General features: G+C 42.8%; 7 protein-coding genes and 1 long non-coding RNA gene across 13 annotated transcripts in view; all 8 read left to right on the plus strand.

The window, feature by feature from the left end:
• Window positions 1-8,922: 8,922 nt before the first annotated feature.
• LOC124001663 (gastrula zinc finger protein 5-1-like) lies at window positions 8,923-11,520 on the plus strand. The gene is made up of 3 exons (XM_046308653.1): window positions 8,923-9,379; window positions 9,831-9,961; window positions 10,156-11,520. The coding sequence occupies exons 1-3, from the start codon at window positions 9,091-9,093 to the stop codon at window positions 11,311-11,313; spliced, it is 1,578 nt and encodes a 525-aa protein (XP_046164609.1). The 5' UTR covers window positions 8,923-9,090; the 3' UTR covers window positions 11,314-11,520.
• A 5,757-nt stretch (window positions 11,521-17,277) lies between these two features.
• LOC124001655 (zinc finger protein 554-like) lies at window positions 17,278-32,684 on the plus strand. 3 transcript variants are annotated; one of them, XR_006832829.1, is made up of 6 exons: window positions 17,278-17,771; window positions 18,939-19,069; window positions 19,262-19,435; window positions 31,353-31,515; window positions 31,902-32,012; window positions 32,228-32,684. XR_006832829.1 is itself a non-coding variant. In XM_046308642.1 (5 exons), the coding sequence occupies exons 1-5, from the start codon at window positions 17,495-17,497 to the stop codon at window positions 31,928-31,930; spliced, it is 774 nt and encodes a 257-aa protein (XP_046164598.1). In that variant the 5' UTR covers window positions 17,278-17,494; the 3' UTR covers window positions 31,931-32,024. The 3 variants fall into 3 exon arrangements, 2 of the variants coding, with proteins under 2 accessions (XP_046164598.1, XP_046164596.1); XM_046308642.1 differs by lacking the exon at window positions 32,228-32,684 and having other exon boundaries at window positions 31,902-32,024; XM_046308640.1 differs by lacking the exons at window positions 31,353-31,515; window positions 31,902-32,012; window positions 32,228-32,684 and having other exon boundaries at window positions 19,262-21,041.
• A 3,288-nt stretch (window positions 32,685-35,972) lies between these two features.
• LOC124001618 (zinc finger protein 205-like) lies at window positions 35,973-50,992 on the plus strand. Of its 2 annotated transcripts, none has more exons than XM_046308567.1 (7): window positions 35,973-36,469; window positions 39,377-39,507; window positions 39,692-39,865; window positions 43,264-43,413; window positions 43,810-43,921; window positions 44,437-44,558; window positions 49,738-50,992. In XM_046308567.1, exons 1-7 carry the CDS (start codon window positions 36,175-36,177, stop codon window positions 50,650-50,652), a joined length of 1,899 nt encoding a protein of 632 aa, XP_046164523.1. In that variant the 5' UTR covers window positions 35,973-36,174; the 3' UTR covers window positions 50,653-50,992. The 2 variants fall into 2 exon arrangements, with proteins under 2 accessions (XP_046164523.1, XP_046164524.1); XM_046308568.1 differs by having other exon boundaries at window positions 44,437-44,531.
• A 1,024-nt stretch (window positions 50,993-52,016) lies between these two features.
• LOC124001683 lies at window positions 52,017-57,035 on the plus strand. Its single transcript, XR_006832834.1, has 3 exons — window positions 52,017-55,174; window positions 55,385-55,515; window positions 55,716-57,035. It is a non-coding gene; the product is annotated as an uncharacterized LOC124001683 (long non-coding RNA).
• Window positions 57,036-61,259: 4,224 nt separating this feature from the next.
• On the plus strand, window positions 61,260-71,424 carry LOC124001626 (transcriptional regulator prz1-like). Of its 2 annotated transcripts, none has more exons than XM_046308589.1 (7): window positions 61,260-61,768; window positions 61,843-61,958; window positions 62,139-62,297; window positions 64,304-64,468; window positions 64,588-64,699; window positions 64,981-65,102; window positions 70,592-71,424. In XM_046308589.1, the coding sequence occupies exons 1-7, from the start codon at window positions 61,504-61,506 to the stop codon at window positions 70,949-70,951; spliced, it is 1,299 nt and encodes a 432-aa protein (XP_046164545.1). In that variant the 5' UTR covers window positions 61,260-61,503; the 3' UTR covers window positions 70,952-71,424. The 2 variants fall into 2 exon arrangements, with proteins under 2 accessions (XP_046164545.1, XP_046164544.1); XM_046308588.1 differs by lacking the exon at window positions 70,592-71,424 and adding an exon at window positions 66,472-69,090.
• Window positions 71,425-72,390: 966 nt separating this feature from the next.
• LOC124001632 (zinc finger protein 777-like) lies at window positions 72,391-88,105 on the plus strand. The gene is made up of 6 exons (XM_046308599.1): window positions 72,391-72,936; window positions 78,117-78,241; window positions 78,441-78,614; window positions 84,746-84,898; window positions 85,294-85,405; window positions 85,629-88,105. The coding sequence occupies exons 1-6, from the start codon at window positions 72,642-72,644 to the stop codon at window positions 86,579-86,581; spliced, it is 1,812 nt and encodes a 603-aa protein (XP_046164555.1). The 5' UTR covers window positions 72,391-72,641; the 3' UTR covers window positions 86,582-88,105.
• An 8,740-nt stretch (window positions 88,106-96,845) lies between these two features.
• Window positions 96,846-118,277, plus strand: LOC124001631 (zinc finger protein 263-like). 2 transcript variants are annotated; one of them, XM_046308598.1, is made up of 7 exons: window positions 96,846-97,345; window positions 97,748-97,878; window positions 98,094-98,255; window positions 105,947-106,111; window positions 106,482-106,593; window positions 111,363-111,487; window positions 117,301-118,277. In XM_046308598.1, exons 1-7 carry the CDS (start codon window positions 97,069-97,071, stop codon window positions 118,099-118,101), a joined length of 1,773 nt encoding a protein of 590 aa, XP_046164554.1. In that variant the 5' UTR covers window positions 96,846-97,068; the 3' UTR covers window positions 118,102-118,277. The 2 variants fall into 2 exon arrangements, with proteins under 2 accessions (XP_046164554.1, XP_046164553.1); XM_046308597.1 differs by lacking the exon at window positions 117,301-118,277 and having other exon boundaries at window positions 111,363-112,720.
• Window positions 118,278-133,693: 15,416 nt separating this feature from the next.
• Window positions 133,694-144,179, plus strand: part of LOC124001614 (gastrula zinc finger protein 5-1-like) — a 532,153-nt gene continuing 521,667 nt past the window's right edge. The window contains exons 1-2 of the mRNA XM_046308560.1: window positions 133,694-134,190; window positions 134,517-134,647. Of these exons, the coding sequence (XP_046164516.1) occupies window positions 133,914-134,190; window positions 134,517-134,647 (408 nt within the window). The 5' untranslated portion in view covers window positions 133,694-133,913. The remainder of the gene's footprint in view (window positions 134,191-134,516; window positions 134,648-144,179) is intronic.

The following is a 144,179-nucleotide window of genomic DNA, read 5'->3' on the forward strand; positions in this document are numbered from 1 at the left end:
GTTTAATTCGCTTTGGAGACATGACTTGGTTGACAGACGTTATCTAGGTAATCCTAGCTAGGTCACACTCAAATAGCCTCCATCATGGAGCTGCTAGCGAATGCAGCAGTGGCAGAGATTTGTAAGCACGTAGACGACGACTATGCAGTGTTTCGTTTGGAAATAACTCAAAGCCAGAAAGAAAACAGGGCATTACGGAGGAAACTACAGCTACTGGAACTGAAGGTGGCACAAGAGCGCGTCCTCGACAGTCGCCCAGTAGCGTCAAGATCCTCAACCGATACAGAGGAATGGCAAGAGGTACATTTTGAAGCTGCCGGGCCTTTCGCCAGTCATATATACAGTAGCTCATTGCCAGAACACAGGAGCTTTGTGAAGCCAGCGGGACACAATACATGGAGATGACCAACCAATCACTGTTGATGAGAGGAGTGGAACCTCAACCCAGCACATTATCGGGATAGAGGTTAGTTGAATAATGTTACATAAAAAACGTGTTACTTTTGTAATCAAATGTGGCCTGTTTATTTCAGAAAGGCTCCACTCAGCTATTCACTTGCTTGCATCCCAATTTATCTGCCATAGGCGATCTTGTTGTGAGACTTCCCTATGACATTGTAATCCAATTCTACTCATGTACCGATAATAACCTCCTCTATTCTTGTGCCAGTCTGTAGATGCAGAGGCTGCAGGTCCTGGAGTCAAGCAGGAGAAGACTGAAGGAGAGGTGGAACAACGGCGAAGCAGAGACATCCAGACTCGATTCACATGGCCACGTCCTTTTCGATCAGGTACTCAACCGATAGAGCTAAATCCCAGGTACCTAGCCTTTAACACTGCACAGAATCCCAACAACACCCAAAACAATGGCTGGAGGTCAAGACTAACCACCTGAGGGTGGTGGCAGCTGCTTCTATCACCTATGGTGTCATTGGGTCACAACGTGAGTGGCTGAGTGTTCAGACACAAGCTGTACGCCTGCCCCACTTATGGGAAGCGCTTTGTTGAGGTGAACTATGTGAAGATGCACCAGACCGTTCACACGAAGGAGAGGCCTTTCCAGTGCAACTTTGTTAGAAGAGCTTTTACTTCCTGACTAATCTTATCAGACATAGGAATGTCCACAATTGGGAAAAATCATAGCAGTGTGGCTTGAGATGTACACAGGGGATATCTGGGCAACATTCTTTATCTGACAAATTAAAGTTCTCATGTGAAGTGTCTTGGGCAGGGAATAAAATTAATACCTGCCAAATGTGGGTAGATTTAGGTATTGCCTGGTAAGAATGTCCATTTCACTAGCCACGTGGGTGGGTGGTCAATTTGCAGGGCTCTACAGTGTGAGCATTACATTTGCATTTGGAAATAAAAATAAGAGTAACAAGTCAAGTATGAGCACATGTGAAAGTTGCAATTTATAACAGAGAAATGCTGCAGTAGCAGTTTTCAAAGTACTTCTGCCATTTTGTTTCATAGCTGCTAATCGCAAAAATAAATCCGAATCTATATCTGATAAGGGAATTTATGTTTAAAGTAATGACTAAAGGATTCCACCCTGAAATCATATAATTGTATGAAATGTGTTAGTAGTCATAATTCCATAATGTGTGACTAGACCATTGTTGCTGTGTAGTGGTGTGAGAGTTGAGAGAACAAACAGGGAAGAGATTCCTTCCAAGGTCCCTCTTATCTGGGGAGGAAAGAAACTGCCAAGGCTGGTAGAAAAGTGATAAACCTGTCTGTGTGTGTGTGTGTGTGTGTGTGTGTGTGTTGAGGGGGTTATAAACACTTCAAATTTTAGGTGAATTTAGAGCTCTCTGAATAAAGAACCAACCTTTTGCAGAAATCTGTGACTTTGCCTAATTCTTATTAACCCTAGCTTTACAACCTAGGGGGAATTGGTCAAAGCTATAGTGGTTGTTATCATCATTGAGATTGAAAATTCTCGTGACAGCTTGGTCCTTTCGAGCTGGATCTCAATACCTCTTTCTGTCATCCCATGGGGACACCCCGAAACCGTGCACGGGCAGATGAAATATCCGTAGATTAAAGACCTTGCCCCATTCTGAGGGTTCTTTACAGGCATGTGGCGAACTGGTACACGCCAGAAACGGTGACGAGATCCAACCTACATTGAAATCTCAGCTGCAAGGATAAGGTCAGTAATCTTTATTCATTAGTTTGGGGTTAAATTCTAAATGTACTAGATTAAATTCCTATAGAGCATTGGTCAAGATAAATGTGAGGGAGAATTTTAACTGTAAAATAACAGTAAGTAAGATTTGTATTGGGTATAGCACTGTATTACAGATCCCAGTAAGAAATGTAGAGTAAGTAAATTTGGGTCTGAAATGACTCAGGGTAGTTGAGGCCATGACCAAAATAAACCTAGTAAATTACGATAGTCTAAAACCAACCGGAGTAAGTGAGATTAAGTATAATAACAGTAGAAAGTAAAAGCACATACATAGGAGGTAGAGATACATACAGAAATAATTATTTCAGATTTTAAAAAGCACACACAGAAGTTTTCAGTGATAAGAAGATAATTACTTGGGTCTAAGATGGATATATTAATCAGTCAAGTCATAAGAAACAACGGAAAAATAGGCTGTTAACCAGGGCCTTACAACCCCTGGGAAATAGCTTATTGAATTTAAGAGTTCTGGTGTTGTATACGTGTTAGACCTAATAATCTATCAAAAGTCCTAAAAATAATTATTCTAAGATCCTAGGAGAGATCAACGGGAGGTATTTATCAACATAGAAAGTAAAAGCACATACATATAAATTGTGAGATTAAGGATCATAACAGATTATAGAAACACACACACACATTGTGAGAATAAGCATAATAACAACAATAGTAATTGAATAAACATGGGTGGCAAATTCTCAAAGAAGGTTCCGGAATTAACCGGAGATGAGGCATATATGGAATCTAAAGATAAAAGGAACATTTATTTTGGCCCAAAATGGAGAAGTACGAATTTGATGGAGGTCAAGATGTAAAAAAAGCTAGAATTAATGATAAAACAGATACATAAGACGTGTGTGTGTATAATCAGGGGAACAGCAGGTCGAAGGTTTGGATACAGCCAGGGTGTGGCTGTCAGAGGCCCGGAAAAGAGTAGAAGGTAATAATAAAAGGGCAAGTGAAAAGCAGGAAGAGCCAAGTAGGATTAGAGAGAGCGAGTAAAGTATTCAGGAAGAAACAATGAAAGATAAATTGAGAACAAGAGAAAGATTTGAACACGAACAGAGAGAGCAAGCCATAGCCAGGAAGAGGAAAGAAGAGCCAGAACCAAGAGAGTCTAACCTTAAAAAGTGATTAGCACCATATGATAAACCAGGACTGAGGGAGGTTCAATCAGATTGGGAGGAGGATCAGTGTCCTGATAGAGCTTCCTAATCCTAGGGCAGGCGAATCGGATACCTTACAAGTGTATCGACCCTGGACTCAGAGATATGTAGCAAGAGCAGTTGAGGGAATAGTACATCCAAAAACAGGAATAGAAATGTTTAGGAGAGATATGGAGGGACTGACGGAGAGTTTTAAACTAAATACAGGAGAATTGGAAAGGGCTTTCCGACAGATAGTGGGGAAAGACTGGGCAGCAGTGAGGGGAGCCTGGGTTCCAGGGCACCGAGGAGAACCGGTTTTACCATGGGCAGGAGATGGGGATTATGCAGACAAATTGACACAGCTTTGTAATAATCTTAGGGACTATTGCCATAGACGGACTTTTCAAAGATACGTGAGTGTAAACAAGGGGATGGGGAAACTGTTAGACAATATTTAGAGACACTGAGATACGTGTTCAATGCTAACAGTGGACTGGTAGATCCTAGACAGGGAGACGACGGACCTTACCACCAACAGTTAAAAATAGCCTTCTTGAGTGGTATGAAGCCTGAAATTTGCCAGATCTTTAAAAAGATTCCGATAGGGTGGGGAATAGCCACATTGACCAAAGAGGTATGCTATACACCATGAGCAGAATGGCAAGGAAAAGAAAAGTAAGAAAGAACAGACAGGAGCAGAATATTTGATCGCCACTCTTGGGGAAATTGCAGGAAAGAGCACGAATGATTTTAAAGAGAAAGGGGGAATCAGGGAGAGGAGAAAATGGACAGAAAGTGCTACAACTGCGATAAAACAGGCCACATGGCAGAGGATTGTAAGGCCCCACCAAGGAACAGTAGACGGAGACAGTTTAGGGATAGACAGAAAAGGGAACGTAGGCAATGAGAGAGCGAGAGGAGTAGTAGGAGCAAAGGCAAGAACAAGGAGAAAAAGGTCAGGCGCCCACAGCCAGACTCAGAGGAGGAATAGAAAAGAAAGAAGCAGAGCATCTAATAGTAACTCTCAGGGTAATTGTAGACCAGCATGAGGGAGGATTCAAGGGTAGGAAACCTGGGAAAGACAGTGGTAAATGGACCGGGAGCGATTGGAAATGTTTTTATTTGTGATAAAACTGGCCATTTCGCTAGAGACTGCAAGGCACCCTGTTCCAGCTGTCATAAACCAGGGCATCTTTCCCGAAACGATAAGACCAAAGGGAAAGGCAGGAGAGAAGATAAGGGGACATACAGAAAGATCGAGAGAAAGAGAGCGACAGAGACAACGAGAGCAAGAGTAATGAGAATCATTGCCGGAGTAATGCTTGGACCTTTAAATTAGGGCTATTTTCTGGGAATTGTCTAGGTAGTATGTGCCTGATTTTACGACTACAGACAATTATAACTAGGGTTATTTGCGGGGAGTTTGTCATTTTAATAGCTTTGGTTGAGTGGTAGAATTCTTGCCTGCCACATGGGAGGCTCGGGTTTGTTTCCCGGCCTATGCACCAATTGACTAAAATCTGGGTTTCTGTTTGTAATTCAACTATTGGTATTGTTATGCAGGTGAGTGAGGACCCAAAAGCGACTTAACAGAAACTGAGTTTATTAAAGTCCAAACAGGGAAAACATAATCCTCAATCATTACAGGAGATGTCCAAACAGGGAAAACATAAATCCTCTAGTTGTTGAGGAGAATTGCAGGACAAGCGGCAACAGGCTTGCAGGTCCCTTCAGGTAGGCGCGGGCCGTAGCGGACAGAGACACCTGCTCACACGCAGCATCTGAAGATAAGGCAAAACACGACAGGACGGAACAAGGGCACAGCAAACAAGAATCCGACAAGGACAGAGGCAGAAACCGAGAGAGAAATAGAGACCTAATCAGAGGGCAAAATAAGGGACAGGTGTGAGAGAGTAAACAAGGTCGTTAGGAGAATGAGGAACAGCTGGGAGCAGGAACGGAACGAGAGAGAGAGGGATAGAGAGAGAGAAACCTAATACGACCAGCAGGGGGAAACGAAGAGAAGAGAAAGCACAGGGACAAGACATGACAATACAATACATGACAGGTATGTTTTGCCTGGAAAGATATGGTCGTTAGTGAAGGTTTAAGATATAAACTGAACATTTTAATAGCTTGTTTAGTTTAAATTGAAAGACTAATTCATTCAAAAATAATAGCGAGGCGATTTCGATGTAATATGTTGTCTGTTGCCTAAAAGGTCTGCTGAAATAACATATTGAGAATGGAGTCGTATTTAAATAACTGAATCAAAGAAGGGACAGTTACCTAAATCGAATGAATTCTAATAATAAGCGGATAGGTAATTGCGATATTTCGGTGGGCACAACTGTGTTTTGTTATTCTAAAGGGTTGGCTGATCTATTTTATAAATTTGGCAATTTACTCTTATGCTGATGAGACAGCATCAACTTTTTAAAGGTTTGAGATTTGTTAAACAGGATTATTTTCTTCCCAGGATAAATGCATCTAAGGGTAGCGCATGTGCAATTAAGTACATATACACATTGAGGAAGTTTAAAACGAATGATTGGAGGGATTACAATGGAATTATCATTATTATTAGGTTTTGTTTGTAGTTAACTTTTGGGTTTCTGAATCTGTGTAGTATAATGAATGCTGACCAAGTGTTGGTGTTTTTTCTGGGAAAATGAGTGTTTCATTGTCTCTCTTTGGAATGTTTCCTGGGGCTATAATCTTGGAGTGAATGAGAGAGAGGCCATGAACTACCAGGTTGAAAGGGCCTGGCAAATTGTTTGTTATTACCTTAGGGTTTATACATACCCAAACAAAATACACAGTGTATAACTATTTTAGTATTTATTTTATTTGAAATACCGTGTTTGATTCGTGTGTACTATTTATTTTGGGTTTGGTGAAGTTTCCATTTCTCTTAGTGTCAAGGTCTCTTAAAGGGGCACACACACACATGGAATTTTAGAAGTTTTTATTTTCTGAGTTTTAATTATATGTGAATTATATTGATAAAGGAATGTTCTGAGAACCTGGGATATAACATGTAGAAAATGTTTGACGGTTTTTCTTTAATTTGTCTAATATAGTAAGAAACACTTCTTATAATGAATTGTGTGTGTGTGTGTGTGTGTGTGTGTGTGTGTGTGTGTGTGTGTGTGTGTGTGTGTGTGTGTGTGTGTGTGTGTGTGTGTGTGTGTAGAGGGGGTTAAAAAGACTATTCAAATTTTGGTTGACTTTAGAGCTCTCTGAATAAAGAACCAACCTTTTGCCGAAATCTGGGACTTTGCTTAATTCTTATTAACCCTAGCTTTACAACCTAGGGGGAAATTGGTCAAAGCTATAGTGATTGTTATCATCATTGGGATTGAAAATTCTCATGACAATATCCCACCTCGCGATGCAACACTGCCTGGCGTTGGAGCTTTGGGCACTGTTCTAATAGATTCATTTTTGGAGGCGCTGCGCACAAGCATAACAGTTGGTCTAATTTACTCTAAAGTCTACAAAGTGAGACTTTGTCCTTGTGTTTTGCTCACAATGTGGGTTGTTTTTCAATGTTAGTTTGAGTCTGCTGCTTTAACTGATAGCAAAGAGATGCTGTCAACTACTAGTCAGATCGAAAATCAGACACCACTCGAGTGGCCCTGTAACCACGGTAACCGCCCACTTAAAGTGCCAGCTTAACATTTTGGTTAATAAGACTCTGGTTACAAAAAAAGTTAATCAAATTGAGCAATATATACCCAATAATACATTTTTTTGTTTAGAATCATTAAGCACGGTCCTCTGTTATACCAGGATGTGTACTGCGAGCATGCGCTGACCAACTGGCAAGTGTCTTCACTGACATTTTCAACCTCTCCCTGTCCAAATCTGTAATACCGACATGTTTTAAGCAAACCACCATAATCCCTGTGCCCAAGAAGACAAAGGTAACCTGCCTAAATGACTACTGACCCGTAGCACTCATGTCTGTAGTCATGAAGTGCTTTGAATGGCTCACATCTACACCATTATCACAAAAACCCTAGACCCACTCCAATTTGCATACCACCGTAACAGATCCACAGATGATGCAATCTCTATTGCACTCCACACTGCCCTTTCCCACCTGGACAAAAGGAACACCTATGTGAGAATGCTATTCATTGACTACAGATAAGCATTCAACACCATAGTGCCCTCAAAGCTCATCAATAAGCTAAGTACCTTGGGACTAAACACCTCCCTCTGAAATTGGATCCTGGACTTCCTGACGGGCGGTAAGGTTAGGTAACAACACATCCGCCATGCTAATCCTCAACACAGGGGCCTCTCAGCAGTGCGTGCTCAGTCCCCACCTGTACTCTCTGTCCACTCATGACTGCACGGCCAGGCACGACTCCAACACCATCATTAAGTTTGTCAATGACACAACAGTGGTAGACCTGATCACTGACAATGATGAGCCAGCCTATAGGGAGGAGGTCAGAGACCTGGCCGTGTGGTGCCAGGACAACCTCTCCCTCAACGTGATCAAGACAAAGGAGATGATTGTGGACTACAGGAAAAAGAGGACCGAGAACGCCCCCATTCTCATCGACCGGGCTGTAGGGGAGCAAGTTGAGCGCTTCAAGTCCCTTGGTGTCCACATCACCTGCAACCTGGCCAAGAAACTAAAGCAGTACGACACAAACAACAACAGAGTTACACATGGAATAAACAAACATACAGTCAACACAATAGAGAAAAGGCTATATACAGTGTGTGCAAATTAGGTAAGATAAGGGAGGTAATGCAATAAATAGGCCATAGTGGTGGCCAGCCGTGGTGCAGGGCTTTTGACCAGGGTAGGGGTTGCCAGGTGGAAAGCATGGCCAGCCGTAGAAAAATGCTTATTGAAATTTCAATTATTGTGGCTTTGTAGATTGTGACAGTGTTTCCTAGCCTCAGTGCAGTGGGCAACTGGGATGAGGTGCTCTTATTTTCCATGGACTTTAGTGTCCCAGAACTTTTTGGAGTTTGTGCTGCAGGATGCTAATTTCTGTTTGAAAAAGCTAGCCTTTGCTTTCCTAACAGCCTGTGTATATTGGTTCCTAACTTCCCTGAAAAGTTACATATCGCGGGGGCTATTTGATGCTAATGCCGTAATCCACAGGATGTTTTTGTGCTGATCAAGGGCAGTCAGGTCTGGAGTGAACCTGGATGATGAGTTAAGTGTGAGTAGTAGGCCTAGGCCAATACATAGTGATACAAATATGTGCTTCACTCAAGGTTGGCTTCTTCTTAGCATTCATTGCCATGGTTATCAACTGCACCGCAGAATTGGAATGTTAAAAAAAGATGGTGGCAGCTGCATTGAAATACTTGGGTGTGTGAGGTTTTACTACAGAAGAGTTACAACACCGTTGGCTTGGTGTAGGATCAGTTAGGATCAAATTAGTGGAATGGGGTGTTGGTATATAGGTGTAGGGTTGGTTGGTGGTGCAATGTTTTCCTTTATTTTTGTTTAACAAAATGTTACGTGATCGACCACACACTAGGTGGCGGCATGCACAAACAAAATGTGTGAACGCCATGACACCAAAGAATAAGAAGTAAACGGACGTGAACAGTGAGTTTCCACGTTAGTGTTTTTATAGTCGTTATTTAGACGTTTATTAACACACTGGAAATCAAAATATGACGAATTTAACTGCACAGAATCACATAATTCGCGTTGGAGACAGGACTTGATATTATATAGATAACGATAGCGAGCTGCTAACAATGACTAACTGTAACGTTATGGTTTTTCACACTCAAATAGCCTCCATCATGGAGGTGCTAGCTAGTGCAGCCGTGGCAGATGTATGTAAACTTGTAGACGACGACTATGCAGTGTTTCGTTTGGAAATAACTCAAAGCCAAAAAGAAAACAGGACATTGCGGAGGAAACTACAGCTACTAGAATTGAAGGTGGCACGGGAGCGCACAGAGAGGACAATGCAACAGCGCGTCGTCACCAGTCGTCACAGAATTGTCAAGATTCCGGACCGATACAAAGAAATTGCAAGAGGTACATTAAGCCGAGACAACCCCTCTGCGCATGTGTCTTGACGCGTTAACCAGAAATGGGTCTGTTTTTGGGGTCGGATGCAATAATTCCCTTAATTACTTAGCCATCTTGCACAAAGACTATCATATTCTAAACATATTGATTTACTGCATTTCCTATTATTTACTCATTGAAAACAATATGATGCATGAAACAAAATCGATCAATAAATAATATATTGTAATGAAACAGCACGGAGCAGGTCTCGAACCGTCGACCTTCGAGCAGTCCCTGGTTCGAATCCAGGCTGCATCCCATCTGGCCGTAATTGGGAGTCCCATAGGGCGGTGCACAATTGGCCCAGCATCGTCCGGGTTTGGCCGGGGTATGCTATCATTGTAAAGAAGAATTTGTTCTTAACTGACTTGCCTAGTTAAATAAAGGTTACATTTTCCCCCAATCATTTTCTCAGGTGAAGGACATCTCACTGGAGGCCACAGGAGCTTTGTGAAGCCAGTGGGAGACAATACATGGACAGATGACCAACCAATCACTGTTGATGAGGGGAGTGGAACCTCAACCCAGCATGTTATTGTGATAGAGGTTAGTGCAATCGTGTTACATCAGAATTACAGTACATCAAATGTGTTCCGTTTATTTCAGACAGGTCTGCTATTGACTTGCTTACATGTACATACTTATTAATCTGCCAAGGTTGAGCTTGTGCGACTTCCCTATGACATTGTTATCCTATTCAACTCATGTACCGGTAATAACCTCCTCTCTTAATGTGTCAGTCTGCAGATGCCAAGGCTGCAGGTCCTGGGGTGAGAGGAGTGGACCCACAGCACAGCAGAGACATCCAGACTGGTGCGGCTGTAGCAATGGAGGACCCCGCCACCACCCCAGCGCAGCCCAGCTCCCGACACAGCATCACGGAGGTCAGTGGAACGCGGAATGCCATCCTTAGGTCAGAGTCAGAGACTTTAACTGTGACACAAAGGCTTTTGCACAAAGGATCTGACGACAGGTCAGACACAGAGAGACTGGAGAGACTGGGCTGTCCTCCTGCTCCCGGCTCAGAGTATTTACTTTACGGTAACCGAAGCCTGGTTAATTCCCATCGGGACTCAGGTGATGCGTTAGAAACTGGCAATGATCAATCTTGTTCTTACGCTATAGAGATGGACCCTGGCAACATATCCTTAGATTTAGAGACACATGCTGATCCGTCTAGAGGGGACTGGAACCGGTACAGTAGTAGTGTATACTCTGATGGGTGCATAGATAAGAAAGGGGAAGGTCTGGTCGCAGATGAATTGACTGTGAAAGTGGAGGGCGACGTTCCTCCCACATGGAATGCAGCTTGTGCAGGACTCTCACGGGGCAGAGATTTCTTAGATTACAGTTTAGAGACACATCTAAATGTTGTGACCCACTCCCCTTTACACGTGCTCAGGGATCGCGACCCAGTGTCCACGTCCACGTCGATTGCGCCTTGCGATTTACAAGGTCGTGTCCTTTTCGATCAGGTATTGAACTCAAACGACAGGGCTAGAGCCCAGACTCAGGGAGGGGGAACCGCATTAGGCAATAGTAAAGAGAAACGGTTCCTCTGCATGTTCTGTAGCAAAGGCTTCAGCTGCACCCAGAAGGTAGAGATTCACCAGAGGATCCACACAGGGGTGAAACCCTTCAGCTGTACCCAGTGTCACATGCGCTTTGCCCAGGCTGGCCACCTGAAGAGGCACCAGAGGGTCCACACAGGGGTGAAACCCTTCAGCTGTACCCAGTGTCAAATGCGCTTCGCTCAGGCTGGTGACCTGAAGAGGCACCAGAGAGTCCACTCAGGGGAGAAACCCTTCAGCTGCCAGATGTGTGAGAAGAGGTTCTCCCGCCAGCACCAGCTGAAGATGCACCTGAAGGTCCACACAGGAGAGAGGGCATTCTCCTGAAGGCATATATAGATTTGTGTTTAATATTTGAATATTATATTGCATCCAAACATTGTGTAATAAGGCATACATATATATGCGTGGAGTCATGTAGTAACCCAAAAAGTGTTAAACAAATCAAAATATATTTTATATTTGAGATTCTTCAAAGTAGCCACCCTTTGCATTTGACAGCTTTGCACACTCTTGGCATTCTCTCAACCAGCTTCACCTGGAATGCTTTTCCAACAGTCTTGAAGGATTTCCCACATGTGCTGAGCACTTGTTGGCTGCTTTTCCTTCACTCTGCAGTCCAACTCATCCCAAACAATCTTAACTGGGTTGAGGTCGGGTGATTGTGGAGACCAGGTTATCTGATGAAGTACTCCATCACTCTCCTTCTTCGTCAAATAGCCCTTACACAGCCTGGCGGTGTGTTGGGTCATTCTCCTGTTGAAAAACAAATTATAGTTCACACCAGATGGGATGGCGTATCGCTGCAGAATGCTGTGGTAGCCATGCTGGTTAAGTGTGCCTTGAATTAAAAATAAATCAGATAGTGTCACCAGCAAAGCACCATCACACCACCACCTCCATGCTTCACGGTGGGAACTACACATGCGGAGATCATCCATTCATCGACTCTGCGTCTCACAAAGACACGGCAGTTAAAACCAAAAGTCTCAATTTTACTTGGTCTTTTACCAAATAGGGCTATCTTCTGTATACCACCCCTACCTGGTCACAACACAACTGATTGGCTCAAATGCATTAAGAAGGAAAGAAATTTCACAAATTAACTTTTAACAAGCACACCTGTTAATTGAAATGCATTCCATGTGACATCATGAAGCTGGTTGAGAGAATGCAAAGCTGTCGAAGGCAAAGGATGGCTACTTTGAAGAATCTCAAATACAAAATATTTGGATTTGTTTAACACTTTTTTTGGTTACTACATGATTCCATGTGTTACTTCATAGTTCATGTCTTCACTATTATTCTACAATGTAGAAAATAGTAAAAATAAAGAAACCCTGGAATGAGTAGGTGTCCAAACTTTTGACTGGTACTGTATGTATGCATTTATTTATATTTGTTGTGTTATACAGGGCGCATTTGAAAAAGAGACCTAGGTCTCTGTCCTTCCTGTAAAAATAAAGGTTAAATTTAAGAAAAATAAGACAACGTATAGAAAATTGGGTTCCGCTTTAAATGACAATCGGCTTGTAAAAGCTTCATAAATGTGCTACAAATCTATTACCATATGTTATGCTTCATAAAGGGTTCATAAATGTGGCATAACTGTGACAACCACCAATGTCATGTGACATAACGCCCTAACGTGCTTTATTGAGGGTGTCATAATCACCGCTTAATAAAGGCCTTATAAATCATATTATATTGAGGCTTCACAAATCATTTAACCCTGTCATGCATCTTGCTAATTAATTGGACATTGCAAAGGTAATACATTAGGTTCGATTTCCAGGACCACTCATATATAAAATGTATTCATGCACGACTAAGTCGCTTTGAAAAAAAGCATCTGCTAAATTTGACATATATTCCACTAAAACATTTCTAGGATGGCACAACCTCTTTCCCTCTTGGGTGCATAGTCAATATTGGACCTGACCCCAACTTCCCCCCCCAAAATGTTTTTTATTTTTTATTACCCATTTCAGTTTCATTTTTTTTAAATACCAAATTCCGTTTTCTTGTTTTTTTCCTTCTTCCAGGTTTGGGATTAAGCCAAATTCAGGTTTCTCAGTTTTTCACTTCTTTGAAGAAAAGAAAAAAGAAAAAAACGGAATTATCGTTGTTCACAACTATGCTTAAACCACATCAGGGGTTGATTTAAGGTCTGGGAAGATCTAAGTAACTTTATTTTTGTGTAGTTGCCGTTTATTTCAGTGAGCATGCCCTGCACCATTGTTTGGTTAGCAGGTGTTCTGTAGTGCAGTAAGTGCGCACATGTGATAAGATTCGACCACCAATGGAATGAGTGGAGTAAAAGGCCAGCAACACTCAATGTTATTCAGAAATGACACCATATAGAGCATTCGGAAATTTCAGACCCCTTGACTTTCTCCACATTACAGCCTTAATGGATAAAATGTTTTTCCTCATCAATCTACACACAATACCCCATAATGACAAAGCGTAAACGGGTTGTTTTTTTTAATCCAAATTTATTACAATTAAAAAACATACCTTATTTACATTAGTGTTGAGCCCCTTTGCTATGAAAATCGAAATTGAGCTCAGGTTTATCCTGTTTCCATTGATCATCTTTGAGATGTTTCTTCAACTTGATTGGAGTCCACCTGTGGCAAATTCAATTGATTGGACATGATTTGGAAAGGCACACACCGGTCTATATAAGTTCCCACAGTTGACAGTGCATGTCAGAGCTAAAACCAAGCCATGAATTCGAAGTAATTGTCCATAGAGCCCCGAGTCAGGATTGTGTCGAGGCACAGATCTGGGGAAGGGTACCAGTGGCCACCCGGCCAAACTGAGCAGTCGGGGTAGAAAGGCCTTGGTCAGGGAGGTGACCAAAAACCCCATGGTCACTCTGACAAAGCTCCAGAGTTACCTTGTTGGGGTTTGAAGAACCTTCCAGATGGACAAACATCTCTGCAGCACTCCACCAATCAGCCCTTTTATGGTAGAGTGGCCAGACGGAAACAACTCCTCAGTAAAAGGCACATGACAGCCCGCATGGAGTTAGACAAAAGGCACCTGGACTCTCAGACCAAGAGAAACAAAATTCTCTGCTCTGATGAAACCAAGATTGAAATATTTTGCCTGAATGCCAAGCATAACGTCTGGAGGAAACCTGGCACCATCCTTACAGTGAAACATGGTGGTGGCAGCATCATGCTGTGGAGATCTTTTTCAGTGGCTGGGATTGGACTAGTCAGGATCGAGGGAAAGATGAATCGAGCAAAGTACAGAGATCCTTAATGAAACTGCTCCTGCTCCAGAGCGCCCAGGACCTCAGACTGGGGCGAAGGTTCACCTTCAACAGTACAAGGACCCTAAGAACACAGCCAAGACAACGAAGGAATTGCTTCGGGACAAGTCTCTGAATGTCCTTGATTGACCAAGCCAGAGCCCGGACTTGAACCCGATCTAACATCTCTGGAGAGACCTGAAATTAGATGTGCAGTGACGCTCCCCATCCAACTTGACAGAGCTTGAAAGGCTCTGCAGACAAGAATGGGAGAAACTCCCCAAATACAGGTGTGCCAAGCTTGTAGCGCCATACCCAATTAGACTCGAAGCTGTAATCGTTGCCAATGGTACCCTTTACTCAAAGTACTGAGTAAAGGGTCTGAATACTGATGTAAATTTGATATTTCAGTTTTTATTTTTAATAAATGTGCAAACATTTATAAAAAGCTGTTTTTGCTTTGTCGTTATGGGGTATTGTGTGAAGATTGGGGGGAGACAATTTAATCAATTTTAGAATAAGGCTGTAACGTAACAAAATGTGTAAAGTCAAGGGGTCTGAATACTTTTCGAATGCGCTGTTCATTCTACAGTCCCTGAGTATTCTCAACAATTATTTGTGTATTCCATATACAGTGATTCGCATTGGGGGCATTTATTTGACCTTAATGGAAATGTCACTTAAATATGAACAAATAAATAATTGATACATTTTTTAGCCAATTATTTTTCATACGAGTGGTTGACACTTCTATTACATGGGGGACTTTTATTCTGAAAATCTCAAATTCCACGACACGAAAGTACTTTTTTAGTGTTGCTGACATGAGGCGTTCGCAAATCAAATGCCCACTTGTGCTGCCACTAGACAGCGAAAAACTTAATGTATTGTAATTTAGTTTACTACAAACTCAACCTTAAAAAAAAGTTAGTGTTGAGTTAGATTAAATACTGTAGCTCCTTTCTAAATAGTTAATTCAAATCATTGGTGAATTAACAGCAAATGCTACCTATTCGAAATGTAACTAGCTTGCAGGCTCAGCTAAATACAAATCCCCCTATATACAGCGACATCATGAGATTTGTGAATGAAAGAGGAATATAATAATACAAATTGGAGTTTCCCCATCTTCCCATTTAGAGTTTCTGGCAGAGCACAGAAATGCCCTTATCCAGGATGTGTGACAAAAGGCATTTCCTAACGGATCTGCTAACTTTCTTTGTTACATTAAAGGTTGAAACCAACAAGCAGTACCTCCAGCAGGAAGAGAGGCAAGAACCATTTGTCCGCCATCTCACTGACAAGCTACACTATTCACAGCCCTGTGTAATATTCAATGTAATCGCATTATACTTTTTGAAACATGTCTTTTTAATGTGTATTTGTTTTAACTGTTAGTTATAATTCCCAATGTGATATGTATGTGTTATAAATGATCAAAGTGGTCTGACTAAGTACAGCGTCATGCATTATAGCGTCTTTATGGATGTGTAATGAATGAATGACTGACTTTCACTTCAAACTAAGTATTACAGGACACTACATAAAGTGTCAATAAATAGGTTATTTACAGTCTGCTGATTTATGAAGGTTCTCTCATGATCCACAGGTTATTGTATGCTGTGAGAGGTATTTAAAATGGGTTGATTTGACCTGCAAAATGTGTGTGTGTGTCAGAACCAAGAAGATTTGGGAGTAGTCCAACCTGAAATTACCGCACCAGGTATTACTCTAGTGTTCCCATGCTGGAGACCAGGGCTTGATTACAACCTGTTACAATGTAGCCAACATTTTGTGACTGATCTTTTAGTGGGGAAGTGGATGAATGTGTCAAAGACCTGACTGGGCTTAACACCTGCACATATGGCTCATTTTTGTTTTGTGTGTTTGTGTACTGAGGAACATGTAACTTGGTTCCAGAAGAAAGACACTTTCAATGTCTTTCGGTTGGGGGCTTTCATCAAGGTAAGTGTTGGCTATTGCACACACAGCACATACTGTATAAACCTGGGATATCAACCATTCAAAGTTGGCCTTAGTGGGAGTGACCATAGAATTCTATAGGAGTGATCTTACTGAGTATAACATATGTCATCACTAAACAAAGTCATAATTATGGCTAAATCCAGCCCATAAGTGATTTTAAACCTAACCCTAACTAATGAAGGCCAAGTTTGATGCGTTGGTCCACCAGACCTTCCGCACGTTAGGGCGGAAGTGTCTGGGAACGAGATTAGGTGTAACATGACATCCCATTAGAGCATATTGCCATCCTTCAACACAACATGTCACCATTTATAAAGCACATGTTTATATCATTTGACAGTGGGTTATGTCACATGGTTATGCCACATTTATGAACCTTTTATAAATGACATATGGTTATGGATGCTTTTTTGCGTATTTAAACAAATATATATTTAACCTTTATTTCACTAGGCAAGTCAGTTAATTAAGAACAAATTCTTATTTACAATGACGGCCTACCCGGCCAAACCCGGACGACGGTGGGCCAACTGTGCGCCGCCCTATGGGACTCCCAATCACGGCCAGATGTGATGCAGCCTGGATGCGAACTAGGGACAGCAGTGGAGCCTCTTGCACTGAGATGTTGCGCCACTCTGGAGCCCAATGTTGTGCTTATGAAGGCTATAAACTGAACGTAATTTAAAGCGGGACTGTAATATGTATGTCCAATATGAAAAAATAATTGGATTTAAGCTGATTTAAATGGCCGCAAAATGAGCAGCAAATTCCTCTGGGTGTTAACTCTGTGGATTTGAAACTAAAGTGACCCTGAATCAAATGGATCCCCATTTTATTGCATACAGAAAATGATGTAAGGTGCAATAAATGATAGTACACACAAAAAATATTGACCATTTAGGATTGAAAACATAAAATTAAATACAATCAAAATATATTTTAGAAATACTTGTAATTATTGGTTGTATGATAACTATTAATGTACAAAGTAATAGGAAAGGATTCTTATTCTGAAGGATTCCAAAAATCCGTGACCTGGAAGTACTTAGCTTGCTATTCTTGCCTGCTTCAGTGGTAAAAACATTTACGTTTTTATTAACGTTTTTATTGTCGTGATTTAGACGCTTGTTAACACCCTGGAAGTCTAAATATGACTTAACTGCACTGCATCACATACTTGCCCTAGGTCATCTTTAATTCGCGTTGGAGACGGGGTTTGGTTGATTGATGTTATCTAGATAACGCTAGCTGCTAACAATGGCTAACTGTATGGTTTTTCACACTCAAATAGCCTCCATCATGGAGGTGCTAGCGAATGCCGCCGTGGCAGAGATCTGTAAACTCGTAGACGACGATTATGCAGTGTTTCGTTTGGAAATAACTCAAAGCCATAAAGAAAACAGGGCATTGAGAAGGAAACTACTGGAAGTTAAGGTGGCCCGGGAGCGCGCAGAGAGGACAATGCGAGAGCGCGTCCTCGCCAGTCGTCCCAGTAGTGTCAAGATCCTCGATCGATACAGAGGAATGGCAAGAGGTACATTTTGCAGGAGGACGACGACGGTGCGCTGCCTGTCGCCCCTAGTGTAGAGCACAGTGCCTATCTCCCAGTTTCCCTCTGCACTAAGTACAGATTGTAACACCAGATAATGAATGTAACTCAAACAAATATTTTTGGACCATTATACTCGTAGTTACAGGCGTGGCTCTACAAAACGTCGCCAGAGATGAACTAATCTCACCTGGTATTGGCGATACTATCTTCGTCCTCGATTTGTGGAAACAGGAGTCTAATAAAAATATGTGTCCAGTTGCAGGGAGTCCGTTTAATTTGAAAACTGTACATTTTCTAAATTCAATCCGATTTTTGGTCCATGAAGTAACCAAGACCGGTGTCTGTCATCATTACGTTAGACAGTTTGGGGTGGACTCACCTGTCTCAATCAATGGTGGAGTTAATTTTGCTTGGCGGTGCACCTGGTAAGTGGAGATTCATTTATGGACCAATGGAATGGTCTAAAATGTCCAAACTCTGGTGGGTCATTCAAAACGAACTCAACCAGTGAGAGAATATTTGAAAAACACAGGGTTGAACATTGTTGGATTAGTTAATGGACCCCCAAAAAATATTTATTTTAATAACGGACCATTATCTAAATTCAAACAGTCCCCCTGCAACTGGACAGACATTTTATGAGACTCCTGTTTCCACTAATTGAGGATGAAGATAGTATTGCCAATACCGGATTAGTTGAAAAATCTCTGACTACATTTTGTATTGCCACACCTGTAACTACTAGTACAATAGATACCAAATGTTTTGGTTAAATCACATGATCTGGTGTTACAGTCTATAGCCCCTCTGCACATGTGTTCAGGTGTTTATCCAAAATTAGTTCTTGGTCAGTTTTTGGATAGTATGTATTAATTTCCCTGATTACTTAGCTATCTGACACTTATCATATTCTAACCAGATTATTGATTTCCTGCGTTTCTAATGATTTGCTAAATTAAAACAATTTTCTTATTATTTACTCAATGAAAACAATGATGCATGGGACATCAATCAATACATAGTATATCAAGAAGTTATAAGAAGTGTTACTTTACATCATTTTCTAGACCGTGTCAATAGTGTACAATATAGCGTTGAGCATTGATAGTAGTTAACCTAACCACCTCTCTTCTCCAATCACTCTCTCAGGTGAAGCACATCTAACTGGAGGCCAAAGGAGCTTTGTGAAGCCAGTGGGACACAATACATGGAGAGATGACCAGTCAATCACTGTTGATGAGGGGAGTAGAACCTCAACCCAGCACGTTATCGTGATAGAGGTTAGTGTTGCATTTAAAAACGAATTACAGTTCCTTTTGCAAATCAAATATGGCCCATTTATTTAAGAAAGGCTCCCCTCATCTATTCACTTGCTTACATGTACATCCTCATTTATCTTCCAAAGGGGAGCTTGTGAGGCCCTACATCAACTCAACTAATGTTCCGGTAATAACCTCCTCTCGTCTTCTCAGTCTGAAGATGCAAAGGCTGCAGGTCCTGGGGTCAAGCTAGAGAGATCTGAAGGAGATGAGAACCCACGGCACAGCAGAGAAATCCAGACTGGGGTAGATGGCGCGCCCCATGTAGCCACAGAGGACCCCACCACCACCCCAGGGCAGCCCAGGACCCAATGTAGTACCATAGAGGTCAGTGGAACGCCGAACGCCATCCTCAAGTCAGAGACAGACACCGAGACTTTAACTGTAACACACAGGCTCTTACATACAGGATCTGACCACAGATCAGACCCAGAGAGACTGGGGCTGAGGAGAATGGGCTGTCCTCCTGCTTCTGGCTCAGAATATATACCGGTATTTCCCCATAGCCAAAGGACAGTTCATTCCCATGGTGATAGTGATGTGTTAGACACTGGCGGTGATGATCCGTCTTGTTCTTATGCTACAGAGATGGACTCTGGCAACATGCTCTTGGGTTTAGAGACACAGACTGATCTGTCTAGAGGGGACTGGAACCAGTACAGTAGTAGTGTATACTCTGAAGGGTGCCTAGATAAGAAAGGGGAGGGTCTGGTCGTAGATGCGGTGACTGTGAAAGTGGAAGGCGACATTCCTCCAACACTGAATCCAGATAGTCACCTAGGAGACGGACACTCACAGGGCAGATATTTCTTAGATTACAGGGGAAGATTAGAGACAAATCCAATTGTCACAACCCACTCCCCTTTACACTCATTCAGGGATCGTGAGCCAGTGTCCACCTCAATGGGGCATTCCGATTCAAATGGCCTCGTCCCTTTCAATCAGGTATTGAACTCAAACGACAGGCCTAGAGCCCAGGCTCCGCGAGGGGGAGCAGCATCAGGCAATAGTAAAGAGAAACGGTTCCTTTGCATGTTCTGTAAGAAAGGCTTCAGCTGCTCCCAGAAGGTGGAGATCCACCAGAGAGTCCACACAGGGGAGAAACCCTACAGCTGCCCCCAGTGTCACATGCGCTTCACCCAGGCTGGTGACCTGAAGAGGCACCAGAGGGTCCACACAGGCGAGAAACCCTACAGCTGCCCCCAGTGTCACATGCGCTTCACCCAGGCTGGCAGCCTGAAGAGGCACCTGAAGGTCCACACGGGGGAGAGGCCGTTTGCCTGTACGCATTGCGGGAAGAGGTTCTCAGAGAGGACCTACCTCAGGATACACCATCAGAAAAACCATCCCACTCTATAAAATGTAAACCATTGTACTTTAAAGCTTATTACATTTAGATCAAACCCTGCATTAAAGACACAGTTTAATTTTAAGTGTTGTCTGCAGAGAAGATCCACAGATGCATTTGGAATAATGAGGTTAACATATTTCAGTGTTGAATATTCCTGGGTAGAATATTGCATCCAGACATTGTGTGATATATAAGCCTAAAATGTCTGTTACATATTGAGTTTGTACTGAATAGTCTACACGATGTTAGGAAATGCCCGATTTCATTTTTAATAGTGTACTTAAAATGTGTTTATGTTCAAAAGAATGAAAAGTCCCATTTTGGTGATTCTTTAGTAATCAGTACCAGTCAAAAGTTTGGAAACACCTACTCATTCAAGGGTTTCTTTATTTTACTATTTTCTACATTGTTTAATCATTGTGAAGACATCAAAACTATACAATAATACATATCTAGTACCCCAAAAAAGTGTTAAACAAATGAAAATACTTGGTGATTCTTCAAAGTAATCACCCTTTGCCTTGATGACAGCTTTGCACACTCATGGCATTTTCTCAACCTGCTTCATGAAGAATGCTTTTCCAACAGTCTTGAAGGATTTCCCACATATGCTGAGCACTTGTTGGCTGATTTTCCTTTACTTTGCCATCCAACTTATCCCAAACCATCTCAACTGGGTTGAGGCCAGGTTATCTGATGCAGCAGTCCATCACTCTCCTTATTGGTCAAATAGCCCTTACCCAGCCTGGAGGTGTGTTGGGTCATTGCCCTCTTGTAAAATAAATGATAGTCCCACTAAGCACAAACCAGATGGCATGACATCGCTGCAGAATGCTGTGGTAGCCATGCTGGTTAAGTGTGCCTTAAATTCTAAATAAATCACTTAGTGTCACCAGCAAAGCACCATCACACCTCCACACTGGGATCCACACATGCGGAGATCATCCGTTCACCTACTCTTCATCTCACAAAGACACGGCGGTTGGAACAAAACATCTCAGATTTGGACTCGTCAGACCAAAGGACAGATTTCCACAGGTCTAATGTCCATTGCTCGTGTTTCTTGGCCCAAGCAAGTCTCTTCTTATTGGTGTCCTTTAGTAGTGCTTTCTTTGCAGCAATTCGACCATGAAGGCCAGATTCACGCAGTCTCATCTGAACAGTTGCTGTTGAGATATCTTTTATTTGAACTCTGTGAATAATTTATTTGGGCTGCAATCTGAGGTGCAGTTAACTAATGAACTTATCCTCTGCAGCAGAGGTAACTCTGGGTTTCATCATACCACTTGATGGTTTTTGCGACTGATCTTGAAGATACGTTCAAAGTTCTTAATGTTCCGCATTGACTGACCTTCATTTCTTAAAGTAATGATGGACTGTCGTTTCTCTTTGCTTAGTTGTTCTTACCATAAAAAGGACTTGGTCTTTTACCAAATAGGGCTATCTTCTGTATACCACCCCTACCTTGTCACAACACAACTGATTGGCTCAAACGCATTAAGGAAATTAATTCCACAAATTAACTTTGAACAAGGCACACCTGTTAATTGAAAGGCATTCCAGGTGACTACCACATGAAGCTGGTTGAGAGAATGCAAAGCTATCATCAAGGTAATGGGTGGATACTTTGAAGAATTTGTTTAACACTTTTGGTTACTACACGATTCCATGTGTTATGTCCTAGTTTTAATGTCTTCTATTATTCTACAATGTAGAAAAGTTTTTTTTAATGGAATGAGTAGGTAGGTGTGTCAACTTTTGACTGGTACATCACATCCGATGACAGCGCTCTATAACCAGTATATGCTTACTAAATATACCTACACATACCCACACTAACAAACACCTACTCTACACTTCCAAATAGTTTAGTCAGGTTTGTCTGACTTGACTTATCATAGTGGACTTATATTTACACACACCTCTAAATGCGTAAGACACATTTTAATGCATTCAGTTGTACAACTGACTGGGTATCCCCCTTTCCCATCATATTTAAATTCTCCATGTAGGGTTTAACAACCATGAAGTCATTCTGTAACCACATTATAGGACGCAAACGTAGTGGGGATGGGTAAACGCTCCAGAGCCAAGGTTAAATTGAAGCATCCGCCAATTAAAATCATTGACGTAGTTGCACGTGATTAAAGGCTTCATGTTAGCTGTTCCCATTACATAAACTTGCACATGTAATTCTATGCTAATCTCACCAGGTGGCCTTGATCATTTCCTGTAATAAATTGTGTATTTACAAATTAAAATGTTTCAACAATTTTTCATGGAAGCGTCCTTAATTAACAGAAGTAAAACCGCACACTGATAATCATAGCAACAACATTGTGTATTTGATTTACTGCTCAAATTGTGACTAGCTCGGTTTGAATCTCACTTGAGATTCCATTTATTTTGTGTTAAAGGACGCAGCCAACAGTTTGAAAATTAAGATTAATAATTAATTTAATAAGGAGCTACCTTTTTCTTCAGCCTTGCAGACAAACAATCTGCTATGGCCTAATAATCATATTGCATAGGCTATATTATATGGACTTGTACACATAAATGTAGGCCTACGTTTTATATGCATATTTATAATAATCTACTTCGTCACGTTATTTGACTCGACGAGCATTCAAGTGTAATAGAGTAGGATTACAGGTTGCACTCTCACCATCATCCTGCAGATGGGAGTATTGCAGTTATTTAGAAAGTGTATTGTGACTCCGGATCCGAACCCACACTTAGCCTACTGTATGTAAGATATTCCAAATCGACAGTCTTAAATGGAGGAAGACACTTAGCAGTATCAGATGGTGAATTACTTCTATTTGACATAAATAATCGACACTACTATAGTATATGCTCTATTACATAGACGTGTAGACCTACATATACAATGATGTGTGTATTATAATCATCCACTTCGTCACATGTGGAACAGCAGTGAACAGTATTTTCCTTACCAAAAAGGCCGGCAGCGAGGGGTGTTCGCCAGTGTATATTAACCGCGGGTTCGTTTACTAAACCGCTTCTGCGCGGTTTGCCACCTGGAAAGCAATGATGTTTACCTTACATGACAATTCCACGAAACTGATTTTTTTTTCTTTTTTTACAATGTACGATCCATTTAAATGTTGTACAGACCTCGTCTTTTCTCCGTAAAAACACACGGATGTATGTGAAACGGGTAAGCAAAAACGTGGGACTTATATACAAAAATGTTACTTTAGTAAGTCTCCTAGTCAAGGATGCGACGATTGTAATATTGTCAATCTACACCTGAGACAGACCAAGTGAAGAGGAACAAAAGTAAACCTTGAATTGAGGTTTAAAAGTGGCCAAGTTGTTCTATTTTAAGAAATGCCATTGGTTTGTGGAGAAAAAGTTAAAGGCTGATACAGATTTTTTTACAGGAAATAATCACTGCCACCTGGTGAGGTTAGCATAGAGCTAAATGTTCAAGCTTGTGTAATGGGAATCGCTAACAGCTTTGTAAAGTGTTGGTTAACATGTAAACAATTCGTCCCATGTTGCATGAGCTGAAATAAAAGATCCCAGAACTGTTCCATACACACAAAAAGCGTTTCTCAACTTTTGTGCACAGATTTACATCCCCATTAGTGAGCATTTCTCCTTTGCCAAGATAATCCATCTGACAGGTGTGGTATATCAAGAAGCTGATTTAACAGCATGATCCGTTACACAGGTGCACCTTGTGCTAGGGGTCAATACAAGGCTACTAAAATGCCACATATGTCTCAAATTGAATGTGCAATTGGCATGCTGACTGCAGGAATGTCCACCAAAGCTGTTGCAGAGAATTTAATGTTAATTTCTCTACCATAAGCTGCCTCCGTTTTAGAGAATTTGGCAGTACTTCTAATGGGCATCACAATCACAGACCACATGTAACCACACCAGCCCAGGACCTCCCCATCTGGCGTCTTTACCTGCAGTATCATCTGAAATTAGCCCCCGGGACAGCTGATGAAACTGGGTTTGCATAACCGAATAATTTCTGCACAAACGGTCAGAAACCGTCTCAGGGAAGCTCATCTGCGTGCTCGTCATCCTCAAGGTTTTGACCTGACTGGTGTTCGGCGTCGTAACCAACTATAGTGGGAAAATGCTCACCTTCGATGGCCACTGGAACAGTGGAGAAGTGTGCTCTTCATGGATGAATCCCAGTTTCAACTGTACCTGGCAGATGGCAGACAGCCTGTATGGCGTTGTGTGGGCAAGCAGTTTGCTGATGTCAATGTTGTGAACCGAAGTCCCCATGGTGACGGTGGGGTTATCGTATGGACAGGCATATGCTACAGACAACGAACACATTTGCATTTTATCAATGGCAATTTGAATGCACAGAGATACCATGATGAGATCCTGAGGCCCATTGTCGTGCCCATCATCCGCCATCATCACCTTATGTTTTAGCGTGATAATGTCGCAAGGATCTGTACACAATTCCTGGAAGCTGAAAATGTATCTGTGACCAACAGATGCAAATCTGTATATCCAGTTATGTGAAATCTGTAGATTAGGGCCTCATTTATTTCAATTGACAGATTTCCTTATATGAACTAACTCGGTTTAGAATATCTACACTGACCAAAAATATACGCAACATGCAACATTTTACTGAGTTAGTTCATATAAGAAAATCAGTCAATTGAAACCGTCATTAGGCCCTAATCTACAGATTTCACATGACAGACACATATTTTCACCTTCAAATGCAACAAGCAACAATTTCAAAGATTTTACTAAGTGTTTTTGTTTACTTTAAAATGTAGTAACAGGTCCATGAGTGCACAGTGTTCTAATATTACAATGGGAAACTTTCATTGTCATTCCCAGCAGAAACTGTGCCTAGACCCGTCCCCTGCACACATCAACAACTGACACCCACGAAGCATCGTTACCCATCAATCCACAAGAGCAGCGGCCCTTGCAAGGGGAACACAAGTCACCGATTGAAACGCTATTTAGCGCGCACCACCGACTAGCTAGCCGTTTCACATCCGTCTAGCAGACCCCCTTTTGACCTCCGCCTTTTTCCGCAGCAGCCAGTGATCCGGGTCAGCAGCATCAATGTAACAGTATAACTTTGGACTGTTCCCTCGCCCATCCCCGGGCGCGAACCAGGGACCCTCTGCACTCATCAACAACTGACACACACATCGTTACCCATCGCTCCAAAAGAGCCGCGGCCCTTGCAGAGCAAGGGGAACCACTACTTCAAGGTCTCAGAGCAAGTCACCGATTGAAACGCTATTTAGCGCGCACCACCGCTAACTAGCTTTGCCGTTTCACATCCTGGTGGGATAGGTAATAGGATCCGGGTAGGATAGGTAATATCTGACACACAAACAGGTACTATGTTGGAGTTTGAACAAGTCAGATAAAACCTGCCCAATTATGGTCTCCCCATCAAACGACTGGCTGCCGTCTGGCAAAAGCATCTACAGTCCATCTGTAGAACTAGGCAGAGTTGAATCGGTGTTGATCCGTGAAAAATGGAATGAAAAGGGTGTTGCAAATACTGGACATTTCTGCTGTACTGTATTACTAGTGATCACTTTCTGTCCCACATTGTGGATGTGTTGAGTGCCAGGTCTCTCTCCATTCAGAGACGTCCGTATCAAGCCTCTGTCGGTCAGGACTCCATCACATCTCTCCATGTGCTGCCACCATAGCTTAATCTGCGAACACATACACAGTCAGTGTTCTAACCAAATAGCAGTTAGAATAGGTGATATGACAAACAAACTACGTTGAAGTTTGAACAGGTCAGACTAAACCTACCTAATTCTGGTCTCCCCATCAACGAAATATCGCAGGTAACTTGTGTCTATGTCGATGTTGTTGAGTTCATATTGCCTCGTTAAATAAAGATTAAATAAATTAGAACATTTAAAATATATACATTAACCTATTTCAGGTAACCCCAAGATGCTTGATTCACTACACCTGCTTTTGAATAACTTTCCAGTCGTTTTTGCTTTACATTCCGACTTTGAACCTCTGTTTATTGTACATATATATTAGTGTCTAATAAAAAAGAGCAACTTATGTAAAGCATCCTATCTGTTTTAAGGTTATAGTGTGTGTGGATATATATATATATATGTGTGTGTGTGTGTAGTGTAGTTCCTCTTGATGTCCACTAGGTGTCAGCACAGCTTCAACAATGTCACCAGGTTCACAACATGTTTTCATGTGTAACAAATCAAATTGTATTTGTCACATGCTCCGAATACTACATGTGTAGACCTTACAGTGAAATGCTGAAATGAAGCCCTTAACCAACAATTTAGTTGTAAGAAAAATGTGTTAAGTAAGACATAAAAGTAACAAATAATTAAAGATCAGCAGTACAATAAAAACAGTGAGCCAATATACATGGGGTACCGGTACATAGTCAATGTGTGGGGGCACCTGTTAGTCGAGGTAATTGAGGTGTTCCTTTCAAGTCCAGAGGTAAAAATCACTTAACAAAAATGTTTTAAAACTACTCCACTACATTCCGTTTATATCTGGGGGGGTTTTGTATCTGTACTTTTACTCTTTCTCTTTCTTTACAACATTACATTTTACTTCACCACATTTCTAAAGAAAATAATATATTTTTTACTCCATACAGTTTCCCTGGCACCCAAAAGTACTTTTTGCATTTTGAATGCTAAGCTGGACAGGAAAATGGTCCAATTCACACACTTATCAAGAGAACATCCCTGGTCATCCCTGCTGCCTCTGATCTAGCAGACTCACTAAACACATGCTTCGTTTGTAAATTATGTCTGAGTGTTCCCATGGCTATTTCTTAAATAAAAATACAAGAGAATTGTGCTGTCTGGTTTGATTAATATATGGAAGGTCAAATAATTTATACTTTTACCACTGATACTTAAGTATCTTTCAGCAATGATGTTTACTTAGTATTTTACTGGGTGACTTTCACTTTTACTTGAGACATTTTCTATTAACATATCTTTACTTTTACTCAAGTATTACAATTGGGTACTTTTTCAACCACTGTTCAAGACGTTTAGCACCCACTACCCAACATTCACTTGGTGGCTTGAAGTAGGAGGGCTGAACTAGGATCTGTTTAGCATTTGTGAGGAGAATGAATAACATTACTTTGATGGGGGATGGGGGGTACTGATTCCAGTTCAGCATTCTTAGCCTGAGACATTTCATAAATGCGTACAGAGGAGCACTTTTCTACGATCAGCTTTGCCTAGCTCATCCTGAATCAGTTGTCTCTGGAATAAGATTATATGGACAGGGGTGGGTTTGATCATAGATCAGGACTCCTACTCAACACCAGTTGCTGTACCCTAACATTTTATAATCCAATTTCCCTTGCTGTCTATGTCCTTCTGGAATCCCACCTCAACATTGTTCTGTCAAGGCAACAAAAGCAAGTTGGCATGCTCTTGAAAGGAATTTAACTCACAACCTCTCCTTTGGGAATTCACCACCATAACTACTACTACAACTATTTTAAAACTATCTTAACATGTGACTTTCTTCAGGGGGACCAAGACTAGGAACACCTTTGAATGGTCTACAAAGAATGGCCTCAGGTAAAAGTTGGCTTTTGCAGAGTATGGTTGTATTGTTACTCCACAGCATAGTATGTTATCACAACTCTATTGAAATGACATTTGAAACAAGGTGTCAATTCATTCTTGCTATTAGATGGGAACTTGCCCCTTTTCCCCCACATACCACCTGTTTGCTCTTTCAGGCCCACAAAGGCAACAAGAAAGAAGTTGCTACATTAACTGTTTCTCTGGGCTTTGAACTCTCAAACTCTGGTTTGGGGAACAAACACCATAACCACTACTCTACCAGATAGACAGAGACTAAATGTTAAGGGGTACTTCAAAATGCACACATCAAAGACAACATTTCAGAGGAGAATGGTGTGGGGGCTTTTACTTCTTGGGTCCACCAACTGTTCCTCAATCTTCTTCTGATGACTACAAGCATAGATTATGAATCTTCAAAACCTACACTATAGAATGGATGTGTTTAGGAACGGGGGACAAAATGTTATTCCATCATCTTAATATTGGAACGTTGTCCCTTCATTTGCCTACTACTTTCTATAAGCTATCATACATGTGTTTTTTTTCTTGGGGACAAGATATCGGAACGCTTTTGAATGGTCTACAAAGCATGCCCCCAGGTCAAAGTTGGCTTTTTGCAGACAAGGATTATATTGTTACTCCACGACATAGTATGTTATCAGAACTCTATTAACAGGACATTCTATACAAGGTGTCACTTCAGTCCTTCTATTTGATGGGAACTAGCCCCTACCCCCCTACACACCTCAAGTTAGCTTTTTCATGCCAACAAAAGTCAACATCAAAAATGGCTCTCTAAAAAATGCTCTCCTCAGATTTTAACTCTCAAACTCTGGTTTGAGGAGCAAACACCATAACCACTACTCTACCAGAGAGACAGACTACTTTTACTTTTTCACATGCTATAACCTAACAAACTTATTCTAAAATCAATTACGTTAATATTTTCCCTCAATCTACACACAATACCCTATGATGACAAAGTGAATATCGGGTTTATACATTTTAGCAAATGAATTACAAATAATAAACAGAAATACCTTATTTACATAATTATTCTTCCCCTTTGCAATGAGTCTCAAATTGAGCTCAGATGCATCCTGTTTCCATTGATCATCATAGAGCTGTTTCTACAACTTCATTTGAGTACAGCTATGGCAAATTCAATTGATTTGACCTGATTTGGAAAGGCACACACACCTGTCTATATAAGGTCCCACAGTTGCCAGAGCAAAAAACCAAACCAAATCAAATTTTATTTGCCACATGCGCCGAATACAACAGCTGTGGACCTTTGTCCTAAGTAAACTAAAGTCAATTTTTCTTATTAAATCCATAAGTAACACAAGACAATTACATAACAATAACGGGGCTATATACACGGAGTACCGGTACCGAGTCAATGTGCAGGGGTACAGGTTAGTTGAGGTCATTTGTAAAGTGACTTTGAATTTATAATTAACAGTGAGTAGCAGCAGTGTAAAAACACTGGGGGATGGGGGATCTTTGACTATTCTTTTGGCCCTTCCTGTGACAACGCTTAGTATATAGGTCCTTGATGTCAGGAAGCTTTGCCCCAGTAATGTACGGGCCATACGCACTACCCTCTGTAGCGCCTTATGGCCAGACGCTCAGCAGTTTCCGTACCAGGCGGTTATACAACCTTTCAGGATGCTCTCGATGGTGCAGCTGTAGAACTTTTTGAGGATCTGGGGATCCATGCTAAATATTGTCCGTCTCCTGAGGGGGAAAGGTTTTGTCGTGCCCTCTTCACAACTGTGTTGATGTGTTTCGACCATGATAGTTTGTTGGCGATGTGGACACCAAGGAACTTGGAACTCTCGACTCGCTCCACTTCAGCCCTGTCGATGTTAATGGGGGCCTGTTCGGCCCTCCTTTTCCTAAAGTCCACGATAAGCCCCTTTGTCCTGCTCACATTGAGTTAGAGGTTGTTGTCATCAGGCCAGGAAGTCCTGAGGCATGGTTACAGGGCTCAGGTCCTCTGGGAGGGGAGAGGGAGAGAGATAATTAGAGGGTGCTTGAGACAGGGGAAATACTCCAGATATAACAGATTGACCCTAGCCCTCTGACACAAACTTTTGCAGCATAAATACTGGAGGCTGAGATATGAGGGGTAGGGAGACACTGTGGCCATGACCTATGATTCCCCCGGACAGGACCTATGATTCCCCTGGACAGGACCTATGATTCCCCCGGACAGGACCTATGATTCCCCTGGACATGGCCTATGATTCCCCCGGACAGGGCCTATGATTCCCCCGGACAGGGCCTATGATTCCCCCGGACAGGGCCTATGATTCCCCCGGACAGGACCTATGATTCCCCTGGACAGGGCCTATGATGTAGTGGACCCTACCAGAAAACATTGTTACTTTTTGCATTTATTATGCTTTAAGTCTTACATATACACAAGAACAACACATTTCTCAATGTTGGTGAAAGTTGGCCATTAGCTAACCAGAACTAGTGTGGGAAAAACAATTTCCCTTCCCACTTGTCCCATGTGGGCTGACCTACGGTGCAGTTAGATGTAAAGGTGCTGCTTGATGTAGACATAACTGTAGACAATAACTCATCACTCCTACTCCAGGTAAATTCATTAGCATGAAGTTTGATACCCATATGACCCCACTCAACCCCAGGGGCCAAGTGTTAACATTCAATCTAACCTGGGGCCTTACGTATCAAGTGTCTCAGAGTAGGAGTGTTCCTCTCGGATCAGTTTTGCAGTTTACAACAAGAATAAGATTATAGACACATCCTAGATCAGCAATTACTGTGAGATGATTTGTGGAGTCATGGTCAATTCACACAGGGCTTTTTAGTCATAAACGGTGATGATTCTTTGAACGCGGTGAAAAAAAAGAAGCCCCATTCTGAAAAGCGAAACGGATGGGTCGAGTTGCACATGGAGCTTGGCAAAATTGGGGATGATTTGTTGACATAATTGTAATCCAAAACCAACCTTCATTTACTCCTTGTGACGCACTTGGTTCCAAACTCAGTTTTTGACAAGACTGATTGCCCTATTTTCACACTATAATAAATGCTTGTGACTCTTATCAATGCCACATAGGCCATTTTTAATGGGATTAGTTGATTCTATGGGCAGTCGCTCTTTAAGATCTTTTATTAGGCTGATACGGAAATTGTTACAGGAAATAATCAATGTTCACAAGTATGGCCCCTTACCAGTTGAAAGTGTATTTATTACTTGTGTGTATGTACCTGAGTGTATGTCGGTGTAATCTGTATCACCTCTTCCTTCCAGGAGGAGGAAGGTCCAGAGGTGCTGCTGGTGAAGGGGGAGGGGTGTGAAGTGGGTCTGTGGAAGCCTGAGGGGACCATGGTCATGGATGACAACAGGACTACCCCTCCTCCCAAAACCACAGAGGAACCAGTTGAGCAGGACAGGACCACACAGTCTCACCGAGGTGAGCTCACTGCGAACTACTGTCTGAATGGTATTAGGTCTGGGCCCGTATCCACAAAGCCTCTCAGAGCAGGAATGCTAATCTATGATCAGTTTAGCCTTTTAGATCATAATGAATATAATTAAATGGAAAGATGCTAGATCAGCAATTCTACTCAGACGCTTTGTGGATACAGGCCCAGGTATGGTTGATTCAATTTGTCTTAAGTGTGGGACCATGCCTTGCATTATCAAACCATTGAAAAGAGTGTCAAGTAATCAAATCAAGTAACATGTTTGCATAGTACTCATAGCAATCCCTCATTGCCCAATCAGAAGATGTTCCATAGCAGGGTGCTCATATCAGATTTCTGGATCCAACATCCTCTCACTCCGTATCTCTTACAGTCAGTAGACATGGAGGATGGGAAGCCTGATCTGCTGATGGTCAAAGAGGAGACAATAGAAGATGGACCAGAGAGCATTAATCTGCTAAGTGGACTAAAGATAGGGGATAAGGTAAGGGAGAAATACATATAGCCTACATACAGTAATAGATCTTCAATGGGAATAGTGATGGACCTGGGAATTTCTGTCTGAATTTTCAGCATTCATAAAATGAAATCAATACAACCTATAATTACATCCAGGAACACATGTTATAATGTATCAACTTTAAACAAGAGTTCTCTCTGCGATGTTTGTAAAGTCGATTTTCTAACATCTTCCTGCAGGTCTTTGGCTGGAGGCCAATAGTGGAGACTGGGTGGCCAACTTGGATTCCCAAACAAGATTCTGGGGATGACATCACTGGGCAGGCCAGGACCATAGGCGACATAGTGGAGGTCAGTGGATGGGACAGCATCCTCAACTCTGAGCTGTGGAACAATACTGTTAACCAGAAACAGACTGTCAAACACAAAACAACATCCAATTTTAGTCTCCATGACAGCAAACTGTCTGAGACCAGGCCCGAGGCGTAGATTTGGTCTGCAGGGACAGGGAGGTGTCCATATGTGGTGGGAGAGAACAGACAGACTCGGCTAGCGATGCTTCATCCTGCTCTTATAGTTGTGATTGAGAGAAACGGATAGTGCCGAAGGTTACCAACCTAACAGGTTCTGCCTTCAGCCTGCCTTCTAAAGGATCTATCAATTGGAACATGGACCCTGCGACAACACATACACTCCCTGGCCTTCATCCTCCTCGCACTCTCGTAATGTTAAACCAGTCCTCGGACAATGCCAGTGCATCAATACCAAATGGCTACACAAGCCCATTGACAAATGAGAGTAGTCGAGAAGGCATCAGTAAAGGTGGCAGAGCCTAAGAGATGCGCTTCCTGTGTTCATTCTGTGAGAAGTCCTTCAGTTTCCCCATAGAAGTGGAGATCCACCAGAGGATGCACATGGTGGAGAAATTGTTCAGATGCCATCTGTGCCGGGCCAGTTTCTCCCACTCCTTCAACCTAAAGAGGCACCAGAGGGTCCACACAGGGGAGAAACCCTACAGCTGCCCCCAGTGCGAGAAGATGTTTTCCCGTCAGTACCAGCTGAATGTGCACCTGAAGATCCACACGGGAGAGACTGTACACACTGTGGGAAGAGGTTCTCAGAGAGGAGCTACCTCAGGATACACCAGCAGAAAAAACATTCCACTCTAACATAGAATGTAACCATTCTACTCAATAGCTTCTGATGTTTAGATCAAACCCTGAGAGTAACAGATTTCAGTGTTGAATATTGCATACAGACATTTTTTGATATACACGGTATAAGGCACATACAGTGCCTTCAGAAAGTAGTCATACCCCTTGACTAGTTCCACATTTTGTTGAATACAGCCTGAATTCAAAATGTATTAAATATTTTTAATACAAAATCTCAAATCTCACCCACAAAATACCTCATAATGACAAAATGAACATGTTTTTAGAAATGTTTGCAAATGTATTAAATTAAATACACTGCTCAAAAAAACAAGGGAACACTAAAATAGCACATCCTAAATCTGACTGAATGAAATATTCTTATTAAATACTTTTCTTTACATAGTTGAATGTGCTGACAACAAAATCACACAAAAATTATCAATGGAAATCAAATTTATCAACCCATGGAGGTCTGGATTTGGAGTCACACTCAAAATTAAAGTGGAAAACCACACTACAGGCTGATCCAACTTTGATGTAATGTCCTTAAAACAAGTCAAAATGAGGCTCAGTAGTGTGTGTGGCCTCCACGTGCCTGTATGACATCCCTACAACGCCTGGGCATGCTCCTGATGAGGTGGCGGATGGTCTCTTGAGGGATCTCCTCCCAGACCTGGAATAAAGCATCCGCCAACTCCTGGACAACGTGTGGTGGTGCAACGTGGCGTTGGTGGATGGAGCGAGACATGATGTCCCAGATGTGCTCAATTGGATTCAGGTCTGGGGAACGGGCAGGCCAGTCCATAGCATCAATGCCTTCCTCTTGCAGGAACTGCTGACACACTCCAGCCACATGAGGTCTAGCATTGTCTTGCATTAGGAGGAATCCAGGGCCAACCGCAACAGCATATGGTCTCACAAGGGGTCTGAGGATCTCATCTCGGTACCTAATGGCAGTCAGGCTACCTCTGGCGAGCACATGGAGGGTTGTGCGGCCCCCCAAAGAAATGCCACACCACATCATGACTGACCCACCGCCAAACCGGTCATGCTGGAGGATGTTGCAGGCAGCAGAACGTTCTCCACGGCGTCTCCAGACTCTGTCACGTCTGTCACATGTGCTCAGTGTGAACCCGCTTTCATCTGTGAAGAGCACAGGGCGCCAGTGGCGAATTTGCCAATCTTGGTGTTCTCTGGCAAATGCCAAACGTCCTACACGGTGTTGGGCTGTAAGCACAACCCCCATTTTGCAGGGCTCTGGCAGTGCTTCTCCTGCTCCTCCTTGCACAAATGCAGAGGTAGTGGTGCTGCTGCTGGCTTGTTGCCCTCCTACGGCCTCCTCCACGTCTCTTGATGTACTGGCCTGTCTCCTGGTAGCGCCTCCATGCTCTGGACACTACGCTGACAGACGCAGTTAACCTTGCCACAGCTCGCATTGATGTACCATCCTGGATGAGCTGCACTACCTGAGCCACTTGTGTGGGTTGTGGACTCCGTCTCATGCTACCACTAGAGTGAAAGCACCGCCAGCATTCAAAAGTGACCAAAACATCAGCCAGGAAGCACAGGAACTGAGAAGTGGTCTGTGGTCCCCACCTGCAGAACCACTCCTTTATTGGGGGTGTCTTGCTAATTGCCTATAATTTCCACCTGTTGTCTATTCCATTTGCACAACAGCATGTGAAATTTGTCAATGAGTGTTGCTTCCTAAGTGGACAGTTTGATTTCACAGAAGTGTGATTGAACTGGAGTTACATTGTGTTTAAGTGTTCCCTTTATTTTTTTGAGCAGTGTATATAACTATCAAATTTACACTCGAATCAATACATGTTAGAATCACCTTTGGCAGCAATTACAACTGTGAATCTTTCTGGGTATGTCTTTAAGAGCTTGACACACCTAGACTGTACAATATTTACACATTCTTTTTTAAATTCTTCAAGCTCTATCAAGTTGGTTGTTGATCATTGCTAGACAGCCATTTTCAAGTCTTGCCATAGATGTTCAAGCCTATTTTAGTAAAACTATCTAGGCCACTCAGGAACATTCAATGTCATCTTGGTAAGCAACTCCATTATAAATTATGTTTGTATATTTGGCCTTGTTTTAGGTTATTGTCCTGCTGTTTGTTGGAAAGCAGACAGCCAGGTTTTTCCTCTCATATTTGACCTGTGCTTAGCTTTATTCCGTTAATTTTTTGTGATCCCTAGTCCTTGCCCATGACAAGCATATCCATATCACAATGCAGCCACCACCATGCTTGAAAATATGAATTGTGGGACTCAATGATGTGTTGTGTTAGATATGCCCCAAACATAACGCTTTGTATTCAGGACAAAGTTGTTAGCAGTTTTACTTTGGTGCCTTATTCCAAACATTTGTATTCTGTACAGGCTTCCTTCTTTTCACTCTGTCATTTAGGTTAGTATTGTGGAGTAACTACAATGTTGTTGATCCACCCTCAGTTATTCCTCTTCCAGCCATTAAACTCAGTAACTGTTTTAAGTCACCATTGGCCTCACGGTGAAATCCCTGGGTGGTTTCCTTCCTCTCCGGCAACTGAGTTAGGAAGGACGCATGTATTTTTGTAAAATATATATATAAACCTAATTCCATTTTGACATTATGGGGTATTGTGTGTGTGTATTAATTAAAACACAAATTATGGAAAAAGTCAAGGGGTGTGAATACTTTCTGAAGGCACTGTATTTGTTGGGTGGTTATGCAATACTGTTTTGTAAACGAAATGTGCAATTCACTCTCCGACCTGTGTAAGGCGGCAATACACAACAACACGTCTCGTCTGCCGTAAAACCACACGAAGAAAAATAAGTAAACGGAAGTGAACAGTGACCAAGAACGCCTTAGCGATTTTATAGTTCTTATTTCGACATTTATTAACTTAAAGACAAATTAAATTTCATAGCAAAACATACTTACCAAAGGCAGTCTTTAATTCGCGTTAGAGACAGGACTTGGTTGATATGTGTTATTTAGGTAACGCTAACTAGCTGCTAAGGTTATCTAACAATGGCTAACTGTAATGGCAACGTTATGGTTTTTCACACGCAAATAGCCTCCATCATGGAGGTGCTAGCGAATGCAGCTGTAGCAGAGATCTGTAAACTCGTAGACGACGACTATGCAGTGTGTCGTTTGGAAATAACTCAAAGCCAGAAAGAAAACAGGGGATTGCGAAGGAAACTACAGCTACTGGAACTGAAGGTGGCACGGGAGCGCGCAGAGAGGACAATGCGAGAGCGCGTCCTCGGCAGTCGCCCCAGAAGTGTCAAGATCCTCGACCGATACAGAGGAATGACAAGAGGTACATTTTGCCCCGTTCCCCTCTGGGCATGTGTTTGGATAGTATGCAATAATTCCTCTGATGTGATTACTTGGATGTCTTGCAAGAAGTCAAGTGTTAGTTCATATCCTTGCCAATTCTAGTCTGTCAAACTGACCAGGTCAAATTTGTTTTATATTGGGTATTCGGTGTATATTTGGTTCTCTCTCGTCAATAGCTACCAAGCATGAGATAATACGATTTCGGATTAAACAAAGCTGCCATAACTAAGAAATGACTATATTCTGAATCAGAGGGAGAAAAATCCACCCCTTTTTTCGTTGTTGAATTATTATTATTTATTATTTTCGGATTTCAGTCTTCAATAGCTCTTCAATAGCATTCACTGTTCAGCTATTAGTGCCTTCAGAAAGTATTCACATCCCTTGACTATTTCCACATGTGGTTTTGTTACAGCCTGAATTTAAAATGTATTATATAGAGATTGTGTCACTGGCCCACACACACACAATACCCCATACCGTCAAGGATTATTTTGTTTAGTTGAAATTCATTAAAAATGAAAAGCTGAAATGTCTTGACTCAAGAAGCATTCAACCCCTTTGCAAGCCTAAATAAGTTCAGGAGTAAAAATGTTCTTATCAAGTCACATAAGTTGCATGGACTCACTCTGTGTGCAATAAGTGTCCAACATGGTTTTTGAATGACTACCTCATCTCTGTACCCCATACATACTGGTAATTGTAAGGCCCCTCAGTTGAGCAGTGAATTTCAAACAAAGATTCAACCATATTGTACAATCCAGGTGTGCAATGCTCTTAGAGACTTACCCAGAAACACTCACAGCTGTAATCACTGCCAAAGGTGATAATATGTATTGACTCAGGGGTGTGAACTTATGTAAATGAGATTTCTGTATTTCATTTTCAATACATTTCATTAGAAACATTGGGCATTCTAATGTAATACATTTTATTGTAAACATAAACATTGGGTGCCTGGAGAAGAGAGGATTCCCCATTGTTGCATCTTTATAACAAGCCAATGTGATCACATCACACCAGAGAAGCTCTCACCATTCAAATCCCCCCGCCAGTTCATTGTGTGAATGCTGTAGCCTATTTTATATCCAGCAAGCAAGAGCAAGGTGCTTCTTTCCTCAAATATACAGTACCCGTCAAAAGTTGCCAAGAGTGTGCAAAGATATTAAGACAAAGGATGGCTACTTTGAAGAAACTCATATTTTTTGGGTTACAACATGTGTGTTATTTCATAGTTTGTTTTCACTATTATTCTACAATGTAGAAAATAGTCTCAATAAATAAAAACCCTGGAATGTGTAGGTGTGTCCAAATGTTTGACTGGTACTGTAGATTGTTAAAGGAATTAGATTCCTATATCATTATTAAACAATTCAATTAAACACTCTGCCCATTCGTAAGAATTTGTAAGATACTTATTTGTATAAAATGGACAGAGGCCAGTCTCAAAATCAATCAATAGCGTTTATTCTCGAGAGTACTGATCATGGTACAGTTTACAACAGGTTATAAACTAAAAATGACGTCATAGGTTTTAAACTGTCCCTACTCCACTCTGATACAATGGCAGTATAGTTCACAAGCCTTCCCACATCATCCACCACCTGTTAAATAATTTACTACCAGCCCAAGGTCTCTCCCCTCCCTGTGTAGAGACAGGATGTCTCGTAAGGAACACAGCATTCCAGCCAGTCTGACGATAGCTCCATTAGTTTCTAACAAGGAACAGAACGTCTTTGTTCTAATTCTTGATTATAATTACACACATTATATTCAGTACTATGATTATAAGATTCATACATCCATACAGTAACATAATAGTATTCTGTTTAGTATAGTTTCGATTGAAATGTATACATAATTTAGTCATTATTGATAAAAATCCCTTAACATAGATATAGAAATATAGAAAGATATATTTTTGAGTTGCTCAATAAGTGACCAAACTATACATCTATCTCTGGGACACATTTGGGATAGGCAACTAGTTCAGGAGCTATAAGAGGAATAGAGAGAGGTTGGAAGAGCGCGAGGCCAGTGGATATGCACGACTTACGCAACGTTTCATCTTCACTGTCCCGATGACCCGACTCCACATCGAAGGCAGATCCAGAATCTCCAGGGAGTGTGGGCAGGGGTCTTATCCTACCCCCACTGAGCGGCGCTCCACAGACGTATCTTCCACAGCGTAAATCTGCTATACTGGGGCCGTGGTCAGACTGCACTTCCTGGTACCTGAAACGGTCATTGTTCTGGGTAGGGTCCTGTAAGTGCAGGGGCAAGTCTGGCAGCAGGGCCTCCTGGACAGGACGTCAGCATATGCGGTGGCGTCCTGGATGTATGACCTTGAAGTTATACTCCCCAAGCTTCTCGAACCACCTCGCCAGTTGACCTTCTGGTTCCTTCATCCTTATGAGCCACCGAAGACTGCTGTGGTCGGTTCGCACGATGAAGGGTCTTCCGAGCAGGAATTGACGAAAGTGTGTAGTGAACTCCACTACTGCCAGTAGCTCCCTCCGTGGGGTACAATAGTTTTGCTCTGTGGAGGACCGCCGCTGTCCGGCTGCATAATAAATGTTGAGATTGCCCAAAAGCTTTGGAAAATGACAGGAGTGGAATGTTAGCTACGAAGATTGGTACCCAGACTAGCTCCTAAACAAAGTATGTCATGAATGTTGGGAGGATGGAGACAAATCCACTTTTTAGGGCAGGCTTGGCACACTTTGTTGAAGAGCTACTGAAGAATAGAAATCTCTCCAAAATGAAAAGGTCTTTCATCTAACTCCCGCGAGTTCTGCAACCAAATTGCAAACACAGAAAGGGGTCTATACCTTGGAGCAGATAGTAGCTAACCTAACCACCTATTTTCACCCAATCACTGTCTCAGGTGAAGGACATCTCACTGAAGGCCACAGGAGCTTTGTGAAGCCAGCAGGACACAGCACATGGAGAGATGACCAACCAATCACTGTTGATGAGGGGAGTGGAACCTCAACCCAGCACATTATCGTGATAGAGGTCAGTGGAATAGTGTTGCATTAAAAATGACAGTTACTTTGTAAATCAAATGTGTCCCCAGCTATTCACTTGCTTACATGTACGTCCTCATTTATCTGCCATATGGGAGTTTGTGAGACTCCCTTACGACATTCTTATCCAATTCAACCGTTGTACTGATAATAACCTCCTCTTTTCTTGTCAGTCTGCAGCTGCAGAGGCTGCAGGTTCTGGAGTCAAGCAGGAGAGGACTGAAGGAGAGAAGGACCCACGGCACAGCAGAGACATCCAGACTGGAGAGTCTGGTGCGCCCCATGTAGCCACGGAGAACCCCACCACTGCCCCAGCACAGCCCAGGACCCGACACAGCATCACGGAGGTCAGTGGAACGCAGAACGCCGTTCTCAAGTCAGCGACAGACACCAAGACTTTAACTGTAACACACAGGCTCTTACACACAGGATCTGACCACAGATCAGAACCAGAGAGACTGGGGGTGCGGAGACTGGGCGTTCCTCCTGCCCCCAGCTCAGACTATTTACCGGTATTTCATCAAAGCCAGAGGACGGTTCATTCAAGTGGGCTTGGTGAATCTTTAGACACTGGCAGTGATGATCCGTCGTGTTCTTACTCTACAGAGCTAGACCCTGGCAACATGCCCTTGGGTTTAGAGATACAGACTGATCTGTCTAGAGGGGACTGGAACCGTTACAGTAGTAGTGTATACTCTGAAGGGTGCCTAGATAAGAAAGGGGAGGGTCTAGTCGTAGATGAAGTGACTATGAAATTGGAGGGTGATGTTCCTCCCACATGGAATGCAGATAGTAACCTAGGAGATGGACACTCACAGGGCAGAGATTTCTTAGATTACAGGGAAAGCTTAGAGACAAATCCAAATGTCACGACCCACTCTCCTTTACACTTGTTCAGGGATCACGACCCAGTGTCCACATCGATGGGCCCTTCCGATTTACACAGCCACGTCCTTTTCCATCAGGTTTTGAACTCAAATGACAGGGATAGAGCCCAGGCTCAGGGAGGGGGAGCCACATCAGGCAATAGTAAAGAGAAACGGTTCAGCTGTACCCAGTGTCACATGTGCTTCACCGAAGCTGGCACCCTGAAGAGGCACCAGAGGGTCCACACAGGGGAGAAACCCTACAACTGTCCCCAGTGTGAGAAGAGGTTCTCCCGCCAGGACCATCTGAAGATGCACCTGAAGATCCACACGGGAGAGAGGCCGTTTGCCTGTACGCACTGCGGGAAGAGGTTTTCAGAGAGGAGCTACCTCAAGATACACCTGCAGAAAAACCATTCCACTCTATAACATAGAAAGTAATCATTCCACTCGATAACTTCTGACATTTAGGTCAAACCCTGTATTAAAGGTAGACTCGGCAAGATGATGTACAGTACCTTCGGAAAGTATTCAGACCCCTTGACTTTTTCCACATTTTTTTTAGGTTACAGCCTTATTCTGAAATTGATTAAATTGTTTTCTCCCCCTCATCAATCTACACACAATACCCCATAATGACAAAGCAAAAACAGGTTTAGACATTTTTGCGAATTTATTAAAAATAAAAACAAAAATTACATTTACATAAGTATTCAGACCCTTTCCTCAGTACTTTGTTGAAGCACCTTTGGCAGCAATTACAGTGTCAAGTCTTCTTGGGTATGACCCTACAAGCTTGCCACACCTGTATTTTGGGAGTTCTCCCATTCTTCTCTGCAGATCCCCTCAAGCTCTGTCAGGTTGGATGGGGAGTGTTGCTGCACAGCTATTTTCAGTTCTCTACAGAGATGTTCGATCGGGTTCAAGTCCGGGCTCTGGCTGGGCCACTCAGACATTCAGAGACTTGTACTATTGGAAGGTGAACCTTCCACTCTGGAGCAGGTTTTCATCAAGAACCTCTCTGTACTTTGCTCCATTCCTCTTTGCCTTGATCCTGACTAGTCTCCCAGTCCCAGCCGCTGAAAAAAGAACAACACAATATGATGCTGCCACCACCATGCTTCACCGTAGGGATGGTACAAAGTCTCCTCCAGACATGACACTTGGCATTCAGGCCAAAGAGTTGAATCTTGGTTTCATCAGACCAGAGAATCTTTGTTTCTCATGGTCTGAGAGTCTTTAGGTGCCTTTTGGCAAACTCCAAGCGGGCTGTCATGTGCCTTTTACTAAGGAGTGGCTTCCGTCTGGCCACTCTACCATAAAGGCCTGATTGGTGGAGTGCTGCAGAGATGGGAGAACCTTCCAGATGGACAACCATCTCCACAGAGAAACTCTGGAGCTCTGTCAGAGTGACCATCGGGTTCTTGGTCACCTCCCTGACCAAGGCCCTCCCCCACCGATTGTTCAGTTTGCCTTGGCATCCAGGTCTAGGAAGAGTCTTGATGGTTCCAAACTTCTTCCATTTAATAATGATGGAGGCCACTGTGTTCTTGGGGACCTTCAATGCTGTAGACATTTTTTGGTACTCTTCCCCAGATCTGTGCCTGTCTCGGAGCTCTATGGCTTGTTTTTTGTTCTGATATGCACTGTCAACTGTGGAACCTTATATAGACAGGTCTGTGGCTTTCCAAATCATGTCCAATCAATTGCATTTACTACAGGTGGACTCCAATCAAGTTGTAGAAACATCTCAAAGATTATCAATGGAAACAGGATGCACCTGGGCTCAATTTTGAGTCTCATAGCAAATAGTCTGAATACTAATGTAAATAAGGTATTATTTAATAACATTGTCATTAGGGGGTATTATGTGTAGATTGCTGAGAATTTGTATTTATTTAATCCATTTTAGAATAAGGCTGTGACTTAACAAAATGTGGAAAAGATCAAGGGGTCTGAATACTTTCCGAAGGCACTGTAGATGTACAAAGTAAACCGCAGTAGTGGGTCAATTTCCACAACAACTAAGTGTGTTGAAATGCAAGGCCCAGACATTGTGGAATATATAAGTCATATTTAGAGGGCAGCAGGTAGCCTGGCAGTTAAACGCTTTGGGCCAGTAACCGAAAGGTGGCTGGTTCGATTCCCTGAGTAGACTAGGTGTGAAATCTGTCTCTGCCCTTGAGCAATTTCTAATTTCTCCTGTAAGTCGCTCTGGATAAATGGCATAAACATGTAAAGGTAAAATAACAAACAGTATAGCATAAAAAGTATGTTACATATTGTGTTTGTACTGTGTAGGCTATATGATGTTCACAAATGCCTATTTCATTACTTCCATTCAACTACTTTTTATCCCAGAATACCTTTAATGAGAAAAAGAATGCAGTTCATCAACTTCATGCAGATTTTTTTGTTCAAACGCATATGTGTGGTTTTCAGATGGTGTATTTAAAACCTGTTTGTTTAATAAACACAAAATGGGACTTTTAATTCCAAGACTTTCCTTGAGACTCTTTAGTATACATCACATCTGATCTCACCCTATTCTGCATACACTGATAGGGCTTTATAACCAATATACACTAAATATAGCTACACACACCCACACACTAACAAACACCTACTGTACACGTCAAAATAGTTTAGTCAGATTTGTCTGATGACTTTGAACTTATCATAGCTGACTTATTTTTGCCCACATCATATTTATGTCCACCATGATGGGTTTAAGAACAATGAAGTCACTAACTACAGTATAGGACTCAAACGTAGTGGGGAGGGATAAACACTCCATGTTGAAAGTGTGTTTATCTGTGTGTACGTACCTGAGGGAGTGTATGTATGTCTGTGTAATCTGTATCACCTGTCTCTTCCAGGAGGATGAAGGTCCAGAGGTGCTGCTGGTGAAGGAGGAGGGTCTGGGGAACACTGAGGGGACCATGGTCATGGAGGACAACCAGACTACACCTGATGAACCCACAGAAGAACCAGCTGAGCAGCACAGGACCACACACAGTCTTCCTGAGGTGAGCCCACTGTAAACTACTGTCTGAATTATATTAGGTCAGGGCCCGAATCCACAAAGACTCTTAGTGTAGGAGGACTGGTCTACGATCAGTTTTGCCTTGTAGATCATAATGAATAAGACTATATGGAAAGATCCTAGATCAGCACTCTTTGTGGGTACGGGGCCGCGTCTTTATGAATTATGTGTTAAATGTGCAACTATGCCTTTGAATTATCAAACCATTTAAGAGTAAATTAATCAAATCAATTAATATGTTTGCATCGTATCAAATTAACTTACATAGTTGCATAGTACTCATATCAATCCCTCATTTCCCAATCAGAAGATGCTCCAAAGCTGGATGCTCATATCTGATTTCTTGATCCAACATCCTCTCATTCTGTATCTCTTACAGTCAGTAGACATGGAGGATGGGAAGCTTGATCTCCTGCTGGTCAAAGAGGAGACAATAGAGGATGGACCAGAGAGCATTAACCTGCTGAGTGGACTAAATATGGGGGAGCAAGGTAAGGGAGAATTACATATAGCACATTGCTTTCCGACAGGTGGCATCGCTTCTATGCAAGGCTCATCCCTCATCACTGCTGGAGGGACCTTCTCACTATCTGGGCGGCAGGTAGCCTAGTGGTTAGAGCGTTGGGCCAGTAACCGAAAGGTTGGTGGATCGAATCCCTGAGATGACAATCTGTCGTTCTGCCCCTGAACACAGTTAACCCACTGTTCCTAGGCCGTCATTGTAAATATGAATTTGTTCTTAACTGACTTGCCTAGTTAAATAAAGGTTCAATTTAAAGAACTGATATAAAACAATGCATATAGTCTACATACAGTAATAGATTTTCAAAAGGAATAGTGATGCGCCTGCCTGGCTCTCCTCATTCATAAAATGAAATCAATATAACGTATTTTTACATACAAAAACACACATTATAATGTCTGAACTTGACCAGTTAATTGACCAAAATAAAGGGAGTTTTCCCTGTCATGTTTGTAAAGTGTATTTTCTAACCTCTTCCTGCAGGTGTTTGGTTGGAGGCTAGTAGAGGAGACTGGGCGGCCAGCTTGGATTCCCAGGCCGGTGCAGCCAAGAGCCCAGGGGACAACATCACTGAGCAGGTCAGGACCAGAGGCGACATAGTGGAGGTCAGTGGATGGGACAGTGTCCTCAACACTGGGCTGGGGAACAACACTGTTAACCACAACCAGAAACAGACAGTCAAACACAAAACCACAACCGATCTTAAGACTCCATGACAACAGACTGGCTGTGACCAGGACAAGGGGTAGATTTGGTCTGCAGGGTCGGGGAGGTGTCCTTATGCGGCAGGAGAGAACAGATACAGACTCTGCTAGCGATGCTCCATCCTGCTCCTATAGTTGTGATTCAGAGAGACAGATTGGGCCTCAGGTTAACCCCCTAACAGGTGCTGCCTTCAGCCTGCCTTCTATAGGATCTATCAACTGGAACACAGACCCTGTGACAACACAGACATTCCCTGGCCTTCGTCCTCCTCACACTCTCCTAATGTTAAACCAGACCTCAGACAATGCCAGTGCCTCAACACTAAAAGGCTACACAAGCTCATTGACAAATGACAGTAGTAGTGACGCTATCAGTAGATCCGGTGGCAAAGAGAAGCGTGTTCATTCTGTGGGAAAGCCTTCGGTTTCCCCAAACAGGTGGAGATCCACCAGGGGATGCACACGGGGGCTAAACCTTTCAGCTGCCAGTGTTTCACACTTGTCCTGATGTGGCAGGGGAGAAACCCTACAGCTGCACCCCAGTGTGCGAAGAGGTTCTCCTGCCAGCACCAGCTGAAGAAGCACTCGAAGGTCCACACGGGAGAGAGGCTGTTCACACTGCGGGAAGAGGTTCTCAGAGAGGAGCTACCTCAGGATACACCAGCAGAAAATGCACACGGCCCATCTATAGTAATGTAGTACTAGTTACTGTCACGAATTACTAAGGTGGGTGGAATCAGGCGCAGAGAGTAGGTTTCAGTTATTAGACAGTTTATTCTCCGGTGCACAAAACGACGGTCAACCCAACACACAGGGTGAATAAATATTCTAACCCAAACACAGGACCAAAATAGTCCGGAGAATAAAACACATGAACACCACCAAATAACAGGAATACAAAAAACAATCCCGCACAAAACAAGGGCGGGACAACCTACTAAATATAAGGACGCTAATTAAACTAAAATACACACAGGTGAAACTAATAGGACAAAACCAACAGACAAACGAAAAAGGGATCGGTAGTGGCTAGTAGGACGGTGACGACGACCGCCGAGCACCGCCCGAACAGGCAGGGGAGGCAACTTCGGCGGAAGTCGTGACAGTTACTTTGTAGTTAATTCTGTTGCTTGTGGATGTACAGGGAACTGGATGAGGTGAACTGAGGAAAGAATGTGTATGATGAGGTAGAGCTGGTGTGATTGTGTCTGTAAGAATGCTTCACTTATTAAGTGTCATTTTTACTTGACATAAAGTAAAGATGACATAAATGTGTGTGAAATGTTAAATATATTCCAAAGGATTCTAAATTGTATTTTATTAAAGCGAAGGTACAGAAAAGTTTACGTAATATCAAGAATGTACTCCGGTTGTCCCTCGTTTAGAGGCAGAGACCAGTTTCCCTTTTTATAAAAATAGTTTATTACGACAGAAGAGCAAAGTGTATCAATAGGTCTGTATAGGAGCAGATCAGGTTCACATGATTTAGGTAAAATGCTTCATTCATATAGAGTTTGAGTCACTATTATAGCTCATATAGTTAGTTATTCAGGTCTAAGAAACTGAGAAAGGCCAAATGTGAAACCAGAACAGAACACAATGTAAGAAATACAGCATGGCTACAATGCATGATTTAAAGATGGAAATGCAATTGGTTAAGCATGAAACGCACTGAGAACACTTCCGATAGGTATTTATCACAGTGGGAGGCCGTTTCTCCTCTTGCTAGAACAAAAGCGTTACCTGCTGTATGCCGACCCGGTAGCGACGAACCTGCGGTTTCTACTTGTAGAATTGTGATGCTCCTCATTGGCCAACAACTTGACTTTGAGCCAATCCAAGAGCACGAACTGGGGGAGCTAAAATGTGTGACAACAAAAGGGGTAAGAAAATGTGGCACATTCTCTGTACATCCATGGTTAAATGTCATGAGCCAGACTTCCAATGCAATGTAAGCTATAGGATGGTTTCTGGCTAAGTGCACAGACGCAATGCGGTTTATGCTCATTTATAAAACCCTCTTCGGCCTCACTCCCCCCTATCTGAGATATCTACTGCAGGTCTCATTCTCCACATACAACGCCCGTTCTGCCAGTCACAGTCTGTTAAAGGTCCCCCAAAGCACACGCATCCCTGGGTCGCTCGTCTTATCAGTTCGCTGCAGAAAAACACTCAAACAGGACAGTTGTATCTCAATCTCTTCATTCAAAGACTCAATCCATGGACACTCTCACTGACAGTTGTGGCAGCTTTGCGTGATGTAGCTAGTATTGACATAATTCAATCACAATGGATTAGTTTCCATGAAACAGCTGCCTGTGTTAGTGCAGTGTCCTTAGCTAGCCATGCTGTGCTAGCTTGCGAATATGCTAACGTTAACTAGATATTTAAACATTTGGCCATGGGCTGGTACTGGTAGTATGGGATTATGGAGAGTGATTACGAGGTAGTTATCTACCGTCTGGCTAGTATCAACAAGGGCTTTCTACAACAAACATCAACATTAGCACAGCTAGTTAGCAAACATTGGAATCTAGACCATAACTTAACACAGACGGGACATCCGTTACCAAGCAATGCTACTGCCACCTTCTGATTTGGAGAATTGTAACAAGGCTGAGTGGCAGACGACATCAAGGTCTTTGCTGTGTGAATACAAAATATAATTGACTGTCGACACTGTTCAGAGGCACTGTCGGCAGACAAACGGTTGACAATCACTACCAGTGAGCTTTTACAAAAATCAATACAATCAGCAGAAGTAACATACCGTTTCTTATCTGTAACCCACACGGAAGGACTCAAAAGGGCTGGTTACACACACTTGCTATCAGTCTTCCCTTTTGAGAGAAATGGTGCATGCCATTTATTTCATTTACATTACAATAGTCAATGTAATGTCCAGAACAGTTCTTTAACACAGCAACGCAGGTTCTCACACAAACACTATATCCCCGTCTCTCGGTTGTAGCTCTTGTCTAACTGCACGCAACACTGCTTGAATAACCCGCTGTTAGCAAAGCGTGGACAGTGTTGACCAAATAAGAGAGACTGCCGTGTGCCATACTGTTTACCTTTAACCTTCCCGTAGTAGCTAGGGCAGGGTCTGACCCCAAACTTCTACCTGGTCGCATTAACATAGTTAGAAAATACACTGCTCAAAAAAATACATGGAACACTTAAACAACACAATGTAACTCCAAGTCAATCACACTTCTGTGAAATCAAACTGTCCACTTAGGAAGCAACACTGATTGACAATAAATTTCACATGCTGTTGTGCAAATGGAATAGACAACAGGTGGAAATTATTGGCAATTAGCAAGACACCCCCAATAAAGGAGTGGTTCTGCAGGTGGTGACCACAGACCCCATCTTAGTTCCTATGCTTCCTGGCTGATGTTTTGGTCACTTTTGAATGCTGGCGGTGCTTTCCTTCTAGTGGTAGCATGAGACAGAGTCTACAAACCACACAAGTGGCTCAGGTAGTGCAGCTCATCCAAGATGGCACATCAATGCGAGCTGTGGCAAGAAGGTTTGCTGTCTCTGTCAGCGTAGTGTCCAGAACATTGAGGCGCTACCAGGAGACAGGCCAGTACATCAGTAGACGTGGAGGAGGCCGTAGGAGGGCAACAACCCATCAGCAGGACCGCTACCTCCGCCTTTGTTCAAGGAGGAGCACTGCCAGAGCCCTGCAAAATGACCTCCAGCAGGCCACAAATGTGCATGTGTCTGCTCAAACGGTCAGAAACAGACTCCATGAGGGTGGTATGAGGGCCCGACGTCCACAGGTGGGGGTTGTGCTTACAGCCCAACACCGTGCAGGACGTTTGGCATTTGCCAGAGAACACCAAGATTGGCAAATTCGCCACTGCTTTCATCTGTGCTCTTCACAGATGAAAGCAGGTTCACACTGAGCACATGTGACAGACGTGACAGTCTGGAGACGCCCTGGAGAACGTTCTGCTGCCTGCAACATCCTCCAGCATGACCGGTTTGGCGGTGGGTCAGTCATGGTGTGGGGGGCCGCAAAGCCCTCCATGTGCTCGCCAGAGGTAGCCTGATTGCCATTAGGTACCGAGATGAGATCCTCAGACCCCTTGTGAGACCATATGCTGGTGCGGTTGGCCCTGGGTTCCTCCTAATGCAAGACAATGCTAGACCTCATGTGGCTGGAGTGTGTCAGCAGTTCCTGCAAGAGGAAGGCATTGATGCTATGGACTGGCCCGCCCGTTCCCCAGACCTGAATCCAATTGAGCACATCTGCGACATCATGTCTCGCTCTATCCACCAACGCCACGTTGCGCCACAGACTGTCCAGGAGTTGGCGGATGCTTTTAGTCCAGGTCTGGGAGGAGATCCCTCAGGAGACCATCCACAAGGCCATCAGGAGCATGCCCAGGCGTTGTAGGGAGGTCATACAGGCACGTGGAGGCAACACACACTACTGAGCCTCATTTTGACTTGTTTTAAGGACATTACATCAAAGTTGGATCAGCCTGTAGTGTGGTTTACCACTTTCATTTTGAGTGTGTCTCCAAATCCAGCCCTTCATGGGTTGATAAATTTGATTTCCATTGATAATTTTTGTGTGATTTTGTTGTCAGCACATTCAACTATGTAAAGAAAAAAGTATTTAATTAGAATATTTCATTCATTCAGATCTAGGATGTGTTATTTTAGTGTTCCCTTTATTTTTTTGAGCAGTGTATATTTTACTTGTCACGTATCGTTTTGTGCGATAAAAGTACTTTACTTCAAAGTTATGTGAGCATATGGCTATTTTGTTGAAATGAAACACAAAATTGACACTGCTGACTTGATTTTTTATTTGTATTTTTAGGGACTGAGTTTCCCTTATCTCAGTCGAACCAAAACATACTTCATTCTTAAATCAACACATATGCAATTGTTTTAATAATAAACTCCAATGGCTCCATATTGTTAGGTACTTATATCACAGTATTAGAGATGGGCTTGACTGTGGTTAACAGTTTATAATATCATGTAATGTTTCTGTGGGTTCAGCAGAGTTTATTATATAAACCTTTACACTTTTCTGCACAATCTCATTTTGCAGTCTGCAGTCGAGGAAGACCTGCTGATATCCAGTGTTACTGGTGGGAGAGAGTGGACCTCTGAAGAGGCTGATCACAAACCCTGGCCCCGGATCAGGATCCTGGACCAGGAGCCTTCACTCTTCCTTTCTGAGTCGGAACCAGGACCCAAACGTGAGGTTAAGAGACTCCACCACCACACAGAACACAACCAGTGGACAGGTGGACTGAACAACCTCAGCCCTGGTGGTCATCAGAGAGACAGAGGCTCCAGTCAGGGATCCAGTCTGCAGCCCAGACCCTTCTCTTCACAGCCTCAGTGCAGGGATGGAGTAGGGCCTGGGGCTGATAGAGATAGGAACAGGAGGGTCTATGATACAAACACCACAGTATCCATGGTGAACAGAGCAGGTCACACTGGGCTTCAGCTTTCACAGAGAGTGGTGGTTGACCCCCCTGGCAGTAGTCTATCAGGATGTCTGTCTCCTTCAGGTTCTCGTCTAATGCCTGGTGACTGGGTTAATAGAAGGCCTGGACCTGGGTCTATCCTTCCTCAGCTGCCTCGTGGTAACCCCACGAATGCAGACAGGGTGAGGATGAGCGGTCACCATGAGAGGTACGTAGCCTATAACACAGAACACAACAACACCCAAACAATGGCTAGAGGTCAAGGAGGTAGCTCTAAATTGGCTCCTGCTTCCACCTCATCTGGTGTCATTGGGTCACAACGTGGGAGGCCGAGCATTAAGACGGACGCAGACAAGCCGTACTCCTGCCCCACATGTGGGAAGCGCTTCGCTCATGCAAACTATGTGAAGCAGCACCAGACTGTTCACACCAAGGAGAGGCCGTTTATGTGCAAGCTGTGTTACAAGAGCTTCTCCTTCCAGAGTAACCTTATCAAACATAGAAGTGTCCACTATGGGGAGAAATCATAGTAGTGTGGCTTGAGATGTACACAGGATATCTGGGAACCATCCTTTAGCTGACATGGTTATCATGTGAAGTGTCTTGGGGTTAGAGGGTTTTTTGGATTACTAAGTCCCTCAGCGCTGTTCAATGTCAGTCCTGGAGGGCCAAAACCCTTCTGGTCTTCATATTCTCCTAATAAGGGACTAATTCAGACCTAGGACACCAGGTGAGTGCAATTAACTACCAGGATTGAACAATAGTTAGTTTTCTACAAAGAAATAAAGTGGGGCAAAAAATAAATTTGTCAGCCACCAATTGTGCAAGTTCTCCCACGTAAAAAGATGAGGCCCGTAATTTTCATCATAGGTACACTTCAACTATGACAGACAAAATGAGAAAAAAAATCCATAAAATCACATTGTTGGATTTTTTATGAATTTATTTGTAAATTATGGTGGAAAATAAATATGTGGTCACCTACAAACAAGCAAGATTTCTGGCTCTCACAGACCTTCTTTAAGAGGCTCCTCTGTCCTCCACTCATTACCTGTATTAATGGCACCTGTTTGAACTCGTTATCAGTATAAAAGACACCTGTCCACAACCTCAAACAGTCACACTCCAAACTCCACTATGGCCAAGACCAAAGAGCTGTCAAAGGACACCAGAAACAAAATTGTAGACCTGTACCAGGCTGGGAAGACTGAATCTGCAATAGGTAAGCAGCTTGGTTTGAAGAAATCAACTGTGGGAGCAATTATTAGGAAATGGAAGACATACAAGACCACTGATAATCTCCCTCGATCTGGGGCTCCATGCAAGATCTCACCCCGTGGGGTCAAAACGATCACAAGAACGGTGAGCAAAAATCCCAGAACCACACGGGGGGACCTAGTGAATGACCTGCAGAGAGCTGGGACCAAAGTAACAAAGCCTACCATCAGCAAGGGCATTGAAGATGAAACTTGGCTGGGTCTTTCAGCATGACAATGATCCCAAACATACCGCCCGGGCAACGAAGGAGTGGCTTCGTAAGAAGCATTTCAAGGTCCTGGAGTGGCCTAGCCGGTCTCCAGATCTCAACCCCATAAAAGATCTTTGGAGGGAGTTGAAAGTCCGTGTTGCCCAGCAATAGCCCCAAAACATCACAACATCTAGAGGAGATCTGCATGGCGGAATGGGCCAAAATACCAGCAACAGTGTGTGACAACCTTGTGAAGAATTACAGAAAACGTTTGACCTCTGTCATTGCCAACAAAGGGTATATAACAAAGTATTGAGATAAACTTTTGTTATTGATCAAATACTTATTTTCCACCATAATTTGCAAATATTTCATAAAAAATCCTACAATGTGATTTTCTTGATTTTTTTTTCTCATTTTGTCTGTCATAGTTGAAGTGTACCTATGATGAAAATTACAGGCCTCTCATCTTTTTAAGTGGGAGAACTTGCACAATTGGTGGCTGACTAAATACTTTTTTGCCCTACTGTTGGTGAGCAAATCTGTTAATAAATGAGAAATCATGTTATCCTTTCATGTATTGATTTTGTATTTGCTTGTTTATCATTTAGAATTCAAATGCAACTTAGTCTCCTTGGCATCCTTCGAACCTATAAGTGTCTATCCTTACCACCGATTGGATCTAGCCAACCATTCTCTTTAGGTCATTTACGGTAATTTTCCTATACAAGTCTGCTCTGAGCTTGAAAGACACTGATCGTGGCCTTTTCTCAATTGGTTTTGAGCAAATCCTGCATCCTCTCTCCTCCGGCCTCCTTTTGAATAAGGTCAAAGGTAATCGAAGAGAGGTAATGTGGACGAAAATGCGCTTGAATGAAATTAGACTGCTTCTCCGTATTCGCGGATCATGAGGCAAATTATGTTTAGGGCTGGATCCCAAAATAAATGGGTAAAGTGATAATTAAGTTAGTTGTGCAAGATAAAACACAAGTAGCATATTTGTTTTTAAACATCTGCATGCTTTTCTCCACCAACAAAACAAAAGCTGATTCAAAAGTTGCATGGTAGATTTCAAAAAGACTATCAAGGAGGGGAGGACACTTCCTTTCGACTATAACGAATTCATAAGTCCTTGACCACTTATCCTAGGACGGAAGGCGCACCCGGGTGGATGGTGGTTGGAAGAGTGCGCTTGTTTGAAATAGAAAAGCGTTGCGGTAGCTTTGATAAAGAATAACATCAAGACGAAGCAGCTGCTTTATAAGTGGTATGCACTGTTGAGCGCTACATCCCGAGGGGTTCGTGTTGATTGTCCGGAGATTGTGACAGACGGTTAAATGGCGTCCCTTGACAAGGCACAAGGCAAGAACAACATCTATGTCAGAAAAAGTGCAGTATTATCATAAGGAGACATATACTTGGAATACGGAGGAGGAATGGAGGGAACAAGAGAGGCAGAGGAGGTCTAAGAGAGAGAGGGAGGAATACAGCGAGCTTGAGTCTGTTCAAAATGGCAGAAAAAGGGAAGGTTTGTTAAAGAATAATTGTAGAAAGTGTAAGCAGAGAGCTGAAGACAGGAGGAGAAATAGAAGTGAATAAGGTCAAAGTATCAGAGGTTGTAGGTGTGGTGAAGTACTCTGAGCCAGAGGCTTGCACTTAGGGTCAGGATAAAGATGAGTCTGTGGCAGTAGGAGTGAAGTTTTTGGGAAAAGTGGACCCTTTTGGCTGATCCATTTGTGGTTTCAGGGTGGGTGAAAACAGAGTTGGGTGCTGTGGGAATCGATGAGGGTAACCAGAAGTTGTCTTGTGATAATTGTTTGTGTTTCTGCTTGTAAGAGGGAGAAGGTGCTCCCAAGTTAAACAAATGGGGGCAAGAAATGAATTTAATTGTTTTGCTCTCAAGAAAAGGGCACCATTGAAAGGAGTGATCACCGGGGTAGCAGTAAATGTAAAAGTTGACCAACTGAAGGGGAAGATGCCCAGTGGTTGTGATGCTCGTCGCACAGACAGGGTGGCTTGAGTGATGAAACAGTCATTGTCTGTTCTTTTAAGTTTTTATGTTGTCTTTGGCCGACAAAGTGATGTTAGGATATATACGTTATCCCGTACAAGCTTTTGTGCCGAATACATTACGTTGTTACAGGTGTCAAGCTTATGGGCATATGGCAGCAATGTGTAGGAGGGAGGATCCTAGGTGTGAGAAGTGTGCAGAAGGGCATGAGACAAAGGAATGTGTAGCATTGGGGAAAGTAGTGGTATGTGTTAATTGTAGCGGTGCCCATCAAATCAAACTTTATTTGCCACAGGCGCCAAATACAACAAAGGTAGACTTTACCGTGAAATGCTGACTTACAAGCCCTTAAGCAACAGTGCAGTTCAAGAAGAAGAAAACATTTACAAAGTAGGCTAAAATCAGGTTAGAAATGTCCCGTGCGAGAGAGGCAGGTTGAGGTTTCCAAGGTTAGAGTAGTGTAGAAGTTGTCATATGCTGAGGCAGTGAAGAAAGTAGAGGAAGAGGAGTCGGGGGGAGGGGTCCTGAGAGCAGTGGTGTGAATAGTAGTTCTGTACCATTACAGAAGGATAAACCAACAAGTGATATGTGTCAGTAATATGTTTTTTTTGTTGCATTTATAGCAATGATTATCAGCTGTACTGCATGGATGGAACGTAAGTCTCAGAAAATGCAGGTTGTGGTGGCAGCTGCAGAGGTAGTTGTGTGTACAAGATTTGACATCAGAAGAGTTACAGGGTGTGTTAAGTGGTGGTGTCCCATCCTTTCATTTTTCTATTGTGTTATTGACTGTACGTTTGTTTATCCCATGTGTAACTCCCGTGTTGTTGTTTTTGTCGAACTGTATAAGTGAGTTGTAATCCAGTCTAGTAAGTGGCGGCAATGCAACATTTATTTGATGCCAACCGCGGTTAAACCACGAAGAAGAAGACCACTTATCGGTTTCCGTTTTACGGACGACAGACTTTTTTTTCTCCCTCAAATGCGGAAAGGCACATGAATAGGTTTGATGTGTAACGTAATAAACAATACCGTATTTCAAAGAACAGCGCGCATAGACTTTTTTATTTATCCGCCAACCAATAACATCTGTGTAAACAATGACCAATAACAATTTCCACGTTGCATTTTTGTTGATATTTAGACTTATTAACATCCTGGAACTCAAAACTACACAACATCACTCCATGTAGAATTTAAATCGCGTTGGAGTCCGAACTTGATGTTATCTAGGTAACGTTAGCTAACTGTATGGATTTTCACACTCAAATAGCCTCCATCATGGAGCTGCTAGCGAATTCAGCCGTGGCTGAGATCTGTAAATTCGTACACGACGACTATGTAGTGTTTACTTTGGAAATAACTCAAAGCCAGAAAGAGAACTGGATTGCGGCGGAAACTACAGCTCCTGGAAATGAAGGTGGCACGAGAGCGCGTCCTCGCCAGTCGTCCCAGTAGAGTCAAGATCGTCGACCGATACAGATGAATGACAAGAGGTACATTTTTCAGAAGCCGGATGCCGTGGGTCATGTCTAGAAGGAATGTCATGCCGCTAATGTGAAAAGTTTCGTCGGTGAGACTTTTGAGATTTCAGTTAATACTCTTCCTAACATTAACCTAATTATAGTAACCTGCTACGTTAAGTATCCAAAGCTGCTTAAAGTCCGCTAACCTGATACGAAAAGTGACTTCTGACATTAGCTGCAACCTACCTCGTCAAAATCGACGCTACGTGGACAGTACATTATTGAACCACCTCCTTTCCCCTCAATAACCCTTTTAGGTGAAGGACATCTCACTTGAGGCTACAGGAGCTCTGTGAAGCCAGCGCGACACAGCATGTGGAGAGATGACCAACCCATATCTATAGATGAGGGTTGTGGAACCTCAACCTAGCATGTTATCGTGATAGAGGTTGGTGTCATAGTGTAACATAGAAAATTACTGTACATCAAATGTGTCTCGTTTATTTCAGAAAGGCTCCCCTCAGCTATTAATTTTCTTACATGTTCATCCTTATTTATCTGCCATAGGGGTACTTGTGAGACTTCCCAGTGACATTGTTATCCAATTCAAATCATGTACAGATAATAACTTCTCGTGTCAATCTGCAGAGGCTGCAGGTCCTGGGTTCAATCAGGAGAGGACTGAAGGTGAGTACCTAAGACACAACAGAGACATTGACTAGAACAGCGGCCTGAGTGATGCCATTGTAGCCATGGAGGACCTCCCCACCATCACCATGTCCCAGACCAGGACCCAGTGCAATGTCAGTGGAACAGCGAACACCGTCCTCATGTCAGAGACGTACACCAAGACTTTAACTGTAACACAAAGGCTCTTACACACCGGATCTTCCCACAAATCAGACCCAGAGAGGCTGGGTCTGATCCTGGCTCAGAGTATTTACAGGTATTTCAGCAGAGCCAGAGGACAGTTAATTCCTGTGGGGATAGTGATGCATTAGACATTGGCAGCCATTATCCGTCTTGTTCTTACGCTACAGAGATGGACCCTGGCAACATATCCTTGGGTTTAGACACAGACTGATCTGTCTAGAGGGAATTGGAACCTGTACAGTAGTAGTGTAACTCTGAAGGGTGCCTAGATAGGCAAGGGCAGGGAAGGTGACATTCCTCCTACATGGAATGCAGAGATTTCTTAGATTACAGGGAAAGTTTAGAGACAAATCCAAATATTCACAACCCACTCCCCCCCTTTCCACGTGTTCAGGGACTGCGACCCAGTTTGCTCATCGATGGGGCCTTCCGATTCAAACGTCCTTTTCGATCAGGTATTGAACTTAAGGGCCAAATCACGGGGAGGGGGAGCCACATCAGGCAATACTAAAGAGAAACGGTTCCTCTGCATGTTCTGTAACAACGGCTTTAGCTGCCTCCAGAAGGTGGAGATCCACCAGAGGGTCCAGACAGGGGAGAATCCCTTCAGCTGTACCCAGTGTGATAAGAGATTCTCCCGCCAGGACCACTTGAAGAGGCACCAGATGGTGGATTCTCCCGACATCACCAGCTGAACATGAGCCTGAAGGTCCACAGGGGAGAGAAGCCTGTACACACTGCAGGAAGAGGTTCTTAGAGAAGAGCTACCTAAGGACACACCAGCAGAAAACAATCCCACTCTAGAACATAGAAAGAAACCATTCCACTCGATAGCTTCTGATGTTGAAGTCAAACCCTGCATTAAAGACAAAGATGAATTGTGATTGTTGTCAGCAGAAAACATCCACAGATGCAGTTGGAATTACGAGAGTAAAAGGTTTCAATGTTCAATATTCCTGAGTAAAATATTGCATCCAGACACTGTGATATATAAGACATACAGTGCCTTCAGAAAGTATTCACACCCCTTGACTTTTTCCACATTTTGTTGTGTTACAGCCTGAATTTAAAATATATTAAATATATTGTTTTTCACTGGCCTACACGCAATACCCCATAATGTTAAAGTGAATTATGTTTTTAGATTTTTTTTACAAATAATAAATAAATGAAAAGCTGAAATGTCTTGAGTCAAGTATTCAACCCCTTTGTTATGGCAAGCCTATATACTTTTGGGAGTAAAAATGTGCTTAACAAGTCACAAGTTGCATGGACTCACTCTGTACAACAATAGTGTTTAACATGATTTTTGAATGACTATCTTATCTCTGTACGCCACACATGTAATTATCTGTAAGGTCCCTCAGATTGAGCAGTGAATTTCAAACACAGATTCAACCACAAAGACCAGGGAGGATTTTCAATGCCTTGCAAAGATTGGTTAAAAATTTAGAAGACATTGGATATCCCTTTGAGCATGGTTAAGTTATTAATTACACTTTGGATGTTGTATCAATACAAAGAGACAGGTGTCCTTCCTTACTCAGTTGCCGGAGAGGAAGGAAACTGCTCAGGGATTTCACTATGAGGCCAATGGTGACTTTTAAACAGAGTTTAATAGCTGTGATAGGAGAAAATTGAGGATGGATCAATAACATTGTAGTTACTCCACAATACTAATCTAATTGACAGAGTGAAAAGAAGGAAGACTGTACAGAATAAAAAATATTCCACAATATGCACCCTGTTTGCAACACGGCCTACTACCAAAATCTGCAGGCTCTCCTTCACTGCAGCCAACGTCAGTAAAACACTTAAACGTGTTAACCATTGCAAGGCTGCAGGCCCAGACGGCATCCCCAGCCGCGTCCTCAGAGCATGCGCAGACCAGCGGGCTGGTGTGTTTACGGACATATTCAATCAATCCTTATCCCAGTCTGCTGTTCCCACATGCTTCAAGAGGGCCACCATTGTTCCTGTTCCCAAGAAAGCTAAGGTAACTGAGCTAAATGACTATTGCCCCGTAGCACTCACTTCCGTAGTCATGAAGTGCTTTGAGAGACTAGTCAAGGACCATATCACCTCCACCCTACCTGACACCCTAGACCCACTCCAAATTGCTTACCGCCCCAATAGGTCCACAGACGACGCAATCGCAATCACACTGCACACTGCCCTAACCCATCTGGACAAGAGGAATACCTATGTAAGAATGTTGTTAATCGACTACAGCTCAGCATTTAACACCATAGTACCCTCCAAACCAGTCATCAAGCTCGAGACCCTGGGTCTCGACCCTGCCCTGTGCAACTGGGTCCTGGACTTCCTGATGGGCCGCACCCAAGTGGTGAGGGTAGGTAACAACATCTCCACCCCGCTGATCCACAACACTGGGGACCCACAAGGGTGCGTTCTCAGCCCTCTCCTGTACTCCCTGTTCACCCACGACTGAGTGGCCATGCACGCCTCCAACTCAATCATCAAGTTTGCAGACGACACTACAGTGGTAGGCTTGATTACCAATAATGATGACACGGCCTACAGGGAGGAGGTGAGGGCCCACGGAGTGTGGTGTCAGGAAAATAACCTCACACTAAATGTCAACAAAACAAAGGAGATGATTGTGGACTTCAGGAAACAGAAGAGGGAGCAGCTCCCTATCCACATTGACGGGACAGTAGTGGAGAGGGTGGAAAGTTTTAAGTTCCTTGGTGTACACATCAAGGACAAACTGAAATGGTCCACCCACACAGACAGCATGGCGAAGAAGGCGAAGCAGCGCCTCTTAAACCTCAGGAGGCTTGTCACCAAAAACACTCACAAACTTTTACAGATGCACAATCGAGAGCATCCTGTCAGGCTGTATCACCACCTGGTACGGCAACTGCTACGCACATAACCGTAAGGCTCTCCAGTGGGTAGTGAGGTCTGCACAACGCATCACCAGGGGGAAAACTACCTGCCCCCCAGGACACCTACACTACCCGATGTCACAGGAAGGCCATAAAGATCATCAAAGACATCAACCACCCAAGCCACTGCCTGTTCACCCCGCTATCATCCAGAAGGCGAGGTCAGTACAGGTGCATCAAAGCGGGGACAGAGAGACTGAAAAACAGCTTCTATCTCAAGGCCATCAGACTGTTAAACAGCCATCACTAACATTGAGTGGCTGCTGCCAACATACTGACTCAACTCTTGCCACTTTAATAATGGACAAATTGAGGTAATACATTTTTCACTAGCCACTTTAAACAATGCCACTTTATATAATGTTTACCCTACATTACTCATCTCATATGTATATACTGTACTCTATACCATCTACTGCATGTTGCCTATGCCGTTCGGCCATCACTCATTCATATATTTTTATGCACATATTCTTATTCATTCCTTTATACTTGTGTGTATAAGGTAGTTGTTGTGAAATTGTTCGGTTAGAATACTTGTTAGATATTACTGCATGGTCGGAACTAGAAGCACAAGCATTTCGTTACACTCGCATTAACATCTGCTAACCATGTGTATGTGACAAATAAATTTGATTCGATTTTAACACAGAGCTGAAGTAATACTGCAAAACATTTTGCAAAGCAATTTACTTTTTGTCCTGAATACAAAATCATATGCTTGGGGAAAATACAATATATTACTGAGTACTGTACCGTTTCAATTCATCCCAAAGGTGTTTGATGGGGTTGAGGTCAGAGCTCTGTGCAGGCCAGTCAAGTTCTTCCACACTGATCTCGACAAACTATTTCTGTATGGACTTTGCTTTGTGCACAGGGGCGTTGTCATGCTGAAACAGGAAAGGGCCTTCCTTAAACTGTTGCCACAAACTTGGAAGCACAGAATCGTCTAGATTAGAATGTCATTGTATGCTGTAGCGTTAAGATTTCACTTCACTGGAACTAGGGGGCCGCAAATTTTACAGTTGGCACTATGCATTGCGGCAGGTGGCCTCGAAGTAATCATCTAGTTTTGCAAAAGTATCTGTCAAATCAAAGTAGCAGAGAGAACAAATCAAATCAAATCAATTTATAAAGCTCTTCTTACATCAGCTGATATCTCAAAGTGCTGTACAGAAACCCAGCCTAAAATCCCAAACAGGTGTAGATTATAACATAACATGGCCAAGATGTTCAAATGTTCATAGATGACCAGCAGGGTCAAATAATAATAATCACAGTGGTTGTCGAGGGTGAAACAGGTCAGCACCTCAGGAGTAAATGTCAGTTGGCTTTTCATAGCCGATCATTCATAGTATCTCTACCGCTCCTGCTGTCTCTAGAGAGTTGAAAAGGGCAGGTCTGGGACAGGTAGCATGTCCGGTGAACAGGTCAGGGTTCCATAGCCGCAGGCAGAACAGTTGAAACTGGAGCAGCAGCACAGCCAGGTGGACTGGGGACAGCAAGGAGTCATCACGCCAGGTAGTCCTGAGGCATGGTCCTAGGGCTCAGGTCCTCCGAGAGAAAGAAAGAAAGAATGAGAGAAAGAGAATTAGCGAGAGTATACTTAAATTCACACAGGACACTGGAAAAGACAGGAGAAAGACACAAGATATAACAGACTGACAGTGTAGGGAGGCTAACTGACTGGTCAAATTGCTCTCTGTGTAGAGTGCCTAGCTCCATGCAGTTGTCACAGCTTCTATCTCAAGGCCATCAGACTGTTAAACAGCCACCACTAACATTAAGTGGCTGCTGCCAACACACTGAGATTGACACTGACCCAACTCCAGCCACTTTAATAATGGGAATTGATGGGAAATGATGTAAATATACTGTATTCTATATCATCGACTGCATCCTTATGTAATACATGTATCACTAGCCACTTTAACTATGCCACTTTGTTTACTTTGTCTACATACTCATCTCATATGTATATACTGTACTCGATACCATCTACTGTATGCTGCCCTGTACCATCACTCATTCATACATCCTTATGTACATATTCTTTATCCCCTTACACTGTGTATAAGACAGTAGTTTTGGAATTGTTAGTTAGATTACTTGTTGGTTATTACTGCATTGTCAGGAACTAGAAGCACAAGCATTTCGCTACACTCGCATTAACATCTGCTAACCATGTGTGTGACAAATACAATTGGATTTGATTTGATCCTCCTAGGCAGTTCTCCTGGAGTAGGATCTGGTAGGGCTAAGGTCGTGGGATAGGGGTGGTTGGTTTTTGGGTTATGGTGGTGTATATGTGTAGGGTTAGATGGTGGTGCGATTTACTTTTTTACTTTGCTTGAACAATTTTTTTGTGACAAAATGTGCTATTCACACTCCGACCTGTGACAGGCAGCAAAACGAATCACAGCGTCTAGTCTGCCGGAAAATCACACAAAGACGTGACCAAGAACAATTTCCAAGTTAGCGTTTTTATTGTTGTTATTTAAACCTTTATTAACACTCTTGAACTCAAAATATGACTAATTTAACTGCACAGCGTCACATATTTACCCCACGTAGTGTTTAATTCGCGTTGGAGACAGGACTTGGTTGATACATGGTATATAGGTAACGCTAGCTGCTAACGTTAGCTAACAATGGCTAACTGTATGGTTTTTCACACTCAAATAGCCTCAATCATGGAGGTGCTAGCGAATGCAGCCGTGGCAGAGATTTGTAAACTCGTAGACGACGACTATGCAGTGTTTCGTTTGGAAATAACTCAAAGCCAGAAAGAAAACCGGGCATTACGGAGGAAACTACTGGAACTGAAGGTGGCACGGGAGCGCGCAGAGAGGACAATGCGAGAGCGCGTCCTCGCCAGTCGTCCCAGTAGTGTCAGATACAGAGCACTGGCAAGAGGTACTTTACATTTAGCAGAAGGCCGAGACTTGAGCATTTACAGTATCTAACCACCACTTTTTCCTCACTCTCAGGTGAAGGCCACAGGAGTTTTGTGAAGCCAGCGGGACACAATACATGGAGAGATGACCAACCAATCACTGTTGATGAGGGGAGTGGAACCTCAACCCAGCATGTTATTGTGATAGAGGTTAGTGTTGCATAAAGAATGACAGTTACTTTGTAAATCAAATGTCCCTGTTTATTTCAGTAAGGCTCCCCTCGGCTATTCACGTGCTTACATGTACAGTGCATCCACATTTACCTGCCATAGGGGAGCTTGTGAGACTTCTCTGCGAAGTACTGGTAATTACCTCTCTTCTTGTGTCAGTCTGCAGAGGCTTCAGTTCTAGGGATCAAGCAGGAGAGGTCTGAAGGAGAGGAGGAGCCACGGCACAGCAGAAACATCCAGACTGGAGCACCCCCTATAGGCACAGAGAACCCCACCACCACCCCAGCGCAGCCCAGGACCCGATGCAGCATCACGGAGGTCAGTGGAACGCCGAACGCCGTCCTCAAGTCAGAGACAGACACCAAGATCTTAACTGTACACACAGGATCTGACCACAGATCAGACCCAGAGAGACTCGGGCTGGGGAGACTGGGCTGTCGTCCTGCTCCCAGCTCAAAGTATTTACCGGTATTTCACCAGAGGACGGTTTATTCCTGTGGGGATGGGGATGGTGATGCGTTCGACACTGGCGGGGATGATCCATCTTGTTCTTACACTACAGAGATGGAACCAGGCAACATTCCCTTGGGTTTAGAGACACAGACTGATCTGCCTAGAGGGGACTGGAACCGATACAGTAGTAGTGTATACTCTGAAGGGTGCCTAGATAAGAAAGGGGAGGTTATAGTGGTAGATGAGGAGAAAGTGGAGGGCGACGTTTCTCCCACATGGAATGCAGATCGTCACCTAGGAGACAGACACTCACAGGGCAGAGATTTCTTAGATTACAGGGAAAGCTTAGAGACAAATCCAAATGTCGCCACCCACTCCCTTTTACACACGTTCAGGGATTGTGATCCAGAGTCCACGTCGATGGGGCATTCCGATTCACACAGCCTTGTCCTTTTTGATCAGGTATTAAACTCAAACGACAGGGATAGAGCCCAGACTCAGGGAGGGGGGGACACATCAGGCAATAGTAAAGAGAAACGGTTCCTCTGCATGTTCTGTAACAAAGGCTTCAGCTGCCCTCAGAAGGTGGAGATCCACCAGAGGGTCCACACAGGGGAGAAACCATTCAGCTGCCCCCAGTGTCACATGTGCTTCGCCCAGGCCTGCAGCCTGAAGAGGCACGAGAGGGTCCACACAGGGGAGAAACCCTACAGCTGCCCCCAGTGTGAGAAGAGGTTCTCTCGCCAGCACCAGCTGAAGACGCACCTGAAGGTCCACACGGGAGAAAGGCCATTTGCCTGTATGAACTGCGGGAAGAGGTTCTCAGAGAGAAGATGCCTAAGGATACACCAGCAGAAAAACCATTCCACTCTATAACATAAAAGGACCATTCCACTCGATGGCTTCTGATGTTTAGATTTAACCCGGCATTAAAGGTAGACTCAGCGAGATGATGAAACGCACAAAGTAAAAACAGCAGTAATGGGTCAATTTCCTCAAGAACTAAGAACGTTGACGCGAGAGACTAAACTTCTCTGCGGTTTTGGTGCCACAGCTGTGTGCATGCGGGGGTACTCTTTGTGACTAGGTGAGACGAAAGTCTTGCTTCGCACTCATCGCAATATCTGCGGTGCTGCTCCTGGAAACCTCATAGCGCTGAGTCTTCCTTTAAAGACGAAGGTTCATTTTCCTTGTTGTCAGCAGAAAAGATCCACAGATGCATTTGGAATAACGAGAGTAACAGATGTCAGTGTTGAATATTCCTGAGTAAAATATTGCTTGCAGACATTGTGTGATAATAAGCCTAAAAAGTATATTACATATTGTGTTGGTACTGTGTAGGCTATATGATGTTAGGAAATGCCTGTTTCATTACTTCCATTCAACTACTATTTTTCCCAAGACGCTTTTAATGAGAAAATGAATGCATCATTTTAGTTAAGACGTATGTGTGGTTTTCATATGATGTATTTAAAACTTGTTTAATAAACACAAAATGGGACTTTTCATCCTAAGACTTTCATTTAGACTCTATTTAGTATAAATCACATCTGATCTCACCGTATTCTGCATAAAACGACAGCACTTTATAACCAATATACACTTGCTAAATATACCTACACACAATAACAAACACTTACAATACACATCAAAATTGTTTAGTCAGGTTTGTCTGACTCTATAGCTGACTCATATTTACCCACATATTCATGTCCACCATGATGAGTTTAACAATAATGAAGTCCTTCTGTAACTACAGTACAGGACTCATGTAGTGGGGATGGATAAACACTCCATGTTGAAAGTGTTTATGTGTGTACGTACCTGAGGGAGTATATGTCTGTGTAATCTGTATCACCTGTCTCTTCCAGGAGGGGGAGGGTCCAGAGGTGCTGCTGGTGAAGGAGGAGGGGTGTGAGGAGGGTCTGGGGAACCCTGAGGGGACCATGATCATGGAGGTCAACCCGACTCCACCTCCTCTTGAACGCACAGAGGAACCAGCTGAGCAGCACAGGACCACACACAGTCTCACTCAGGTACGGATAAAGGCCAGGTCTCGATTAATCACTCATTGTCCAATCAGAAGATGCTCCATAGCAGGGTGCTGATATCAGATGTCTTGATCCAACATCCTCTCACTCTGTATCTCTTACAGCCAGTAGACATGGAGGATGGGAAGCCTGATCTGCTGCTGGTCAAAGAGGAGACAATAGAAGAAGAATCAGAGAGCATTGACCTGCTGAGTGGATTAAAGATGGGGGAGCAAGGTAAGGGAGAAATACACATATCCTACATACAGTAATAGATCTTCAATGGGAATAGTAATACATATAGCCTTCATACAGTAATATGGGAATAGTAATGCGCCTGGCTATTGTTTTTTTCCTAATTTTCCTTATTCCTAAACTGAAATCAGTACAACTTATGTTTACATACAAAAACAGACATTATAATGTATTAACTTGACCAAGTAATTTACAACAAAAAAACTCCATATGTAGAGTTCTCTGCCATGTTTTAAAGTCTATTTTCTAACCTCTTCCTGCAGGTGGTTGGCTGGAGACTGATAGTGGAGACTGGGCGGCCATCTTGGATTACCAGACGGGTACAGCCAAGGGCCCAGGGGACGACATCACAGAGCAGGCCAGGACCAAAGGCGACATAGTTGAGGTCAGTGAATGGGACAGCGTTTTCAACTCTGGGCTGAGGAACAATACTGTTAACCAGAAACAGACAGTCAAACACAAAACAACAACTGAACTCCACAACAACAGACTGGATGAGACCAGGGCAAGACATAGATTTGGTCTGCAGGGACAGGGAGGTGTGCATATGTGGCGGGAGAGAACAGACAGACTCGGCTAGCGATGCTCTGTCCTGCTTCTATAGTTGTGATTCAGAGAGACTGATGGTGCCTCAGGTTAACCTAACAGGTGCTGCCTTTAGCCTGCCTTCTATAGGATCTATCAACTGGAACATGGACCCTGCAACAACACAGACTCTCCCTGGCCTTCGTCCTCCTCACACTCTCCTAATGTTAGACCAGACCTCAGTCAAGCTACACAAGCCCATTGACAAATTACAGTAGTAGTGATGCTATCAGCAGATGTATTGGCAAGGAGAAACGTTTCCTGCGTTCGTTCTGTGGGAAAGCCTTCGGTTTCCCAAACAGGTGGAGATCCACCAGAAGATGCACACGGGAGAGACATTGTTGGGGTGCCACTGGTCCTGGGCCAGTTTCTCAGACACATCCAACCTGAAGAGGCACCAGAGAGTCCAGACAGGGGAGAAATCCTACAGCTGCCCCGGTGTGAAAAGAGGTTCTCCCACCAGCACCATCTGAAGGTCCACACAGAAGCGAGGCCGTTCGCCTGTACGCACTGTGGGAAGAGGTTCTCAGAGAGGAGCTACCTCAGGGTACACCAGCAGAAAATGCACACACCCCATGTATAATGTAATGTAGTACTAATTAGTATGTTTGTAGTTAATTCTGTTGGTTTAGGATGTTGTAGGGAACTGGATGAGGTGAACTGAGGAAAGAATGAGTATGATGAGGCAGAGTAGATTATGGTGATGGTTGGTGTGATGGTGTCTGTAAAAATGCTCCACTGATGAAGAGTGACAACCTTGTCCTGTTTGACACTGTGGTTTATAGTGAAATAATGATTGTGTCTTGTTACATTTATCCTTCAAAGTATTTAAAAATGCATTCTATCAGTGAAGCTAACTTCACGTTATGAATGTGTGACCATTTAGTTGAAATGAATTACAAAATTGACTGACCATTTTTTTTTTTAATTGCTGCGACTGAGTTTCCCTTATCTCAGTGGAACCAAAACATATATAATTTTTTTATCAACACATATGGATACTTTTTATAATAAACTCCAATGGCTCCATATTGTTAGGTACTTTGAATCCATTGTTAGAGATGGGCTTAACTGTGGTTAACATTTTATAATATATGTCATGTTTCCGTGTGTACAGGAAAGTTTCTTATATAAAACTTTATACTTTTCTATTCAATTTGTGTTTAAAGTCTGCAGTCCATGAGGACCTGCTGATATCCGGTGTTGCTGGCTGGAAATACTGGCCCCGGATCAGAACCCTGGATCAGGAGCCATCGCTCTTCCTTCCCGAGTCGGAGCCAGGACCCAACCTAGAGGGGCAGAGACGCCACCAACACACAGAACACAACCAGTGGACAGAGGGACTGAACAACCTCAGTCCTGGTGGTCATCAGAGAGACAGAGGCTCCAGTCAGGGATCCAGTCTGCAGCCCAGACCCTTCTCTTCACAGTCTCAGTGCAGGGATGAAGCAGGACCTGAGGCTGATAGAGATAGACCCTCCTGTTCCTATGATACAAACACCACAGTATCCATGATGAACAGAGCAGGTCACCCTGGGCTTCAGCCTTCACAGAGAGTGATGGGAGACCCCCCTGGTGGTAGTCTAACAGGAAGTCTGTCTTCTCCTTCAGGTTCTCGTCTAATGCCTTGTGACTGGGTTCATAGAAGGCCTGGGACTGGACCTGGGTCTAGCCTTCCTCAGTTACCTCAGGGTTACCCCACCAATACAGATAGGGTCAGGATGGGTGTTCACCACAAGAGGTACCTAGCCTATAACACAGCACACAATCCCAACAACACTCAAACAATGGCTAGAGGTCAAGGAGGGAGCTCAAAGACTAACCACCTGACGGTGGTGGCTCCTGCTTCTACCTCCTCTGGTGTCATTGGGCCACAACGTAAGAGGCCAAGCAATAGGACGGACGCTGACAAGCTGTTCTCCTGCTCCACGTGTGGGAAGCGCTTCGCTGAGGCGAGCTATGTGAAGGAGCACCAGACCGTTCACACCAAGGAGAGGCCCTTCAAGTGCAAACTATGTTATAAGAGCTTCTCCTTCCGGAGTAGCCTTATCAGACATAGGAGTGTCCACAATGGGGAGAAATCATAGCAGTGTGTCTTCAGATGTACGCAGGGGATGTCTGGAAACCATTCTTTAGCTGACATATTATAGTTATCATGTGAAGTGTCCTGGAGTAAGAGCAGTGGTGTTCTGGAGGGTGTACGCAGGTGGCCGTATACCCACTTATTTTTCAGTGGGCAATGAGTATAGTCGCTTCTTAATCCCCACGATGCCTATCAAAGTAGTGCAGTGGAGGTAGAGACTGTGTCAATAAAGCTGATGGAGCAGATCTAGAATGTTTATCTTACAATGTTGATCATTTATTATTTATTCACATCTTCGCAATGTGCACACGGTGGTAGGCCTACGGGCAAATGATCCAAAATGCAATTTGTGGCGAAAAAAAACGTGGCTACTTCAAAATGGAGATCGACTCAGTGGCGCTGCCCATGCTGCCACAGACGCCATAATGGCACGGATACAATGATGAGGCCTCTTTCCATCTCTAAGTTTTGGCCTGACTGTGAAAGACCAATATGGATTCTATCATTTTAGGTCATTCAGAGTGTATGTCACTGTTTCACATTAAAACAATTACATAGGGCAGGGCGCCTTCGCATTTGGGATTTTTATTTTGCACCACTTCACCACTGGGTAAGAAGACAATTAACCGCTCATTAGCCCTTTGTTAACTTATCATTTGAAACAGGATTGTGTAAATACCTGTTTTTATAGAGACAGTAAACCAAGGCTAGAACAAGGACAGTTGAATACTTACCTTGCTGAGGTGAAGTAGATGGAATAAAGTCATTATTTTGTATTTTATTCTTGCTAACACTGTTCTTTCTAAACAAGTCTGCTCTCAGCTTGAAAGATACTGATCATAGGAGTTTTTGGGGCTCTATTTTCACCTGGCGATATGGCAGGGCAAGCTCACGTTAGTTCAAATTTTACTATGTTAAAAACGGACACTGGCATTTTCCACCCCATGTGCCAGGTTCAGCAATTTTTGTCTAATCTCAGCTCACTAGCTCTGAGGTGGGAGGGGTGGTAATATTTAAAGTGTGTCGTTGAAAACAAGTGCAAAAGTCACAATTTCATTCAGCGCATATCGAGACATTTAAAACCAAGGAAAAGCAGAAAAGCAGGTCATAGTTGTAACTGGCATGGATTTTGTGAGCAGAAGTGCAACCTATCCAGCTGTGACGCAAATTGCCCTTCTACTAATAGAGCAAGAGAAGATATGTACTTTTTGTGCTGGTAACCCTTGTATTAATAAACAAGGCTGGTTTTTTTGTCCTGCCCATTGGGTTTGCCAAGTAGCCAAGCCTATCAATAAAGGGTTTTGCTCGTGAGACTGCTTAGAAATACAGTGCCCTCTGTAATATTTGGGACAGTGACAGATTTTTTTGTTGTTTTGGCTCTGTACTCTAGCATTTTGGTATTTGAAATTATACAATGACTATGAGGTTAAAGAGCAGACTGTCAGCTCTAATTTGAGGGTATTTTCATCCATATTGAGTGAACAGTTTAGCACTTTTTGTACATCGTCCCCCCATTTTAGGGGCCGAAAATTATTGGGACAAATTCACTTATGTGTATTAAAGTGGTCAAAAGTTTTGTATTTGGTCCCATATTCCTTGCAAGCAATGATTAAACCAAGCTTGTGACTACAAATTTGTTGGATGCATATTCTGTTTGTTTTGGTTGTGTCAGATGATTTTGTGCCCAAATAAACGGTGAATAATGTATTGTCATTATGGACTCACTTTTAGGCTGGGTTTCTGCACAGCACTTTGAGATATCAGCTGATGTAAGAAGGGCTATATAAATACATTTAATTGGATTTGAAGACACAGCAAGACACTTCCCCCCCAACTTGTTGCAGAAGGATCAGTTGCATGCTATAAGGGACAGGTCCGAGGTCCTCCGCCGCAGTACAGCTCATTCACTGCCAGCTGCTGTGGCTCACCGTCAAGGGGATGCTGCAGATTTACACCCTGCAGCCCAACTCCACTCTCACCATGTATAAAACTGCTCCTCAGCGTCACCATTAGCATGAGCCATCGACGACGCCCTCACCATCAGCGTCGGAGTCACCATCAGCGTCGGAGTCGCCATCAGCCCGGGTCTTGATCCCTCAGCTGTTAAGATCCAGCCGCTCCTACCATGGAACCTCAGCCTTCCCCAGGGCCAGAGGAGCTGCCTGAGCTCACCCTGGGGGAGCACCATACCACTGTGCTCCAACTGACTCCCTCTGTGGCATCCCTCATAGTGGTTCCAGTGCCTTCTCCAGGGATGGAGGCGATGCCAGAGCTCCCACCCTGAGGGAGAACCCCTACTACTCCAGCCGACACCTCAGAATGTCAGTTGGTCCAGATTGTGGGAGCCCTGCCTGCAGCTGCTGTAGGCAACAAGTCCGGCCGTGCCACTCAGATCTCTCCGGTCCCTGTCTGGTGGGATCTGCTAAGTTCCACCTTCGATGTCTAGCCTGCTGCTGTCTAAAGACATCTCCCTGCTTCTCCCTGGGGGCCCCCTCCAGTCTCTGCTGCAGTGGTTCGGTCCATGTCTGTTGTCCAGGCCCTGTCAGCCCCTGGCTGTAGGGACCTTCCGGTCCCAGCCTTGGTGTTTTTGCTAGCCCCTCCTGACCGAGGTGTTCAGTGTCCTGTCGTAGGAAACACCTCACCCTCTGTCCTACTTGGTCCTCAGTCTATAGCCCCAGTAGGTCCAGAGCATCATAGCCCTCAGTTCCCAGATCACCTAGTGGCTTCACAGTTTCCTGCTATGCTAGGTCCCCAATCTCCTATCCCAGTAGGCCCACGGCTCTCGGTCCCAATAGGTCTAACTCCCCCTAGCTCACAGTCTGTAGCCCGGTCAGGCCCAAGTTTCAAGTTCGGTCAGGCCCCAAGTCACTAGCTCTGGGCACTCAGTTTCTTCATGACCCAGGGTCTAGCTCTCTTCCATCTTTGAGTATTTAGCAGGTAGCCTAGTGGTTAGAGTGGTGGGCCAGTAACCTGAAGGTTGCTGGATCAAATCCCTGAGCTTACAAGGTAATAATCTGTTGTTCTGCCCCTGAGCAAGGCAGTTAACCCACTGTTCCCCAGGAGCCGAAGACATGGATGTCAGTTAAGGCAGCCCCCCGCACCTCTCTGATTCAGAGGGGTTGGGTTAAATGCGGAGGACACATTTCAGTTGAATACATTCAGTTGGACAACTGACTAGGTATCCCCTTTCTCTCCCTCTCTTTCAGGTGTGCAGCTGTCTCTGGTCATGTGATCTCGAGCCGTCGCTGCTGTGGAGATCAAGCCTACCTCAGCTCCTGTCCTGGGGGCCTCTCCTGTCGCTGATGGGGCGGCGTCACAGTCTTCAGTCCGGCCCAACCTCATTATCTGGGGCCTTCGTCTGCTCGTCCTGCTGCGGCCTGGCCCCCACCTGTCCCCTTCCCTGGGTCCGGCAGTCACCGCCTGTTGCTGCTTCGTGGCTCCAGCCACCTAAGTATCCAGCCGCAGAGTTATTGTCAAGCTCTGCAGCTGCAGCACTGCGGTCTCCAGTCCTAAGACCCTTGTCCAGCTCTGCCGCTGCGACCTCCAGTCCTGCTGTCCTCAGCTGACACCATGCTGCGGGGTGAAGATAACTCCTGCTCATCATCTGGGAACCTTATAAGCCCTCACTGCCGAGATCCTCCTGTTGCCTGTTTCTGGGCAGAGGGGGCGGCCGCCACCGGATCTATCGCCGCATCCTGATGGCTCCCCTCTTCCAGAACCGTCTCACAGCCTGCACTGACCCCCACCATGTCACACCCTGGTCTGGGGACCTCAGGCACCTTTGGGACAGGGCGGCCAGGTACACCAAGAGACAGGACATCTGTTGGACCAGCTATCCATCTGATCTACATCTCTGCCTCGCTGGATGACCACAAGTCTTCAAGTCATCTCTCAGTGAATGTCTGTCTACCCTTGCTGCCCTTTGTTGTTCATTTAAAATTTGTACAACACATTTGGTGGTGACTGTTAAAAATGGCCAGCTTTCTAGCACTCCCTTCTGGTTAGTTTAGTCAGGCAGCTTAGTTTCCTTTTCTACAGCTTAACCCTGTTTTTCACTATTTGTAACAATATATTTCCATATTGAATACATGCAAATGACCTGTTCAACGTCTCTAAAGAAAATAATAAAACAATGTATTTAGCAAAGATAGGATTGGCCTACATTTTGTTATTTTGTTTCTGAAGGCTTTTTAACAAACTAGATTATAAGGGACTAATGGCACGTTCACGTCATGTCGGAAGCTCTGAAATTTCAGACTTGCTTACTCGCTGTAGAAAGATGATACCGGAGTTTTCCAAGAATCAATGGGCACATACCATTAATATATAAGTCCAAAAATGTATAAAGTAACTGCAAATTTTCTCTTTAAAGGGGCAATCTGCAGTTTCTACATGCATTTTGTTCTCATAAATGAATATGTACCCATTGATTCTTGAATAATATAACTTAGAATTGCCTCATGAGCTTAGTTCAACTGTCTAACCCCATCAGAACCCAAAATATAAAATTGTTTTACTCCAATATTTGTAGACAAAGTAAATGTAAACAATAACGATATCGCATCAACATGGTTAAAACTAGAATTTTGATATCATTGATTTTTATTTTATTTGAAATACGTCTGTTAAGAACAAATTCTTACAATGACGGCCTACTCCGGCCAAACCCAGACGACGCTGGGCCAATTATGCGCTGCCCTATGGGACTCCCAATCACGACCGGATGTGATACAGCCTGGATTCGAACAAGGAATTGTAGTGATGCCGCTTGCCCTGAGATGTAATGCTTTAGACCGTTGCGCCCGAGTGGCTGGTCAGCCCTTGCATCCTTAGCTTTGTCTATGAATTTGAGAGCGGCTACATTTTTCCAACCCTATCCCTAAGCTTTTTACAGAAACAGAAGATGAGACTTCCCTTATTGTTTCAAACACTGATTGGCGCTTTAATGTGTAACGTAATAAGCAGTACCTTATTTGGATTTCAAACAGCTCGCATACGTTTTTCATTTCACCACGCCCTTTGAGCAATGACGCGAACCAATAAGATCCTTTCTCTTATGTGTAAACGGAAGTGAACATTGACCAAGAACAACTCCCACGTTAGTGTTTTATTTTTGTTACTTAAGACATTTATTAACACACGGGAACAAAACATATTAATATTTTAACTGAAAGCCGTTTAATTCGTGTTGGAGACAGGACTTGCTTGATATATGTTTTCTAAGTAACGCTAGCTAGCTGCTAACATCAGCTAACAATGCCAATGGATAACTTTAACGGTTTGGGCTTTCACACTCAAATAGCCTCCATTATGGAGATGCTAGCGAATGCAGCCGTTGCAGAGATATGTACACTCGTAGACAACGACTATGCAGTGTTTCGTCTGGAAATAACTCAAAGCCAGAAAGAAAACAGGGCATTGCGGAGGAAACTACAGCTACTGGACCTGAAGGTGGCACGGGAACGCGCAGAGAGGACCATTCGAGAGCGCACCCTCGCCAGTCGTACCAGTAGTGTCAAGATCCTTGATCGGTACAGAGGAATGGCAAGAGGTACATTTTGCAGAAGGCGGGGGCTGTCGCCCCGTTCTTGTCTTCATATAACTCGGTGCCTGTTGCCCGGTTCTCCTCTGCATATGTGTTCAGATGTATTAACCAGAATTTGGTCTTGGGTCAGTTTTTGGACAGTATGCAATAATTCCCCAGATTACTACACTACATGACCAAAAGTATGTGGACTCCTGCTTGTCGAACATCTTATTCCAAAATCATGGGCATTAATATTAGAGGTCGACCGATTGTGATTTTTCAACGCCATTACCGATTTATTGGAGGCCCAAAAAAGCCGATACCGATTAATCGGCCAATTTATTTTATTTGTAATAGTGACAATTACAACAATACTGAATGAACACTTATTTTAACTTAATATAATACATGAATAAAATCAATTTAGCCTCAAATAAATAATGAAACATGTCCAATTTGGTTTAAATAATGCAAAAACAAAGTGTTGGAGAAAGTAAAAGTGCAATATATGCCATGTAAGAAAGCTAACGTTTAAGTTCCTTGCTCAGAACATGAGAACATATGAAAGCTGGTGGTTCCTTTTAACATGAGTCTTCAATATTCCCAGGTAAGAAGTTTTAGGTTGTAGTAATTATAGGACTATTTCTCTCTATACCATTTGTATTTCATTAACCTTTGACTATTGGATGAACTTATAGGCACTTTAGTATTGCCAGTGTAACAGTATAGCTTCCTTCCCTCTCCTCGCTCCTCCCTGGGCTCGAACCAGGAACACATCGACAACAGCCACCCTTGAACAACCACTCCAAGGCTCAGAGCGAGCAAGTGACATTTGAAACGCTATTAGCGCGCGCTAACTAGCCAGCCATTTCACTTCGGTTACACCAGCCTCATCTCGGGAGTTGGTATGCTTGAAGTCATAAACAGCGCAATGCTTGACGCACAACGAAGAGCTGCTGACAAAACACACGAAAGTCCTGTTTGAATTAATGTTTACACGCCTGCTTCTGCCTACCACCGCTCAGTCAGATACTTAATGCTTTTATGCTCAGTCAGATTATACGGTTGACAACTCCATTGTGTCCTCCTCCCAGAGCGCTAAGAACCTTGGTGTGATCCTGGACGACACCCTGTCGTTCTCAACCATGCTCTACAACATCCGCAGAGTACGACCCTGCCTCACACAGGAAGCGGCGCAGGTCCTAATCCAGGCACTTGTCATCTCCCGTCTGGATTACTGCAACTCGCTGTTGGCTGGGCTCCCTGCCTGTGCCATTAAACCCCTTCAACTCATCCAGAACGCCGCAGCCCGTCTGGTGTTCAACCTTCCCAAGTTCTCTCACGTCACCCCGCTCCTCCGTTCTCTCCACTGGCTTCCAGTTGAAGCTCGCATCCGCTACAAGACCATGGTGCTTGCCTACGGAGCTGTGAGGGGAACGGCACCTCAGTACCTCCAGGCTCTGATCAGGCCCTACACCCAAACAAGGGCACTGCGTTCATCCACCTCTGGCCTGCTCGCCTCCCTACCACTGAGGAAGTACAGCTCCCGCTCAGCCCAGTCAAAACTGTTCGCTGCTCTGGCCCCCCAATGGTGGAACAAACTCCCTCACGACGCCAGGACAGCGGAGTCAATCACCACCTTCCGGAGACACCTGAAACCCCACCTCTTTAAGGAATACCTAGGATAGGATAAGTATTCCCTCCCCCCCCCCCTTTAAGATTTAGATGCACTATTGTAAAGTGACTGTTCCACTGGATGTCATAAGGTGAATGCACCAATTTGTAAGTCGCTCTGGATAAGAGCGTCTGCTAAATGACTTAAATGTAAATGTAAATGTAAATTATACGCAACGCGTGACACGCTAGATAATATCTAGTAATATCATCAACCATGTGTAGTTAACTGGTGATTATGATTGATTGATTGTTTTTTATAATTTAAGTTGAACTTTTTATGGCTGCAGGGGCAGTATTGAGTAGCTTGGATGAAAAGGTGCCCATTGTAAATGGCCAGCTCCTCAGTCTTAGTTGCTAATATATGCATATTATTAGTAGTATTGGATAGAAAACATTCTGAAGTTTATAAAACTGTTTGAATTATGTCTGTGAGTATAACAGAACGTGATAAATTCCAATTCCTGTTTGTATTTTGTTCTGGGGGTGGCAGATTTTCAACCAAGCTCTCATTGAAATTACAGCGAGATATGGATGAGTTTTCACTTCCTACGCCTTCCACTAGATGTCAATAGAACTTTGTCTGATGACTCTAATGTGAAGGAGGGTCGAATGAGACAGGAAATGGTCACCACTGCCACGAGTTGACCATGCTTTCACCATGCGCGTTCACAGGGGAAGGACCTGCGTTCCACCGGTCATCTGAAGTCATTCTAATTCTCCGGTTGGAACGTTATTCAATATATATGTAAACAACATTCTAAAGATTGATTCAGTACATCGTTTGACATGTTTCTACTGACTGTTACAGAACGTTTGGACATTTCGTCACGTTATAGTGGACACGCTTTGTGACTTTAGAATTGTTTACCAAACGCGCTAACCAAAGTAGCTAATTGGACATAAATAACGGACATTTTAGAACAAATCAAGCATTTATTGTGGACCTGGGATTCCTAGGACTGCATTCTGATGAAGTTCATCAAAGGTAAGGAAACATTAATTATGTATTTTCTGTTCTGAGCTCCATCTCAGATTATTGCATGGGTTGCTTTTTCTGTTAACTTAAATAAAAAATCTGACACAGCAGTTGCATTAAGGAGAGGTATATCTAAAATTCCATGTGTATAACTTGTATTATCATCTACATTTATGAGTATTTCTGTTGAAACGATGTGGCTATGCAAAATCACTTGATGTTTTTGGAACTAGTGAATTTAATACGCCAAAAATGGCTGTGCTTATTGTGATTTGGTGGAGACCTAACATAATCGTTTGTAATGCTTTTTCTGAAAAGCATATTTGAAATCGGACACTTTGGTGGGATTAACAAGAAGATTAAGTTTAAAATGATATAAAACACATGTATGTTTTAGGAATTGTAATTATGAGATTTCTGTGGTTTGAATTTGGCGCCCTCTATTTTCACTGGTAGTTGTCATATCGATCCCGTTAGCGGGATTGCAGCCATAACAAGTTAATGCTAGCTAGCAACTTACCTTGGTTTACTGCATTCGCGTAACAGGCAGTCTCCTTGTGGAGTGCAAGGAGGCAGGTCGTTATTGCGTTGGACTAGTTAACTGTAAAGTTGCAAGATTGGATCCCCCGAGCTGACAAGGTGAAAATCTGTCTTTCTGCCCCTGAACGAGGCAGTTAACCCACCGTTCCTAGGCCGTCATTAAAAATAAGAATGTGTTCCTAACTGACTTGCCTAGTTAAATAAAGATTAAATAAAGGTGTAAAAAAATAATTAAAAATCTGCAAAATCGGTGTCAAAAATACCGATTTCCGATTGTTATGAAAACTTGAAATCTAATCGGTCGACCTCTAATTAATATGGAGTTGGTCCCCCTTTGCCTCATGAGCTTAGTTCAACTGTCTAACCCAATCAGAACCAAACATATACAATTGTTTTATTCCAATATTTGTAAACAAAGTAAATGTAAACAAACACTATATAGACTCAAAACATGGTTAAAACTAGAATTGTGATATAATGGATGGTCAGTCCTTGCATCCATAGCAAAAGTGGTTACATTTTTCCAATCCCTTCCCTCAGCTTGACATTGCCCTATGTAGGGTGCCATCTTTCAGATGGGACGTTAAACAGGTGTCCTGACTATCTGTGGTCACTAAAGATCCCATGGCACTTATCGTAAGAGTAGGGGTGTAGCTATACCCCAGGTCGTTGCTGTAAATGAGAATGTGTTCTCAGTCAACTTACCTGGTAAAACAAGGGTTTAATAAATAAATAATAAATAACAGCCTCCACTTTTCTGTGAAAGCTTTCCACTAGATGTTCAAACATTGCTGCTGGGACTTGCTTCCATTCAGCCACAAGAGCATTAGTGAGATAGGGTACTGATGTTGGGCGAGTAGGCCTGGTTAACAGTTGGCGTTCCAATTCATCCCAAAGGTGTTTGATGGGGTTGAGGTCAGGGGTCTGTGCAGACCAGTCAAGTTCTTCCACACCGATCTCGACAAACCATTTCTATATGGACCGCTTTGTGCACAGTGGCATTGTCATGCTGAAACTTGAAAGGGCTTATTCCAAACTGTTGCCACAAAGTTGGAAGTACATAATCGTCTAGAATGTCATTGTTAAATCAATTTAAATGTTTTTTTTTTGTCACATGCACCGACCTTACAGTGAAATGCTTACTTACAAGCCCCTAACCAACAATGCAGTTTTAAGAAAAATACGTGTTAAGAAAGTATTTACTAAAATGATGTCGTTCAATTGGTAATATTCCTTTTTGTCTTCTTCTAATGCCTCTTAAGTGGAAAGTCATCTAAAAGTAATTGAAAGTAATCAGATTACGTTACTGAGTTTGGGTAATCCAAAAGTTACGTTACTGATTACAATTTTGGACAGGGAACTCATTCCCGATTACATTTAGAAAGTAACCTACCCAACCCTGAATATTCTAACCAGATGCGCACAGCTTTTGGATGCAGATTGCAGAATAAAAGCAGGTCACCCAGTCATCAGTCAGCGCCACAAAGAAACATTCATTGGTTGTTGTAACCACAGCAATATATTTTTGGGTTGTCGTACACTTAGTGTTGTTTTGATTATTGCTTGAACAGTCACCAACATTATATTTGGTTGTGATCTTTGTACAATGTCTACTTTGGATGGAGCAGTTGTTAGCCTGAATGCTGATGTTCGTTCACATAGGCTGTAGCAAAGTTAGCCAAAGAGCCATTTTACTGGGCCAAGTTGAAGTGTTTTTTTAAAAGTATAATGCAGTTGATTTGAGATGATGACACAAATGTTATATTAAGCAGGACATTCATATGAGCCTTATAATCCAAAAGTAGTTTGCAATGCATTCATAAGAAATATGTAAATAGATAATTTTTTGGGGGGGTGGGCGGCGTTCTATGACAACTCCGCCGTGTTCTGCAACCAAATTGTGCATGTCGCCCTCGTGCAGCAATGTTTGCAAACACAGAAAGGGGTCTATATACCTTTGAGTAGACAATAGCTAACCTAACAACCTATTTTCCCCCAATCACTTTCTCAGGTGAAGGACATCTCACTGGAGGCCACAGGCGCTTTGAGAACCCAGCGGGACACGATACATGGAGAGATGACCAACCAATCACTGTTGATGAGGGGAGTGGAACATTAACCCAGCACGTGATAGAGGTTAGGGTAACATTGTTGCATTAATAATTACAAGTACTTTGTAAATCAAATGTGGCTGATTTATTTCAGAAAGTCTCCACTCAGCTATTTACTTGCTTACATGCACATCTGCCATAGGGGAGCTTGTGAGACTTCCCTAGGACATTGTTATCCAATTGTACTCATGTACCAGTAATAACCTCTTCTCTTCTTGTGTCAGTATGCAGATGCAGAGACTGCAGGTCCTGGGGTCAAGCTGGAAAGGTCTGGAGGAGAGCAAGCTCCACTGCACAGCAGAAACATCAAAACTGGAGTGGCTGGAGCAACCCCAGTTGCCACAGAGGACCCCACCACCACCCCAGTGCAGCCCAGGACCCGACGCAGCATGACGGAGGTCAGTGGAACGCAGATCGCCGTCCTCAAATCAGAAACAGACACCCAGGCTTTAACTGTAACACACAGGCCCTTACACACAGGATCTGACCACAGATCAGACTCAGAGAGACTGGGTCTGGGGAGACTGGGCTGTCCTCTTGGTATTTCACCAGAGCCAGAGGACATTTCATTCCCATGGGGATGGTGATACGTTAGAAACTGGTGGTGGTGATCCTGCTTGTTCTTTCACTACAGTGAAGGACCCTGGCAACATGCACTTGGGTTTAGAGACACAGACTGATTTAGAGGGGACTGGAACCGGTACAGTAGTAGTGTATACTCTGAAGGGTGCCAAGATAAGAAAGGGGAGGGTCTGGTCGTAGATGAAGTGACTGTGAAGTTCCTACAACATGGAATGCAGATAATCACCTAGGTGACAGACACTCACAGGGCAGAGATTTCTTAGATTACAGGGAAAGCTTCGATAAATGTCACGAAACGTGTTGAGGGATCCAGTGTCCACCGCGATGGGGCCATGTCCTTTTCGATCAGGTATTTAACTCAAACGACATGCCTAGAGCTCAGGCTCAGGGAGTCGGAGCCACATCAGGCAATCGTAAAGAAAACTGGTCTTCTGCATGTTCTGTAACAAAGGCTTCAGCTGCCCCCAGAAGGTGGAGATCCACAAGAGGGTCCCTACGGGAGAAACCCTACAGCTGTACACAGTATCACATGCGCTTCTTCGAAGCTGGCACCCTGAAGAAGTATCAGAGGGTCCACACAGGGATGAAACGCTACAGCTGCCCCCACTGTGAGAAGCGGTCCTGCCACCAGCACCATCTGAAGAGGCACCTGAAGGTCCACGCGGGAGAGAGGTCGTTCGCCTGTACGCTAAGGGAATGGAAAATAAGTCTGGAAACATAGCAGATTGGCAAACATTCAGCAAATTGAGAAATCATGTAACTAAACTAAACAAAAAGAAGAAGAAACTATATACAATGGAACAAAGATAAATTATATAAAGAATTATAATAAAAAGCTTTGGATTTCTTAGCTTTAATGCCTTTAACTCGGCTCCATCCTTCATTAAGGCTGATGGCTCATTCATAACAAAACCCTTTGATATTGCCAACTACTTTAATAACGTTTTTGTTGACAAGATTAGCATGACATGCAAACAAGAAATGCTGAGCCTTCATATTCATGCATAACACACTAAATTATGAAAGACAAGCGCTGTAGCTTTGAATCCTGCAAAGTTAGTGTGGAAGAGATTTAATTTTTAAGTGTGATCTATAAATAAGGACAAACCACCTGGAACTGACTACCTGGATGGTAAATTACTGAGGTTTGTTGCGGAATATATTGTGACTCCTATCCTAGACATTCAATCTAAGCCTAGAAGACAGTGTGCCCTCAGGCCTGGAAGGAGGCAAAGGTCATTCCGCTGCCCAAAAATAGCAAAGCACCTTCGACCAAATACTATGTTATTTTACAGAAAACAAATTAACAACAGACTTTCAGCATGCTTATAGGGAAGGGCACTCAACATACTCGGCACTGACATGACTGATGACAATAAATTGTTAAGAAGATTGTGGGAGTTGTTTTGTTAGACTTTGATCATAACATATTGCTGAAAAAACATAGGTGTTATGGATTAATATCCTCTGCCTTATGGATGGACAGTTATCAATCCAATAGAACAGTGTGTTTTCTTTAATGGAAGCCTCTCTAATGCAAATTTGATTTAGTGCGGTGTACCGCAGGGCAGCCGGCTTGGACCATTATTGTTTTCTGTGTTTGACTTATGACATTCCACTGACTTTGAATAAAGCCTGTTTGTCCATGTACAACGACGACTCAACAGAATACACTGCTGGTGCAAAATAAATAACTGACACCCTTAACATAGAGCTCCAGTCAGTTTTAGAATTTGGTAACTAGCAGTAGTCTGGTGCTAAATATCTCAAACTAAAATCATAATTTCTGGTTAAAAATCACTGGCTCAACCTTAAACCTCATTTGGATCTATTATTGAAAAATGTGGCAATTGAGCAAGTTGAAGAGACTAAACTGCACCTAGACTACTTTCCTGTTGTGTGGTCAGGTGCGGCAAAGAAGAACATAGGCAAATTGCAGTTGGTCCAAAACAGAGCAGCAGGTTTTGCACTTACATGTACACAGATGGCGAATGTCAAAGTTGAGGAGAGATTGACTACGTCACTGTTGGTCTTTGTGCGAGATGTTGATGCGTTGAAGGTACCAAACTATCTGTTCAAGCAGTTGGCACACAGTAACTTATCTGTATCACACAAGGCATGCAACCGGAGGTCTCGTCAGTCTCCAGGTCCAGAACATAGGCTGGGAAACACACAGTATTAAATCGAGCCATGACTAAATTGAACTCTCTGCCACCCCAGGTAACTCAAGATAATTAAAAAAACAGATGAAAGTACAACAGTGATTGTAAAGAGACACACAGACAATTCTATTCATTTTGTATTGAATTACGTATTGTATTATGCATATGATACGTGGTTGGGATACGACTGTGATATGTGGTCTCGCCTGACTATCTTAAGATGAATGCACTTGCTGTGGGTCACTCTGGATGGGTGCATCTGCTGAATGACTCAATTGTAATGTAAATGTATGTATGTACACTGATCAAAAATATAAATGCAACATGTAAAGTGTTGGTCCCATGTTTCATGAGCTGAAATAAAATATAACATTTTCCATACGCACAAAAAGCTTATTTCTCTCAAATTTTCTGCACAAATTTGTTTACATCCCTGTTAGTGAGCATTTCTCCTTTGCCAAGATAATACATCCATCTGACAGGTGTGGCATATCAAGAATCTGATTAAACAGCATGATCATTACACAGGTGCCCCTTGTGCTAGGGACAATAAAAGGCCACTCTAAAATGTGCAGTTTTGCACAACACAACACAATGCCACAGATGTCTCAAGGGAGCGTGCAATTTGCATGTTGACGGCAGGAGTGTCCACCAGAGCTTTTGCCATAGAATTTAATGTTCAATTCTCTACCATAAGCCACCTCCAACGTTGTTTTTAGAGAATTTGGCTGTATGTCCAACCGGCCTCATAACTGCAGATCACATCGTGTGGGCTGCTATAGTGAATAGAGTTCCCCATGGTGGCGGTGGGCTTATGGTATGAGCAGGCATAAACTACGGACAACGAACACAACTGTATTTTATCAATGGCAATTGGAATGCACAAAAATACCATAATGAGCTCTTGAGGTCCATTTTTATGAAGGTATCTGTGACCAGTTGTGAAATCCATAGATTAGGGCCTAATGAATGTATTTCAATTAAGTGATTTCCTTATATGATCTGTAACTCAGTAAAATCTATACAATTGTTGCATTTATAATTTTGTTCAGTATATATTTATGTATATCATGTATTTTATTTGTTGTTGTGTTTTCTGCTTGGACCCCAGGAAGAGTCACCGCTGCCTTAACAGCAGCTCATTTTGGATCCTAATAAAATACGAAATAAAAAACTAAACAGCAGTAGTGTGTCCTTTTCTGCAACAACTAAGAGGGTTGTGTGATATAAGGCATATAAGCCTAAAAAGTCTAACATATTGCGTTTGTACTGTGTAAGTTATATGATGTTCACAAATGCCTATTTTAAATGCCTATTATTACTTTCATTAAACTACTTGATGTTTTTCCCAAGATGCTTTTAACGAGAAAATGAAAGTAGTTTATCAAGTTCATGCAGAATTGTAGTTGACATGTATGTGGTTTTCAGATGGTGTATTCAAAACTTGTTTATGTTTAATAAACACAAAATGGGACTTTTCATTCTAAGACTCATTGAGACTCTCTTTAGTATACATCACATATGATCTCACCCTATTCTGCATACACACGACAGTAGTTTTACCTTTTAATCAATATACACTTACTAAATATACATTACACACCCACACACTAACAAACACCTAATGTACACCTCAAAATAGTTTAGTCAGGTTTAACTAATGATGGCTTTTGACTTGTCACAGCTGACTTATTTACCCTCAAAATATTTACACCGAGAGCACAAAAAATTAGAAACACAATTAGGAACACTAAGATCAAATCAATTTTTCTTGGTCACATACACATGGTTAGCAGATGTTATTGCGAATGTAGCGAAATGCTTGTGTTTCTAGTCTGACAGTGCAGTGATATCTAACAAGTAATCTAACAATTCCCCAACAACTACTTAATACACACAAATCTACAGTGCCTTGCGAAGGTATTGGGCCCCCTTGAACTTTGCGACCTTTTGCCACATTTCAGGCTTAAAACATAAAGATATAAAACTGTATTTTTTTGTGAAGAATCAACAAGTGGGACACAATCATGAAGTGGAACGACATTTATTGGATATTTCAAACTTTTTTAACAAATCAAAAACTGAAAAATTGGGCGTGCAAAATTATTCAGCCCCCTTAAGTTAATACTTTGTAGCGTCACCTTTTGCTGTGATTACAGCTGTAAGTCGCTTGGGGTATGTCTCTATCAGTTTTGCACATTGAGATACTGAAATTTTTTCCCATTCCTTCTTGAAAAACGGCTCGAGCTCAGTGAGGTTGGATGGAGAGCATTTGTGAACAGCAGTTTTCAGTTCTTTCCACAGATTCTCGATTGGATTCAGGTCTGGACTTTGACTTGGCCATTCTAACACCTGGATATGTTTATTTTTGAACCATTCCATTGTAGATTTTGCTTTATGTTTTGGATCATTGTCTTGTTGGAAGACAAATCTCCGTCCCAGTCTCAGGTCTTTTGCAGACTCCATCAGGTTTTCTTCCAGAATGGTCCTGTATTTGGCTCCATCCATCTTCCCATCAATTTTAACCATCTTCCCTGTCCCTGCAGAAGAAAAGCAGGCCCAAACCATGATGCTGCCACCACCATGTTTGACAGTGGGGATGGTGTGTTCAGGGTGTTGCTTTTACGCCAAACATAATGTTTTGCATTGTTGCCAAAAAGTTCAATTTTGGTTTCATCTGACCAGAGCACCTTCTTCCACATGTTTGGTGTGTCTCCCAGGTGGCTTGTGGCAAACTTTAAACAACACTTTTTATGGATATCTTTAAGAAATGGCTTTCTTCTTGCCACTCTTCCATAAAGGCCAGATTTGTGCAATATACGACTGATTGTTGTCCTATGGACAGAGTCTCCCACCTCAGCTGTAGATCTCTGCAGTTCATCCAGAGTGATCATGGGCCTCTTGGCTGCATCTCTGATCAGTCTTCTCCTTGTATGAGCTGAAAGTTTAGAAGGACGGCCAGTTCTTCGTAGATTTGCAGTGGTCTGATACTCCTTCCATTTCAATATTATCGCTTGCACAGTGCTCCTTGGGATGTTTAAAGCTTGGGAAATCTTTTTGTATCCAAATCCGGCTTTAAACGTCTTCACAACAGTATCTCGGACCTGCCTGGTGTGTTCCTTGTTCTTCATGATGTTCTCTGCGCTTTTAACGGACCTCTGAGACTATCACAGTGCAGGTGCATTTATACGGAGACTTGATTACACACAGGTGGATTGTATTTATCATCATTAGTCATTTAGGTCAACGTTGGATCATTCGTAAGGCACTGTAAGTAAAGTGATGGAAAAACCTCAATTTGTAGGGGAATGGGCTCTACAAGTCATCTACAAGCATCCCACAGGGATGCTGGCCCATTTTGACTCCAATGCTTCCCACAGTTATGTCAAGTTGGCTGGATGTCAGGTGGTGGACCATTCTGTTGAGCGTGAAAAACCCAGCAGCGTTGCAATTCTTGACACACTCAAATTGGTGCGCCTGACACCTACTACCATGCCCCTTTCAAAGGCACTTACGTCTTTTGTCTTGCCCCTTCACCCTCTGATTGGCACACATACACATTCCACGTCTCAATTATCTCAAAGCTTGAAAATAATTTCTTGAGCCGGAATTGTTTCTCTCCGATTTCATCGTGGGGGACAATGAAGTCATTCTGTAACTACAGTATAGGACTCAAACGTAGTGGGGATGGGTAAACACTCCATGTTGAAAGTGTGTTTATTATCTGTGTGTATATACCTGAGGGAGTGTATGTCTGTGTAATCTGTATCACCTGTCTATTCCAGGAGGAGGAGGGCCCAGAGGTGCTTTTGGTGAAGGATGAGGGGAGTGAGGAGGGTATGGGGAACATGGTCATGGAGGACAACCAGACTACACCTCCTCCTGAACCCACAGAGGAACCAGCTGAGCAGCACAAGACCACATACAGCATCACTGAGGTGAGCCCACTGTAAACTACTGTCTGCATGATATTAGGTCAGAGCTCGGATCCACAAAGCCTCTCATTGCATGAGTGCTGGTCTAGGATCAGTTTAGCCTTTTAGATCATAATGAATAAGACTATGTAGACAGGTGGGGACATGATCCTCGATCAGTATTTCTACTCTGAGACTCTTTGTGGATACGGGTCCTGGTCTTAATTCATTTTGTATGAAGTGTGGGACCATGTCTTTGAATTATCAAACCATTAAAGAGTATCAAGTAATACAATCAACTAACATGTTTGCATAGTACTCATAGAAATCCCTCATTGCCCAATCAGAAGCTGCTTCATAGCAGGATGCTCGTATCAGATTTCTTGATCCAACATCCTCTCACTCTGTATCTCTTACAGTCAGTAGACATGGAGGATGGGAAGCCTGATCTGCTGATAGTCAAAGAGGAGACAATAGAAGATGAACCAGAGAGTATTGACCTGCTGAGTCAACTAAAGATGGGGGAGCAAGGTAAGAGAGAAATACATATAGCCTACATACAGTAATAGATCTTCAATGGGAATACCACCTGGCTATAATTTTTTTCATTTTCTTCATTCATCAAATTAAATCAATTCAACTTGTGCTTACATACAAAAACACACAATGTATGAACTTGACCAGATAATAGACTCCATATGTAGAGTTTTCTCTGCCATGTTTGTAAAGTCTGTTTTCTAACCTCTTCCTGCAGGTGGTTGGCTGGAGGCTAACAGAGGAGACTGGGTAGCCATCTTGGATTCCCCCTACCAGGAAGGTGCAGCCAAGGGGCCTGGGGACAACATTACTGAGCAGGCGAGGACCAGAGGCGACATAGTGGAAGTCAGTGGATGGGACAGCGTCCTCAACTCTGGGCTGGGGAACAACGCTGTTAACCACAACCATAAACAGACAGTCGGACACAAAACAACTTCCGAACTTAGTCTCCATGACAACAGACTGGCTGAGACCAGGGCGAGACGTAGATTTGGAGGTGTCCCTATTCGGCTGGCGAGAACAGACACAGACTCGGCTAACGATGCTCCATCCTGCTCCTATAGTTGTGATTCAGAGAGACTGATGGCACTTCAGGTTGACCCCCAAACAGGCGGTGCCTTCATCCTGCCTTCTATAGGATCTATCAACTGGAACATGGACCCTGCGACAACACAGACACTCCCTGGCCTTTGTCCTCCTGACACTATCCTAATGTTAAACCAGACCTCAGACAATGCCAGTTCCTCAACACCAAATGGCTACACAAGCCCATTGACAAATGAGAGTAATAGAGATGGAGTCAGTAAAGGTGGCAGCGCCAAAGAGAAGCGCTTCCCGTGTTCATTCTGTGGGAAAGCCTTCAGTTTCCCCAAACAGGTGGAGATCCACCAGAGGATGCACACGGGGGAGAAACCATTCGGCTGCCAACTGTGCCGGGCCAGTTTCTCCGACTCTTCCAACCTGAAGAGGCACCAGAGGGTCCACACAGGGGAGAAACCCCACAGCTGCCCCCAGTGTGAGAAGAGGTTCTCCCGCCAGGACCAGCTGAAGATGCACCTGAAGGTCCACACGGGAGAGAGGCCGTTCGCCTGTACGCACTGTGGGAAGAGGTTCTCAGAGAGGAGCTACCTCAGAATACACCAGCAGAAAATGCACATGGCCCATGTATAGAGTATAGGGACATGTAACGTAGTATTAGTAAGTTTGTTAATTCTGTTGGTGTTGGATGTAGAAGGAACTGGATGAGGTGAACTGAGGAAAGAATTAGTAGATGATATGGTGATGATGGTTGGTGTGATGGCGTCTGTAAAAATGCTTCACTGATAAAAAGGGACGACCTTGTCCTATTGTTTGAATTTTGGTGTTTTATAATGAGGAAATGTTTACTTGAAATGAAGCTGTGTGTAATGTAATGTTAAACCTTTTCCAAAGTATTCTAAAATTAATTTGATCAAAGTGGGGTGGGGGTACCAGATTTACAGAAAATATCAATTGTGATCATACAAGTTGTTCTACAAATCAAATCTTTTTAATTACTCATTTTAAAGCAGTCTTTTTAATTACATTTTTTTTAATCGTCACTTTGTCTAATAATTCACTGTGTGTTTATTTTTTTAAATAGAATGCCAAAATATATTTTTTATCATTTATTTCCCTGAGTCTCCACTGAAATGCTCAGTCTGATCGTGTGGAAGTTAAGAATCAAATTTGAATATGAAATGATATATTTACATACACAGTCCTGATTGGCTGATAGGAAGGGTGTAGATAACTTCCACAGGTGTGTAGGTTACTTTGTCTTGTAATCAAAACAAAAGTAATCTTAATATCATTGTTGTACGTTTTCCAATAGGTCACCAGAAGATGCAGGGCCAGAACAGACTTTTTACATGGTGGACCATCCTGGCCTATACCCTGTCTGCTGTGTACTGTAGATATGTGGTAGTGGTGGAGTAGGGGCCTGAGGGCACACAGTGTGTTGTGAAATCTGTGAATGTGTTGTAATGTTTTTATTGTATAAACTGCCTTAATTTTGATGAACCCCAGGCAGCAGCTAATGGGGATCCATAATAAATAAAACAATTAATTGCAGAATGCAATGATTATCTACAGGGCAGTATATATGGTATAATCTTCAGTATCATCAATAAAGCATAGAATCAATCAGATCAAGCGTTAACTGGCGATACCGGATGTTTTTGTGGTGTCTGAGGTGGAACTGCGTTGCAGCTGTCAAATCGGTGAGCAGCTGCTCTTGTGATTATGGTCACGAAGCCACACCCGCCCCCTCGATTTAGTTCAAGACAAGAAAGTGTAGACTATGTAGAAATAATTACATTCAACTTGAAAAATCATTCAACTAAATAATGAGGATCTCTATCATCCTAATCGAGGTGTAGATTACATTTTACATTCCAGTGTTCAAACTTGTAAACAAGGCTGTATATCATTTCTGTTAATGCGACTGCGTGCAGCCAATGGCAATGTCCGCTTTAGTTATAATGCTAGGAGCCTCTTGTGGATTTGACAGCTCTAACACAGTTCCGCCTCCGACACCACCAAAATAACTGCTATGTGAATGTCGACAACATTTTACGAAATAGACTCTGTGATGATACTGGAGATGATAACTGATTTACATTTTTCAAATGAATACACATTTTGGAATGTTTTGCTGTTGAAAGTAAATAAAGAAACCAGACTGCAATGAAAGATTGTTGTCATTCTTCATAAATGATCCTTTCAGTTATTGACATAACATAATAAACAGACCGTAAAAAGGGTTATGATGAAAGTCTAAATCATGGCATGTAAGTGTCTTTTACAAGTTATGTGCTCAAGCCGGACGGATTACCAGGACGTGTACTCAAAAGCATGTGCGGACCAACTGACAAGTGTCTTCATTGACATTTCCAATCTCTCCCTGACCGAGTCTGTAATACCTACATGTTTCAAGCAGACCACCATAGTCCCTGTGCCCAAGAAAGCAAAGGTCACCTGCCTAAATGATTACCTCCCCGTAGCACTCATGTCGGTGAGCCATGAAGTGCTTTGAAAGGCTGGTCATGGCTCACACCACCACCATCATGCCGGAAACCCTAGACCCACTCCAATTTGCATACCACCCCAACAGATCCACAGATGACTCAATCGCACTCCACACTACCCTTTCCCACCTGGACAAAAGGAATACCTATGTGAGAATGCTGTTCATTGACTACAGCTCAGCGTTCAAAGACATAGTGCCCACGAAGCTCATCACTAAGCTAAGGACCCTGGGACTAAACACCTCCCTCTGCAACTGGATCTTGGACTTCCTGACAGACCGCCCCCAGGTGGTAAGGGTAGGCAACAACACATCTGTCATGCTAATCCTCAACACTGGGGTCCCTCAGGGGTGCGTGCTTAGTCCCCTCCTGTACTCCCTGTTCACCCACGACTGCGTAGCCAAGCACGACTCCAACACTCTCACTAAGTTTGCTGATGACACTACACTGGTAGGCCTGATTACCGACAACGATGAGACAGCCTATAGGGAGGAGGTCAGAGACCTGGCAGTGTGGTGCAATGTGAGCAAGACAAAGGAGTTGATCGTGGACTATAGGAAAAGGAGGGCCGTACAGGCCCCCATTAACATTGATGGGGATGTAGTAGAGCGGGTCGAGGGTTTCAAGTTCCTTAGTGTCCACATCACCAACAAACTATCATGGTCCAAACACACCAAGACTGTTGTGAAGAGGGCATGACAACACCTTTTCCCCCTCAGGAAAATGAAAAGATTTGGCATGGGTCCCCAGATCTTCGAAAAGTTTGACAGCTGCACCATCGAGAGCATCCTGACCGGTTGGATCACCGATATGGCAACTGCTCGGCATCTGACCGTAAGCCACTACAGAGGGAAAGCAGACCAAACCATGTTTTCCTCTAGGATTTTGCCTGTGCCTAGCTCTATTACCTTTCTTTTTATCCTAAAAAAACTCCTTAGTCCTTGCCGATGACAAGTATACCCATAACATGATGCAGCCACCACCATGCTTGAAAATATGAAGAGTGGTAATACGTGATGTGTTATGTTGGATTTTCCCCAAACATTATGTTTTGTATTCAGGCCAAAAAGTTATTTTCTTAGCCACAGTATTATTTTTCTTGCAGTATAAGTTTTCTTGCAGTATTACTTTAGTGCCTTATTAATTACTTACTACTCATTTTCAAGTGAAAATACCTACAAAGAAAAGATGAGCTTCTACTTTCGTAAACTTTTTTGCAATATGTAAAAAGACATTACATTTCTAACAAAATAAGAAGGATTTTTATTGTTAGATTAATAATTAATTATTAGATTAAACAAATATATAGGCCTACTGACAAAACACACTTGGGTAACAGATGCTGTGAGATAAAGGTTCAGGGAAGACTATTGAGCCCAGGTAACGTTAGCTAGCAGCAATCATAGCATACTTGCCAGCTTTAGCTTAAGTCAAGGTTAGAAAACTAGCTAGCTAGCGTGCTAGCTAATCCCCAAAAACTCAAGAGATTGAACGGAAAGTCTAGATGTAGATGCTAACTAGCTAGCCTACTTGGTAGGCCCAACAAAAACTCCAGCTAACGTTTTCTATCTAGTTAGCTACAGTTAGCTAGCAGCACTGGGCTAGCTGGCGAGCAAATTCTAGCTAACTACCTATGCTAAATCGTCCAGCTAAATTCATGTATCATAAAAAAAACTAAACAAATTGCATAGAAAACTTGCTTTCTATCTCCTGTGTTGACATTTTTGATCTACAACACTTTTGTTTCTTTCGCAGCAATTTTTCATGTCTGGATTTTGCACAATTACCTTCATTTCAACCCCATTCTTTGCACATTGTTACATGATGTCAGTGTCAACACGTGGGCAAGTTCAATGTTGGCGTTATTTCAAGTGTCTTGTGCAGATGGGCAGATCTTGACATGATGCCTTATTCCTGGGTTTAAATAATTGCAGCAATGCATCCCATCCAAAAGTGAGAATATTACTCAACAGTGAAAACCTTGCAAGGTTGCATGATGGAATAAAAGTTTGTCTAGCATCACATCACCAAAACCCCATATACTACCTACCATTGCATCCTGTATGCTCTTGTTGGCTGGTCCTCGCTACATATTCATCGCCAAACCCACTGGCTCCAGGTCATCTATAAGTATCTGCTAGGTAAAGCCCCACCTTATCTCAGCTCACTGGTCACCTTAGCAAAACCCACCCGTAGCACGCGCTCCAGCAGGTATTTCTCACTGGTCATCCACAAAGCCAACTCCTCTTTGGCCCCCTTTCCTTCCAGTTCTCTGCTGCCAATGACTGGAACAAATTGCAAAAATCACTGAAGCTGGAGTCTTACATCTCCCTCACTAACTTTAAGCATCAGCTGTCAGAGCAGCTGACCAATCATTGCACCTGTACACAGCCGATCTGTAAATAACCCATCCAACTACCTCATCCCCATATTTTTTTCTTCTTCTCCTTTGCACCCCATTATCTCTACTTGCACGTTCATCTTTTGCACATCTACCACTCCAGTGTTAATGCTAAATTGTAATTATTTTGCCACTATGGCCTATTTATTTATTGCCCTACCTCCCTAAACTTACTACATTTGCACACACTGTATACAGATTTTTCTATTGTGTTTTTGACTGTACGTTTGTTTATCCCATGTGTAACCCTGTGTTGTTTGTGTTGCACTGCTTTGCTTTATCTTGACCAGGTCACAGTTGTAAATGAGAACTTGTTCTCAACTGGCCTACCTGGTTAAATAAAGGTGAAATAATAAATACAAATATATTTTTAAAAAGCTAAGATTCTGGAATCTTTGGTAAATGTACAACTTGCTTTTTCTATCTGAGAAATGTATTTTGAATGTAAACCAATCAGGGTTTAGGCGTGGGCAGAGCACTACTACAGCAACCACTTTAGTTGTTAATGATCTTGTCAATGCTTTAGACACTAAAATAAATGTACTTCTTTGTTTGTGGACCTGTCAAAAGCCTTTGATACTGTTGATCATGCCATTTTATTGAATAAGTTGTCATCGATAGGCCTGAGCTCTGACGCCTGTTCATGGTTTCAGAACTCAGGCCATTGTGATTGATTGGATTATTAAGTCTGCATTTATTGAAGTACATAAAGGTGTACCACAGGGGTCAATCTGATAGAAATTGTAAACTTAATCTCCAGTGCATTCAGAATGTATTCAGACCCCTTGACTTTTTCCACATTTTGTTACATTACAGCCATATTTTTTACTTCTTCAATCTACACACAATACCCCATAATGACAAAGTTAAAACAGTTTTTTTAAAGACTTATTTACATAAGTATTCAGACCCTTTGCTATGAGACTCGAAATTGAGGTCATGTGCATCCTGTTCCATTGATCATCCTTGAGATGTTTCTACAACATAAATGGAGTCCACCTGTGGTAAATTCAATTGATTGGATATGATTTGGAAAGGCACACGAAATGAAATCAAATGTTATTGGTCACATACACATGTTTGGCAGATGTTATTGCATGTGTGGTGAAGTGCTTGTGCTTCTAGTTCTGACAGTGCAGCAATATCTAACAAGTAATATGTAACAATTTCACAACATATACCCAATACTGTCACGCCTTGGTCATTGTATCTTGTGTTTTTGTTATATGTTTGGGTAGGCCAGGGTGTGACATGGGTTTATATGTTGTATTTCGTATTGGGGTTGTATTAATTGGGAGTGTGTATTATTAGGGGTGTGTCTAGTTAGGCTTGGCTGCCTGAGGCGATTCCTAATTGGAGTCAGCTGATTCTAGTTGTCTCGGATTGGGAACCGTATTTAGGTAGCCTGAGTGCGTGTTGTATTTCGTGGGTGATTGTACCTGTCTTTGTGTTAGTCACCAGATAGGCTGTAATTAGTTTCACTCGTTTGTTGTTTTCGTATTTTCAGTTATTTCATGTACCGTATTTTCTTCATTAAAAGTCATGAGTAACCTACACGCTGCATTTCGGTCTGACTTTCTACAAACAACAGACGAAGATCATTACAGAATCACCCACCACGATTCACAGACCGAGCAGCGTGTGAACTGGCAGGAGCTAAAGGAGGACGATATGGACGGCAGAAGCAGGGATTATACGACGTGGGAAGAAATCGACAGGTGGGCGGCCGACCCAGAGCTAGTGCAAGAGCCCGCCTGGGATTCCCTACAGCAATGCGAAGAGGGCTATACACGGATGGAATCGAAAAGGAAAGCACGGCTATACAGAGCGAAAACCTTAGGTAACGGCGGAAAGCGCAGAGAGAGAGTGGCAGAGTCAGGAGTCGGACCTGAGCCTACTCTCCCTGTTAATTGTGAGGAGCAGCAATATGAGGACTTCTGGTCTTGGGAAATGATATTAGACGGAAAAGGACCCTGGGCGCAGCCGGGAGAATATCGCCGTCCCAAGGAGGAAATAGAAGTAGCTAAAGCGGAGAGGCGTGAGTATGAGGAGGCAGCACTGCGACGCGGTTGGAAACCGGAAAGTCACCCCAAAAAATTTATGGGGGGGAGCTAAAAGGGAGAATAGTTATGCCAGGTAGGAAACCTGCGCATACTCCCTGTGCTCACCATTGGGCTAGAGAGACCGGGCAGGCACCGTGTTATGCTATGGAGCGCACGGTGTTTCCAGTGCGGGTGCAGAGCCAGCTGCGACTCATACCAGCCCTTCCTATTGGCCGGGCTAGAGTGGGCATCGAGCCAGGTAAGCTTGGGCAGGCTCGGTGCTCAAGAGCTCCAGTGCACCTGCACGGTCCGGTCTATCCAGAGCCACCTATACACACCAGTCCTCCGGTAGCAGCTCCCCGCACCAGGCTTCCTGTGCGTGTCCTCGCGCCAGTACCACCAGTTCCAGCACCACGCACCAGGCCTCCAGTGCGCCTCGCCTGTTCAGCGCAGCCAGTGCTTTTCTCCCCTCCTGCGCTGCCGGAGTCTCCCGCTTGTTTAGCGCAACCAGAGCTGTTCTCTTCTCCTGCGCTATCGGAGTCTCCCGCCTGTTTAGCGCAGCCAGAGCCTTTCTCCTCTCCTGCGCTGCCGGAGTCTCCTGTCTGTCCAGCGCCACCAGTGCTCCCAGTCGGCCCAGCGCGTCCAGTGCGCCTCGCCTGTTCAGCGCAGCCAGAGCCTTTCTCCTCTCCTGCGCTGCCGGAGTCTCCTGTCTGCCCAGCGCCGCCAGTCGGCCCAGCGTCACCAGTCTGCCAGGATCCGCCAGAAGTGCCAGTCTGCCAGGATCCGCCAGAAGTGCCAGTCTACCAAGATCTTCTAGATCGGCCAGACAACCTTAATCATCCAGGTCCACCAGCCAGCCAGGATTTACCGGAGCCTACTACCTGTCTGAGCTTCCTCTCAGTACTGAGCTTCCTCTCAGTACTAGGCTCCCTCTCTGTACTGGGCTCCCTCTCAGTACCGAGCTTCCTCTCAGTACCGAGCTTCCTCTCAGTACCGAGCTTCCTCTCAGTACCGGGCTTCCTCTCAGTACCGGGCTTCCCCTCAGTACCGGGCTTCCCCTCAGTACCGGGCTTCCCCTCAGTACCGGGCTTCCCCTCAGTACCGGGCTTCCCCTCAGTACCGGGCTGCCCCTCTGTCCCGAGTTGCCCCTCTGTCCCGAGTTGCCCCTCTGTCCCGAGTTGCACCTCTGTCCCGAGTTGCCCCTCTGTCCCGAGTTGCCCCTCTGTCCCGAGCTGCCCCTCTGTCCCGAGCTGCCCCTCTGTCCCGAGCTGCCCCTCTGTCCCGAGCTGCCCCTCGGTCCCGAGCTGCCCCTCGGTCCCGAGCTGCCCCTCGGTCCCGAGCTGCCCCTCAGTTATGTGGGGATCAGGGTGAGGACTATTAGGCCATGGTCGGCGGAGAAGGTGGATTATCCTAGGACGCGAAGGGGAGGAACTAGGACATTTATGGAGTGGGGTCCACGTCCCGAGCCAGAACCGCCACCATGGACAGACGCCCACCCGGACCCTCCCTATGCTCTTGAGGTGCGTCCCGGAGTCCGCACCTTAGGCGGAGGGGGGGGGTTCTGTCACGCCTTGGTCATTGTATCTTGTGTTTTTGTTATATGTTTGGGTAGGCCAGGGTGTGACATGGGTTTATATGTTATATTTCGTATTGGGGTTGTATTAATTGGGAGTGTGTATTATTAGGGGTGTGTCTAGTTAGGCTTGGCTGCCTGAGGCGATTCCTAATTGGAGTCAGCTGATTCTAGTTGTCTCGGATTGGGAACCGTATTTAGGTAGCCTGAGTGCGCGTTGTATTTCGTGGGTGATTGTACCTGTCTTTGTTAGTCACCAGATAGGCTGTAATTAGTTTCACTCGTTTGTTGTTTTCGTATTTTCAGTTATTTCATGTACCGTATTTTCTTCATTAAAAGTCATGAGTAACCTACACGCTGCATTTCGGTCTGACTTTCTACAGACAACAGACGAAGATCAGGGAGGTGACCAAGAACCCAATGGTCACGCTAACAGAGCTCCAGAGTTCCTCTGTGGAGATGGGAGAATCTTCCAGAAGGACAACCATCTCTGCAGCACTCCACCAATCAGGCCTTTATGGTAGAGTGGCCAGATGGAAGCCACTCCTCAGTAAAAGGCACATGACAGCCCATTTGGAGTTTGCCAAATGGCACCGAAAGGACTCTCAGACCATTAGAAACAAGATTCTCTGGTCTGATGAAACCAAGATTGTACTCTTTGGCCTGAATGCCAAGAGTCACGTCTGGAGGAAACCTGCCACCATCCTTACGGTGAAGCATGGTGGTGGCAGCATCATGCTGCAGGGATCTTTTTCAGGGGCCTGGACTGGGAGACTAGTCAGGATTGAGGGAAAGATGAACGGAGCAAAGTACAGAGAGATCCTTGATCAAACCCTGCTCCAAAGCGCTCAGAACCTCAGACTAGGGCGAAGATTCACCTTCCAACAGGACAATGACCCGAAGCACACAGCCAAGACAACGCAGGAGTGGCTTTGGGACAAGTCCCTGAAGAACCTTGAGTGGCCCAGCCAGAGCCAAGACTTGAACCTGATCAAACATCTCTGGAGAGACCTGAAATTAGAAGGGGCAGCAATGCTCCCCATCCAACCTGATAGAGCTTGAGAGGATCTACAGAGAAGAATGCCAAGCTTGTAGAGTCATACCTAAGAAGACTCGAGTCTGTAATCACTGCCAATGGTGCTTCAACAAAGTACTGAGTAAAGGGTCTGAATACTTATGTAAATTTGATATTTCAGTTTTTTATACATTTCCCCAAATTTCTAATAACCTGTTTTTGCTTTGCATTATGGGGTATTGTGTGTAGATTGATGAAGGGGGAAAAACCATTTTAGAATAAGGCTGAAATGTAACAAAATGTGGAAAAAGTCCAGAAACAAATCGTGCCAACCTTTGAATCTGTTCTTGATTAATGTGATATTATTTTTCAAAGTGCAGCTGTTACGACTCTTATACCTTTGGATGTAATCTACCATAGCGCCCTTCATTTTGTTAAAGGTTACAGTTTTGATACTCATCACTGCATCTTGTATCAAAAGTTTGCTGTTCTTTGCTAAAGACCCATAGATTTCGACATTACTCCCTTTATGTTTACAAGGCCCTACGTAAATGTCAGTTTTATCTAACTTTGTTGTTGAATTATAGGCACCTGAGTTGCCAAACCCATTTACAGGATTGGTTAACTCTTGATGTTCCTAGGTTCTCCACAGAGCTAAGTAAATCTGCTTTTAGTTTAAATGCACCGTATTGCTGGAACAAAATTCAAAACACATTTCATCTGATGTTCTGGTGCCATTCGGGCCATTTAAAGTATTAATTGGGGATCTTGTGGAGGAATGTAACTGTTTTTCAGGGTGATTTACGATGTTTTATTTGTGCTTCCCATGCCTGTGGTTTTTATTTTTATATATATATATATATATATATATATATATATATATATATATATATATATATATATGTATATATATATATATATATATATACTTTTGTGTGTATAATGTGTATATTCTAGTATACAAGGCACAATATTTATTCCCTGTTAAAGTAAAAGTTCAATAAAATAATGTTCCTTCTACTCTGTTTATCATTTATCCTGATGCCAAGTCACCTTACCCCTATACATATTGTATGTTGACACGCACACTTACAGACACACTCCATGTATGCAGTTACCCAGGACTCCTCCGACATGTAAAAGGGTCAGTCAATATCTACCACAGTAGCAAAGTCAAAACCCCGCATATTTCTACAAATTGTGTTCTGATTTGTAACCTAACCCTAAATTAAGACCAAAAAAATATGTTTTTATTCACATGAAATTTTACGATATAGACAATTTTGACTTTGTGGCTGTGGTAACTAGTGGAACCCCTAGTGAAAGGCGGAAATACGCAACATCGAGTCTGCCGGAAACTCACACGAAGAAGTAAACGGAAGTGAACAGTTATAACAAGTTAATTTCCACGTTATCGTTTTTATTTAGACGTGTATTGACACACTGGAACTCAAAATATGACTCCTTTAACTGTATAGCATCAAACCCCATGTCGTGTTTAATTCACGTTCGAGACGGGACTTGGTTGATAGCTGTTATTTAGGAAACGCTAGCTAGCTAGCTGCTAACGTTAGCAAAAATGGCTAACTGTATGGTTTTTCACACTCAAATAGCCTCCATCATGGAGGTGCTTGCGAATGCAGCCGTGGCAGAGATCTGTAAACTGGTAGACGATGACTATGCAGTGTTTCGTTTGGAAATAAATCAAAGCCAGAAAGAAAACAGGGCATTGCGGAGGAAACTACTAGAACTGAAGGTTGCACGGGAGCGCGCAGAGAGAACAATGCGAGAGCGCGTCCTCGCCAGTCGCCCAAGTAGTGTCAAGATCCTTGACCGATACAGAGGAATGACAAGAGGTACATTTAGCAGAAGGCAGAGGCTGTGCTACCTGTTGCCGTTCATATATAGTTCAGTGCCTGTCGAACCGTTCCCCTCAGCACATGTGTTCAGATATTACCCAGAATTGGTTCTTGGTCAGTTTTTGGATCGTATACAATAAATACACTGATTACTTAGCTATCTTGTGAGAGACGCAATCCTATTCTAACCAGATTCTTGATTTACTGCATTTTCTATTATTTATTAAATTAAACAATTAGATGCATGGAACATAATCAATACTCAATAAATAGTTTTTCAAGAAGTTATGAGAAGTTTTACCTTACATCCTTACCAATTGTAGACAGTGTAAAAAGTGTACAATATAGCATTGACAGTAGCTAACCTAACCAGCTCATTTCCCCCAATCACTCTCTCAGGTGAAGGACATCTCACTGGAGGCCACAGAAGCTTTGTGAAGCCAGCAGAACACAATACATGGAGAGATGACCAAACAATCACTGTTGATGAGGGGAGTGGAACCTCAACCCAGCACATTATCATGATAGAGGTTAGTGTAATAGTGTTGCATTAAAAACAATGATTTACTTTGTAAATCAAATGTGTCCCGTTTATTTCAGAAAATCTCCCCTCAGCTATTCACTTGCTTACATGTAACGTCCTCATTTATCGTCAGTTAAATAAAGGAAATAGAAAAGAAATAAGTTATCTGCCATAGGGGAGCATGTGAGACTTCCTTACGACATTGTTCTCTTCTTGTTCCAGTCTACAGATCCAGAGGCTGCAGGTCCTGGGGTCAAACTGGAGAGGTCTGAAGGAGAGGAGGACCCACGGAACATCAGAGACATTCAGTCTGGAGCGCCCTCTGTAGCTACCGAGGACCCCAACACCCCAGCGCAGCCCAGGACCCGACACAGCATCACGGAGGTCAGTGGAACACCGAACGCTGTCCTCAAGTCAGAGACAGACACCAAGACTTTAACTGTAACACACAGGCTCTTACACACAGGATCTGACCACAGATCAGACCCAGAGAGATTGGGGCTGGGTAGTCTGGGCAGTCCTCTTGCTCCCAGCTCAGAGTATTTACCAGTATTTCACCAGAGCCAGAGGACGGTTAATTCCCGTGGGGATGGTGATGGTGACGCGTTAGACACTGACCGGGATGATCCGTCTTGTTCTTACACTACAGAGATGGACCCTGGCAACATACCCTTGGGTTTAGACACACAGACTGATCTGTCTAGAGCGGACTGGAACCTGCGTAGTAGTAGTGTATACTCTGAAGGGTGCCTAGATAAGAAAGAGGACGTTATATTGGCAGATGAGGGGACTGTAAAAGTGGAGGGCAACGTTCCTCCCACGTGGAATGCAGATAGTCACCTTGGAGACGGACACTCACAGGGCAGAGATTTCTTAGATTACAGGGGAAGCTTGGAGACAAATCCAAATGTCGCCACCCATTCCCCTTTACACGTGTTCAAGGATCGCGACCCAGTGTCCATGTTGATGGCACCTTCCGATTCACGCGGCCGTGTCCTTTTCGATCAGGTATTGAACTCAAATGACAGGGCTAGAGCCCAGGCTCAGGGAGGGGGAGCCACATCAGGCAATAATAAAGAGAAACGGTTCCTCTGCATGTTCTGTAACAAAGGCTTCAGCAGCTCCCAGAAGGTGGAGAGGCACCAGAGGGTACACACAGGAGAGAAACCATTCAGCTGTACCCAGTGTGAGAAGAGGTTCTCTCGCCAGGACACCCTGAAGAGGCACCAGAGGATCCACACAGGGGAGAAACCTTACAGCTGTTCACAGTGTCACATGCGCTTCGCACAGCCTGGTCAACTGAAGATGCACTTGAAGGTCCACACGGGAGAAAGGCCATTTGCCTGTATACACTGCGGGAAGAGGTTCTCAGAGAGGAGCTACCTCAGGCTACACCAGCAGAAAAAACATTCCACTCTATAACATAGAAAGTAACCATTCCACTCGATAGCTTCTGACGTTTATATCAAATCCTGCATAAAAAAATTGTCCGCAGAAAAGATCCACAGCTGCATTTGGAATAACGAGAGTCACAGATTTCAGTGTTGAATATTCCTGGGTATAATATTGCAACCAGACGTGCGATATGTAAGGCATATATAAACCTGAAAAGTATTTTACGTAGTGTTTGTACTGTAATGTTTACAAATGTCTATTTCATTACTTCCATTCAACAATACATTTTTTCCCAAGACACTTTTTTTGTAAGAAAGTGAATGCAGTTTTAGTTTAGAGATGTGTATGTGTGGTTTTCATATGGTGTATTTAACCCTTGTTTATCTTTTAATAAACACAAAATGGGACTTTTTATTCTGACTTTCATTGAGACTCCCTTTAATATACACTGAGTATACATAACATTAATAACATCTGCTCTTTCCATGACATAGACTGACCAGGTGAAAGCTGTGATCCGTTATTGATGTCACTTGTTAAATCTACTTCAATCAGTGTAGCTGAAGAGGAGGAGACAGGGTAAAGATGGACTTTTACGCCTTAAGACGATTGAGACATGGATTGTGTATGTGTGCCATTCAGAGGGTGAAGGAGCAAGACAAGATTTAAGTGACTTTGAACAGGGTATGGTAGTAGCGCACCAGTTTGTGTCAAGAACTGCAACGGTGCTGGGTTTTTCCACGCTCAACATTTTCCTTTGTGTATCAAGAATGGTCCAACACTCAAAGGACATCCAGTTAACTTGACACAACTGTGGGAAGCATTGGAGTCAACATGGGCCAGCATCCCTGTGGAACGCTTTCAACACCTGGTAAAGTCTATGCCCCGACATATTGAAGTTGTTCTGATGGCACAAAATAGGGGAGGGGGGGTGTAACTAAATATTAGGAAGGTGTTCCTAATGTTTGGTATACTCAGTGTACATCACATCTGATCTCACCCTATTCTGCATACACCCGACAGCACTTTATAACCAATATACACTTGCTAAATATACCTACACATACCCACACACTAACAAACACCTACTGTACACGTCATAGTTTAGTCACATTTGTCTACTGATTACTTTTGACTTATCATAGCTGACATATTTATGTCCACCATGATGGGTTTAAAAATAAATAGTTGCACACTCGGCAGGTAGCCTAGTGGTTAGAGCGTTGGACTAGTAACCGAAAGATTGCAAGATCGAATCCCCGAGCTGATAAGGTAAAATCTGTCGTTTTGCCCCTGAACAAGGTAGTTAACCCACTGTTCCTAGTCATTGAAAATAAGAATTTGTTCTTAACTGACTTGCCTAGTTAAATAAAGGTTTTAAAAAAATTACATTAAAAAATATATTAGAGGTCGACTGATTATGATTTTAACGCCGATACCGATTATTGGAGTACCAAAAAAAGCTGAAAAGGATGACAGTCCTTTTCCGCGAATGCGCACAGCATCGATTATATGCAACGCAGGACACGCTAGATAAACCAGTAATATCATCAACCATGTGTAGTTATAACTAGTGATTATGATTGATTGAGTGATTTTTCATTTTTTTTTACAAGATAAGTTTAATGCTAGCGAGCAACTTACCTTGTTGCTGCATTCGTGTAACAGGCAGGCTCCACATGAGGCAGGTGGTTAGAGCGTTGGACTAGTTAACCGTAAGGTTGGAAGATTGAATCCCCTCGTTCTGCACCTGAACGAGGCAGTTAACCCACCGTTCCTAGGCCGTCATTGAAAGTAAGAATGTGTTCTTAACTGACATGCCTTGTTAAATAAAGTTGTAATTTTCGATTACGGTTAATTTCTATATATATATATATATATATATATACTGCTCAAAAAATAAAGGGAACACTAAAATAACACATCCTGAATGAATGAAATATTCTTAAATACTTTTTTCTTTACATAGTTGAATGTGCTGACAACAAAATCACACAAAAATTATCAATGGAAATCAAATTTATCAACCCATGGAGGTCTGGATTTGGAGTCACACTCAAAATCAATGTGGAAAACCACTACAGGCTGATCCAACTTTGATGTAATGTCCTTAAAACAAGTCAAAATGAGGATAAGTAGTGTGTGTGGCCTCCACGTGCCTGTATGACCTCCCTACAACGCCTGGGCATGCTCCTAGTGAGGTGGCGGATGGTCTCCTGTGGGATCTCCTCCCAGACCTAGACTAAAGCATCCGCCAACTCCTGGACAGTCTGTGGTGCAACGTAGCGTTAGTGGATGGAGCGAGACATGATGTCCCAGATGTGCTCAATTGGATTCAGGTCTGGGGAATGGGCGGGCCAGTCCATAGCATCAATGCCTTCCTCTTGCAGGAACTGCTGACACACTCCAGCCACATGAGGTCTAGCATTGTCTTCGAGTAGGAGGAACCCAGGGCCAACCACACCAGCATATGGTCTCACAAGGGGTCTGAGGATCTCATCTCGGTACCTAATGGCAGTCAGGCTACCTCTGGCGAGCACATGGAGGGCTGTGCGGCCCCCCCAAAGAAATGCCACCCCACACCATGACTGACCCACCGCCAAACCGGTCATGCTGGAGGATGTTGCAGGCAGCAGAACGTTCTCCACGGCGTCTCCAGACTGTCACGTCTGTCACATGTGCTCAGTGTGAACCTGCTTTCATCTGTGAAGAGCACAGGGCGCCAGTGGTGAATTTGCCAATCTTGGTGTTCTCTGGCAAATGCCAAGCGTCCTGCACGGTGTTGGGCTGTAAGCACAACCCCCACCTGTGGACGTCGGACCCTCATACCACCCTTATGGAGTCTGTTTCTGACCGTTTGAGCAGACACATGCACATTTGTGGCCTGCTGGAGGTCATTTTGCAGGGATCTGGAGGTAGAGGTCCTTCTGCTGGGTTGTTGCCCTCCTACGGCCTCCTCCACGTCTCCTGATGTACTGAGCCACTTGTGTGGGTTGTAGACTCCGTCTCATGCTACCACTAGAGTGAAAGCACCTCCAGCATTCAAAAGTGACCAAAACATCAGCCAGGAAGCATAGGAACTGAGAAGTGGTCTGTGGTTATCACCTGCAGAACCACTCCTTTATTGGGGGTGTCTTGCTAATTGCCTATAATTTCCACCTGTTGTCTATTCCATTTGCACAACAGCATGTGAAATTTATTGTCAATCAGTGTTGCTTCCTAAGTGGACAGTTTGATTTCACAGAAGTGTGATTGACTTGGAGCTACATTGTGTTGTTTAAGTGTTCCCTTTATTTTTTTGAGCAGTGTGTGTATATATACATATATATATATATATATATATGCATATATGCATACAGTGGGACAAAAAAGTATTTAGTCAGCCACCAATTGTGCAAGTTATCCCACTTAAAAAGATGAGGCCTGTAATTTTCATCATAGGTACCCTGCAACTATGACAGACAAAATGAAAAAGAAAAATCCAGAAAATCACATTGTAGGATTTTTAATGAATTTATTTGCAAATTATGGTGGAAAATAAGTATTTGGTCAATAACAAAAGTTGATCTCAATACTTTGTTATATACCCTTTGTTGGCAATGACAGAGGTCAAACCTTTTCTGCAAGTCTTCACAAGGTTTTCACACACTGTTGCTGGTATTTTGGCCCATTCCTCCATGCAGATCTCCTCTAGAGCAGTGATGTTTTGGGGCTGTTGCTGGGCAACATGGACTTTCAACTCCCTCCAAAGATTTTCTATGGGGTTGAGATCTGGAGACTGGCTAGGCCACTCCAGGACCTTAAAATGCTTCTTACGAAGCCACTCCTTCGTTGCCCGGGCGGTGTGTTTGGGATCATTGTCATGCTGAAAGACCCAGCCACGTTTCATCTTCAATGCCCTTGCTGAAGGAAGGAGGTTTTCACTCAAAACTCACGATACATGACCCCATTCATTATTTCCTTTACAGGAATCAGTCATCCTGGCCCCTTTGCAGAAAAACAGCCCCAAAACATGATGTTTCCACAAATCCTACAATGTGATTTTCTGGATTTTTTCTCATTCTGTCTGTCATAGTTGAAGTGTACCTATGGTGAACATTACTGTCCTCTCTCATATTTTTAAGTGGGAGAACGTGCACAATAGGTGGCTGACTAAACACTTTTTTGCCCCACTGTGTGTGTGTGTGTATGTATATATATATATATATATATATACATACATACATTCCCAGCAACGTTTTGGCACCAATTAAAATAGTTGATTTACTTCCATGTGACCGGATGCAAACTTGTTACTGGTCCCATCAGATAACATGGTAGAATTTAGCCCTACTGTATGCTGACCTCACCAGGTGACATGGATTACATCCTGGCAGAACTTCTGCTTCAGCCTATCAAAGGTCTTAGATTTTCTACCCACCATCCAATGGCATTTCTTAAATATGCACTATGCAGAAATCACTCTGCCATTTCCTGGTTGTTAAAATTCTAATAGTTTACCTAATTTCAGTTTATGTGACAAAACAAGCAAGTAAAGTGTAGAGAGTCATTGTACCATCTAAACCACTGTGAAATATATTTTTCAGAAGCAAAAAAATATTGAATTTTCAGCTGTTTGAAGCTGGTGTACGACACGCAAAAACTAAACTTAAGAACTGAAGCATAGAAATAGCTCAAATGAAACAGAGCTGCTGCTTTTTAGACTTGTTAACGTTAGACAACATTTTCCACATTATGACAAAATCCACATTTTTGGTTTATCTGTTTCACACACATCCATGTGCTTGTATGAAAGAAAGTTTATTGTAAAAAAAAATCAAGTGCCTTATGGATTTGTCAAATAGCGGTCATGAAGGCTATTGCCATGCTCATCACTTCTAGGTGGCTGCTAAAGAGGTTGACTTGTAACCTCACATCAAGCTTTTTTGTTTTGTTGAGGAATCAACTGTTCAATGTCAGTCCTTGATACTTGATTCAATGCACATGTGACGAAGTGGAATATTATAATAATGCATAAACTATAAAACATTGTAGTGTAGACTACATAAAATATACTGATGACAGCCAAGTATCTTCCTACATTAAAGGGACATTTCTAACATTTTCAGTTGAGAGAATGCCAAAAATGTGCAAAGCTGTCATCAAGGCGAAGGATATCAAATATATTGAAGAATATCAAATATATTTTGATTTGTTTAACACTTGTTGGGTTTCTACATTATTCCAAATGTGTTATTTCATAGTTTTGATGTCTTTACTATTATTCTACATTGTAGAAAATAGTACAAATAAAGAAAAACACTGGAATGAGTAGGTGTGTCCAAACTTTTGACTGGTACTGTAAGTGTAGCCTACATACAAATATACTCTTCCTACATTAAAGGGACATATACAAAATGTTCAACTTCATATTTACCACCCCAACATCAACATAATGTGAAAATGGCGCATTTCTGTGTTTTGCAGTAAAAAAAGATAAGAGGAAGATACGTGTTTCCAATGACATCATTGGTGTGCATCGCGTGATTATTAACCAATTAGAAGTAGACATTGCCTACTAATTGTCAACTAATTGGTTGATGTCACTAGAAACACTTAGAGGAAAATATCTTTTTTACTACAAAACATAGAAAGCGACATTTTCACATTTGTTGGCGGCAGGTAGCCTCGTGTTTAGAGCGTTGGGCCAGTAACCGAAAGGTTGCTAGATCGAATCCCCGAGCTGACAAGGTAAAAATCTGTAGTTCTGCCCCTGAACAAGGCAGCTAACCCACTGTTCCTAGGATGTCATTGTAAATAAGAATTTGACTGACTTGCCTGGTTAAATAACAAACAAAAAACATTTTGAAATGTCCCATTAAGACTGTTGATTCAAGCTGCAACACTGCCACCTGTAGGACGAGAACGAGAGTGCAAACTATTTCTACTGTACACTTTGGATCATCTTCCTCGAGGGAAAAAATATTAAGACTGTTGATTCACGCTGCAACACTGCCACCTGTAGGATGAGAACAAGAGTGCAAACTATTTCTACTGTGCACTTTGGATCACCTTCCTCGAGGGGAAAAAAACGTATGACAAAGCAGATTATAAAAATGCATATAAAACCTCGGCCTACATTTAGGTGTACACATCCATGTAATCATATGCAATGTGATTATTTGGCAATAGCAGTTTGTTTGTGTGCGGGGGGTGGCGACTCGTGAGATTCGAACCCTTGCCACAATCTGCGACAATTACATGGACTAGGCACTTTAGACAGAGAGCAATTTCACCAGTCAATGAAATACACACGATAGCCTCGTTGCATTGCTGATCAGAATGTGCTTTTGGACTGACGTGCTTTAAGGATGCTTCCATGAACACGTCAACTACATCTACGACTTTAATTGGCTGCAGAAGTTCTGCCAGGAAGTAATCACTGCCACCTGGTGAGGTTAGCAAAGGGCTAATGTGTGTTATCTGTGTTATCTGATGGGACCAGTTACAATTTAGCTTTCTGTCACTTGCAAGTAAAACACACATTTTAGTTGACTTATGTGCATTTTGTGCGTGATAACCTGTTTAACTTTAAATGCTTGCTTATGTTTGCAAGTTTGGCCCCTCCATGTTGAGTGTGTTTATTATCTTGTGTGTGTATGTACCTGAGGGAGTGAATGTCTATCACCTCTCTCTTCCAGGAGGAGGAGGGTCCAGAGGTGCTGCTGGTGAAGGAGGAGGGGTGTGAGGAGGGTCTGGGGAACCCGGAGGGTCCCATGGTCATGGAGGACAACCAGACTACACCTCCTCCTGAATCCACAGAGGAACCAGCTGAGCAGCACAGGACCAAACACAGTCTCACTGAGGTAAACCCACTGTGAACTACTGTCTGAATGTTATTAGGTCAGGGTCTGTATCCACAAAGCCTCTCAGAGTTGGAGTGCTGATATAGGATAAGTTTAGCCTTTTAGATTATAATGAATAAGATTATATGGAAAGATCCTAGATCAGCACTCTTACTCAGACTCTTTGTGGATATGGGCCCAGGTCTTGATTAATTATTTGTGTCTTAAGTGTGGGACCATGCCTTTGAATTATCAAAACATTAAAGAGTGTCAAGTAATCAAATCAACTAACACACTTGCATAGTATTAATAGCAGTACCTCATTGCCCAATCAGAAGATGCTCCATATCAGATTTCTTGATCCAACATCCTCTCGCTCTGTATCTTACAGTCAGTAGACATGGAGGATGGGAATCTTGATCTGTTGCTAGTCAAAGAGGAGACGATAGAAGATGGACCAGAGAGCATTGACCTTTTGAGTGGACTAAAGATGGGGGAGCAAGGTAAGGGGGAAATACACTGAGAGTACCAAACATTAAGAACACCTTCCTAATATTGAGTTCCACCCTCCCCACTCAGAACAACCTCAATTCGTCAGGGCATGGACTCTACAAAGTATTGAAAGCATTCCACAGGGATGCTGGCCCATGTTGACTCCAATGCTTCACACAGTTGTGTCAAGTTGGTTGGATGTCCTTTGTGTGGGGGGCCATTCTTGATACAAACGGGAAACTGTTGATTGTGAAAAACCTATCAGCGTTGCAGTTCTTGACACAAACCGGTGTGCCTGGCTAAGGCTGTGGTGGTCGCAAAATTTTGTCAGCTGGTGATTGCCAAGCAAATAACTGTCTGTCTCACGGTAATTGACCGTTAATTAACATAAACATATTTAGCATCTCCTGGCTACAACACATTGCCTACATCTACATTTTAAAAAGTATAATAAATCCATTTAATATAGCCTACACCATCACAATAAATCCATTCTTTATTTTAGACAGGTCTAAAGAAGCATGATATGAAGAAAATGTAGACTATTTCAGAATGTAAAGGACAACTGAATACAAAAAAAGAACAACTGAATACAAAAACAATAAACATGGAACGAACGAAAACCAAAACAGTACCGTGTGGAGAAAAACACAGATATGAAAACAAACACCCACAAACAAACAGTGAAACCCAGGCTACCTAAGTATGATTCTCAATCAGAGACAGCTAATGACACCTGCCTCTGATTGAGAACCATACTAGGCCAAAACATAGAAATCCCAAAATCATAGAAAAACAAACAGACTGCCCACACCAACTCATGCCCTGACCATACTAAATAATGACAAAACAACGGAAATAAAGGTCAGAACGTGACACAGAAGAACAGAATAGCTTACTCTTGAGTTGTCCTTATGTTAGGTCCTGATCTGGCAATGCCAAATGGCTGTGGGCTACACTAGTTCATTTAGCAGACAAGATTTGCTTAGAATTCCGTGGCATTATTTTATAGTATGAAGAATACAATTGAACAAAGCTGAATAAAATAGAAAGGATATTTTTGAGGGAGTGCGCACATGCGGCTATTCTGTGTTGAGTGGTTAACAAAGAAATAGGTACCCCCAAATACTTAATTTATAGTTATTAATGTAACTTTAGTTGTGATACAAACGTTGGGCTATATGTTTTGATTTGTAATACATTGTGAGGCTGCCGGATGCGACTCTAATGATTATTTGAAAAAAAATAGCTTGAAAGGCATGAGCTCTGCTTAGTTTTTTACGCAGACTGCACACACTACATCAGTCACTCATTCACAATTTGACAAGCACTTGATAATGCCTAGAATTTTACTGTGGCAACCCCTTTGTGTGGCCGTAATGCACCCTAAAAAAATCCATACCTTTTGTGGCCATTGTGCCCTTCTCCCTGAGTGCCGCGTGCTCCTTCAAGTGATCGGGTCTTTCTCACAGGCTACAAGTGAAGATAGACACATTGGGGACACAACTGCGCGTTTCCTTATCCAATTCCGAGGTGCATATTGAACATATTTGAAGAACTGTCCACATTTACTTTTCATCAGCCAACAAGATGAGTAGGCCTAACGAACAGCAAAAGCACTAGCCTTTGTCAATCTACTATCCTCCATAGTACAAAAGCCGACCTATTCTGTGCAATAAATAAATATTCCAAACATAGACTGGGACAGTTGTGGGATGCGATAGATCCCAAATGAATACAACCACTTACATCAAAAAAACTTTTTTACGCAATGTGGCTGACGCAATAAATCAGAATGTTTAGCTTAAAATGTTAGGCAATTTTTATAAACATTATAAGCGCAGAATTGCGCACATGGTAGTAGGCTATAAGCGCGAATGTTCCATTAGCGGAAAACACCTTTGTCAAGAGTGACCACAAATGCAATTATGCATGCTTTTATTATACATTTGATTTTTTATGGTGAAAATGATCTAACCCAAACTTGAAACTCATGCGCTGCTTATGTATGCCAGTTAGGCTATACGCCCCTTGTAAAGTTATTTGGCCACTTTGGTTGTGATACAAACCTTATTAAAACATATAGGCCCATGGGCTAGACCACATGAGGTGTGCTACTATGATTAGAAAAAGTTGCAAACAAAAGTCATTGTTCTTATGCTGGGCATCATTCACATAGGCTAATATTGTCACACATCAGACTATTCCTGATTTATTCTTGTCTGTACATATACTAAATAATATATGTGTGAAATTTGTGTTGATTTAGAATGGACCATTATCATGCACCTGTTTCGAAACAGGGGCAGCGGGAAAAAATACATGTCATCTATGCACTTATTGTAAGTAGCAAATGGAGGATGTTTTTCCCCGTGATTTATTTTCATTCCAGCCAGGTAGGCTATACTCCTGTTGTAAATATAAGAAATGTTCTTAATATTAGGAAAGTTGAGAAATAAATATAGTGGCCTAGCCTATAGAAAGCTGATGGGTTCCTCCTCTTTTTAAGAGACCATCACGCAATTGCATAGCCTATTGAAATGTTGCTCAACATGAGCTCATGGGCTCTCATTATTTGTTTGATTAGATTTTCGAATACATTTGCATTGTCAAGAATGATTAGAAGGACAATAGAGTGCTGATTACAAGGCAGTTAGCAAGTTTGGTAAGGCACTAATGACCAGCAGCAGCATCAGAGCTTAGAGAAGGCTAATTACTATGACTAAACGTTCACGCCGAATTTGACTGCCTTCATGACTTGTGACGGCCGGTGTGGCGGAAATACAGTCACCTCAACAGCACTATGCCTGGCACCTACTCCCATACCCCGTTCAAAGGCACTTAAATCTTTTGTCTTTCCCATTCAAAATCTAAATGGCACGCATACAGTGGGGCAAAAAACGAATTAGTAAGCAACCAATTGTGCAAGTTCTCCCACTGAAAAAGATGAGAGAGGCCTGCAATTTTCATCATAGGTACACTTCAACTATGACAGACAAATTGAGAAAAAAAATCCAGAAAATCACATTGTAGGATTTTTAATGAATTTATTTGCAAATTATAGTGGAAAATAAGTATTTGGTCACCTAAAAACAAGCAAGATTTCTGGCTCTCACAGACCTGTAACTTCTTCTTTAAGAGGCTCCTCTGTCCTCTACTCGTTACCTGTATTAATGGCACCTGTTTGAACTTGTTATCGGGATAAAAGACACCTGTCCACAACCTCAAACAGTCACAGTCCAAACTCCACTATGGCCAAGACCAAAGATCTGTCAAAGGACACCATAAAGTAAATTGTAGACCTGCAACAGGCTGGGAAGACTGAATCTGCAATGGGTAAGCAGCTTGGTTTGAAGAAATCAACTGTGGGAGCAATTATTAGGAAATGGAAGACATACAAGACCACTGATAATCTCCCTCGATCTGGGGCTCTATGCAAGATCTAACCCCGTGGGGTCAAAATGATCACAAGAACGGTGAACCACACGGGGGGACCTAGTGAATGATCTGCAGAGAGCTGGGACCAAAGTAACAAAGCCTACCATCAGTAACACACTACGCCTCCAGGGACTCAAATCCTGCAGTGCCAGGCGTGTCCCCCTGCCTGCTTAAGCCAGTACACGTCCAGGCCCGTCTGAAGTTTGCTAGAGAGCATTTGGATGATCCAGAAGAAGATCGGGAGAATGCCATATGGTCAGATGAAACCAAAATATAACTTTTTGGTAAAAACTCAACTCGTCGTGTTTGGAGGACAAAGAATGCTGAGTTGCATCCAAAGAACACCATACCTACTGTGAAGCATGGGGGTGGAAACATCATGCTTTGGGGCTGTTTTTCTGCAAAGGGACCAGGACAACTGATCCGTGTAAAGGAAAGAATGAATGGGGCCATGTATCGTGAGATTTTGAGTGAAAACCTCATTCAATCAACAAGGGCATTGAATATGAAACGTGGCTGGGTCTTTCAGCATGACAATGATCCCAAACACACCGCCCGGGCAACGAAGGAGTGGCTTCGTAAGAAGCATTTCAAGGTCCTGGAGTGACCTAGCCAGTCTCCAGATCTCAACCCCATAGAAAATCTTTGGAGAGAGTTGAAAGTCTGTGTTGCCCAGCAACAGCCCCAAAACATCACTGCTCTAGAGGAGATCTGCATGGAGGAATGGGGCAAAATACCAGCAACTGTGTGAAAACCTTGTGAAGACTCACAGAAAACATTTGACCTCTGTCATTGCCAACAAAGGGTATAGAACAAAGTATTGAGATAAACTTTTGTTATTGACCAAATACTTATTTTCCACCATCCTTTGCAAATAAATTAATAAAAAATCCTACAATGTGATTTTCTGGATTTTAAAATCATCCTAGTTGAAGTGTACCTATGATAAATTACAGGCCTCTCTCATATTTTAAGTGGGAGAACTTGCACAATTGGTGGCTGTCTAAATACTTTTTTTGCCCCACTGTACATACACAAACCATGTCTCAATTGTCTCAACTTAAAAATCATTTTTTTCCTGTCCCCTTCCTTTCAGTCTGTCATCTCAATGTTAAGGAAAGAGCATGTTTTGTATACTCAGTATACATACAGCCTACATATAGTGATAGATCTTCCATTGAAATAGTGATGCACCTGGCTATTCTTTTTTTTTTCATTCATACAATTAAATCAATACAACTTATGTTTACATACAAAAACTCAAATTATAAATGTATGAACTTGACCTGGTAACTGACAAAAAAAAAGAAATATAAGTCTATATTCTAACCTCTTCTTGCAGGTGGTTGGCTGGAGGCTAACAGGGGAGACTGGGTGGCCATCTTGGATTCCCAGAACCAGATGGGTGCAACCAAGGGCCCAGGGGACATCACTGAGAAGGCCAGGACCAGAGGCGACATAGTGGAGGTCAGTGGATGGGACAGCGTTCTCAACTCTGGGCTGGGGAACAACACTGATAACCACAACCAGAAACAGACTGTTGAACCCAAAACAATAACCAAACTTAGTCTCCATGGCAATAGACTGTCTGAGACCAGGGCAAGGTGTAGATTTGGTATGCGGGGACAGGGAGGTGTCAGTATGCGAGGAGAGAGAACAACAGACACAGACTGGGCTAGCAATGCTCCGTCCTGCTCCTATAATTGGGATTCAGAGACATTGGTGGCGCCTCAGGTTAACCCCCTAATAGGTGCTTCCTTCAGCCTGCCTTCTATAGGATCTATAAACTGGAACATGGACCCTGCAACAACACGGACATTCCCTGGCCTTCATCCTCCTCACACTTTCCTAATGTTAAACCAGACTTCCGACAATGCCAGTGGCTCAACACCAAATGGCTACACAAGCCCATTGACAAATTACAGTAGCAGTAACTCTATCTGCAGATCCGGTGGCAAAGAGAAGCGCTTCCCGTGTTTGTTCTGTGGGAAAGCCTTCAGTTTCCCCAAACAGGTGGAGATCCATCAGAGGATGCACACAGGGGAGAAACCCTACAGTTGTACCCATTGTCAAATGTGCTTCGCTCAGGCTGGTCACCTCAAGAGACACCAGAGGGTCCACACAGGGGAGAAACCCTACAGCTGCCCCCAGTGTGAGAAGAGGTTCTCCCACCAGCACCAGCTGAAGATGCACCTGAAAGTCCACACGGGAGAGAGGCCGTTCGCCTGTACGCATTGTGGGAAGAGGTTCTCAGAGAGGAGCCACCTCAGGATACACCAGCAGAAAATGCACACGGCCCATGTATAGTGACATGTAATGTAGTACTAGTTTGTAGTTAAATCTGTTGGTTTTGGATGTAGTACTGAACTGGATGAAGTGAACCAGATGAAGTAAACCGAGGAAAGAATGAGTATGATGAGGCAGAGTAGATGATATGGTGATGGTTGGTGTGAAGGTGTCTGTAAAAACTATTCACTGGTATAAAGTATTGAAAATATGTGAAAGGTAATGTTGAACCTTTTCCAAAGTTTTCTCAAATGAATTGTATCAAAGCGATGGTACTAGATCTACAGAAGATTGTACCAGAGTGAGACAAGTTATTCAACTTGTCACGCATCGTTTTGTGCAATAAAAGTACTTTACTTCACGTTATGTGAGTATATGACCATTTTGTTTAAATTAAATTCAAAATTGACTCTGTGCTGACTGACTTGGTTATTTTTGTATCATTTTAGGGACTGAGTTTCCTTTATCTCAGTCTGACCAAAACATTATACTTCATTCATGACATTGCCTGTGCTTAGCTCCGTTCCATAATTTCTTTTTATCCTGATAATTCCTGAGCAGTTTCCTTCTTCTCCGGCAACTGAGTTAGGAAGAACACCTGTATCTTTGTAGTGACTGGGTGTATAGATTATTATTTTATAGGGCAAGGCAGCTCTAACCAACATCTCAAATCTCATCTCACTGATTGGACTCCAGGTTAGCTGACTCCTGACTTAAATGAGCTTTTAGAGAAGTCATTTGCCTGTTCACATACTTTTTCCAACCTACACTGTGATTGTTTAAATGATGTATTCAATATAGACAAGAGAAATACAATAATTTGTGTGTTATTAGTTTAAGCACACTATATTTGTCTGATGTTGTGACTTAGATGAAGATCAGATTAAATTTGATAACCAATTTATGCATAAATCCAGGTCATTCCAAAGGGTTCACATACTTTTTCTTGCCACTGTATTGACTCAAGACATTTCAGGTTTTTATTTTTTATTAATTTGTAAACATTTCTAAAAACATAATTCCACTTTGACATTATAGGGTAATGTGTGTAGTCCAGTGACACAAAATTCAAGGGGTGTGAATTAATTTTTTATTTTTTTATTTTTTTACCTTTATTTAACCAGGATACTTTCTGAAAGCACTGTAGATAAACAGAGGCAATGAAGGTGTTTTTCAAGGTCACTCTGCCATATAAAGACAAAGCTTTACCTTTCCACAGCAATAGTATTTTGTCAATCTTGGCTGGTTTCACATCTAAGTTCTAATAAATGCAACAACTTCATGATTTTACTTAGTTATATATATATATGCCATTTAGCAGACGCTTTTATCCAAAGCGACTTACAGTCATGTGTGCATACATTCTACGTATGGGTGGTCCCGGGGATCGAACCCACTACCCTGGCGTTACAAGCGCCATGCTCTACCAACTGAGCTACAGAAGGTACAGTTCATATAAGAACATCAGTCAATTGAAATAAATTCATTATGCCCAAATCTATGGATTTCACAAGACTGGGCAGGGGCACAGCCATGGGTGGGCCTGGGAGGGCATAGGCCCACCTACTGGGGAGCCAGGTGCAGCCAATCAGAATAAGTTTTTCCCCACAAAAGGGCTTTATTATAGACAGAAATACTCCTCAGTTTCATCGGCTGGTCTCCGGTGATCCCGCAGGTAAAGAAGACAGATGTGGAGATCCTGTACTGTCAAATTCTCTGAACAGACGTTGGAGGTGGCTTATGGTAGAGAAATGAACATTAGATGTATATAGCAACCTACCTATGTAGTAACCCTAAATAAAGCCAGATTGCTCACTTTGCTTATTACTTTCTTAATTCTAAGTGCTAAACATCTTGATAGAATATGGGTATCACAGCACAAAGTGAGGGGTCTTCAGTTTGAGGTGCACAGGGCTTATATAATGGGCATTTGCTTCCTGCTCCAATAGTAATGTAATCAGTCCCTCTCTTTGGGATGTTGATCATTCCCCCTGTTCAAATGAAAAATGTAAGCAGGTGAGCAAAGGTTCTTAGTGTTCTGTAAAAATACCCTGTACCCCTCAATTGGCATTGGAGATGTACCAGTTTGGAATGATTTAATTGCCATTACTAGCTCATCGTCAGCAATCAACCCCTCATAGGATGCTATTTGTATTTCTGTTAAGCTGCAATGTGTAACTTTTTGGGTGACCGGACCAAATTCACATAGAAAGCCAAGGTCTATCCTTTTTATCTCAGTATAGCTTGCCGTTAATATAGAGCTTGTCAACAACAATATAAGCACCAAGCCAAGTCTATCTTCCTTAAAGCTGCAATATGTAATATTATGGGCGACCCAAACAAATTCATATAGAAATGTGCGTTATAGATCTGTCAATCTCATTGAACGCAAGTCTAAGAAGCGGTAGATCTGTTCGATGTGTGAATTTCTTAAGTTTAGTTTTTGCATCTTTTACTTTTGGTTTTGTACAACAGCTTCAGACAGTTGAAAAGATATTTCACATTGGTTTAGATAGTACAATGATTCTCTACACTGATTTCTTGTTTTGTCACATAAACTGAAATTAGGCAAACTATTAGAATTTTTGCAACCAGTGCTTCATATTGCATATTTAAGCATTGGGTAGGATGTTTTCCACTCATGATTTCTTTCTTTAGGAAACTGGTCATTAAGCCCAAAGTTTGTACTTTGTAATAGTCTACCCTTGGATTTAACTGGTACTTTTTCTTTTTCTCCAACGACCGAATTTGGCAATGATGGGTCCATTTTCAATACCTCATCTGCTAGGATATATGGTTTTGTTTGTATATTTCCATCATTACTCTCAGAAAGACCTGTGAAAACCAGGTTCTCTCTCATTGAATGGGAGTGTAGGTCTAAGAAATCCCCCTAGAGTCTATTGATACACCAGTGAGTCAATATAAGTAACACTTAAAAATTCACATCAAAATCTTTCAGTTTAAGCTAGAGAAATCTGTTTTGTGGCATAGGCTGAGTCTCAATCCATCACATCCGCATCTGCGGTGGAAGGTGGCCAAGCTACAGTGATTTGTGGTTTGTCAGAACATGAGACTTGAGAAATGCTTCACAGAGTTCAAGTAACAGTCACATCTCAACATCAACTGTTCAGAGGAGACTGCATGAAATCAGGCCTTCATGGTCAAATTGCTGCAAAGAAACCACTACTAAAGGACACCAATAAGAAGAAGAGACTTGCTTAGGCCAAGAAACATGATCAATGGAAATTAGACCGGTGGAAATCTGTCAGTTGGTCTGATAAGTCCAAATTTGAGATTTTTGGTTCCAACCACCGTGTCTTTGTGAGACGCAGAGTAGATGAATGGATGATCTCAGCATGTGTGGTTCCCACCGTGAAGTGGTGGAGGTGTCTGTGATTTGTTTAGAATTCAAAGCAGACTTAACCAGCATGGCTACCACAGCATTCTGCAGTGATACACCACTCCATCTGGTTTGCGCTTCATGGGACTATCTTTTGTTTTTCAACAGGACAATGATCCAACACACCTATAGGCTGTGTAAGGGCTATTTGACCAAGAAGTAGAATGATGGAATGCTGCATCAGATTACCTAGCCTCCATAATCACCCAACCTCAACCCAATTGAGATGGTATTGGATGAGTTGAACCTGAGAGTGAAAGAAAAGCAGCCAACAAGTGCTAAGTATATGAAAAGCATTCCAGGTGAAGCTGGTTGAGAGAATGCCAAGAGTGTGCAAAGCTGTCATCAAGGCAAAGGTTGGCTACTTTGAAGAATCTAAAATATATTTTGATTTGTTTTTACACTTTTTTGGTTACTACATGATTCCATATGTGTTATTTCATAGTTTTGATTATTTCATTATTATTTTACAATGTATAAAATAGCACAAAAAAATATATATATATATATTTGAATGAGTAGGTGTGTCCAAACTTGACTGGTACTTTATATCTATTTTTAGACCTACAAATTCAAAATCAAATAGCTAAATAATCCACGGTATGACTATCTTAGAACAATAATAACCCCCCCAGTCTTAAACTCTAGAGAAATAACATTTATTTGAGCATTTTGTCACTTGATAATGAATTAACAGTAGTTGTGAATGTTTTGACATTACCTTTGAGCTGTAGGTTGTCTTTGATCAGGTATTTTAATTGGAGCTGTCTGAATTCCAGACTGGCTGCTAGGTCACTGAGATATTTGTGCACACATTTTTGTTCTCCCCAATTTTGTGATATCCAATTGGTAGTTAGTCTTGTCCCATCGCTGCAACTCTCCTACAGACTCGGGAGAGGCGAAGGTCGAGAGCCATGTTTAACAGTATAGCTTCCGTCAGTCCCCTCGCCCCTACCCGGACGCGAACCGGGACCCTCTGCACACATCCACAGTCACCCTCGAAACATCGTTACCGATCGCTCCACAAAAGCCGCGGCCCTTGCAGAGCAAGGGGAGCCACTACTTCCAGGTCTCAAAGCGAGTGACATCACCGAGTGAAATGCTATTAGCGCGCACCACCGCTAACTAGCTAGCCATTTCACATCCGTAACACGTGTTCAACACGACCCTGCCAAGCCGAACTGCTTCTTGACACACTGCTCACTTATCCCGGAAGCTAGCCGCACCAATGTGTCGGAGGAAACACTGTCCATTTGTACACAACTTCTAGCGTTGATCATTTGTTGTCGACGGACTGTAGTACATTCCAAATCAAATGTCCATAGATTTGTTTCTGCATCTTTTCGCTCCTTGGGGAGCTTGTTCTAATTGTTAATGTTTTATAATCATAGAAAAAGAAATGGTTGTGCGCAGCTCAAATGTTCATAGTGACAAAAGTTCTGCGGGTGCCGCTGATGAAGGCTGCCGGTGAAACGCATCCATTTGTTCTGGCCTTTGTTGCTAAACATGACATTTGAGCTGAGCACATGTGTGTACAGCAAATTGTTTCTCATATAAACCTTTATATGCTCTTCTGTACAATTTGTGTTTACAGTCTGCAGTCCATGAAGACCTGCAGATATCAGGTGTTGCTGGCGGGAGAGACTGGACCTCTGAGGCGGCTGGACACAAACCCTGGCCTCAGATCAGGACAGTGAATCAGGAGCTGTCATGCTTCCTTCCCAAGTCTGAACCAGCACCCAACCGTGAGGGACAGAGACTCCACCACCACACAGAACACAACCAGTGGACAGGGGGACTGAACAATCTCAGTCCTGGTGGTCATCAGAGAGACCGAGGCTCCAGTCAGGGATCCAGTCTGCAGCCCAGACCCTTCTCTTCACAGTCTCAGTGCAGGGATGAAGCAGGACCTGGGGATGATAGAGACAGACCCTCCTGTTCCTATGATACAAACACCAATGCAGGTCACTCTGGGTCTAGCCTTCCTCAGTTACCTCATGGTTACCCCACCAATACAGACAGGGTAAGGATGGGCGTTCACCACAAGATTTACCTTGCTTATAACACAGCACACAATCCAAACAACACCCAAACAATGACTAGAGATCAAGGAGGGAGCTCAAAGACTAACAACCTGAGGGTGGTGGCTCCTGCTTCTACCTCCTCTGGTGTCATTGGGTCACAACGTGGGAGGCTGAGCATTAGGACAGACGCAGACAAGCCGTACGCCTGTCCCACGTGTGGGAAGCGCTTTACTGAGGCGACCTATGTGAAGAAGCACCAGACCGTTCACACCAAGGAGAGGCCCTTCAAGTGCAAACTATGTCACAAGAGCTTCTCCTTCCTGACTAACCTTACCAGACATAGGAGTGTCCACAAAGGAGAGAAATTGTAGCAGTGTGGCTTGAGTTTTACACAGGGGATATCTGGGAACCATTCTTTAGCTTACATGACCAAAAGTATGTGGACACCTGCTCGTCGAACATCTCATTCCAAAATCATGGGCATTAATATTGGTATCCCCTTTGCTGCTATAACAGCCTCCACTCTTCTGGGAAGGCTTTCCACTACATGTTGGAACATTGCTGCTGGGACTTCCTTCCATTCAACCACAAAATAATTAGTGAGATCGGGCACTGATGTTGGGCAATTAGGACTGGCTCGCAATCGGCATTCCAATTAATCCCAAAGGTGTAAGATGGAGTTGAGGTCAGGGCTCTGTGCAGGCCAGTCAAGTTCTTCCATACCGATCTCAACAAACCATTTGTGTATGGACCTCACTTTGTGCACAGGGGCGTTGTCATGCTGAAACAGGAAAGGGCCTTCCCCAAACTGTTGTCACAAACTAGGATGCACAGAATCGTCTAGAATATCATTGCATGCTGTAGCGTTAAGACTGCCAGATTGTGAAGCGTGATTCATCACACCAGAGAATGCGTTTCCTCTGCTCCAGAGTCCAATGGCGGGCAGCTTTACACCATTCCAGACAACCTTTGGCATTGCACATGGTGCTCTTAGGCTTGTGTGCGGCTGCTTGGCCATAGAAACCCATTTCATGAAGCTCCCGATGAACAGTTCTTGTGCTGATGTTGCTTCCAGAGGCAGCTTGGAACTGGGTAGTGAGTGTTGCTACCAATGATTTGTACACGCTACGCGCTTCAGCAGTCCAGTTCTGTGATCTTGTGCAGCCTACCACTTTGCGGCTGAGGCATTGTTCCTACTAGACGTTTCCACTTCCAAATAACAGCATTTACAGTTGACCGGGGCAGCTATAGCAGGGCAGAAATTTGACAAACTGACTTGTTGGAAAGGTGGCATCCTGTGACGGTGCCACATTGAAAGTCACTGAGCTCTTCAGTAAGGTCATTCCAGCAGAAAATGTAATACTAGTTAGTTTGTATATGAATATGTAGTACTAGTTAGTTTGTAGTTAATTCTGTTGGTCTTGGATGTAGTAGTGAACTGGATGAAGTGAACCGAGGAAATAATGAGTATGATGAGGCAGGGTAGATGATATGGTGATGCTTGGTGTGAAGGTGTCTGTAAAAACTCTTCACTGGTATAAAGTGTTGAACCTTTTCCAAAGTTTTTTCAAATGAATTGTATCAAAGCGAAGGTACTAGATTCACAGAAAAGTGTACCAGAGTGAGACAAGTTATTCTACTTGTCACGTATCATTTTGTGCAATATAAGTACTGTACTTCATGTTATGTGAGTGTATGACCTTTTTGTTAAAATTAAATTCAAAATTGACTCTGCTGACTGACTTGGTTATTTTTGTATAATTTTAAGGACTGAGTTTCCTTAATCTCACTCTGACCAAAACATTATACTTCATTCATGAATCAACACATATGGAAAACCTTTTTTTTATTATTAACTCCAACGGCTCCATATTGTTAGGTACTTGAATCGCAGTGTTAGAGATGGACTAGACTTAATTTAAAATAAAAATGTTTTACCCACCTCCACCTTCCCACATTTAGGGGAACTAAACCATTTTTTATTATGCAACTATTTGTTATTCTAAATATAAACCGTGTAAAACAGGGAGTAACCACTCTTGTACTTTTGTCCAAAAGTTAACATCTATGTGGCAATACCAGAAAATATGTAAGAAATCCTCCATTTCCACACGACAAAAACGGCAGAAAGGGGTTCTTCGATGCCCAATATTTGTAACAATTTATTAGTAGCCAAAAATATGTACAATATCTTCAACTGAAACATTCAGATTGTGGAGTCTAATGTTCTATAAATGCTTCCCCCAGTAAGAGTTGAAATTGTGTGGGAAGGCATCTAATTTGTTGTTGTTTTTTCAAATGAAAATGGTACTTGTCTTTATTGATTGTATCTCTAGTTAACCATCTGTGAGATTTAATATGAGATCTACAAACAGTTTCTCTTTCCTTTCACTTCACTTGTTCTTCCATTCTGTTGGAATTGCTGCCAGTACCTGATAGTAAATATTTTCCCATACAATTGTGCACAGTGTAAAATTCCCATTGCTATCAATGATATAATTTAAAAAATATATATATTCTTTTCCAGAAACACATTCCCAATTTTTTAAATTCATCAGTATATTTCAATTCAACCATATGATCTGCCTCTGAATTTTCCTGAGGATAATGGCTCTGAATTCTACTGAGGATAATATTGAAAATTCAAGAACGCTTTTATTGATTATTTGAAGAATGGGTGCCTTCATAAAATATTCATATCTCTTGAATTAATGCAGTTTTTTTAGAAATGTTAGAAAATGTATTAAAAATTAAATACAGAAATATATAATTTACATAAATATTCACACCCACAAGTCAATATATGTTAAAATCACCTTTGGCAGCGATTACAGCTGTGAGTCTTTCTGGATAAGTCTTTAAGAGTTTTGCACACCTGAATTGTACAATATTTGCACATTGTTTAAAACATGTTTTATTCAAGTTGGTTGTTGATCATAGCTTGACAGCAATTTTGAAGTCTTGCTAGATATTTTCAAGCTGATTTAAGTCAAAACTGTAACTAGGCCACTCAGGAGCATTCAATGTCATCTTGGTAAGCAGCTCCAGTGTGTATTTGGCCTTGTATTTTAGGTTATTGTCCCGCTGAAAGCTGAATTTGTCTCCCAGTGTGTTGGAATGCAGACTTGTTACGTTCCCCAGTTTATGTGTTGTAGTTTGTGTATTTGCATGTGTTTATTTCAGGAAATGGCTTCCTGAAATCCCTCAAGCAGCTGATTGGTTGACTCCATGGCTAATTGGAGAGCTGACCCCGCCCCCTCGTCAAGACGCAGCTGTTTCCAATTACCCATTCATTCTGAAGCTATATAAATGCCAGTGTTCTGTTCATGGGGGAGAGATTTGCTGGGAGGTCATTGCAGAGATTTTGCTAGAGAGATTTTGCTAGAGAGATTTTGCTAGAGAGATTTTGCTAGAGAGATTTTGCTAGAGAGATTTTGCTAGAGAGATTTTGCTAGAGAGATTTTGCTAGAGAGATTTTGCTAGAGAGATTTTGCTAGAGAGATTTTGCTAGAGAGATTTTGCTAGAGAGATTTTGCTAGAGAGATTTTGCTAGAGAGATTTTGCTAGAGAGATTTTGCTAGAGAGATTTTGCTGGGAGTTGGTATGTTTTGTGAGTTTGTTGCTCAGATAGAGCTTATTTGATGTCCTTTGTTTCTTAGTTTGTTTGTGAAAATTGTTTAATATTGTTTCATTTGTTCCCAGGGGGGAAGGGGAAGGCACCTAGGGAGTGCTTAGGCAAGAGGCCTGCGGGCATACATATACCCGTAGCATATTCGCTGTCTAGGCACACTAGGTAAGACCTGGGCGGACCACCCCCTGTATTTTGGTTAGGGCACCAGGTGGTGCTAAATTAGGTAAGTAGTGGGTAGGCAGGTAAGATAGGAGAGGGGGGGCTTTGAGATTTACTTTCTTTGCTTCGGTTCCGTCCAGCCCCTTTTCCCCATATTACTGTGTAAAGGAATAAAGTCCTTGTAAACGGTATCACATTCTGCCTGTTGTCATTCTTACTTGCATCTACAGTCCATACCTTTTTCTCTTCACGGAGAGTTTAGTTGTAGCAGGGTGTTGCGTTCCCTCTTCATAGAGGCATGTGTAACAAGACTGAACCAGGTCTTCCTCTAGGATTTTCCCGTGCTTAGCTTTATTCCATTTATTTTTATCCTAAGAAAAAAAGTCCCTTGCCGATGACAAGCATACCCATAACATGATGCAGCCACCACCATGTTTTAAAATAAAAAGACTGGTACTCAGTGATGTGTTGTGTTTGATTTGCTGCAAACATAACACTTACTAATCAGTATATAAAGGTAATTTCTTTGCGACATGTTTTGCTGTTTTACTTTAGTGCCTTATTGCAAACGTGTTTTGGAATATATTTATTATGTACAGGCTTCATTATTTTCACTGTCATTTAGGTTAGTGTTGTGGAGAAACTACAATGTTTCTTTGTAATTGTTTGTAATTGTTTTACAGTCACCATTGGCCTCATGGTGAAATTGGCAACCATTGGCTTAATGGAGTGGTTTCCTTCCTCTCCGGCAACTGAGTTAGGAAGGATGCCTGTGTCTTTGTAGTGATGGTGTATTGATACACCATCCAAAGTTTAATAACTTCACCATGTCCAAAGCGATATTCAATGTCTTTTTTTTTACCCATCTACCAATAAGTACCCTTATTTGCGAGGCATTGTAAAACCTCTGGTCTTTGTGGTTGAATCAGTGTTTGTTTGAAATTCACAGCTCAACTGAGGGACCTTACATATAATTGTATGTGTGGGGTACAGAGATGAGGTAGTCATTCAAAAAGTATGCTAAACACTATTATTGCACACTGAACATTCCTTATCTTTGATAAGCAACTCCAGTGTAGATTTGGCCTTGTGTTTTAGGCTATTGTCCTGCTGAAAGTTGAAATCATCTCCCAGTGTCTGGTGAAAAGCAGACTGTACCAGGTTTTCCTCTAGGACTTTGCCTGTACTTAGCTCCGTTCCATATTTTTTTTAAATCCTGATAATTCCTAATTCCTGCAATTTAGGAAGAACACCTGTATCTTTGTAGTGACTGGGTGTATAAATTATTATTTTATAGGGCAAGGCAGCTCTAACCAACATCTCCAATCTCGTCTCACTGATTGGACTCCAGGTTAGCTGACTCCTGACTTAAATGAGCTTTTAGAGAAGTCATTTGCCTATTCACATACTTTTTCCAACCTACACTGTGATTGTTTAAATTATGTATTCAATATAGACAAGACATACAATCATTTGTGTGTTATTAGTTTAAGCACACTATATTTGTCTGTTGTGACTTAGATGAAGATCAGATTAAATTTGATAACCAATTAATGCATAAATCCAGGTCATTCCAAAGGGTTCACATACTTTTTCTTGCCACTGTATTGACTCAAGACATTTAAGGTTTTTATTTTGTATTTGTAAACATTTCTAAAAACATAATTCCACTTTGACATTATAGGGTAATGTGTGTAGTCCAGTGACACAAAATTCAGGCTGTAAAGGGGTGTGAATACTTTCTGAAGGCACTGTAGATAAACGGAGGCAATGAAGGTGTTTTTCAAGGTTATTCTGCCATATAAATTCAAAGCTTTACCTTTCCAAAGCAATAGTATTTTGTCAATCTTGGCTAGTTTCACATCTAAGTTCTCCTTTACAAGATCCTTCATTCTTTTGGGATGTGGATGCCAAGCATGTCCACTGGGCCATTGCTCCACTTCATTAGTACACAACAGGGCAAAAGATAGTTCTTAACTTTCTTAAGGAACCCACTATCAAAAAGGTGTATTTCTCATAATTTGGTTTCAGACCCGATAAATTAGAAAAGTCATTCAAATCTTCAATAAGAGCAACTAGTGATGATTGTTGAGGCTGAAAGGCAAATGCTGTATCATCTGCATATAAGGCCATTTTGGTTGTAATACCACTGATACACAGACCTACTATACTGAACAAAAATAAATGCAACAACTTTATGATTTTACTTAGTTACAGTTCATATAAGAACATCAGTCAATTGAAATAAATTCAACATGCCCGAATCTATGGATTTCACATGACTGGGCAGGGACTACCTGACTACCTTAACTGGTTCTTTTTCTCCAACGACCGAATTTGGCAATGATGGGGCAATTTTCAATACCTCATCTGCTAGGATATATAGTATTGTTTGTATAATGTATTTTCCTAAGAATTTCCATCATTATTTTCAGAAAGACCTGTGAAAACCAGGTTCTCTTTCATTGAATGGGACTCTAGGTCTAATAAATCCCCCTAGAGTCTATTGATACACCAGTGCGTCAATATAAGTAACACTTAAAAATTCCCATCAAAATCTTTCAGTTTAAGCTAGAGAAATCTGTTTTGTGGCATAGGCTGAGTCTCAATCCATCACATATCATATGCGGTGGAAGGTGGCCAAGCTTCAGTGGTGTTTGTCAGACCATGAGACATCCCGAAAATTGGTCTTCTCATGAAAACGGCTGTAGCGTCTGAACGGTTTGGCCTACAAGGCGAATATTGAAAGATGAGACTATCACGAAAACAATCCGTTTTGCTCTACGATCCCCACAAGTGTCACGGGACTCGTCTGAATGTAACTGGTACCAGTTAAGTATGGAGGTAGTTTTGTGTCTACCACAAAAAATGGGTTAAATATATGTAAAGGAAAAGCACAAATATTTCCTGAGCTTTCTTATATCTCCTAGATATAGGACAGACACTTCAAACCCTTATTATTTTTGATTTATTATTTCCATTTATGAATGTGTTATTCAATGCGTTTTCATGGGATTTAGTACTAAAGGCCAAAGTCTATATTTGATCAAATATATAGAGGGCCAGTCAAAAGTTGACACACCAACTCATTCAAGGGTTTTTCTTTATTTTTACTATTTTCTACATTGTAGAATAATAGTGAAGACATCAAAACTATGAAATAACACATGGAATCATGTAGTAACAAAAAAAAGTGTTCAACAAATCAAAATATATTTTATATTTGAGATTCTTCAAAGTAGCCACCCTTTTACTTGATGACAGCTTTGCACACTCTTGGCATTCTCTCAACCAGCTTCATGAGGTAGTCACCTGGAATGCATTTCAATTAACAGTTGTGCCTTGTTAAAAGTTCATTTGTGGAATTAACTTCCTTCTTAATGCATTTGAGCCAATCAGTTGTGTTGTGACAAGTTAGGGGTGGTATACAGAAGATAGCCCTATTTGGTTAAAGACCAAGTCCATATTATGGCAAGAACAGCTCAAATAAGCAAAGAGAAACGACAGTCCATCATTAGTTTATGACATGAAGGTCAGTCAATCTGGACAATTAAGAACTTTGAAAGTTTCTTCAAGTGCAGTTGCAAAAACCATCAAGCTCTATAATGAAACTGGTTCATGAGGACCGCCACAGGAATGGAAGACCCAGAGTTCTCTGCTGCAGAGGATAAGTTCATTAGAGATACCAGCCTGAGAAATTGCAGCCCAAATAAATGCGTCACAGAGTTCAAGTAACAGTCACATCTCAACATCAACTGTTCAGAGGAGACTGCATGAAATCAGGCCTTCAAATTGCTGCAAAGAAACCACTACTAAAGGACACCAAAAAGAAGAAGAGACTTGCTTGGGCCAAGAAACACGATCAATGGAAATTAGACCGGTGGAAATCTGTCAGTTGGTTTTCTCGAGTGTACGTAAATTGTTCTAATGATTGAAGTGTGTGTACCTAGTATGTTGTACTAGTATATTAAGCTGACTTAAAAAACATATGTATGAGTTAGTTAATTAAGAAGCTGAATATAAAAAGTGTGGCTTCTTACATGAAATGGATCCGGCCTCTTGCTCAATAGCACAAAGCAGATCATTCAATCTATGTTCTTACTGGTTCTAGACTATGTTGAAATAATCTAAATGAATGCAGCGACCACTTCATTAAAAACTATAGATGTATTTGGCCGTGGACCATTTTGTTTTATAATGGGTACATGTTCATCGGGGTTTGTACAGAGTTGGGTGAATCAGCTCTTTGCTCCCCCTTACATGGGTAATAATCTCCAAGCTTCTCTAAACGTTGATGTTTTGGTGTCTCTAGGTTCATCTCTAGACTGTTGAATGAGGCCTGTTACAACTTTCTTCCAAAACCTTTAAAGGGAGTTTGTGAAACCATTCAGTCATGGATGTATGTAAAACATATTTAACACGTTTTGCAGGTTACAGAAGACTCCTGTTGTGCTATGAATCCCAACTCATCCCTGTTAGATCTTGACGTGTTGGCTCTCTATGTATGTACATGTTTATAATCCACATAGTGTGAATATTGTTTTCCATAAAGTTAATAAGCCCCTAAACCGAAACAATGAAATTACCGCTTCCCCTATCGTTAAAGCGTGAGATACATTTTTAAAACCAGTGATTTACTTAAAAATATTTAGTACATACATTTTAACTTCTTCGAGATAGGGGGTGCTCTTTTAATTTTTGGATAAAAAACGTTCCCGTTTAAAAAAATATATTTTGTCACGAAAAGATGCTCGACTATGCATGTAATTGACAGCTTTGGAAAGAAAAAACTCTGACGTTTCCAAAACTGCAAAGATATTATCTGTGAGTGCCCCAGAACTAATGCTACAGGCGAAACCAAGATGAAATTTCATACAGGAAATGCCCCAGATTCTGAAGGCGCTGTGTTCCAATGTCTCCTTATATGGCTGTGAATGCGCCAGGAATGAGCCTGTACTTTCTGCCGTTTCCCCAAGGTGTCTGCAGCATTGTGACGTATTTGTAGGCATTTTATTGGAAGATTGACCATAAGAGACTACATTTACCAGGTGTCCGCCCGGTGCATGCGCGTTCCATTTCTTCAGAGGAGAAACTAAACTGCCACGAATGATTTATCATCGATAGATATGTGAAAAACACCTTGAGGATTGATTCTAAACAACGTTTGCCATGTTTCTGTCGATATTATGGAGTTAATTTGGAAAAAAGTTTGCGTTGTAATGACTTAATTTTCTGTTTTTTTCTTACCCAAACGTGATGAAGAAAACGGAGCGATTTGTCTACACAATCTTTTTGCAAAAACTGAACATTTGCTATCTAACTGAGAGTCTCCTCGTTGAAAACATCTGAAGTTCTTCAAAGGTAAATTATTTTATTTGAATGCTTTTCTTGTTTTTGTGAAAATGTTGCATGTTGAATGCTAGGCTAAATGCTATGCTAGGCTATCAATACTCTTACACAAATGCTTGTTTAGCTATGGTTCAAAAGCATATTTTGAAAATCTGAGATGACAGTGTTGTTAACAAAAGGCTAAGCTTGAGAGCAAATATATTTATTTCATTTCATTTGCGATTTTCATGAATAGTTAACGTTGCGTTATGGTAATGAGCTTGAGGCTGTATTCACGATCCCGGATCCGGGATGGCTAGAATCAAGAGGACATTGTAACACACGTTAATAATTCAAAATGTTTACTATTTCTTACAGATAAAAGGGTCCGGTTAGCCCTGACCATTATCCGTTTCGAATTCACCATCGCAAAGACGCTTGCCCGCTCCATCAAAACTCTGTAAGTTTTCCCTCCATGTGTAGATGAACCGTCCTGCATGTAAATCCTGGGTATGCCCACATCATTAATTAATAAGATGGGTAGAAAACTGTTTAGCCATAAGTAAAGGCCTTTCATAAAGAGGCTGTCATGATTGCCTGTGCCACATATTTAACACGTATTGCTTGTTACAGAATACTACTGTTGTACATTTAATATCCACTAGCAGATTTCGTCGCATTTGCACAAATTCTGTCATGTTACTGTGGTCTTTTTAAAAGTCAATAAATATGTGTGTAAAGTGTACATGTTTGTTTCACTGTAGATTTGTTTAAGCCCACCCAGAAACACCTGATTTTATCCTACAGCATTAATTAATAAGCTGTGTAGAAGCTGTTTAGCCATAAGTAAAGGCCTTTCCTAAAGAGGCTGTCATGATAAACCTGAATCTGAAATTACCTTTAGGATCTTTTCTTTGGGGTTCTAATCTCCTCAGGTGTACATGCACTGAAAATCCTTAGGCTGGAGCCATCTGGAAGCTCTGTGCATGTACATATAAAGAGAACTAAATAGGAAACTAGGCTGAGAAACATTATTTAGATGGCTGTTTTATTGTTGCTGAAAGCTTGAAATGGACACAATGCCAAGGGACCTTGTTTCTAACACACACACACACACACACACATTCCTTGTTTCTAACACACACACACACACACACACACACACACACACACACACACACACACACACACACACACACACACACACACACACACACACACACACACACACACACACACACACACACACACACACACACACACACACATTCCTGCTTCATAGATAGCAACCATAAGGACAATAAAACTGGGGGTGGGGGGCCATACTCTTTCAAAAGTTCAAACACAGAACCCCCCCAGTTCAACCAGGTCCCTAGACATCAATCAGCATGACAACTTCAAAGGATGCAATATAGATATAAAATAACACAAACACACCCTCTAACACGTGACCACAGGAACAGGATGTCCTGGCCAGAGGCCCATATACGGACATGTATACGTCATCATGGACGCAGGGTCATAAATCAAAATTTTGACCCGTGCCATCTACTTTATTCTCTCTAACATAAATGACGGGTGTGTCACTGCCTTAATTAACTATTTGTTCGTAGAGAGCTCCCTTCGGGTGGTGGTGGTGCGGATCCGTGGTTGCCAATCCCAAGAGGTAGTTTGTCCTCTTCTTCTCCCACCTGTCTGGTAAATCCTCTCCTTTGGAGAAGCAATCACTCTTTTTTTCCCACCAGTCTCCCCCACTGCCGGTTCTCTCCTCTCTCTTGTAGGGGGAAGAGAATAGGTAATTCATACCGTCAGCTGTGCTTATGTGCCTCTGATCACCTTGACTCACATGCCGGACTAGGCTACTAACCGTGGGACCAGCCTGCCTCCTGGTGGTCCTTCCACAATGGCTGTGTGCTCGAAGTTATACACTGCCAGCAACGGGTGTGGCTGAAAAAGCCAAATCCACTCATTTGAAGGGGTGTCCACATACCTTTGTATATATAGTGTATCTTACAAGAGCTTCTCATTGAGTATCCTTATCAGACACAGGAGTGTCCACAATAGGGAGAAATTGTAGCAGTGTGGCTTGAGTTTTATTAGTATTGGTATTTTATTAGGATCCCCATTAGCTTTTGCAAAAGCATCAGGTTCTCTTCCTGGGGTCCACAAAAAACATGACACAATACAGAACATTAATAGACAAGAACAGCTTATGGACAGAACTACATACATTTAAAACGTCACACAGACTACATATGAGCACATACACACAAAATATTTAGGTCAAATAGGGGAGAGGCGCTGTGCCATGAGATGTTCATTAATCTGTTTTTTTAAAACAGGTTTGCTTTTCACTTGAGCAATTGAGATGGAAGGGAGATCCATGCAATCATGGCTGTATATAATACTGTATGTTTCATTAATTTGTTCTGGATTTAGGACTGAAAAGACCCCTAGGGGCATGTCGGGTAGGCTAAGTGTGTGTGTCAGAGCTATGTGTAAGTGGACAATGCAAAGAATTTGGAATTTTCAACACATTGTTTCTTGTGAAAAAAGTGATCCAGTCACTTTTAGCCAAGAGAGACTGGTGTGTATAGTATTGATATTAGCCCTCTGATTACAGTGAAGGGCAACACGTGCCGCTCTGTTCTGGATCAGCTGCAGTTTTTCTATGTCCTTTGCAGCACCAGACTGGGCAATAATCAAGATGAGATAAAACTAGAGCTTTCTTTGTGGAGTGTGGTGTCAAAAAAGCAGAGCATTATCTTTATCATGGACAGATCTCTCTCCATCTTTACAACCACTCAATTAATATGTTTTGACCATGACAGTTTACAATCATTTTCTGGTTAGATAAATAAAATACAAAAATCCAAGGTGCCTTTTGGCAAACTCCAAGCGGGCTGTCATGTGCCTTTTACTGAAGAATGGCCTCTGTCTGGCCACTCTACCATAAAGGCCTGATTGGTGGAGTGCTGCAGAGGAACTGTGGAGCTCCGTCAGAGTGACCATCGGGTTCTTGGTCACCTTCTTCCCCAATTGCTCAGTATGGCCAGGCGGCCAGCTCTAGGAAGAGTCTTGGTGGTTCCAAACTTCTTTAAAAAAAAATATATATATATATTTCCCCACAATTTCATGGTATCCAATTGTTGTAGATCTTGTCTCATCACTACAACTCCCGTACGGGCTCGGGAGAGACGAAGGTTGAAAGTCATGCGTCCTCCCAACCAGCCGTACTGCTTCTTAACACAGCGCGCATCCAACCCGGAAGCCAGCCGCACCAATGTGTCGGAGGGTACACCGTGCACCTGGCAACCTTGGTTAGCGCGCACTGCGCCCGGCCCGCCACAGGAGTCGCTGGTGCGCGATGAGACAAAGACATCCCTACCGACCAAGCACTCCCTAACCCGGACGACGCTAGGCCAATTGTGCGTCGCCCCACGGACCTCCCGGTCACGGCCGGTTACGACAGAGCCTGGGCGCGAACCCAGTGACTCTGATGGCACAGCTGGTGCTGCAGTACAGCGCCCTTAACCACTGCGCCACCCGGAAGGCCGGTTCCAAACTTCTTTCATTTAAGAAGGATTGAGTCCACGGTGTTCTTGGGGTTCTTCAATGTCCATTTTTTGGAACCCTTCCCCAAATCTGTTCCTCAACACAATCCTGTCTCGGAGCTCTATGGACAATTCCTTTGACCTCATGGCTTGGTTTTTGCTCTGACATGCACTGTCAACTGTCAGACCTTATATAGACAGGTGTGTGCTTTTCCAAATCATGTCCAATCAATTGAATTTACCACAGGTGGACTCCAATCAAGTTGTAGAAACATCAAGGATGAATCAACATTCGGCACCAAAAGAGATGGCCGCCTCGTTTCGCGTTCTTAGGAAACTATGCAGTATTTAGTTTTTTAAATGTATTATTTCTTGCTGTTACCCCAGGAAATCTTAAGTCTTATTACATACAGCTTGGAGGAACTATTGGATATAAGAGCAACGTCAACTTACCAACATTATGACCAGGAATAGGACTTTTCCGAAGCGGATCCTCTGTTATTGCAAGTTCAAATCCCCGGAGGACAAGGTACAAATCTGTCGTTCTGCCCCTGAACAGGCAGTTAACCCACTGTTCCTAGAATTTGTTCTTAACTTGCTTAGTTAAATAAAGGTAAAATAAAAAATAAATTAAAATGGATCGGATCCCAGCAGGCGACCCAAAACAATGGATTCGCAGAAGGGGCAGACGGAGAGGTCTTCTGGTCAGGCTCTGTAGACAGGCACATCGCCCACCACTCCCGAGTATACTACTTACCAATGTCCAGTCTTTTGACAACAAGGTAGACGAAATCCGAGCAAGGGTTGCCTTCCAGAGAGACATCAGAGATTGCAACATTCTCTGCCTCACGGAAACATGGCTCACTCCGGATACGTTATCAGAGTCGGTACAGCCACCTGATTTCTTCACGCATCGTGCTGACAGAAACAAACATCTCTCTGGTAAGAAGAAGGGCGGGGTGTATGCCTTATGATTAACGAGTCGTGGTGTGATCATAACAACATACAGGAACTCAAGTTTTTTTGTTCACCTGACCTAGAATTCCTTACAATCAAATCCCGACCGCATCATCTACCAAGAGAATTCTCTTCGATTATAATCACAGTCGTGTGTATACCCCCCAAGCAGACACCTCAACGGCCCCGAAATAACTTCATTGGACTCTCTGTAAACTGAAACCACATATCCCGAGGCTGCATATCGAAGTAAATGTGGAGTCCCGCTATTATATGGTATGTGGTCCTCCCACTACCACTCGGGAAAACATGCAGTTTATTAGGCTACAGATTAAATAATTTATGAACTTCACAGGGTGGTTAAAGTGCACGGTGATCTTGATGCTTTTTTCCAATAAATATCGAGGGTCTGATTCTGGTGACTTGATGATCGATGCTTGACAATATTCTAGCTCTTATCCATAATAATTTAATCATGTAGCCTAGACAACCCAACCCTCACAGCCTTCCCGCACTGTATCTGCGAGCTGTTGGCTAGGGCGCACGTGCCAAGACCAGAGAAGGCACAGTTGCGATTTAAAACAACAGTCTTTGTGACAAATCAGTAGATTTTTATTCGGTACATGAAAACATAACTTCTAAAATTATTTGCATGTGCACTACGTGATCACGCAGAGCCTTTCATCCGCAACAAGCCGTTTTGATGGAAACATCTCTGGTGGGAAAATGTGCACATTGTTTTTATGCAGATGTTAGATTATTCGCATGAAAATCTGTTGCTAATTGGATCTAAACCTAGATATTATGAATCCCTCATGGCTGTAGCAAACATTGCCACTCAATCATTTACTTACTCAGCCACACAAGTTACACACTCAAAGTTGGCTGTATGTATACTGATCTACACTCCCCTAGTATTTATTTGGACAGTGAAGCTAAAACTTTTAATTTGGCTCTATTCCCAGAATTTTGGATTTGAGGTCAACTGTTTCATGTGAGGTGACAGTACAGAATGTCACTTTTTATTTGAGGGTATTTTCATAACTACAGTGTCTTTAGAAAGTATTCATAACCCTTGACTTTTTCCAAATGTTGTTACAGCCCGAATTTAACATTTATTAAATTGAGATTTGTTGTCACTGGCCTACACAATAACCCATCATGTCAAAGTGGAATTATGTATTCCGTAATTTTTACAAATTAATAAAAAAGCTGAAATGTATTGAGTCAATAATAATTACGTCCCTTTTATGGAAACCCTAAATAAATTCAGGAGTAACAAAACAAAAAGCTTAACAAGTCACATAATAAGTTCCATGTTTTTTGTATCCCACACATACAATTATTTTAAGGTCCCTCAGTCGAGCAGTGAATTTCAAACACAGATTCAACCACAAAGACCACAAAGAAGGGCACAATTGGTTAAAAAAAAGAAGACATTGAATATCCCTTTGAGCATTAGCCTATCAGAAGCTTCTAAAGCCATTACATAAACAGCTTGGAAAATTCCAGAAAATTAAGGGCACAGTCAGTTTAGTGTATGTAAACTTCTGACCCACTGGAATAGTGATAGTGAATTACAAGTGAAATAATCTGTCTGTAAACAATTGTTGGAATAATTACTTGCCAAAACTATAGTTTGTTAACAAGGAATTTGTGGAGTGGTTGAAAAATTAGTTTTAATAACTCCAACATAAATGTAAACTTCTGATTTCAACTGTATATACACTGTGTACAAAACAGTCATTGCATGACTGACCAGATGAAAGCTATTATCCCTTAATAATGTCACCTGTTAAATCCAAAATCAGTGTAGATGGATGGGAGGAGACAGGTTAAAGAAGGATTTTTAATCCTTGAGACATTTTTGTGTGCCATTCAGAGGGTGAATGGGCAACATAAAAGATGTGTCTTTGAACAGGGTGTGTTAGTAGGTGCCAGGCACAGCGGTTTGAGTGTGTCAAGAACACTGCTGGGTTGTTCACGCTCAACAGTTAACCATGGGAATCAAGAATGGTCCACCACCCAAACGACATCCAGCCAACTTGACACAAATGTTGGAAGCATTGGAATCAACATGGGCCAGGATGCCTGTGGGATGTTTTCAAACCCTTGTAGTCCATACCCAACTAATTGAGGCTGTTCTGAGGGCCCAAGGGGATGCAACTCAATATTTGGAAGGTGTTCCTAATGTTTTGTACACTCAGTGTTTGTAGGGTTGGATGGTGCAATTGATGTGCCCCCCGAATTTGTGACAAAATGTGCAATTCACACTCCGATCTGTAAAAGGCAGCAGCAATAGGTTACGCCACGAGGCTTCCAGCCTACCGGAAACGCATACGAAGAAGAAAGGGAAGTGAACAGTGACCAATAAAACATTTCCACGTTAGCATTTTTGTTGTTATTTAGACGTTTATTAACAACCTGTAACTCATAATATGACTCATTTAACTGCACAGCATCGAATACTTATCCCATGCGGTGTTTAATTCGCTCTACAGACAGAACGTGGTTGATAGATGTTATCTAGGTAACGCTAGCTAAGTTGCTAACAATGGCTAACTGTATGGTTTTTCACACTCAAATAGCCTCCATCATGGAGGTGCTAGCGAATGCAGCCGTGGCAGAGATCTGTAAAGTCGTAGACGACGACTATGCAGTGTTTCGTTTGGAAATAACTCAAAGCCGGAAAGAAAACAGGGCATTACGGAGGAAACTACTGGAAATGAAGGTGGCACGGGAGCGCGCAGAGAGGACAATGCGAGAGCGCGTCGTCGCCAGTCGTCCCAGTAGTGTCAAGATCCTCGACAGATACAGAGGAATGGCAAGAGGTACATTTTGCTGCTTGGCCTGTCGCGGATTATAAATTGCCCAGTGCCTGACGCCCTGTTACCCATAATTGGTTCTTGGTCAATTTTTGGATTGTATGCAATAATTCATCTGATTACTTAGCAATCTATCATATTCTAAACACTGATTTACTGCATTGACTATTTACTCAAAAACAATTATGCATAATATTTTGGTCAATACAATAAATGGTTTACCAGGAAGTTATGAGAAGTGTTGCCTTACATCCTTGCCAATTGTAGGCATTGTTAATAGTGTACAGTATAGCATTGACAGTAGTTAACCTAACCACCTCAATCACTTTCAGGTGAAGGACATCCCACTGGAGGCCAAAGGAGCTTTGTGAAGCCAGCGGGACACAATACATGGAGAGATGACCAACCAATCACTGTGGATGAGGGTGGTGGAACCTCAAACCAGCACGTTATTGTGATAGAGGTTAGTGTAAAAGTGTTTCATTACAAATTACAGTTACTTTGGAAATAAAATGTGGCCTCTTTGTCAGTAAGGCTCCCCTCACATTTTCACTTGCTTACATGTACATCCTCATTTATCTGCCATAGGGGAGCTTGTGAGACTTCCCTACAACATTGATATCCTTGTGTCAGTCTGCAGAGGCAGAGGCTCAGGTCCTGGGGTCAAGCAGGAGAGGTCTGAAGGAGAGGAGGATCCATGGCACAGCAGAGACATCCAGACTGGAGTAGCTGGAGCACCCCCTGTAGCCACAGATGACCGCACCACCGCCCCAGCACCGCCCAGGACCCGACGCAGCATCACGGAGGTCAGTGGAACGCAGAACGCCGTCCTCAAGTCAGAGACCAAGACTTTAACTGTAACACACAGGCTCTTAAACACAGGATCTGACCACAGATCAGACCCAGAGAGACTGGGGCTGGGGAGACTGGGCTGTCCTCCTGCTCCCAGCTCAGAGTTTTTACCGGTATTTCACCAGAGCCAGAGGATGGTTCATTCCCGTGGTGATAGTGATGTGTTAGACACTGGCGGTGATGATCCATCTTATTCTTACGCTACAGAAATGGACCCTGGCAACATGCCCTTGGGTTTAGAGACACAGACTGATCTGTCTAGAGGGGACTGGAACCAGTACAATAGTAGTGTATACTCTGAAGGGCGCCTAGATAAGGAAGGGGAGGTTATAGTGGTAGATGAAGTGACGGTGAAAGTGGAGGGCGACGCTCCTCCCACATGGAATGCAGATAGTCACCTTGGAGATGGACACTCACAGGGCAGAGATTTCTTAGATTACAGGGAAAGCTTAGAGACTGATCTAAATATCACCACCCACTCCCCTTTACACTTGTTCGGGGATCACGACCCAGTGTCCACATCGATGGGGCCTTCCGATTCACACAGCCACGTCCTTTTCGATCAGGTATTGAACTCAAACGACAGGGCTAGAATCCCGGCTCAGGGAGAGGGAGCCACATCAGGCAATAGTAAAGAGAAACGGTTCCTCTGCATGTTCTGTAACAAAGGCTTCAGTTGCCTCCAGAAGGTGGAGAGGCACCAGAGGGTCCACACAGGGGAGAAACCCTACAGCTGTACCCAGTGTGAGAAGAGGTTCTCCCGCCAGGACCATCTGAAGATGCACCTGAAAGTCCACACAGGAGAAAGGCCGTTCGCCTGTACGCACTGTGGGAAGAGGTTCTCAGAGAGGAGATATCTCAGGATACACCAGCAGAAAAACCATTCCACTCTATAACATAAAGTAACCATTCCACACAATCTTCTGACTTTTAGATCAAACCCTGCATTATTTTAAATGTCAGCAGAAAAGATCCACAGATTGTGTGATATGTAAGCCTAAAAAGTCTTTCATATTATTTGTTCTTTGTAGGCTATATGATGTTCAAACTTTCCCAAGGCAATTAGTGAGAAAATTAATTCAGTTTATCATGTTCATGCTGATTTCGTTGAGACTTGTGTGGTTTTCATATGGTGTATTTAACACTTGTTTGTTTAATAAACAAAAAATGTAACTTTTTATTCTAAGACTTTCATTGACTCTAGACCCACACACTAACAAAAACCTACAGTACATGTTAAAATAGTTTGTCAGATGACTTGACCCACATTGCCATATTTACAGTACCAGTCAAAAGTTGACACACCCACACATTCAAGGGTTTTCCCAATTTTATTACATTGTTGAATAATAGTGAAGACAACTTTGAAATAACACATGGAATCATATAGTAACCAAGAGTGTTAAATAAATCTACATTTATTTTAGATTATTCAAAGTAACCACCCTTTGCCTTGATGACAGCTTTGCACACGCTTGGCATTCTCTCTCTACCAGCTTCACCTGGAATGCTTTTCCAACAGTCTTGAATGAGTTTCCACATATGCTGAGCACTTGTTGGCTGCTTTTCCTTCACTCTGCGGTCCAACTCATACCAAACCATCTCAATTGGGTTGAGGTTGGGTGACTGTGGAGGCCAGGTCATCTGATGCAGCACTCCATCACTCTCCTTGGTCAAATAGCCCTTACACAGCCTGGAGGTGTGTCTGTCATTGTCCTGTTAAAAACAAATGATAGTCCCACTAAGCCCAAATGAGATGGAATGGCGTATCGCTGCAGAATGCTGTGGTAGCCATGCTGATTAAGTGTGCCTTTTAATTCTAAATAAATCACTGACAGTGTCACCAGCAAAGCACCATCACACCACCTCCTCCATGCTTCAGTGGGAACCTCACATGCAGACATCATCCGTCCACCTACACTGCGTCTCAAAGATACAGCAGTTGGAACCAAAGAGCTCAAATTTGGACTCATCAGACCAAAGGACAGATTTCCACCGGTCTAATGTCCATTGCTCGTGTTTCTTGGCCCAAGCAATTCTTCTTATTGATGTCCTTTAGTATTGGTTTCTTGGCCATGAAGGCCGGATTCATGCAGTCTCCTCTGAACAGTTGATGTTGATGTGTCTGTTACTTGAACTCTGAAGCATTTATAAAATATATTTAGATTTGTTGAACACTTTTGGTCACTACATGATTTCATGTGTTACTTTATAGTTGATGTTCTCACTATTATTCAACAATGTAGAAAATAGTTTAAAAAAAAGAAAAACCCTTGAATGAGTAGGTATGTCCAAACTTTGACTGGTACTGTATGTCCCCCGTGATGGGTTTAACAACAATGAAGTAATTCTGTAACTACAGTATAGGACTCAAACATAGTGGGGATGGGTAAACTCTCCATATTGAAAGTGTGTTTTATCTGTGTGTACATGTACATACCTGAGGGAGTGTATATATGTAATCTGTATAAGCTGTCTCTTTTAGGAGGAGGGCCCAGAGGTGCTGCTGGTTAAGGAGGAGGGGTGTGAGGAGGGTCTGGAAAACCCTGAGGTGACCATTGTCATGGAAGACAGCCAGACTACACCTCCTCCTGAACCCCCAGCTGAGCAGCACAGGACAACACACAGTCTCACAGAGGTAAGCCCACGGTAAACTAGTTTGAATGTTATTAGGTCAGTGCCTGTATCCACAAAGCCTTTCAGAGTAGGATTTCTGATCTAGGATTAGTTTAGCCTTTTAGATCATAATGACTAAGATTATATAGACAAGTGGGGACCTGATCCTCGATCAATACTCTCACTCTGAGACTGTTTATTGATAAGGACCCAGGACTTGATTAATTTTGCCTTAAGTGTGGGACCATGCCTTTTAATTATCAAACCAATAAAGAGTGTCAAGTAATCAATTCAACTAACACGTTTGTGTAGTATCACATCAATCCCTCATAGCCCAATCAGAAGATGCTCCATAGGTGGGTGCTCAAATCAGATCTCTTGATCCAACATTATCACTCTATCTCTTACAGTCAGTAGTCATAGAGGATGGGAAGCCTGATCTTCTGCTGGTCAAAGAGGAGACGATAGAGGATGGACCAGAGAGCACTGATCTGCTGAGTGGACTAAAGATGGGAGAGCAAGGTAAGAGAGAAATACATATAGCCTACATACAGTAGTAGATCTTCAATGGGAATAGTGATGTACCTGGTTATTTTTTTCTTCCTTCATAAAATAAAATCAGTACAATGTATGTTTACCTACTAAAACACACAATGTATGAACTTCACCAGGTAATTGACAAAAAAAACAGTTCTCTGCCATGTTTGTAAAGTCTATTTTGTAACTTTCAGGTGATTGGCTGGATGATAACAGAGGAGACTGGGCGGCCATCTTGGATTTCCAGACCCCGACCGGTGCAGCTAAGGTTCCAGGGAACAACATCACTGAGCAGGCCAGGACCAGTGACGACATAGTTGAGGTCAGTGTCCTCAACTCTGGGCTGGGGAACAACACTGTTAATCACAACCAGAAACAAACAGTCGAACACAAAACAACGACCAAACTTAGTATCCATAACAACAGATAGTCTGAGACAAGGTTGAGGCGTCGATTTGGTCTGCGGGGACGGAGAGGTGTCGGTATGTGGCTTGAGAAAACAGACACAGACTGGGCTAGCGATGCTAGGTCCTGCTTCTATAGTAACCCTAACAGGTGCTGCCTTCAGCCTGCCTTTTATAGGATCTACCAAGTGGAATATGGACCCTGGGACAAAACAGACACTCCCTAGCCTTCGTCCACCCTACACTTTCCGAATGTTAAACCAGACCTCAGACAATGTCAGTGCCTCAACATTAAATAGCCCATTGACAAATAACAGTAGTAGAGACAGAATCCATAAAGGTGGCAGCGCCACAGAGAGGCGGTTCCCGTGTTCGTCCTGTGGGAAGGCCTTCAGTTTCCCCCAACAGGTGAAGAGTCACCAGAGGATTCACACCGGGGAGAAACCATTTGGTTGCCACCTGTGCCAGGGCAGTTTCTTCCAATCGTCCAGCCTGAAGAGGCACCAGGGGGTCCACACAAGGGAGAAACCCTACAGCTGCCCCCAGTGTGAGAAAAGGTTCTCCCACCAGCACCAGCTGAAGATGCACGTGAAGGTCCACACAGGAGACATGAACTAGTTAGTTTGTCGTCAATTAGTTTGGTTTTAGAGGTATAGGGAAATGGATGAGGTGAAATGAGGAAAGAATGAGTATGATGAGGTAGAGTAGATGATATGGTGATGGTAGTATCTATAAAAATTATTCACTAATGAAAAGTTACAACCTTATCCTGTTTTTTGATGCTGGTGTTTTATAATGAGGAAATTATAGTGCCTTAATTCATGTTTACTTGACATAAAGTGGTGAAACTGAGTGTAATGTTTAACCTTTTCCATAGTATTCTAAAATTAATTTTATCATTGCGAGGGAACCAGATTTACAGAACATGTTAAGTGTTACCATAGTGAAAAAGTTATTCTACTTGTCACGTATCATTTTGTTGAAATTAAATAAAAGGCTGACTGACTTGGTTATTTATGGATCATTGCAGGGACTGAGTTTCCTTTATCTCAGTCGAACCAAAACAGTATACTTAAGTATTGAATCAACGCATATGGAAAACAGTATACTTAAGTATTGAATAAACGCATATGGAATTGTTTTTATAATAAACACCAATGGCTCTATATTGTTAGGTACAGTATTTCAATCAGTGGTAGATGTTTGACTGTGGTTACCATTTTATAATGTCATGTTTCTGTATGTACAGCAAAGAGTTTCTTATATAAACCTTTATGTTCTGTTCAATTTGTGTTTACAGTCTGCAGTCAATGAGGACCAGTTGATATCTGGTGTTGCTTTTGGGAGAGACTGGACTTCTGAGGTACCTGGTCACAAACCCTGGCCCCGGATCAGAAACCTGGGTGCGGAGCCGTCACTCTTTCTTCCCGGGTTGAAACCAGGACAGAACCACAAGGGACAGAGACTCCACCACACAGAACACAACCAGTGGACAGGTGGACTGAATAACCTCAGTCCTGGTGGTCATCAGAGAGACAGAGGCTCCAGTCAGGGATCCAGTCTGCAGCCCAGACCCTTCTCTTCACAATCTCAGTGCAGGGATGATACAGGGCCTGGGGCTGATGGAGATAGACCCTCCTGTTCCTATGATACAAACACCACAGTATCCATGTTGAACAGAGCAAGTCACCCTGGGCTTCAGCCTTCACAGAGAGTGGTGGGAGAAACCCTGGGTGGTAGTCTATCAGCAGATCTGTCTTCTCCTTCAGGGTTTCATCTAATGCCTGGTGACTTGGTTCATAGAAGGTCTGGACCTGGATCTAGGCTTCCTCAGTTACTTCATGGTTACCCCACCAATACAGACAGGGTCAGGATGGGTGTTCATCAAAAGAGGTATCTAGCTTATAACACAGCACACAATCCCAACAACACCCAACCAATGGCTAGAGGTCAAGGAGGGAACTCAAACACTAACCACCTGAGGGCAGTGGCTCCTGCTTCTACCTCTGGTGTCATTGGGTCACAACGTGGGAGGCAGAGTATTAGGACGGATGCAGACAAACCATACGCCTGCCCCATGTGTGGGAAGCGCTTCGCTGATGCAAATTATGTGAAGAGGCACCAGACCGTTCACACCAAGGAGAAGCCCTTCAAGTGCAAACTATGTTACAAGAGCTTCTCCTTCTTGACTAGCCTTATCAGACATAAGAGTGTCCACAAAGGGGAAAATCATAGCAGTGTGGCTTGAGAAGTACGCAGGGGATGTCTGGGAACTATTCTTTAGCTGAAATATAGTTCTCATGTGAAGTGTCTTGGGGTAAGAGGATAATTAATCACATACCCCTCATTAACTTGTCATTTAAAAACAGGCTTGTGTAAATACTTGTTTTTAGAGAGACAAACCTAGGCTAGAACAAAGACAGTTTAATATTTACCTTACTGAGGTAATGTAGATGGAATAAATTAATTATACTTTTCTAAACAAGTCTGCTCTCAGCTTGAAAGATACAGTACTTCTCATAGGATATTTGATGTGTAACACAATAAGCAGTACCATACTTCCAAGAACAGCACGCATCCATTTTTCATTTAGCTTCACCTTTGAGCTATGATGCCAACCAATAACGAAGGTTACGTATGTAACCACGGTTATGTGAGCTATATGGATCACTCCAATATATTGGTATCACTACGTGGTAGAAGGATACATCCGAGATGAGGATTTATAGATTTATTCCAGTGTACGGCTGGGGTACGCCCCTATATATAGACCCCATGGCAGCGACACACGTTCTCTACATAATTTGAGGTGCCACTAGCACCGTAGAGGATTGGAGTAACCCATATCGCTCACATAACCGTGGTTACATACATACCCTTTTATTTTTCACTATATTGGATCACTGCAATATATTAGTATACCCGTACCCGATTTAGTCGGTGCTAGAAGTACCTGGCCAGTCAGCGGCGAAGTCCCAGCGCCGGATCGAGATGCAAGAGCTGTCAATGTGGAAGGGGGGTCCCGGCAATGTCCCGGGACGAGGCGGCTACGCCGAGGACTGCTGTACAAACCACAGAGGGAGGTGCCACATTTACCCGATAGTACCTAGCAAAGGTGCGAGAGGAAGCCCAGCTGGCCGCAGCACAGATATCAGCGAGGGGCACTCCTCTCAGTAGAGCCCAGGACGCAGCCACACCTCGTGTTTATTGTGCCACCACAGATCCCAGCACTGGCCTGCCAGCCAGGCGGTATGCTGTCGTAATCGTGTCCACGATCCAGTGAGAGAGCCTCTGCTTTGATAGCCCAGGCATCAGGACTCTCTTACCGTAGCAGACAAAGACCTGGTCTGTTGTTCATGCTGACCATATCTGCTCCACATAGGCAGCCAGTGCCTGCACAGGGCACAGCATGCCGGAGGGAGGCCCTCCGGTTAGAAGCCAGTGTCCCTCCGCCACTGTCGGAGGGTCGTAAGCAGACAGGATAAAAGGGATGCCTGACAGAACCTTCGGGAGAAATGAAGAGTTGGGGAAGAGTTGGGGCAAAGAGATATACTTCTTCCACCGAGGTCCATCCGGTAGCACTCAGAACTTACCAAAAGAGCATGGAGCTCACCCTCTTCATGGAAGTAATCGCTACCAAGAAAGCCACCTTCATAGAGAGGTGGTTTCAGGGTGGCAGACTCCCAACAGTTCAAAGGAGGCTTTGCCAAAGTTGCCAAGACCACATCCAGATCCCAGCTCACCATTGAGAGGGTCCTAGCTGGACGCAGGTGGCAAACCCTCTTCATAAAACTGGAGACCAAGGGATGGCACCCCACTGGCCTGTCCATCCACCCCACATGGCAAGCAGATATAGCAGCCAAATACCCTCAGTGTAGAGACTGCCAAGCCCTCATCCAAACCAGAGTGCAGGTATTGGAGGACTTACTGCACCATGCATGACTCGGGCACAACCTCAATACCAGTGCACCATGAGCAGAACCAACCGCCAGCGCAACTGGCATGCTGCGGTTGTAGCCGGTGCCCTTGCCCGTCTGTGCTGACCAGCTCCCGGCGGCACATCCTCCGCATCTCCACCCCACCTGAGAGAAAGGAGCGACAGTGCCCTGAGGCACTGTGCAGTGGCGCTTTGGGTGCAGCCGGTGTGAGATGAACCACCATTGAAGAGGCCGGATTTGAAGCAGGCCCAGGGGAATCAACAATAAGGCCGCCGTCAGCAAGCCCAACAGGCGTTGGCAGGTCGAAGCGGATTCTACCCATCCCTGCCAAAAGTGGGTGAGGCAAGATATGTTTGCCTGAACCCTTCTGGAGGGCAGGCGTGCTCATGAGGACTGAGTCCAGCTCCATGACAATGAAGGCCACCCTCTGGGTTGGCGCCAGATGACTCTTGTCGTTTACAGTAATGCCCAGCCCGCCGATGTGGGTCAGGAGCATGTCTCTGTGTGACAGGACCTGGGTCCAGACAACTGTCCAGATAATTGAGGATCAACAATCCTCGGGACTTGAGAGGTGCCAGGTCAGCATCCATGAACTTTGTGAAAGTGCGGGGTGCCAAGGAGAGCCCAAAGGGAAGATCCTGAATTTGTAAGCTGTCCCTTCAAAAGTGAATCGGAGGTACTGCCATGTGGCCAGCTGCAAACAGCCAGTGAGTTTACTTCCACGCAAGATATTAATACACTTATTATTATTATTAATACATTTACGCATATTACACTTACCAGTGACTTTCATATGGTTTGTACCTCAAACCATATGAACGTCTGCCGAGAAAATGAAAGAGAACGTGTGTCGCGGCCTTGGGGTCTATATATAGGGGCGGACCCCAGCCTTGACACAGGTGTACACCGGAGTAAATCTGTAAATCCTCGCCTTGGATGTATCCCTCTGTTGCAGAGTGATACCAATATATCGGAGTGATTCAAAAGGTGAAACATAGCAGGGTATTGCGGAGTAAACTACAGCTGCTGGAACTGAAGGTGGCACGGGAGCAGAGGACAATGCAAGAGCCCGTCATCCCAGTAGTGTCACTCGGCCTTTCGCACATTTTGATGAAGGCCGAGTCTGACTTGCGGCATTTCCACTAGTTACCACAATCACAAAGTAAATATTGTAACAATTTATAAACACAATAATGTGCTCTTTGACCTTCATTTCCGTTTAGGTTAGGTTTAGGTTTAAAATCACATTTTAAGAAGATACATTGTAGAAATAGGATGGGGGTTAAGACTTTGTGGCTGTGGTAACTAGTGACGACCAGGTTGCGGGGCCTCTTGCGCATGTGTGACTTGCATGGATCCATGAGCACCAACATGTGACGTTCATAGGAGCATGTCAAATGAAAGCGGTCTATATTTTTCTGAAATGAAGGCATATATACATGTTCAATTATTTTCCAACCTCAAAATGTTGAATAAACAAAAGCTTTGATTTCTTGTCAAACAGATGGATAAGGGGCCTTAGAAAATGTCTACCAGAATGTCTTAAAAGGTATTAGAAATACATCAAAACACGGTGATGTTGAAGACCCATGCCAACATTGCCTTGTGGATTGAAATTCCGTTACCAAAAACGCACATCTTTAAGATA

This window comes from Oncorhynchus gorbuscha, linkage group LG17 (genome assembly GCF_021184085.1).
Source record: "Oncorhynchus gorbuscha isolate QuinsamMale2020 ecotype Even-year linkage group LG17, OgorEven_v1.0, whole genome shotgun sequence".
NCBI classification, from domain to species: domain Eukaryota; kingdom Metazoa; phylum Chordata; class Actinopteri; order Salmoniformes; family Salmonidae; genus Oncorhynchus; species Oncorhynchus gorbuscha.

What these genes read in the sequence shown, in the direction of transcription:
- LOC124001632 (XM_046308599.1), top strand. Translation starts at nt 72,642, where the DNA reads ATGCCAATGGATAACTTTAACGGTTTGGGCTTTCACACTCAAATAGCC. An exon ending in TAACCCAGCACGTGATAGAG is followed by an intron (nt 78,242 to 78,440) that starts GTTAGGGTAACA and finishes TTCTTGTGTCAG; the next exon opens with TATGCAGATGCAGAGACTGC. An exon ending in ACTAAAGATGGGGGAGCAAG is followed by an intron (nt 85,406 to 85,628) that starts GTAAGAGAGAAA and finishes CTCTTCCTGCAG; the next exon opens with GTGGTTGGCTGGAGGCTAAC.
- LOC124001663 (XM_046308653.1), top strand. Translation starts at nt 9,091, where the DNA reads ATGACTAACTGTAACGTTATGGTTTTTCACACTCAAATAGCCTCCATC. An exon ending in ATACAAAGAAATTGCAAGAG is followed by an intron (nt 9,380 to 9,830) that starts GTACATTAAGCC and finishes TCATTTTCTCAG; the next exon opens with GTGAAGGACATCTCACTGGA. An exon ending in AGCATGTTATTGTGATAGAG is followed by an intron (nt 9,962 to 10,155) that starts GTTAGTGCAATC and finishes TTAATGTGTCAG; the next exon opens with TCTGCAGATGCCAAGGCTGC.
- LOC124001655 (XM_046308640.1), top strand. Translation starts at nt 17,495, where the DNA reads ATGGCTAACTGTATGGTTTTTCACACTCAAATAGCCTCCATCATGGAG. An exon ending in ATACAGAGGAATGGCAAGAG is followed by an intron (nt 17,772 to 18,938) that starts GTACATTTTGCA and finishes TCACTCTCTCAG; the next exon opens with GTGAAGCACATCTAACTGGA. An exon ending in AGCACGTTATCGTGATAGAG is followed by an intron (nt 19,070 to 19,261) that starts GTTAGTGTTGCA and finishes TCGTCTTCTCAG; the next exon opens with TCTGAAGATGCAAAGGCTGC.
- LOC124001618 (XM_046308567.1), top strand. Translation starts at nt 36,175, where the DNA reads ATGGCTAACTGTAATGGCAACGTTATGGTTTTTCACACGCAAATAGCC. An exon ending in AGCACATTATCGTGATAGAG is followed by an intron (nt 39,508 to 39,691) that starts GTCAGTGGAATA and finishes TTTTCTTGTCAG; the next exon opens with TCTGCAGCTGCAGAGGCTGC. An exon ending in CCAGAGGCGACATAGTGGAG is followed by an intron (nt 44,559 to 49,737) that starts GTCAGTGGATGG and finishes CTCATTTTGCAG; the next exon opens with TCTGCAGTCGAGGAAGACCT.
- LOC124001631 (XM_046308597.1), top strand. Translation starts at nt 97,069, where the DNA reads ATGGCTAACTGTATGGTTTTTCACACTCAAATAGCCTCCATCATGGAG. An exon ending in AGCACATTATCATGATAGAG is followed by an intron (nt 97,879 to 98,093) that starts GTTAGTGTAATA and finishes TTCTTGTTCCAG; the next exon opens with TCTACAGATCCAGAGGCTGC. An exon ending in CCCGACACAGCATCACGGAG is followed by an intron (nt 98,256 to 105,946) that starts GTCAGTGGAACA and finishes TCTCTCTTCCAG; the next exon opens with GAGGAGGAGGGTCCAGAGGT.
- LOC124001626 (XM_046308588.1), top strand. Translation starts at nt 61,504, where the DNA reads ATGGCTAACTGTATGGTTTTTCACACTCAAATAGCCTCAATCATGGAG. An exon ending in ATACAGAGCACTGGCAAGAG is followed by an intron (nt 61,769 to 61,842) that starts GTACTTTACATT and finishes CCTCACTCTCAG; the next exon opens with GTGAAGGCCACAGGAGTTTT. An exon ending in AGCATGTTATTGTGATAGAG is followed by an intron (nt 61,959 to 62,138) that starts GTTAGTGTTGCA and finishes TTCTTGTGTCAG; the next exon opens with TCTGCAGAGGCTTCAGTTCT.